Source organism: Pollachius pollachius (assembly GCF_949987615.1).
Source record: "Pollachius pollachius genome assembly, chromosome: 1".
NCBI lineage: Eukaryota > Metazoa > Chordata > Actinopteri > Gadiformes > Gadidae > Pollachius > Pollachius pollachius.
This window is the reverse complement of record NC_136934.1, coordinates 40,390,355-40,510,354: the sequence shown is the minus strand read 5'-3', so window position 1 is coordinate 40,510,354 and position 120,000 is coordinate 40,390,355. Positions and strand designations below refer to the sequence as shown.

The 120,000-nt window shown below is 43.6% G+C and overlaps 5 protein-coding genes across 7 annotated transcripts; 3 read left to right on the top strand and 2 right to left on the bottom strand.

The window, feature by feature from the left end:
• Window positions 1-3,265: 3,265 nt before the first annotated feature.
• On the bottom strand, window positions 3,266-7,953 carry gdf6a (growth differentiation factor 6a; the record flags this gene model as incomplete). Its single annotated transcript, XM_079730516.1, has 2 exons — window positions 7,596-7,953; window positions 3,266-4,164 (listed from the first exon to the last, which is right to left on the bottom strand). Exons 1-2 carry the CDS (start codon window positions 7,948-7,950, stop codon window positions 3,266-3,268), a joined length of 1,254 nt encoding a protein of 417 aa, XP_079586642.1. The 5' UTR covers window positions 7,951-7,953.
• A 5,092-nt stretch (window positions 7,954-13,045) lies between these two features.
• Window positions 13,046-18,405, top strand: sybu (syntabulin (syntaxin-interacting); the record flags this gene model as incomplete). Its single annotated transcript, XM_079741192.1, has 7 exons — window positions 13,046-13,069; window positions 13,285-13,471; window positions 13,718-13,864; window positions 14,900-14,993; window positions 15,080-15,253; window positions 16,659-16,814; window positions 17,238-18,405. 7 exons carry the CDS (start codon window positions 13,046-13,048, stop codon window positions 18,403-18,405), a joined length of 1,950 nt encoding a protein of 649 aa, XP_079597318.1.
• Window positions 18,406-21,145: 2,740 nt separating this feature from the next.
• ebag9 (estrogen receptor binding site associated antigen 9) lies at window positions 21,146-24,123 on the bottom strand. Its single transcript, XM_079739854.1, has 7 exons — window positions 23,675-24,123; window positions 23,326-23,420; window positions 23,152-23,233; window positions 22,775-22,930; window positions 22,423-22,533; window positions 21,893-21,984; window positions 21,146-21,724 (listed from the first exon to the last, which is right to left on the bottom strand). The coding sequence occupies exons 1-7, from the start codon at window positions 23,675-23,677 to the stop codon at window positions 21,607-21,609; spliced, it is 657 nt and encodes a 218-aa protein (XP_079595980.1). The 5' UTR covers window positions 23,678-24,123; the 3' UTR covers window positions 21,146-21,606.
• An 808-nt stretch (window positions 24,124-24,931) lies between these two features.
• ttk (ttk protein kinase) lies at window positions 24,932-36,112 on the top strand. 2 transcript variants are annotated; one of them, XM_079746071.1, is made up of 23 exons: window positions 24,932-24,996; window positions 25,382-25,469; window positions 25,832-26,054; window positions 26,197-26,303; window positions 26,405-26,530; window positions 26,663-26,768; window positions 26,859-26,937; window positions 27,055-27,164; window positions 27,250-27,337; window positions 28,840-28,945; window positions 31,112-31,334; window positions 31,431-31,537; window positions 32,305-32,707; window positions 32,846-32,969; window positions 33,318-33,410; window positions 33,591-33,748; window positions 33,978-34,129; window positions 34,220-34,344; window positions 34,715-34,789; window positions 34,881-35,057; window positions 35,285-35,381; window positions 35,504-35,586; window positions 35,742-36,112. In XM_079746071.1, the coding sequence occupies exons 2-23, from the start codon at window positions 25,382-25,384 to the stop codon at window positions 35,826-35,828; spliced, it is 2,937 nt and encodes a 978-aa protein (XP_079602197.1). In that variant the 5' UTR covers window positions 24,932-24,996; the 3' UTR covers window positions 35,829-36,112. The 2 variants fall into 2 exon arrangements, with proteins under 2 accessions (XP_079602197.1, XP_079602198.1); XM_079746072.1 differs by having other exon boundaries at window positions 24,958-24,988.
• Window positions 36,113-36,556: 444 nt separating this feature from the next.
• Window positions 36,557-78,380, top strand: bckdhb (branched chain keto acid dehydrogenase E1 subunit beta). 2 transcript variants are annotated; one of them, XM_079757681.1, is made up of 11 exons: window positions 36,557-36,753; window positions 37,144-37,221; window positions 37,682-37,750; window positions 40,813-40,946; window positions 42,456-42,611; window positions 44,258-44,366; window positions 47,886-47,983; window positions 49,665-49,775; window positions 69,182-69,268; window positions 76,961-77,108; window positions 77,562-78,380. In XM_079757681.1, the coding sequence occupies exons 1-10, from the start codon at window positions 36,564-36,566 to the stop codon at window positions 77,099-77,101; spliced, it is 1,173 nt and encodes a 390-aa protein (XP_079613807.1). In that variant the 5' UTR covers window positions 36,557-36,563; the 3' UTR covers window positions 77,102-77,108; window positions 77,562-78,380. The 2 variants fall into 2 exon arrangements, with proteins under 2 accessions (XP_079613807.1, XP_079613806.1); XM_079757680.1 differs by having other exon boundaries at window positions 76,961-77,104; window positions 77,562-78,378.
• The last annotated feature ends 41,620 nt before the right edge of the window (window positions 78,381-120,000 follow it).

Genomic DNA, 120,000 nt, shown 5'->3' with positions numbered 1-120,000 from the left:
CATTCTCCGCATTTCTGATGAAAAGGGCCGGCTTCTTTGCCAATTTCTGCCTTGAATAAACTAAAACATTAGGACGGAGTTTCAAATAAACACAGGGCTTCTCTTGCTCACTCGCTCCCTCCCTGAATGAGCCCACGGCAGATAGACAACAACGTGGTTTGTATGAAGAAGGAGTTTAGAGAGGGGTTCAATGTAAGAGTGAGGGATTGTGCTGGGGGTAAACAAAGCATTCCATTCCTTTTCATCACCATTTAACTGTTTCCCTATATTCAGTCTTCCGCTCAGTGCAGTGCCCAACAGACCCAGGAGCTTGTCAAATAAATATAAATCAAACGTTTACTCCGTAATGTCACCTAGTGGTACTTTTCATATCTCTGTCCCCCCCCCCCCCCCGCGTTAATACGGGCTAAACTATGAAATATAATCATGGATTTTGAAGTTCTCTTTCAATGGCTGCACACATATTTCTCATTTCTATTTGGGATAATCACCAAAGCATTCAATGATTTTGTACTGCTGGCTTTTTCTTAGCCAAAACCCCCAGCACTTATCCACATATCGGGGAGAGAAAAGGGCATCGCTAGAAGCAGCCGCGCATAGCTTCCTGGTGATGCCCCTCCATCCGCCACATAGACATGGCCTGAAGGGCCATTTGGTTATACTCAGGGGGATGGTTGTTGTGTCAGCCATTTGCAGGACTGCTAAAGAGTGCACTTAGCATCCTCCACTTCCCCTAGCAAACATGTGGGGAGTGACATGATACTGTACAAGGGCCTGGACAACATATAACATTTCAAAGCTATTTCCTAATTGTTTCCAGGCCAAGGTTGATAGCCTATATGGAAGCAATCCCTGCTTTCAAACGTACCTTTTTTTTTTTCATCCACAGATTGGGAAACATTAAAGTGTTAAGTAAACTTGACCCAGGCTGGCTAATTCATTGGGAAATAGCTGTGGTTCATGGATTCAGTAACATATCAGTGACAGTCCGTGTATTTCCTTTTGCTTGGATGGTCACCATATGTTTACATAGCTTTTTTTGAACGGTTCTGAACCAGACGTACACTGAACAATGACATTCATTGTCTGCGATTGTAGAGTAAATAGTTTTAGACGGGTATAGAATATTTTGCTTTCATAGCATAAGGCAACAGACCCTGCAGACACATTGGGGATCATATACTGTCATTTGAATCATGTACAATTTTGAATCCTATTTATAGTATAGTATATTGTACTAGCTACTAAAATAGCACAAGTCAACCCTTGGATGATCCATAAGCTTAAGAAATGCAATTTAAGAACATTTAAGTCAGTTAGATTGATGACTTTGATTATTTTTTAAAGACTGTTTAATATGCATAGATATAGGACTGGAACACAAACGATCAATGTACAAATAGAATCTCATATCTTGTTATTAACAGTCATAGTAACTAAAAAAACGAAAAAAACAGCAAATAGTCATTACTTCTTTCTCACCACAAATACATTGATGGAAGATAACATTATTCGCTTCTGATTTCAGTATTGAAAGACAATGTTATTGTTCCACTCCGTTGAAACTGGCCAGGGTCTTAAATAAATCCGTTCCATAACTAATAGCCAACCAACCACACACTGCGGATGTTTTTGTGTGTCTGTAGACAACGTGTATTGGCAGTCATGAGGCTCAAAGCACATGGGAGGCTTGAAGAAAGGAGGGCGGAGCTTAAGATGGGAAGAACAACGAGGGTTGTTTTGCTCTTTATATTGGACTTTATTTGTACAGAAATGGGGTCAAATGTTATCCAATAATATAGGAATATATATGATTTTTTTATATAGCATTGAAAAACTCTTTACACTTTAGGTGAATGCACCTCAAAACTCAGATCCTCTATGCGATTATGAGGTAGACATTAATAATGGTATTTCCACCCTCTGCAAAAAAAATATTGAATACACCTTAAATTACTCTTATTAATGTAAGACATATACGATTATCAGGGAACTCTGTACACCACAAATAATAAAATAATTATAGAATAGACATTTTAACCATTTGAGTGCATCTATATATTTACAAAGAAACGTTTCTCATTTCTTCATTAGTTGCACTTTGTAAAGTTTTTTTTCACTATACAAATATTTACAGCTCAAAACAATGAACAGCAGTGCATTAAAAGCTAATGTGCATTTAAATATCATCTCCTCTCGAGTCTTTCTTTCGGCCATTCTTTTCAAAGGAACAACCGCGTGACTTTAACGCAGTTAGATGTGGAAGTGCATTTAGTATAGAAACCGACTCTGAGCAAGTGTTTTTCTCAGGAACGTCTAAAGGCAGCGTGGTGCACCCCGTACTTTGTCTTCACAACAACCCTTCCGCTTTAATGTAGGCACATCATGGTTTGTGTCCGTTATGTCGAGACTAACGGTCGTCTGTGTAGGCCTCAGAAAGGGCCTGGCGGTGATTTGGAACCTGGATGGAGACAGCTCATGATAAATCCCTATGGGGGGAGGGGGGGGGGAATCTCTTCAAGGCATTCTGCGCTATTTCTCTTCCTCAGAGTCAGACCAACGTGTGTGTCCAGTAGAATGTGGAGCTGGGCCCTTTGGGGGCCGCCGGTTGAGGGCACATCGGGGCGAGCGGGACAGTCTCCAGCTGGGCCGTGGCAGTTAAAGCCATGGGTCCCATCGCAGGGTCGACAGGGAGAGCTGCAACTAACAGGCCAACCCCGGCTTCTTCTGGCACCGAACGCACGAACAGGTGCATCGTTCAGCCCGGACCTGTACTCAGCCGGCCAGTAATCCTAGGACGTGTGGTGGACTGACTCGGTGTTGGCGCGCGTAACGCAACCCAATTGGCGAGAGTCTCCTACGAATTCCAACGTCCTTCTGATCCTGGCCCACTATTCTGTTCCTTCTGTCCCTCTTTCTATACTTTCGATCAATCTTTGTATAGGCCTACCTCGTTAAATCCATGTCTTGGGGGCATTGGGGAAACTAACTCCGATTGTTGATGGTTTCTTTTTTTTCCGAGTTGAAAATGTGTCGTGACGTGTCATGTCATTCCAATGATTGTGATGTGTGAGTCTGAATAAATAGCGAACGGCGCCTTGTAGGTCTATCCCTTTTTTATATATAACAATCGCCTCGTGGTGTGCTTTTTTTCTGTTCTTGTGTGTGGGGAAACGCGCATGCGTGCCAACTTAACAAAATGTTTTTACCGCCATTTAACGTGGGGCTATCTTCCACCGATGTTGACCTCTGACCCCCCCCAGAGCTACCTGCATCCACACTGCTCCACCACCATGTCCTCGTACTGCTTATACACCACGTTGTTGCCCGAATCGATGTAAAGGATGCTGATCGGACTGAGCTTGGTCGGGACGCAGCAGCTAGGCGGCGTGCTGTTGGGGTCCATGGAGTTCATGAGGGTCTGGATGATGGCGTGGTTGGTCGGCTCCAGGTGCGACCTCAGGGGGAAATCGCACACCCCCTCGCAGTGGTACGCTTCGTAATCTAGGGGTGCGATGATCCAGTCGTCCCAGCCGAGCTCCTTGAAATTAACGTGCAGCGCCTTTTTGCTGCATCTCGATTTCGACTTCTTCCCGTGTCTCTTCCCATGGCGGTTATTCAAAGCAGTCCTCCGTCTGCGGCGGGCTTTTAACTGGAGGCCCCTGTCCTCCTCCTCCTCCTTGCCCGAGGCCCGCGACTTGATTTTCTCTTTCATTTCATTGAAAAGATTCTCCCTCTTCTTGGACCTGGCGTAGACCACGAGGATGGCCTTCTCCTGCTGGGGGCGGCCGGTCCGGTCCAGTCCCAGCTGCCGCAGGTCCACCTCCGTGTCGGACCGACCGAGGGTGACCTTGAGGTGGAAACAAAGCGGGGGTGGCTTCCCCATGGCAGAACGCGGATGGTCTTTAAACATGTCCCACACGTCCATAACCTCCCATCCCGGTTTTCTGGAATCCAGCGGATCCAGTGATCTTGAGTGCAGGGGTCTGTCCGAGCGACACGGGTACAGCTGGAGGTCGTATAGGCCCGTCGCTGGGACCTGGACTTCCGCGGACGCTTTTCTAAATATCCTCAACTCCGCTCCGACGAGCTCCTCTTTGTCTGAAAGAGCCGAGACATCAAACAGATAGCGTTGTCGTCGCAGAGGAGAGTGCAAAGGATCGTCTGCAGGATAAAAGAGAGAAATAATTGCAGTCAGATTCACTTAGAGTGTACAGTGCTCAGCAGGGGGGGGGGGGGGGGGGGGGGGGGGGGTGCATTCCCACATGAGAGGGCAGAGGATTTACGAAGGCCCGATCACATCTTATATTTGGCTTATGCCAAATAGTTAACGCTTAACTGCTTGATCAAATGGAAGTATATTTTTATCATAATAAAATAGCACGGCTGTGCACGGTGGACATCGTTATGTATTTGTAAGTTTGATATCAGGGCTGATATTAATTTGTCTTTCGTTCCCGAATAAGACCTTTAATGATTCACTTCATTAAATCCATACGAAGATGGACATAATCTAAGATGTTGTTATTCTTATTCAATGGAATCAGGCAAATCCAACGACATTAAACCCTTACAGCATGCCTACTTTCAGCGAAAAATTACCCACATTGACAGGAATATTTTCATATAGGCCTACTGATTTTTTTTTTATTTGACAATCTGAATTCTACCCCATTAAAATGGTAGAATACGATTATACGAAGTTTGTGTCGAGATTCTTGTTCAGCCAACACAAAGACGTTTAAATTATAGGACTATCTTATTGGTATACTAAACCTGTTTTATAGCCTATACCTATTATTAAAAAAACGAGTCTAATCATTGGATTTTATTCAGTGTCTGCTCTAATAACAATCTGAGTCGAAAGATTTGTTCATGCCACAAGTTAATTTCACTCGATGATTTATTATATAATTTCACCATGTGCCGTAAAACACATTAGGCCTATATGAATTATCCCTGTTAAATTATTGGGAAGCACTTAAATCCAGATTACTGGAATTTGTCTCGATTTTGGTTGGAACATGTTTTAAAACAAGTTGTTGAACAAACACGAGGGACATTCATACGTAACGATATTTAGCGCCGAGTCAAAAGAACAGCACAACACGGCACACACAGTCAACCATTAATGCCTTATTATTGTAAATACCCCAAGGGCCTTTAAATGTTTCATCGAGGTAAACCAGTGTGCTTGAGATCCGGCCCTTCCTGATTTTTCTAAACTATAAACACGGTGGTTAAAGCTTTTTTCCGAGTTCATTTAGTTAAGAATACATACACCTTTACAGCCTACATGTATGTATATATATATATATATCTTTCCAAAAAGGTGTCAGTGAGAAGAAATTATAATTGGATAATTTGTCTCTCTGCGTTAAACTGCGACGTAAATCTATCAACGGAGATGTTGACATGTCATTATGTTCCAAATTACAAACATTTCCTTTAAACATGATTTGGTAGTTGCATAAAACTTGTCAAACACTTCAAGAATATGTAAGTTATTAAACAAATAAAAACAACAACAACAATTTTTTGGAGCGTTAACAAATGCTTTAAATCTCAAACTCAAAGTGTGATGTGTTATCATTTGGTCTTCAGCTTGAAATATCATTTAAATTTCATTATAGCTAGATTTAGAGAGCAAATCCTTTATTTAGGTCTATACGCTGTTTTCTGTATCCTATAGACCTAAATATGTGTTTTGCTCAGATACAATCTACAGTGTTTAAACAGAAAACTCAATGTGTTATAAATGTGTTATGCCTAAATATATGTGTGTGTGTGTGTGTGTGTGTGTGTGTGTATGTGTGTGTGTGTGTGTGTGTGTGTGTGTGTGTGGGAGAGAGAAAGAAAGAAAGAGAGAGAGGGGGGGGTGGGGGGGGGGGGGGGGGCGGTAGAGAGGACATGTTTCGGTAGCTTTGGAGGCCAACCAGAATCATCGTGAATTTCCTTTCATCAAAAGTGATTTTCAAATTGGATTGTTGTTGGTTTTTTTTTTATCATTTTGGACACGTGACTTCTCTTATAAATATTATTTCCATAAACCAAAAATGTCCCCACCTAAAATCACTCTGCGCCCACTGCAAGCTGGTGCGTAAAAGGTGAGTAACTATAGGCTAAAATATATGCGCCAATAACTTATCTTCATACAATAGGTTAAGCTGGCCTCTCTCCGTCGATGGTCATTCTGCATGGTTAATGAAATGCAACACTTTAAAATGTGGTGAAATCCCAAACGAAACCACGAAGGAGCAAAGTAAGAACGGAAGACAAATATTGTGTTCCGCAATTAAAGTGGCGGTCGCACGGGGAGGCGCGCCGTTCAAACCCAACCACTTCACAGCGAAGGAAGTACTCTTTCATTCCATTTTTTTTACTTCGTTCGTCTACGTTTTGAGGGTGCCATCGGCTGAGCTAAGCCATTATAGTAGAAAGACACTGGCTGATATGTTATGACACGAACTCTCAATTAGATCATCATAGAGTTCAAATATACTCCAATCAGCGGTTCGATGCCCCTCGCAGGGACCATCGAGGGGTCAAAGCCGGGGATACATGAAATCCAAAACCCAGGAGAAATTCGCTCGTTTTTCTATAACACCGCTAAACAGACTTTCCAAAAACCCGAGCGTCGGAGTTTTAAATAGAAGTGGGCGCAAAGAAAGATTGCCTTTATTTAGCGTTAATTTGTGCAAAGATTAACTCGGGGTGTTATTTCCCTGTTCGTTGGCTCGGTTTCTGTTTATTTGATTGTGTTTGCTTACTCTGTTCAGTCCCATCACTTGGTTACACATTTAACTGACCCAAACACCTGCTCTTCACATCACCCCACCCCACTGTGTCAACGTGGTCCGCCGCACTGGGTTCAAAGGAGATTTAACCATGCAATGTGGAATTACTACCTTTTGTTAATTTGATAATTTCTTCCGTAAAACCGGGCAATAGGCCATTGTGCATAATATTGAATAGATAAAAAAAAACGGTTTTAAATGTTCAGTTGGTTTATCTGGAGGAGGAAATGTTGTTCGGCCTCATTTATGGTGTTAGTCGGTGATTTATAACTCACTCAGAGAATGGCTCAATTAGGGTTTTACGGTCGTGTTACTCGAGGGTCAATTGAAATATAATATAACATAATGCTTAGCAAAGTTTACGCGCTTCAACGGCTCAATAAAGGGTATCTGGACCTTCCGTCGTTTTTAATTCATAGTGACTAATTTCTGGTAAATGCTCCACCATGCATCTTGGTGGAGCATTTAGGTGCATAATAGATTTTATTTTGCATTAATTTCTTCATTCTGAATAAATAGGCCTACATCTAATTGATGAAATGAAAGGGATATAAACTTGTAGACTGACTCGTGTTTGGCGTATAGGCCTACTTGTGGTATTTTTTCTGTTCTGTTTCTGATTCTGTTGTGTATTTCTTTGGTTTTAACAAATATTGTATTTCATAACTAATGACACTGGCGATTTAGAAAAAACATGAATCCTACTTTGCAGACTCCTCGGCTACAATGGGCCCACACCAAAACAATACATGCCCTAAAAACGCTTGTGATGAAATCGGACCATAGAATCAAACCAACCTGCTCCACGGTCCACAAAACTTGTGATGGTGTTGGCAGATTTAGAGGAGAGGAAGAAGCTGGCGTTTAGTCCCAGTTTCTCCGCGGCGGAATAGGTCCTGTATATGGAAATCATATAGTCGTGGGGCACCACGGCGTACTTCAAGTCTTCACGGAGATGGTCCGTGACGGGAGAAGAGGAGAACATCTCTCGCAGTAACAACTTGGATGATCTCTCCGCGTCAGGATGGGGCGCTCTGCCTCCCTTGTTCCTCCTCTGCGTGGAAGGAGAAATAACAGCAGCGGACTGAAAACATGGTATATTCCAGAGGAAAACGAAGAGCAAGTAAATCGTCACCACTCGAGATGCGTCCATGGTTGGTAACGTCCCAAAGCGGTCGAGGAGAAAAACTCTCAAGTCCAACAAGTCTTTGAGTAACCGCTGCGTAACCCGGAGAGTCGCGCGGCGCGGTCGGTCCAGACTCGGAGCTCTGCTTCACTTTTTTGCGCCTCTCGTCTCACTTGAAAAGTGTGCTGGCGCTCTGCAGACTTCGCGCAAGAGCATCGACTGAGTCGCTGGCTGATCGAGTTGAGGGGAACACGCCCACAGGACCAGGAGCTGCCGGCAGGACCGATGCAAGCCGACCCGACCTACACGGCCGTTAAGAACGGATGAGGCTATTCTAAACATGTGTAAATAAATACAATCATCTACTACTTCTCAGATTTTTGAATGTACCGTAGGCTAACACCGCCGGAAACCGATTGCAGTTCCCGAAATAACATGTTAACCAGGTTGGTAAAGGTCAGTACACTTGGGTGAATGTGACCATCCTGATCTTATCAAAAGCAAGGAAGAACAGCCTAGTTTACAATTAGGCCTACTCCAGCTACTATGGAAAAGTAGGCTATTCACCAAAACGGAGCAAGTTGTTTTGTTAAAAAAAATACCAAAACAATGTTAACAATTCTGTCTATTGGGAAATAAAATAGCAGCCAGGTGATTTTCAGAACAACGGCAAGGCCAATCAGACGAGCGAATATGGTACTGGGCAAATCCTAACTATGGAGAATTTGTTGCGAAAGGAACCTCCATGCTTTTCATGGTCTCTACAGACCTCTAGTGGTGAAAAGTTGTAGTTACACGTTTTAACGTTACGAAACGGTTGCAATGAATGATGCCGCATTGTCATTTAACAAAATATCACTACCTATGTGCAGATTGATCAGATGGATCTATGAAATCTATTCAGATCATGCTAAGGCAAAATAAACTAGAAAATAATACACGAAACAGAGTCTCTCTTCAGCCTTCAAGTGAAGTGTAGGCCTGATCATTTTAAATCACATTTGTCCGGTCATTAGTCATTAGGCTGTGTTTTTATATTTAAGTGATACAAGTAGCCTATTAAACATATATAACATAGATTACCATTAACGTGTTGCATTATTTAAATTGTTTCGTGTAACTGTTGTTAATGCAGTTCTCGTAATGCATTGAAAAGTGGATTTTTCCATGTGATAAATATTTTGTTGAGTCTTACTTAATTCTTATTTGAGGCATGGTAAGCCTCATGTACAAAGACCGGTCCGGGTAAATAAACGACCTAAATTGTCCTGCCATTGCGTGACATTGTCAATATATTCCCACCAGAGGTCAGCGGTGGGCCAACACACCACAAGGAAGGATCAGCGGTGCTCCAAAGTTGTTTGATTTCTACTTATTTAGGCTGCAGTCCATGCTGGAGATCTTGAATGCATTTTCTTCATCGCTGGAGATTTGAACACTAACATATAAGATAATGATATCATTACCATATAATAACCATGTGACCCTCGATATTGCACTCACTGGGATATTAGCCTATAGTTGTCTGTTATTTGTACGCGTGTCGTAGCTTCCGAGTAGCTTCCAGCCATCTATAATTTCATAACCATCGAGAGGTCCACGGGAGGTTTATATAAATGATGTCAGCAAGATGTTGTTTGATGCTTTTAGACAGAGATATCAAACATCGTGCATGATTTTTTCATGTTGAACCCTGCATGGACACGTTTAAATTGAATCGGTCATACTCATGACGGTGCCTACACACTACAAATAAGACCAATGACGCAATCCATGAGTAAGGTCTTTTGACGACCTGGTTTCCGAATTTGTTCTCTCGCATTGGAGCATGGATTACCATTAACGTGTTGCATCATTTAAATTGTTTTGTGTAACTGTTGTCAATGCAGTTCTCGTAATGCATTGAAAAGTGGATTTTTCCATGTGAAAAATTCCATGTGAAAAATCCTCTTGATGGTTATGAAATTATAGGTGGCTGGAAGCTACTCGGAAGCAGAGAGAGGAGAGGAGAGGAGAGGCGAGGGTTAACCATGTCGGTGTTATGTAACCGTCTTGGGGTGGTGGTGGTGGTGGTAGTCATCATATCCCGCGTCGCTCGTCGTGCGCCGTCATAGGTCTGTTCTGGCTGCCCTGCTCTTGTACTGCCTGCACACACCAGCTTCAGCTCGACATCAATACACCGAGCAGTGTGTGTGCATGTCGGTCTCGGCGATTCACCCCTGATCAATGCGCGCATCCCTTAAGACTCGCGTGGGATTTTCAACCAACACCCAGGCAAGATTTTGATATAAATTACAATCGTTTGATTTTATATATCTATCTCTGTATTTGTCTTATCGAATCAAATACGCATCTTATTCTATCGGGTTGTGTGTTGTTGTTGTTGTTGTTGTTGTTATTGTTGTTGTTGTTGTTGTCAGTAAAATAAAAATATTACCCTGCAATGATCACACATAATATAAGGGCATTTAACGTTGAAACGGTGATTGACACTAAGATATGTGTTTCCAACGTGGCGCAGTTAAAATAGCCTCCCAGGCGGGGCGGGTGCAGATGAAGTTTGAACATATGTGTTTTCAGCACCACCAGTCGCTGGACAGCACCCACACTGTTGGGCTGTGTATAGCACATGCCAATCATTTAACATTGGACTGAAAGGACCAACGTTTTACAGTATGGACAAACAAATATAGGAAGTTACTGAGATACTATCCAGTTTTCCCCTTTTTTTTAAGGAGGATTTTATGTTCATTAGTGATCAATGATCACTAATATGATGACATGCAAAACATTTTTGACATTCCTTTTCTTCAATACTGTTAAATACGAAGGTACCAATTTACATTATTGTCAATTGTACAGTGTAATTATACATGTCGTAAGCAATGTAACAACCTGAAACAACATGTAATATGTAATAACGTGAAGAGTATAACCTCAACCATTACCACACCTCCATAATGTTACAACCTATTAAGTGCAGGCTGTAACATGTTGCTACATCCCTTATTACACAGTACCTAATTGTGTTGTTACATTGTACCGGGCACATACATGTAACGTGGAATTTAACATGTAATGTAAAGTGTAACCAATATCAATACGGTATGCAAGTGGTTGGCCATTCAAAACTAGATGTAAGTATTCCATTCCAGATTAATACATTTAGTAAAGTAAGTTTAAAGGGATTTGGAATGCACTTTGTTGCCAGTTTAGCTCCTAAACATGACTGAGCAAAGTGTGAATCCTTGTGAATTGCAGCTAATGCAACCAGGATTAATCTAAGGCTTTGACTCAGCTCAGGGTATCCAATCAACATTGACCGGAGTCAAGCGGATAGTCTGCCTAAAAGACCACATGGATTACGTAATCCTTCTTCATCAGCTTTAGCCTGGACCAAGAGGCAAGGGTGCCCCCATCACTGCCCCGGAGGCAGAAGTTTACCGCTGTAGAAAGTCAAATTAAAACAGCATGAGTACTAGCAAATCAAGCATTATGCTTGTTTTGCTACAATTCTTTGTAACATAAATATGCCTATGTATGCTTGAAGTATACATAGGCATATTTCTGTTTCAAAGAATCATTTAGAATCAACGGAAGAAAAATGCATATCTCGATTCAGGAAAAGTCAGTATTCCTATCTCTAATGTGTTATTCTCTTATTCTCAGCCCTATTGGCTCCAAATATATTTAGATTTAAAACGCTTGATACCATCGACCTCCGCTGATGTATTTATAATAATAAGAATAACCTTTTAAGGATAAACCCACACGTGTGCAAATTATTGGCCCTGAATCCCCCCTATGAGTTGTTGAGTCAGTTTCTGCTGTCCTCCTGTTGCTAAGTCAGTTGCTAGGGCATGGTTTGGGGTGTTTAGTACTGGCTGTGCATAATCTAAGGCGGTGGGGCAGTGTGCAAGGCAGCAATACAAGAACAACCACGAGAACACATCTGATGGTCGCCTCTTATCTGCTTACGGAAACGCAGACTGTAGGAAAAGGCAGTGAGGCGCAATGTTTAGAGTATGACTTTAATCTGGGCTGGTCGAGGTGTTATTAGCAAGGGTTCTCTGATTCCTGTACAGTCATCCTTCAGAAGCTTCACAGCTAAAGTATAATAATATTTAAGCTGCCAGGCAGTCAAATCCTTTCCATTCATTAGCATGTCTCTGAAGGATTTTGAAAGGAGCGTAACCAAGGCATAGGAATACAAAATACGAAAGAGTATGTAAAACGATCACCATCAAAGCGTTCAGAAGTGATGGCTCAGATTTGCAGATGACATCACACCGGCCTTAGGGTTGTGTATGCGATGGGGGGGGAGGGAGGAGGGGAACTACCATGCTTACATAACATTGTGCCTTGAATGCTGAGAGGCGTCGTGTACAACACGTTAAAGGAAGCGGAGCACTTGTACAGAAACCATTCAAGCCTGAAATAAAAGAGTGAATTATTCAGACAGTCCTTTTATGTCTGAACTCATTTATAAATGCATACAACATCTACATAAACAGATGTTGTGTTACTTTTTCTAAGTGTATTCATCTTTTAACAATCATTATTGTGGAACATTGTATAGGCCAATTCCATATTAGTCTGAGTATTTATACTGCGATGGAAGTAGTTCTTGATGTGGGTAAAGACACAAGGAATTTCCCCTTGTATCCCTTTATCGAACACCTGCTGGTCCACTTTATTTTGGGTCATGTTTATTATACTCAATTTAAAAGTTGTTGTTTTCCCTCGGTGGCAGGGGGGGGGGGGGGGGGGTTCGGAGATCTCGCCTAGGGTGCCAAAAGGGCCAGAAACGCCACCGGCCGGGAGCTGAAATGGGAGCACAATGAGTTGACTTGTCGTTCCCGAGCAGCGTGCACACGTCACAGGATGCGTTGACTCTGGTGCGGTCATTGTTGGACGAGTGCTTGTACCATCTGTGCCAGGCGACTGCATGGCCGCGCAGTGTGCGGCACGATGGAGCTCAGACTCCATTCAGTCCAGCCTTTTCATGACTCCACCGAACACAGCCTGAGCGATGCACGTTCACAGAGTGCAGGCACTCATCAGTAGCATAATCATAATGGCTGTGTATTCAATCCCTAGGAACCACGCTGTTTGAACCACAATGGGACCCTTCCAGGAATATGAGGTGTGTTTATGTTAAGTCTGATTCAATGTATTGAATCGATTTCTGATTGTGAATTGCTAAGCAAAAAGTCCTCACTCTATTCAAATTATTCCTCAACCCTCACTTATAAACCTGGTCACAGCATGAGGAAAACCTTGTACTGTCACCATTTACGATTGATTCTAATCCAGGCTCATGTTTGTGTATTTTGTTGTTGTTGTTATTGTTTTTAACAGGAAAAGAAGTCGCCAGAGAAAGGAAGTCCCCGGAGTCGTATTCCCCGCCTGGTCCTCCATCCCTTCCGGCCCAAGGATCAAGGGTCTCCTGTGTCGGAGTCCCCCACCTCAGAGGAGGACGGGAAGGACTGCGACCTGAGCTCCGACCGCTCCAAAAGAACCATCAGCACCAACAGCTTCTGCTCCGGTGAGACCTCCATCCACATCCAGCCCCTTCTGAACACCAGATTACCACATTGACACAAAGGTCTCTCTGCAGTCCCCGTCGACACTGCACACTTCATCTCCATGTCATATAGTATACCGGCACTTACCTGGCCGTGTGTGGTCCGAAACCCAAATACTAATACTGTACAATAGATGACAGAGGTTGCCCCACTGCTCAGACCCCTGTCTGTGTACCCCCCCCCCCCCCCCTCCAAAACCCCTCCAGGCTCAGAGCACGGTACCACTGGGTCTCCCCCTCCCAAGCGCCAGCCCGGCGTGAAGAGGGTGAGGCTGATGGCGGAGAGGAGTGCCGAGCGGGCCGGTGCTACACGCCACCAGCGCCAACAGAGGCCCGTCGCCACGGCAGCCAAAGGTGAAGAAATGGAGGGAGGGTTTGGGATGTGTTTTGTGTTTGTGAAACAAGAATGTACAGAGATAAGTTAACCATGAGAATACTTGTTGTTGGTTTGTTTTACCTCACTTTGGTCATTTCTTTCTGCTTTATAATACGTTAAAGTAGATTTTATTTTTAATGCTTTGGTTGACGACATTTATGTGTAGCATCGGTTGTATGTAAGCTTTTTCCTGATACTTACCACAAATCCACACAAATAGCTGTTTATTTCACACATGTCGACACATTGTAGGGAAGGTTAAGCAATATTGTGATGAAATTGAGTTTGTATCTGTATATCTGTGATTGTCCAACCATTTTGAGTCAATATTTAATTTTCCAAATGCAATTACTTGGAATATCTGAAGTTGGATAGCAGATGAAACTACACTGTCATGAAAAACAAGATGCTATACCTGACACTTTAAAAAAATATTATATTCCCTATATATCAGCAACCGATCTGAAGTAACCTGATTGGTTGAGGAAAATGTTCAGTGCTTAGCCAATTAGGCTGATTATCTGGAGTTTTCTTCTGTGAAAGCAGACCTCTAGAGCAGACAGTTTAACCACAAAGTATTGAGGATCGATTATCTTTTCACTGTTCTGTTTTGCACACTCACCAGCACTATGGTTTTATCTAATGACAAAAGGTGCTATTCAGGTATGGTCTGTCTTTGCATTGATGCTTACTCAGCTGTGTTCTAGATAGTTCCATACTTGATATTTGATATACTCGATAAATTATAAATGACTGCTAGGGTCCTTGGCAGAATGGTGAGGCAAACTTGAAATGAAACTAGCCACTTGCATGAGCTATGAAAATTATACTCTTGAAAAGTTGCTCCTTAAATTCCCAAGATAAGATACACCATTGTTAGCAAATGTTTGGATGTAAAGACATCCAGAGCCTACCACCAGGTCCAGGCCTTGTACATAAAGGTCCTGGCGAGCTGGGTTATTTACAATGTGGTCAGGCAGCTGGCTCACGTGGTCATCCTGTCGCCCCTGCAGGAAGCGAGGCGGACTTCAGCTCCTCCAGCAGCGCACGCAGCCTGAAGAAGGCGAGCGGGATCCCGAGCCTGGCTGGGAAGAAGACCCCTCGCAGGCATGTCTCTGAAAAGCTCCTCCCCACTACATACTAGCTGCTCTGGCACGGCATTCTAGCAAATTGGTACCCTGTTTCTTTTTCAGGTCTTCCTCATCAAGTCGGACCACTCGCACAAGACTGTTGCCATTGTTCAAGCCGGCAGGAAGCCACATAGCCAATCAGGATTCCGAGCTCTTCGCCCCCTACCAGACACCGACCAGGGCCTGCGCCTCCACCACCACAAGCAGCAGCAGCAGCAACTTCAGCCCCGTCCCCAGGTGCTCACACACTTGCCGTCACGATTCGTTATAACGAAAATGGAAGGCAAGAGGTCGTTATGTCAGACAGGGCCTGAAGTGACATGATGTCATTGTTTATTTTCTGTTTTAATCCCAAGCCTTCTCCTTCCTGCTTTTCCCTCTAAAGTAAAGCACATTTTGTGTGGGCGCAGTGCAGCACAAGCCAAAGGGGGTAGTTTGCGTGGGTGTTGGATTAGTATGGTTTCCCACATCCCCTCATCCCATCTGACTGGGATTATATCAGCAATGCGTGTGCAGTCGGGATTATGGAGAATTTATTGGGACAAATGTCTGGGTTTTGTCCGCGGTTGTTGACCCAAGCGACTGGGTTTGTAGTTTGAAATGTGTACTCGGGATAATTGTTTTTTACTCAATCTTTTTTTAGGGAGATGGGAGTAGAAGGATTATAAATATTTCAGTGGATGGCTAATGGAACTGAACTTGCTGCATTTCAACCCAACGTTTTTCAGCCTTGTAATTCCCTTCTGGGAGATTGTCCTGTAATGCACTCACAATTGGGACTGAATAGTCAATTTGACATAAATTCTATACTTCCAAGGATTCTTCAGCAAACTGCATAGCTTTAAATAATCCAACCGTTGACACAATTGCAACATGTTTCCCTCAAAACGTCAATGAATGCATTATCTACGAATATATTCTCTCCCCTCTCTTCCCTTTTTGGACTATATCTCCTATAGTCACCTCTTTTGTCACGCTCGGTGTCGTGTTCCTCATGAGCCGTGTTCTGAAAGGTTGGGCTATTTCTGGCATGGATGTAGAACACTCTCCACGGGCAGCACATTTTGCAAGGTTGCTGTGATGAAGGGAAAGAGGCTTGCTCCTTTCTTTAGCTTGTTGGCCAAATCCACCCCACCCTTTAGTAGGCAAAAAAAAATCCCCTTATCAGTCCTGTTATTTATTTTGAAGCTTCAATTGGCCTTATTTAATCTGCAGTTAATGCTTGTTGGATGTGAGTGTATACATTGTGAGCCAAATTAATTAAATTGGGTTTTTTTTCTGCTATGCTGTGATTTTATTTCAACATGTAGCCCTTTGAGATCTTTGGATGAAGTGTGTGTGTGTGTGTGTGTGTGTGTGTGTGTGTGTGTGTGTGTGTGTGTGTGTGTGTGTGTGTGTGTGTGTGTGTGTGTGTGTGTGTGTGTGTGTGTTTGAAACAAAGGTGCCCTTGCAGAGTTAAAGAGTCAGTCAAATGCTATGCTCATAATTTGGAATAGCTGTGAAAGCTCGCAACAAGCTAATGTGGAGTGTAATGGTTCACATCCAACACAACTAATTAATGCATTCCTTCTGAACAGCACAATCCAATCTAGTTCCTCATTGTCATTTTTGCCAATCTGACCCACATTGGTTCTCGCACCAGGCGGGTGAGACTGGGTCGCTACCACTCCTGTGGAGACAACCATGGCATCATGGCCCCTCACCCCGAGCAGTACCTCACTCCTCTGCAGCAGAAGGAGGTGAACATCAGACACCTGAAGACCAAGCTAATGGAGTCGGAGACCATCATTCATGACAGGTTGGTTAGTTCAAATACTTACAGCCATAAGCTCTAAATATTTATTTCACGTTCTATAGAATTTCCCTACGGATAAGACCCGTCATCATCCATAGCATGTCATAAATTGACAACCTATGCCTTTTGCTGAAGGTGCTGTAGGTATTTCTGATTGAAATACTATGAGATCCTGTTTCTGGTTCTCTGCGCCTACCTCTGGATGAGACAATTTTGATTCTAGGCGACTCCCGGCTTATTTGTGACAAATCATTGGTTTCGTGGAGGTGTGTGAAATGAAATGCTTCTCAATTAAAGTATTCTGCACCCTTTACAACTCTCAAATCTTGCCTACAGCAGCTCTAACCATATGACTGGTCCTTACCATGAGGATTCCTTTAGGAATGTTGTGTATACTCTATTGGTGTGTTTACAATGTATTTTTAGAGAGGCTGACGTAGACGAGCTGAAATCCCAACTGGAAAGGATGCGGGAGGACTGGATCGAGGAGGAGTGCCATCGCGTGGAGGCGCAGCTGTCCCTGAAGGAAGCCCGAAAAGAAATCAGGCAACTACGTCAGGTGGTGGAGACCATGAAGAGCAGCCTCATGGAGAAGGACAAGGGGATCCAGAAGTACTTCATCGACATCAACATCCAGAATCGGAAGCTGGAGTCCCTGCTGCAGAGTATGGAGCTGGCCCAGAGCGGATCCAACCTCATGGATGACCAGAGCATGGACTTCCTGTGTGACATGCCCGATGGCGATGTGAAGGCCAAGCTCGAGGAGGAAGTTGGGGAGGCATTGGGAGACCAGGCGGCTGAGCAAATGGCAGACAGTGGGCTGCTGCTGAACGATGAGATGGCCAACAGAGAGGACATTTTGGAGCGGGTCTTGATGTCCACCGCCGTGGATTTCAATCAGGACATTGGCTGCAAGTTGAGGCCCGGGGAGGGTCCCAGAGTGTCCACACTGCTGGAGGAGGATAAGCTGGTGGATAAATCAAATGCATCCACAGCTGTCCTGAAGAATCCCTTCTCCGTTGCTGACATGAGAACGTCCCGTTCAAAGGAGCCTCCCAAGGCTGAGAACAAGGAAATGCAGACCGAGATAACGCCTGCGTCTCAAGACCTCCAGGCTCTGCTCCTTCAGCTCCTAAAGCTGCATGGGGGAATGGTGGGAGACGCCTCTGTCAGCCGGCAGGGCGATGCAGACCTTCTCACCCCTTTTCCCTTACCTGCCCATGCCACCACCACCACCGACTTCACGGACTCCACACCAAGCCCTGTCCCCACAGAGAGCCCCGAAAGCTGGACTGATTCCGGGATGTGCTCCGCCGCGGAGCCCGCAGACGGTCCCAGGTTCATGGAGGAGCTGGACTTCAATGTCTGCGAGGGGGGCCCTGGGGAGGCGCCTGAGCTGGGCACAGAAGTTAAGCGTTACTGGAGCAAAAGCTTTCTGGTTGATCTGGTGGCCGTGGCGGCCCCCGTGCTGCCAACAGTGGCATGGCTCTACTCGCGACATGGCGTGGACGGAAGTGCTCCGGTGTACAACATCGCCGCCCTGATCCGGGGCTGTTGCATTATGGGATTGCACTCGCTCCGCCATGTCGCCTAGAGACCAGATGTCTCTTTCGCTCCTCCCAACCGCATGCACACACCCAACATTCTGCTAAAGCACTTCAGCAATTCTGCTACGTTATCCATGTTTTGATTTCTCATTAGATTTATGATCATGCAGTCATGTTCCACCACTGCAACGTTGCACTACTGCCTGATTGAGGCACACTTATCACACATAGGGTATTTATATTGGGTGGAGTTTAAAGCATTTCATTTGTCTTTGTTTGTGTCATTTAAATGTATAAATATGAATCATCAGGGTAGATGGTATTGATGTCCAATATTTTTCCTTGTATTAAGCTATTTGATTGATCCCCAAAGTGCTATGATGTATAAGCTTTAGGAGGTGGAGATGACTGTTTAATAGCGTTTGTGTTGGATGATTGGATTTTTGTTCTATTGCTCTAAGAGAAACCTTAAACCTTCAGCCAAAGCTTTAACGTGAAATCACTGTTAGTTGTGTGATCGTTGTTTTCTCCTGTGGAGGTGGGCTTTGTACACTTCATGGTGTATTGGAAATATGTTCCCCTAAAAGCAACTTACACTGGTAATGTGCCTGAGCGATGTGCAATACTGACACCTATGTCCTTGTGTATTTATTATTATTAAAGCATGATAACCGCATTCATGTATTTTGTGGTCTGTTTTTCAAATTGCCTCAGCTCAAACTGAAAGCAATTGAAAGTAAAAGTACTTTAGACTGATGTAAGCAACAGCAGCAGCTATAATCCCAACCTCCCGGTCTATACAAGTCTTCATTCACATGAATTAATCAACATCATATCCTCGGCATACTGAGTGCACCGAACACAATTCTTATGACTGCAGGTTACGTAACCGATTTGTCATGCATCCCTTTCCATCCATGTCCCTGGGGCTACCTCGCAGACTGAGTGCATGTCTTCCACTTTACTGGAACCTCTCTGGTTATGTCAAACTGTGTTCCAGATCCTCAAGCGAGGGAGGGACGCGCGCGCGGGGGGGGGGGGCAAACAGGGAACAGAACTAGGTCTGCACCAGTTCCCTTGTGTTTTTGCAATGTCAAGCCACCCATAAGGGATCTTATTAGATGGGATGTCTGAATCAGTGTAGTGTTTTGCATTAATATCCACTGCTGTTGGGTTAATAATTCGGGTGAATTTTGTCTGGACAGGAGTAGGCCTTGGTCCCCTGTCAAGCCATGTGGGTATCTCTTGGGTTGGGTTACCATGACGTAACAGACTTATCAACCCAGGCAGATGTAATCTCTGCAGCGCAGTTTATAAAAAGCTGATGGAATGTAGAGGGGATTCAAAAATGGGCGTCTTTTGAATCACCACCTGGAGAAGAAGTTAATGTTTTACAAGACTTTGACAAAGAATCGAAAAGTTGTGCCCAGAAACCCATTCAACACACGCAACGTTCAAATATAAGGTACGCTAACTCACAGAAAGTTGAGGTGGTGAAATGTCACATTGTTTTGTGATTGAAAAAACGTGCGTTATAGGGCTTATGTCTTTGAGAGTAGAATTTGTTTTTGATGTTCAACTGATCGGGGGTCACTGCTACAGGATTAGTGGTTATCCACCACTGTTGGTCCTTCTTTATTAAACTGAACTGCACCTGAACAGTCCTTGTCAAGCTAGAGTGCTCTCTATAACAGATGGTGGAGACGGCAGTGCAGGAGCCTGTACTTTGAGCCTAGGAAACGGAAAACATGTTTGTCCTGAGGGGACCTCTAGAAATGGCAGTTTGCAAAGTATTCAGCCTTTAGCAGATGGTGTATAGCCAAGCATTATTGATGCAATTCTTTACTCTCCTTAATCATGTCCAATGGACAGACTCGTAATCGTTAATTTATAAAACATGCAGTTTTCCATGGTGATTGGTTTGGGAAGAATATAATCCAAATAAAGACCTTAACCCCATTTAGTTTCTCATGAAACTATATTTTTTACAGAAGCAGGGCAGTACTTCAATAAAGATAGACATAACCTATTGCCCAAAACACAAGCACAAAATTACTTCCAAGGCCTAATTTTAATAAATTACCTTTATTCATATCTTTGGAGGACATATCTTCAAAGGTATTGTAAGAACATCGTTTACATTTCTAACTCCAAACTCAACAGTCAGACCATTATTCAGACAACTGACACAAGGTACATTTCCCTTGACAGTTCAACTGTTCAATCTCAAGGCATCAATTTGAGATTATTTATTTTGTGGTATTGATTGCGTGGTCAGATCTTGGGTTTTCAGATTGCAGGCCATAATTATAAAAATTGCATTTTTGGGATCTTCTTGAGAACACATGAAATAACATGTTCAGAGATCCCAACCTTACCCAAATCTATGTCTTCAAATAAGTAAAAAGGCAAAGAGATAATGCGTTGTGATAACCTAGCACGATTGTATGACAATTTGGTAATTTATTTGATAGCAGTTCAGTAGTTATGCGATTACCATAGGAACCCATAGGAAATGTTGAATTATGCAAATAGAGAGTTATCAAGGTGCTCATAATCAAAAAATTAACTTTGACTAAATGTCCATACTGAATTCCATGTTTCTACAGGCTGCACTACAAATAGATACATTAAATATCTATCGACTAGAAAATGTGTTTAAACAAATATATTAAATAAAAGGCAGGCAAAAGAAATGCAACACTGGTATACAGTGAACCTTGACCAGTTATAAATAACACAAAGCAAAGAATAATAACGTGATCCTTTTCATTACAAGACTCCATGAGCGTTTATAGGTAGTTTATTTACATCTGGGCCATTGAATAAGTAGAACAGTTCCCTTGAGTTATGAGGATGAAATTGGCATCTACTCAGCGTGTCATCTAATCATTTATTAAAGGTTTTTTGGTAACCCTCGATGAATTTGCTGTAAAAAAGAAAATGACAAAAGGGAATCCAACAAAAATAAAACAATAAAAATAGCATTGCCATGGCACAAATTGTACTGAAGGTGTACCAACGTGAACCATTGACCTCCTGTCCCCACGACAGGCATGGTTCCAATGGCTTCGGGTGGACTGACAGAGCAGCGAGAGGGACGAATGTAGGTGTTTTCAGGAGCTTCTGTCCCGACAGTGATTCTGCTTGATGTAATAAGCATGGGACAGCAAGTAACAATTTAAATACAGTGTCTTTCCCCAAGCTGCGCTTCGTCCCCCGGCTCGAAATTGAGCATTCCCAAAGTGTTACGAGAGCTTCACCGCGATTTTCTGATCCTTCTTCATCATCCGCTGCGCGTCTTTTTCAATCTTCTTCCTCTGCTGTTCCATGGTACGCTTTTCCCTCTCCGCCATCTTCTGTTGTCTGTTTTAGAGCAGCAGAAGAATCAACAGACAAATGAAAGCGATGCCGCATAATATCCACAGAGGACAGGCATCATTGTGCTGTGTTCTTCTTTCCCACCACTGCCATCTGCTGGTCATTACTTAACTGACATGCTGTTGCTGATGATACTATCTATTAGTCCATTACCTGAGAACCTCTTCTGCCTCCCAGGCGGCCTCAGACTCATCCTCCCAGGCGTTTGCATCCCCCTGCCAGGTGTCCATCTCCCCCAGCTCAGCCTGGTGAACACATGTTTGATGAATGCACTGTACTTCAGGTTCAGTTTGATCAAAAGACAGCATTTCATAGAGATTTCCGCTTGAGTCAATTAGCAAAATCAGTTTTATGGTTTCCTGTGATTATCAAGCTCAAATCCAATATAAATGAGTGTGGACTACAAATGGATCAGAAGCTCTTATTAAGCCTAACTACTTTACTTTACATTTAAATACATAAAAGGTATTTAGCTATAATAAATTATTCCATACGAAACAAGTCAAGTCCAGTTGTATTTATTGGAAAATATTAAAAATGTCAAAATATTTAATTTTACAATTCAGCAAAGACAATAGTTTTTTATACAGGAAAGATTAACCCCTAATCAAATTCACTTCAGAGTGTCAGATGTAACAGAGAGAGCCTAGATCCCAAGCCAGGTGGCCAGGACCAACACTCACCGAGGGCTGGATGAAGGACATCATGTCCTGCGTGGCTGCCAGTCTGCTGGAGAAACCTGCCGAGCCGTCTGGCACCAGGTAGTTCAAGGGCTCCCTCTTCTTTAGCACTATCTGGAAGAGTTGGAAAGAGGAGAAATACATAGATTCAAAATATAATCTATCCATGCACACATACACACACTATACAAATCAAAATGAAGAAACACTTCATATACGCTTTAAAACGCTAAAAAAGGATAAGGGGGGAACTTAACATTTCATTGTACTGATTTAAATTGCTGTAGTTGAAGCTAATTGATGCTGCATGATGCTGGAATGCATTTTGGATTGTAAGGGCAACTGGTTGGCAAACCTTTTGTGTTTTCCTGATGGTGGGGGTCATGTCTTTGAAGTAGTCGGGCTCATTGTCTGCATCTTCGGCAGAGGGAGAAACGTTCCCGTTGCCACCCTCAATCTTGATACTAGTCGGAGCATCTTCATCCCATGAACTCCACTCCTCTATCTCTGGCTGCCTCACAACAAGTTAAAACGAAGAATTAAGGAGAATAAACAAAATCAGTAGGTAAAAGAAAATATTGACATTGAAAAATATGTAAATAATATATTACTGTGGAATATAAACACCATCTAGGCTAAATATTAGATGCATTCAAAAGATGTTTTGTCTTAATGATTAGCCAGTCACAGACATTCTGTACAGGACTGTTACTGAACAAAACATTGACAGACCTGTTTCGTTCCAGAGGAAGGGAAGTCCACAGTAGTTGGTAGTGTTATTTGATCACCACTGAGTTTGCGTCCCCTTCCAGTCCTGTAGCAGAATAACAAATGAACCAATTCAATGTACAGAGTTGATGCTATACAACTAATAATCATCTTACCCTAAAGTTATAGATAGCTTACCTGCATATCAACCGTTTGAAGAAGGAGAGTAAGCTGGCTATACATGTGCAGATCTTGAAAAGGCGGAACTGAGTGATGGCCATGATGAACTTAATCTGTGGCGAAATAAAAGGAGAAACATTAGAAATGGGTTCAAACTGATAGATAGCATTTTCTCCGCTACCACAACTTGAATCCAATACAGGCGACATCTTGATGGAACGCTAATTGAGACTTTTAGTGAAATCAGGGGTATGGATGAAGCCTTTAGCGTTATTTAAACCATGAACCAAAATAAACAGTGCATTTGATGGTTCAACAGCTGTGTCCATTGACAAGATCAATGTACAACATCAACACATGTGCTCACCATACACAACGTCCAAGTACAATATCCAGGAGAGATGCTTTGGTTTCTTCCGTGGGTGTCAGATGCACTTTAAGACACCAAAACTGTTCATTTATTTAGCTAATCTTAGCTTGCTAGCCTTTCTAGCCAGATAACCATTATCTTAATCCCTCGCGTTGTCTCCATGAAATGACGCGTTCACAATAATTGAGGTGTAACGTTGCACATCACGGCAATGTGTGGAACAGCTGTTCAAACCGATGAGATTACATGATAAAGGTACAATCTGCAGTTTCTCTTCCACTATCCCGTGGCTGCCATCTTTGAGCTGGGATGCATCTGAACACGGAAGTGCAGCAGAAGCGTGTTCACTGAGGCTTACCGCTGGAGACACGGCTGAGAGAGGATCCTGAATTAAAGCGTTATCCTACTGTACCACAGCGCAATTTCCGGTCTTTCGCTCCCTGAGAGATGTATAGGCCAGGTAACTGTCGCTTGAGCAAGAAGAATAACAACATGACACGAATCACAACAACATGGAGGATAATATTGGGTTTTGATGAAAAGAGTTACTAGGCAATAGCCAAAACATGTAACAGAACGAAAACGGATGTGCTTCTATAGAAAGTCACTCCCTCTCGCCCCTTAACCCATGTAACTGAAAGTCACGCCCTCGCTTCTTCTGTTTCGGGAGCCCCGTACTGACGGGACGGTTCTCCCGTGATGAAGGCCATCCATGGGAGACACATTTTCTGCAGTTTCTGTCGCTATAACAGACACAAACCAACACAATCTGTAGCCCCATATGACGAAATTGGCCATTAAACAACGAACATTTTACATAGGCAACACCACCGACATACAAAAATAAGAAAAGAAAAGAAAATATCTTATCTGGTTGTTTGAAAATGTAATTCAGAAATTGTCGATCGTATCTGCCAGGAGGCAACAAAATAAACCAACCAATAGAACTTGTACATCACGACTAACGTCACAACGGCCGCCTCTACCGCAAAGCTTCTTTTTTTTTTAGAGAGAATAGCTAAATAGCTCTGCTCTATATTGGAGGCATTTGAGTCATAGTTAATATGTATGTAGTAAAAAGTAATCATGGTTTAGTAACTAGATCGTGAATGCTTTGTCATTACTGGAAGACATTGTTCTGTTGGAAACTGTCGCATCGTTTCTCTTAACCAACCATAGCAGAGCACAGCGGGTAGAGGGAGACTAAGCCAATCTAAGGCAGTTTAGGGCGGGTCCAGAGGAAAGTGGCAAGTTTGAAAACTGGATTAACAGACATTTGAAAAGACTGATCCTCTGCCGAGGTTACAAACCGTAAGACCGTAAGACGCGATGATAACATTTGAGTCTAGATTAGATAATATGGAATATATATCATAACAAGTGTTTAATCTGAAATGGTTTAATGTATATCAATGTGTTTTGGAGATGTTTTCGGAAGCTAATTTAGCTAAGCTAACGTTAGCACGATGCTAGTTTTACTTCTCCAAGACGTGCCTCATAGTGTTCTGATCTGCGAATAAACTCCCGGAAATACTTTTATAAACTTGACATGATCCACATGCCAGCCACTGACAATGCAATTGCAGACGAGTCTAGGCGTTTTCTTATTTTTTTTCATTCACGTGTTGTTACTAAACCCAAGACAGCACTGTTAGTTTCTGATGTGTTTTTTGATGACGTAATTACAGACCCTTCACATTTCAGATGGAGGAAGAGGAACACACTGACCGGGAGCAGCAGCGCGCCATGTTTTTTAGAAAATTAGACAAATTAAAGAAGAATCTTAACGAAGGTGAATATGATGGAGGCCCCCAAAGCACTGTTAGGGTCTTTCTTGAGAACACGTAACATGTTAAGTGATCCCAACCCCATTGCATACATAACTTAGTCTTCAAACAAGTAAAGAGGCAAAGATACATTTATTTGTGATGATATTATAGCACGGTTGTATGGAAGCAGCAGCTTGCAATTCTTTTTAGAAAATTAGACAAAATAAAGAAGAATCTTAATGAAGGTGAATATGATGGAGGCCCCCAAGCTGACGCTGAAGGTGGTTTAGCTGCTGTTGTTGTTAAGGAGCTGAATATAATTTAGTAAGGATCAATGTGTTTAAGTAGAATACACTTTCCTGAACATCTTCCGCTTGTCTTACAGATGACACTGACAATATTAACCTGGTCATTGGTTCAAATTCTCCTGAATCATGCCTGACATTCCTAGTGGACCTGGAGAAAAAGGGTGACCCTAATTTGGACCATAACCATCTGACCCGACTGCTGGATTTTCATACCAGGGTGTTCTCTAGTTTACCAATGCGAAAGCACTGTCTAAATGAAAGCTATGCAAGATTGCTGGTTAGGTATGCAGAGCTGGAAGCGTAAGTACCCAGAGAAATTACCTAAATACCATGTATTTTCTTTACAGTTTCCTTGTTAAATATGAAAAAGCAAAGGACGTGAATAAGATATTCATTACTACCAATATATTTTCTGTTTACGTGTCCCATTTTATTCCATTAGAATACAAGATGTCAATGAAGCAGAAGCCCATTTCATTGTGGCAACATCTCACAGCCAGAATTTTGCGTTTGTCCACATCGCTTATGCAAACTTTGAACACGCTCAAGGTAATGTATTTCATTGTTTTAAATACTGTAAAATTAACCTAGTTGTCTTGTGATTATCTAACCTAGGTCAATAACGCATGTTGTCCATTTGATATCACTAGGCAACACAAAGAAATCCGTTAACATTTTGCTAAAAGCTATGGAAGTGAATGCAAAACCCAAAGACTTGCTGGCTCTTGCGCTACAGAAACTTCAAAAAACAACAGTGGATAAAGAAAACCTCCAAGGTAGATTTTTGATGCGTAACACTTTTTTATTAACAATGGACTTGCAGGCTTTTGTGAAACTTAAAAGCAAAATATCAACACAGTATCTGATATTTCTTATGTGGTTTATTTTTCATAATGAAACATCCTCAGTAAATACTTTCAATGAGCCTGTTCAACGTGGCTCTGAATATGAAAAAATGGGCAGGAAATCAGACGGTACCGGAGAATTTCAGCTGTCCAGTAATTTGGGTTCAGGGTAAGGTTTAAATGAAAATAATCTAGCTCACTTGTCTTAGTATTTTTGGAATACACTGTATTATGATGCATTTTCTTATCTGGCCCCCAGGACAGAGTATTTCTGCCCATCATCAGATGATCATAATCCTGGGTGGAGGTCAGGCTCTCACCACAAGAGTCTTGGCTTGGTGAGTGTTAGGCAATTTTCTTTGAAAAAATTAAACATGATCACTTTATTCTACTTTATTCCATATTCTATATTATGTTTAATACTATGGTCCTTTTACTTATTCTTTGTACATCAGCCAGGGAGAGTCCCTATCGTTCCTGATCGTATCGCTGAGCTGGCCAGTGATGATAGCAAAGGGAATTCTTCAATGAAAAGTGACGCATTCATCCCAAACAGCTTGTCAAGGTGGTTCATCATGTGTCTAACTTGCACATAAATCAACTGGTTTTGGAAACGTGTCTTGAATTTTTGTTTCCTCATATTGTTTCAGGCAAACTTCTGGTTCGAGTTCCAGTGCCATGGGTACCTTAACATCTGCCAGAAAATTGCCAGTAGGCGGAGATTTCCTGAACTTCAAAGTGAGTCCTCACCTAATGTATGACCGCCTAACGATCCGGTGCGATTTGATGAATATATATATATATAGATAGATAGATAGATAGATAGATAGATAGATAGATAGATATGAATCAATCTGATGGATAAAGATTTGTTTAACGTGAACACATCAATTTTCTATTAATTGAAATAAGCCTTCTATAAAAGAGACATTGCCTACTTTCAAATATATATGGTATAGGGACCATGGAATCGTAAGTTTTTATATTTAATTCTTTATGGTACGGGGAAAAAATGGAAGACACATTCATAAATTTAGAACTACATGTCTACTTATTTGTTTATTTATAGACTTGATCGCTGTCCTACACAATTTAAAAAAAATGGCAAAGCTTTTGTCAATATTCCCCTCCTTATAAGACCCAAAGAACTTCCACACGTTTGATTTCAGATTCGCTGGTGCAGTGAAAATCATTTCAAAGTTTTCAGACATGGCTGTTATTCGCACACTCTCAACTCCGGTTGTTCCCTTCTCGTGAGACGCAGGGCCGAGATATACCCAAACACACACGCGGATCCGCCCGCTTCCTTAAGCAGACATGCAAACGGCGCGCTTTTTGACGCGAGTCGCTTTTTTATCATAGATTTTGGGGACCTGTGTGGTTCGTGCAGATCCGAAGAGTTTTTTTTTTTTGGGGGGGGGGGGGGGGGCGTGCGCGTCGATCGGTGCGCGCGTGCAGGTGTCAATAATCCGTAATCTGACTGAGACCCCTCGAGCCTTCGAAGTAAAGAAAAGTGATTCCGGAAATGATTTTGTTAGGGGACCAATCACAGCCCTTGCCGTCGCATTGACGGATAGTTAAATATTGGATGCGCATGCACACGTAGAGCTACGGAGAGGGTCTCCGACAGGGTCTCCCCTAGGAGTCAATTCACTGGGGACGCTGTGGACAAGTACCTACTAGTTTTCAGATAACTTCGATAACTTGTTTAACTAAGTGGATGTGGTAGGCTACACCACGGGATGAGATCACTGCCACATAAATATAGGTAAGACACAATCTTTTTGCTTGAGATTAGCTGGTGCTGTCTGTCCGTCTGTCTCTTATGAAGCAGTGTATACTAAATTTAATTTCCTATTTATTAAAGCATATAGTATAGGCCTTCTCATGTTAATAGGATATTACACCGTCATATTTTTTCCGACTTTGGGTAGCGCTCTCTTTTTTTGTCATACATGTGTTTGCATCCCTGCTTAAGTTTCATTTCCCGGATATGTATTGAAACGGAAGGAAATTTGTTGACTGTCTTGATATCAGTCTGAAGCTTTGCTCAACCGATTCGCAACGTTTAAATCTGTGCATCGACAGATTCTTGGTCATTTTAAATAGATTCAGGGGCCCACGTATCGATGTAGTCGCATCTGTGTTAATCCAACCAGATACCGATTCGTATCGGTGAATCATTTCAACCCTAATTCTTTCTAAGCGAAATTCCCTTTATGACATGTCTGTTTCGCTAGCGCCCTGATGTGAGTCCAGAGATGCAGTGTTGGAAGGACCAGGCCTCAGTGGACTCCACCACCTCCCTCCACAGACAGGAGCGCGGCAACGTGTCAAGAATGGAAGGTACAACCAAGAAACATGGCATGCCATGGCATGTCGCACTTGAAGGCATGAAAACATAGATTAAACAGGTCTCTGTTGCACCAAAATGTTTCAGATATATATACACTTGTTATATACAGTGGGGCAAAAAAGTATTTAGTCAGCCACCAATTGTGCAAGTTCTCCCACTTAAAAAGATGAGAGAGGCCTGTAATTTTCATCATAGGTATACCTCAGCTATGAGACAAAATGAAAAAAAAAAAATCTAGAAAATCACATTGTCTGATTTTTAAAGAATTTATTTGCAAATTATGGTGGAAAATAAGTATTTGGTCAATAACAAAAGGTCATCTCAATACTTTGTTACATGCCCTTTGTTGGCAATGACAGAGGTCAAACGTTTTCTGTAAGTCTTTACAAGGTTTTCACACACTGCTGCTGGTATTTTGGCCCATTCCTCCATGCAGATCTCATCTAGAGCAATGATGTTTTAGGGCCTTCGCTGGGCAACACAGACTTTCAACTCCCTCCAAAGATTTTCTATGGGGTTGAGATCTGGAGACTGGCTAGGCCACTCCAGGACCTTGAAATGCTTCTTACGAAGCCACTCCTTCGTTGCCCGGGCGGTGTGTTTGGGGTCATTGTCATGCTGAAAGACCCAGCCACGTTTCATCTTCAGTGCCCTTGCTGATGGAAGGAGGTTTTCACTCAAAATGTCACGATACATGGCCCCATTCATTCTTTCCGTCACACGGATCAGACGTCCTGGTTCCTTGGCAGAAAAACAGCCCCAAAGCATGATGTTTCCACCCCCATGCTTCACTGTAGGTATGGTGTTCTTTGGATGCAACTCGGCATTCTTTCTCCTCCAAACACGACGAGTTGAGTTTTTACCAAAAAGTTATATTTTGGTTTCATCTGACCATATGACATTCTCCCAAACCTGTTCTGGATCATCCAAATGCTCTCTAGCAAACTTCAAACGGGCCCGGACATGCACTGGCTTTAGCAGGGGGACACGTCTGGCACTGCAGGATTTGAGTCCCTGGCGGCGTAGTGTGTTAGTGATGGTAGCCTTTGTTACTTTGGTCCCAGCTCTCTGGAGGTCATTCACTAGGTCCCCCCGTGTGGTTCTGGGATTTTTGTTCACCGTTCTTGTGATCATTTTGACCCCACAGGATGAGATCTTGCGTGGAGCCCCAGATCGAGGGAGATTATCAGTGGTCTTGTATGTATTCCATTTCCTAATAATTGCTCCCACAGTTGATTTTCTTCACACCAAGCTGCTTACCTATTGCAGATTCAGACTTCCCAGGCTGGTGCAGGTCTACAATTGTGTTTCTGGTGTCCTTTGACAGCTCTTTGGTCTTGGCCATAGTGGAGTTTGGAGTGTGACTGTTTGAGGTTGTGGACAGGTGTCTTTTATACTGATAAGGAGTTCAAACATGTGCCATTGATACAGGTAAACAGCCTCTTAAAGAAGAAGAAGTTACAGGTCTGTGACAGCCAGAAATCTTGCTGGTTTGTAGGTGACCAAATACTTATTTTCCACCATAATTTGCAAATAAATTCTTAAAAAATCAGACAATGTGATTTTCTGGATTTTTTTTTTTCATTTTGTCTCTCATAGCTGAGGTTTACCTATGATGAAAATTACAGGCCTCTCTCGTCTTTTTAAGTGGGAGAACTTGCACAATTGGTGGCTGACTAAATACTTTTTTGCCCCACTGTGTGTATGTATGTATGTGTGTGTGTGTGTGTGTATATATGTATGTATATATATATATGTATGTATGTATGTATGTATGTGTGTATGTATATATATATATATATATATATATATATATATATATATATATATATATATATATATATATATATATATATATATATATATATATATATATATATATATATATATATATATATATATGTGTGTGTGTGTATGTGTATGTGTATATATATTATATATATATATATTATATATAATATATATATATATATATATATATATGCAGCACCATAACAGGAGTTCTAGGTACTTGGCATGCTGTAAACAGTACTTTTTTTGGTTTTGGGATGATGAGAACATGGCATTTGTCGAATGAGAAACAAGCATGAAATTGTCTCTAAACATTGCATTCATCTTCTCCCCCCCCCCCCCCCCCATAATCTCCCCTCTGAAAGACATCACAATCACTTTTAATCAGATCCTCAGCTCAAATTCTCCAAAATCCTGTCGGGATTATTTGCTGAAACTGGAGAAGAGTGGCAACCCACAGACAGACTGCACGCTGCTGACTCATCTCAAGGACTGCTATGCTAAAGTATTCTCCAGACTGCCAATTGAACAGTACAACAAGAACGAGAGCTATGCCAAGATACTTGTCAGATATGCAGAACTCAAGGGGTGAGTGTAAGAAGAAATCATGTTTGCTATATTTATGTTTTCTTTTGTACATTTTTTACATCCTTGGTTGAATTTTTTTTCTTTCTTTTTCTAAAGGATTGAAGACTCGGATGACGCAAAGGACCATTTCATAGTTGCAAGATCCAACTGCAAATACTTTGCCTTTGTTCACATCGCACACGCCCAGTTCGAAGTCTCTCAAGGTACAATTTATCATTTGTCATTTTTATAAAATCATGATAGAATTAACTAGAAAGGTTGCAGCATGTGCATTTTATGAAGAAAATGGGTGTGGTTGCATGAGCCAACTCGTCGTGTGCCCGTTATTCTGTGAGCATGCTAAGGCTAGTAAGGCTGATGAGCAAGCATGGCGAGTTTCAATTTCCTGGGCCATTAATTGCCAATTAACCAAAGCGGCACTTTACTTTTTTGGGACCTGCTTATGCGTGCTTTCTTTACGTATACCAACTTTGACAACTCTTCCACCAACTTTTAGAATGGTGGAAGTCAGCGTATTTTCCCTATTGACCTTCATTATAATATATAGCTTGGTGAGCACCTGCAACAGTGGTTATTTGAAGTTCACCATGTGACGTAAATTTATCAGCTATCAACCAAAACGTTGCACATTACCTAAGGGGGATGGACACACCAAAGTGTAGGTTCCTGGGGTTCTTGGAAAACTTTTGGAGACCTCCTTACTTCTGGTCTACATATGCCACAGTTGAATATGACAACTCCCTTTTGTTCAGGTTTGGACTGGTTGATTATAGCATTAAATTAAATATATATATTTAGATATATATTAAATATATATCTGCAGTGCTTGGAATCTAAAAGTAGACTTTTGGTAGTGCTTTGCTACTGTAGGAGTAGGTAATTATGCGTAATTAATTGTGTGGCAGAGATAAGGCATTTGTTTAATTACCCCGTTGTCATTTCTCATGCCATCTTCCCATCCCCTTTTCAGGCAACATCAAAAAAGCAACATCAATTCTGTTGAACGCCCGGACACTAAACGCCAAGCCACCCAGGCTTCTTGAGTTGGCGCTGCAAAACCTTAAGGCCGGGGCAAAGAGGCTAGTACCTAAAGAAGAAGAGGAAGAACAGTCCCCGGTTGGGGTCCAGTTCCAGAGTCAGGGTCTATCAGGTTCTATACCTCGACTGCTGGACTCCATCCCCACACCCGCCCTCCATATTCCCACACCTGTCCTCCCTATTCCCACACCCGCCCTCCATATTCCCACACCTGTCCTCCCTATTCCCACACCTGTCCTCCCTATTCCCACACCTGCCCTCCCTATCCCATCCAGAATAAACCAATCCATGGTCTGGCAGACTCCCAATAACAAGAGGGAGCCCTATGCAAACAGGTAACTGCTATGCTGATAGATCCTAGTTCTGTCCCTTCACTAGGATTTAAATTAAACCTTGGTGGTTTATAATGCTTTCTAGCTGTGAAGCCAGCTTGCTTTCTCTGCAAAGCGTTCAAAGAGTTCTCTCTTCTACAGCTTTGTCACTCCTAGTGTAAGGAAGGACCCACCTGATGTGGCTTTCTCAGCATCGCAAAGTGCATGCGCGGCCCAGCCACCCTCCACCCCTGTAAACCAGGTGTCATATTCACACATCCAACAGGTAAAAACCATATTCCTAACTCCCATCATGTGTACCACAACACTATGTTTGCTCACTATTTTCTATAAAGGAGAGTACTGCTTCATACGGACTTCCAAGTCCATGAAGAATTTGCGGAAAGGTTAGACCAGTGGTCCTGGATTTGGCAAAATTGAGGAAATGGTCCAATTCTCCCCGATTATTTTGCTTAAATGCATAGAGTTGATGTTGCGGATGCGGACTGAAAAAAGCAAGCGTGACGGTTCCCCTTTATGGTGCGTCTACATTGTTGTTTCAATAGGGTATTTATTTAGGACATCGTTTTCGTGTTTACGTCATTTTGGCTAACTGGTTACGTTCAATTTTCAGAATGTCATGAAGGCTTTATCAAACGAATCAATCACCATTAAAGGCAAAGAGTACTTCATCCTAAAGATGATTGGGCAAGGTGGATCCAGCAAGGTAACGGTGGTCTAGGATCTGCGAAAAACTGTTCACATTGTGATTGCCTCAAATATTTCCTATCTGACTTTAAGTCTGCAGAAGATGAGACACTGTAACCTAGTCATAGTGTCCAATAATATCTCATCCAGGCTGGTGTCATTGAGGTTATTAATTGATTTTCTTTTCTTTTTTTTCCAGGTTTACCAGGTCCTGGACCACAAGAAGCAGTTGTACGCCGTGAAGTACGTGAACCTTGAGGAGGCTGACCCCCAGACCGTGGAGAGCTACAAGAATGAGATAGAGCATCTGATGCGCCTACAGCAGTTCAGTGACCAGATCATCAAGCTGCATGACTAGTGAGTCATCGGCCCAAACTGAAGTTCCTCTCTGCAGAGTCCAGCTAGGCACTTTTTGTACTTTACATAACATCCTGCTAGGTCCTTTGTTGATAACTTATCAACCGTTATCAACACCACAACGGACGGTTGTATTGTATGTATGGGCTGTATGTTGAAAGTGCACGTTCTGAACTGCCTTGTGCAGGCAGGGAACCTGATTGGGTGAATCTGTTCTACTTCACCGCAGTGAATTAACCGACCGCTACATCTACATGCTGATGGAGTGTGGGAACCTGGACCTGAACACTTGGCTACGGAACCGCAAGAAGGTCCCCCCACTGGAGAGGAAGTTCTACTGGAAGAACATGCTGGAGGCGGTCCACACCATCCACAAACACGGTAGCGTTCCCGTCGCTCCCGTTGTCAAACATTTAGTTGGCAATTTATTCACGTCACTCATTCCGGATTGTTTTTGTCTTTTCCACGCAGGAATCATCCACAGTGACTTGAAGCCTGCCAATTTTGTCATTGTGAATGCCTCCCTGAAGCTGATTGACTTTGGCATCGCCAACAGCCTCCAACCAGATGTAACAAGCATCATGAAGGATTCTCAAGTAATGCTTCATCCTGATAAAAAAGCATGTATAGTGCATTGACTAAATGGTGGATTTAACCTTATTTATTTAAGTCTCATTGAGGTGACGCACCACTTTTGCAAATCCCAAACGCATGACCTTTTAAAAAAATCATGCAAAGGGCAAAGTTTAAGACTATAAAAAACAAAACAGCTGACCTACGATGCAAAACGGCAACAATTTCCAGCATTTTACTCTATCGTTCCATGCCGAGACACAAGCTCCAGTAAGGGAAATTGACCTTGAAGCTCATTCCAGGGTTGGAGCTCAACATTATATTGACATTAACGTCTTGAAATATTGCAATCATGCTTGTGTTTGTCCTTCATTTCATCCTATCCCATCACAGGTAGGAACCCTGAACTACATGCCCCCTGAAGCGATTAAAGATACGTCATCCCAACCTGGGAAAGCCAGCTCTAAGGTGCATTATAATATATCACATGCTAAGACATTGTTCAGAAAGCCTCTCCATGCGGGATACCTTACACATTTCTTCCTTTGTACTGTTTTAGATCAGTCCGAAAGGTGATGTGTGGTCACTTGGCTGCATACTGTACTGCATGACGTATAGACGCACCCCTTTCCAAAGTATAACTAATCAGATCGCCAAGCTGCAAGCCATCATTGATCCCTCCCACAAGATTGAATTTCCTGACATTGCAGAGCGGGATCTGCTGGACGTGTTAAAGGTAATGGGATACAAATACATGGAATCCGGGAGCCCAGGGTGTATAAAGATAATTGTTCTAGAGACGTTCAATATACCATGCTTTCAAAAGCATGTTTAACATTCATGTTTTAAAAAGCTTTTACTCAACTCTACACAGTCACAGTAAGATCATGAGGTCATACACAATGTATTAGTTTGACATGGAGGAGGTTGACAATACATGTGGTTTGTTTTTTCGGCTACCAGAGATGCTTGGTTCGTAACCCAAGGGAGCGGATCTCTATTGCGGAGCTTCTGGAGCATGCATACCTGCAGCTTGATTCCGAGCCGTTACCCGAGACAAGTACCTAACTCACAAACATGGATAATTGACATCAACATGAAGCTTGCTTAATGCTGCTTTTCCAAACTGCCGGAACCAAATGAAACCCGCTTGAATCTTTGTTTGATTGTTTATTTTGTTAGGACTTCCGAATAGCGATTTGGGAAGAATCCTGACGGACCTGGCAGCGCTCAACTCTCCCAACAGCATTGTCAGAGCTGCTAATGTAAGTGTAACTCCAAACAGTCAAGCGCTTGCATTGAACATTTTAGACTTGCACAACGTCACTAACATTTGTCTTCTTTTTTGCACAACTTATTCGTAACTTTCTCACTGTTGCAACCGTACATTGTCACATTTTAAACATTTTTTATTCCTTAGAACCTGGCAAAGATGTGCAACAGTGGCAGAAGGCTGGACGTGACTGAGTGCGTAAAGTCATCCAGCCAACTATCTTGGAAGATGTGATATTTTTTGGTGCACTTTTTTCTGTTGAGCGCTGTTGAGCTCATTCTCTGTACATTTTTTATTAAAGACGATATATCTAGTAGGTTGCATTTCTAACGTCCATGTTTCATGTTTTTTTTATTTTTAGTAATGTCATTTCATTTATATAACTTTTCTGCTGTTAACTTGTTTACCTTCTTCCTCCTCAATGCTGCAAAGTATAATTCCAACTTACCATAATGTATTCAGCCCGCACTATTTCTTCAAATTATTCAAAACGGAAATCTTTCTTACGTGTACTCAAATAAACATTAGGTTTAATTCAAATCACAAGTCTCTGTCTTGGTTTATTTTATTGGCCGATTTTCTAAAGTGAAATTGAATGCACATATGCTCAGTGTAGTATTTCTAAATGGAAGTGTGTTTGATTAAACAAAACATTTTATTTTGTGATGTATAAATAAACGCTAATATTTCCTCAGTTCAAAAGCTAAATAAATGCAGAATGTTGAAAGAAGCCAACCAGAATGGAAGATTGTCACTCAAAGAAACGCCTTGGACAACTGAATTCAGGGCATGCTGGTCGTTTGGTTTGTGAATGGGTTTATTGTCTCCAATGTACCTTAGACCTTTTCTGCTGCTTCCACCCCCGTTGAAGGCCAATCACAGGACGCTCCCTCGCCTCCAAGCTCTGATTGGATGGCTGGATGATTACGTACATAAAGTACTTCCTTGTGGTCCACCATAACAACAGACATGGCGGCCTCGGCACGGTTTCTTTTTCGGGGGGCAAACTCAAAACTTTCTATTTCAAGTGTAAAGAGTGGATCGTACAACCAATTGAGGGTCACTCTTTTGACGTTGTCATGTAACTCGCATGTGAAGTCCCAGCGGAGACATGCCGCCCACTTCACCTTCCAGCCTGACCCTGTCACCACACAGTACGGTGAGGTGGCTAGCTCGGCAGCTAACAGGCTACATGTACATTCAAACTAGTGTATCATTGTACAACCTGAACATTACCATGTATTTTCTGGTTTTTCTTGTTCATCTGATACTGGATGAACAAGATACTAAGGCGGTCATCTATGTGGCATGTGATATATTTGTCGTCCTTGCACTAATGTTATGGCCACAAAATCGAGGTCACATTACAAGTTTATAAATTGTTTATACTGTCTTACATTTGTACATAAATGTAAATCCACATTAACAGTCATTGAGTATTTCGTGCTTACCATAGTTGTATTGTGTTTTTGTGAATCGCTTCCTGTGCGTGCGTCTGTTGTCTAAAATAAAGTACAACATTGAACCCTCTTCAACCTTCCACTGATAGGCCCAACCCAGAAGATGAACCTGTTCCAGTCTGTTACAAGTGCCTTGGACAACACCCTTGCTGCTGATCCTACAGCAGGTAACAATTATTCAATGGGCCTTGCACATCAGGTGCATCATGGGATTATTTGTTGATGATACTGATATTGAGAGGACTCTATATATATTATTGGAGAGTTGTAGTATTGTAAAAACCTAAATCAACGTAAAAATACTGTAACCTAGGCTAATGAAAACTTTGTTTTGCCACGTCTCGCTTGAGTAACGCTGTGACAGTTCCAACTCAACAATGTCTCCCCATAATGACAAATCATTTCACGATTCATTTCCAACTGATGGCTTAAAAAGCCCATTATTACTAACATCATCAGGAGTTACAAGCACTATATATAATTAATAATTGAGCATTTATGCTGTTACCAATGCTTCAAGGAAGTTCCTGATCTGTCACCTCAATGCGAACCATCTACTTTTACCATGTGACTTGTGACATTGAGCTTCGTATAAACATAACATTGAGTTGTCTGTCTTTCCCACAGTCATCTTTGGAGAAGATGTGGCCTTTGGAGGAGTGTTCCGTTGCACAGTGGGTCTTCGTGACAAATACGGTAAGAACTTGATCTACCTTCCATTTTTCGAAAGAAATGTCAGTCAAATGCTGAAGCTATTGCTTGCGCTCTAGTCCTGCGTAACGGGTATTAAACACTAGGTGGCAATATATCCTTTTTAACATCTTACCTTTCTGTAATGCCTCTTTTGGCCAACTCCTTTGCACAGATTTATTTATACATTTTAATATCCACTGATGAGTGGTTAGCGAATTGGGATGTTGCTGATAATTAATGTTGTTTTATGTGTTCATCATCTCTATTCTCATTTGTTCGAATGTCTTGCAACCATGTTGGCTGTTTTACTCCAGTCTTATCAAAGCTGACGTTGCCCGAGCCCGTCAATTGCTATATGATGAGGGCTTTTTTTCCCCCTCCTGTAATGGCTTCAAAACCAACACAATCCGGTTTTGCTTTTTTGTTTTCATTGACGTCATTGGTCTTGACCTTCGCAGAGGGATCATTATTTTCCATCTCATCCATGTGGATGATGGTGAGCCAAAGCTGTTTTCATCCCTCTCACTACTGAAAAGAATGGTTCACACATCTGCCACCTCCAGCCGTTATACCACTGGGGGGTACAGGGTCGGTGTAGATGGACAGCACAATTGCAAGAGAGATGCATTAACCTCTGTGATATAGACTTTTCCGCTGCAGGCTACCGTTGAGTGCTGTTCTCCTGAAAACAACTCTCTGCAGTGTCTCCACTCTACAACCAGCCTGCCTGCTCATTGATGTTTAGCCTCTCTTGCTGATATGAATGCCGGTGTCAGACAGCACAGACTAGCAAAGGTCACCGAGCACGACAAATAGGTTTTAAGGTTGCATTCGGGATCCGGCTTGTGTTTGGATAAGCAATCTAGAGTCTTGTTGTGAAGTGCGCTTTACAGCCAGGGATTTTGTGAATGCTATTCTGTTGTACTATGGAAACCCTCTTTTGACTTCTTCTTTGCTTTTTGTTTGATTTATTTTTGTAACAATTGATGACATAATACTTGGAAATACAGACACCGTGGTTGTCTTAGTGATGCTGTGTAAAGGGCTGGTGAATGGCAAAACCCTTCACTTGGTTTGATCACCTTTCCTGGGCCTCCAAACAAATAAACTGGTTGTTAAATCATTTGTGTGGTCCCAGAGCAGGGCACACGAGGCCACAGTTTTGCCGCTAAGAAGCCAAGTCGCCATCAAAAGCTGAAAAGGACTCTCTTGGCAATTACACAAAGCGAAAGAACAAAAATAACATTCCTAGACCAAATTTAGAGTCTCCCTCTTGCAGCACTTTGTAAAATTACAGGGTGGGGAATAGGACGTTTCTTTTTCCTCCTCTGTTTTAAGTCACAGGGTATGCGTCAGTCTTGTTTAAGTACCACAAAAGGGGGTCATCTGCTTGGCACTTCAGTTATTTCAACAGTGGTCAGTTTTTCTTTTGTATTTTACGTATTAAGTGATTCGACAACCTGGTTAAGGCCCCACATTTGCTTTTAATGTGAAAAAGTCGACCCACAACCTCCGACACTGGTCTGCGGCCCACCTCTTGCACTCAGGAGGGATATGTGTGTAGCTGTAGCAGGATTCTATAAAGGAACCCAGTCCATTTGGACAAGTTATGTGATATGATGCATAGGGTGCAAACTGGGTACAAAATAGCACCTGCCTTCAGCCAATGGCAGGGCGATTTAATCATTTTGGAGGTAAAACAATTGAGGGTCACAGAATAATAAAAAGATTGTTTGGCTTGTATATTTTTAAACTCTGTAGGTAAAAAAACGAAATCAAAAACTTTGAGGTGCAAATCTTGAAGATCTCATTCTTTTGAAATGTTTTTTTTTTTTTATCAAGGACTGGATTGGGAAGGTTGCAGTCTCTCAAATAAGAATAAAGAATAATATCTCAAATGTGACAGACAAGCTAAAATCTGGGCAAACGGGGTGTTTCAATTTATTTTGCTTCATATTTTTTTACCATTAATCATGTTGCTAGAGGCGGGGATCTATATGGGAGTAAGAGGCAAACACAGTCAGCTGTAGTAAACTGTAGAAAAAGTATCTGCAAAGGTTTAAAAGCAACACCATGTAGACTGACTATAGAAATCCACATGATAAAATCCTAAAGCTTCATCCACTTGCGCAAATTTCTCTTCAGTAGAAACCTCCATAACGACACTGGGAACAAAGCGTTAACTCCAACCTTTCCGTTTCTGGGTTCTGGCCAAGGCACTCTGCCTTCTCCTCCCAAAGGTTCTGTTATAGCATAGTATGACGGCTGGATCCAAGATAAGACAGGTTGCAACCTCGGTTGAACCTGCATTCAACATCCCTGTATGGAAACAGCTTTTTTTTTTCTGTTATGAAATTGGTAGAAGAGATCCCTAGGGTGTGCTCTTTAATTAGTACACTTCCATAGCCAAGCTTTCACTCAGCAGACACAACTTGTGTGTTTTTGTTATAAATACAGTCCCAACAATTCACCTTAACAATGTCTGCATACTTTACTGTATCAAGGATGATTTCGTTGGTCAGATGTAGAACCTTTTAATGCCTAGTCTAAAAGTTGATGGTCTGCATTCCTTTTTTGGGCTTTGGTTTTTAACTTGAAGCTGCATTTCATGGACAGGACGGTTTCTGCTAGCTTAGTTACTGTCATCAATATTTGTTATACATGGCAGGTAACCAAGACATAAACTTTGCTCCAAGTTAAGTTTTTGCTATAAAAAGTACTACATATTTTTAGGAGTTTCTAGCATCTTTGCCAGCATTCTGACCAACAAAAAAGTGTAACGTGGATCAGACTGTGTGTCAGGCCAGAATACCAACTGAATTAACGCTTGTTGCTTGTTGTTTTGAGTACACCCCTCCATAGCGTAATGTAGTCCCCAATGTTTCGCCCAAAACGTATCCAAAACCTGCTTTGATATACTGTCAGCTGACATTTTTCCATATGGTTTTGTTATTTAGTCTGGTTTGTTTGTCCGAGCGTGACTTAGCAGCAGGTCAATTGAACAACGTCCTTTCTGGATAATTAATCTCAATGTTCATTTTTTACTTATACTGCTTCCCAACTAGGTAAAGACAGAGTGTTCAACACTCCATTATGTGAACAAGGCATCGTTGGATTTGGCATCGGTGCTGCGGTCGCTGGGGCCACAGCCATCGCTGAGATCCAGTTTGCAGACTACATATACCCAGCTTTTGACCAGGTACGTGTTGGCTAACATTAACGGTGTGAGTAAGATGCTGTTGATAGTTAATAAACCAAGAAAACTGTTTTCTAGCAATATAACTATGTCGGACTGTATCTGTATCTTGTATCTGGATCAATAAATGTTTGCTAATAGGAAAATCAACTGTTCGAACGTTGCATTTTTCAAATTACTGAAAAACGCAAATTAATAAACTAAAAAACATTTAAATGACCCCTAGAAGGTTTCAGGAAGTCGTTGGCTTGCGGTTTGTGCCTGTGGTCATGCTCGTATATATGATGTATATGTGTCATGGGCTTTCTTATCTCCAATCTATTATCTATAATGGGCCATTATCCGGAGTTGCAACATGCCGTCTGTTCCTCTGTAGATGTGATCATACATGGTCGCCCGCTGCTATGTGCGCTGCTGCACACTCTGCTTACTCTCCCGTCCCTGGAATCTGCCTCAGGTTTACACAGAGCCCAAGGAACACCTGCCCGAGTAGCATCCTGCGTAATTAACACATGTTATCACCCTCCCACTTTCTGTCGCAAGTTCACGCGCCCGTAAGAGATTAGGCTTCGGCACAATGGATACGAGAATTAAATTTAATCAGAAACACTCGGCTATGAAGGGGGATGGTGGGGGAATGGAAGGGGGGTCTCAATTTGGTTTGGTTCCAGCCAGACGGCTACAGGTGTGTGTGTGTGTGTGTGTGTGTGTGTGTGTGTGTGTGTGTGTGTGTGTGTGTGTGTGTGTGTGTGTGTGTGTGTGAGAAAAAGGGTGTGCTTTTTTTACATGGGTATGTCTCCCACGTCAACACCTGGTGTGGGAGATTAATGTGACGTCAATGGGCTAACCTGCAGAGGCAATGGGTGGGTTTCGGTAGCCATGTCTGTGCGTCATCGTTGTCCTCGACTCTCCACAAGATGGATGCCTCCTCGCAACAACGCTGTAAACACACACCATAAGGGAAAACGTTTCATCATATATCGTTTTCTGCTGTTTGTCCTTGTGGACCAACTCTCATCACGTCAAGAATATATTCCTGTGAAGAGAGAGGGAAAGAGCCTACCTGAATGCACCAGGAGAGTTTTTTTAGGAGACAGTGGGTAACGGGCGTCGCAGAAAGGAAACCCCCAGACACTTTTGCCAATTGAAGGGAAAATTGAATTTTAATAGCTTTAAGATGTAAAGCAGAGACTATGTGTTTTCCCAGAAAGGGCATATCAACTTTCTTCTGACGTACCCCTTATTAAGGCAGTTTAAAAAGAAATATGCAGTCATATCCTTCAATTCCGTTTTTGGCTTATTTGCAACCTTTACACTGCCTTCAAAATATATGTGCATGTAAAAGTCATGTAAGGGAAAGAATCCGAGACCACTTCAATCATCGGTAATATTTTGTATTAATGGTTCTTAAAGCGCAGATATTAAAGGTGAGGGGAAGTTGTTGCAATCATGCATGCAAAAAATTAATAATTCCACCCTTTTACTCTTTTTCCCCCACCTTTCATTCACCAGATCGTGAATGAGGCGGCCAAGTACCGCTACCGTTCAGGCGACCTGTTTGACTGCGGAAGGCTGACCATCCGAGCTCCATGGGGCTGCGTGGGCCACGGATCGCTGTACCACTCCCAGAGCCCGGAGGCCTTCTTCGCTCACTGCCCTGGCATCAAGGTCCGCAGCGCTCTGCTTTTACTCTAGTCGCCATAGCCGCTGCCCGGTCACCTATCCCCTCTGCCAAATCTCCCCTTGAGGTTGGCTTTCGTTTCGTGACATCCAAGTTGAGCATACCTTTTTGGTTGTGAATATTGATGGGCTCGAAGGGCCTTTTTGACATCACGTTTTGTTGTTTGGTTTGCGGTGCAACTTGATTTGAGATGTTCCACATTTACCTCATGCTGATTAAAACATGGCTTGTTTTCGCGATGGAGATTATGCAAGGTCTGGTTGGACGGATAGTGATTGGTGATTCGGATGACCGGGATATAGCAATGAGTTTCATCCGCCTTCTCTCCGAAAATGTTTTTGTTTTGTGTCCGATTTCAAAGACTTCTAGACGTCAAACATTCTTATTTGAAAAAACTAATTCCTACCACCCCTGGCGGTGCCAAATTGCTTTTATCTGCTGGTGGACATCTGTAATGGCATGCTTACAATCTATCCATTGTGTGTACATGTTATACATTAACAATGCATTGGTGTACAAACAATCCAACGCAATAATCTGGCAGAAATGTGTTCTGGTTGAAATCAAACAGTTCAACCTCATACCGTTTGATTTTGATTCAGAAGATGTTTTCTTTATAGGTCATACGAGTCTTGATCCTTCCGTTTTCTCTGCAATATCCCTGCCATGATTAAAAGTGGTATGCACCTAATCCTTCTGTGTTTTTAAACACGGAAGTAAATGTGAAAGCAAAGGTTTTTACATGAATCATAGCGACAAAATCCCTGGGCCCATCCGATGCTTGGTGTATGCGTCATTAAACTGGGAAATGTGCACTCTGAGTAAATATGCAGTTTTTTTTTAATAATATAAAAAAAACAGGCCAATATAATGGTCCACATTAAAGGGACTGCCAGGAGACATGCATTGCAGGCCCACTATGTTGAAAGGGATGTCAACCATAGTTTATGGGGTTCCACTGGACATCTCACCCCCCCCCCCCCCCCCCCCTTCCTCAACTGTGGTTAATCTTTCCTTGAATCCATCGCCAACAGATGTAGCTTCTTCTGTTGTCTTCTTGGCAAAGGTCAGGCAACTAAATGTCATCTTTTCCCTACAGTGTTGCAAGACAACAGTGACAATTCTAGCCAATTCTAGCCTGCTTTATATAGTGTTGCCCCAGCAAAAAATGCACTCTGCTATGTAGGGCCATGGTGTCTTTGAGGCTCCTATGACTTTAGTGTCTTCGTCTAGGCATAGTTTCAACCAGGCCAAGGAACATCATTTTATACTTCTTGGAACAATATACAGATAAATTTAATAATCGTGCTTGTACCTCAAAAAATGTATCCGTTCTTCTTATCTTACAATTATATCTTCGTCAAATTTGAATTATTCACTTTTCATTTCAGTATAAACTCAAGGAAGGTGAGATTGCAAATTGTCAAAAACTGCATAAAAAATTAACCGCTTCGGTCAATGAATGGTCATTTTGAGATTCAACCAGAGTTGGTAAATGGATCGACTGGGTAGTACTAAACTGTGGTTAGAAGATCACCGCAATCCACGCAGGATCCATATTTAATGGAGAGGATCCATTAAGAGTTGGAATCATATTGCTGTGGCTAATGGACACCATGGGCTTGTGCTACAGGTTGTAGTGCCCCGCAGTCCGGTGCAGGCCAAGGGACTGCTCCTGTCCTGCATTGCTGACGAGAACCCCTGCATATTCTTTGAGCCCAAGATCCTCTACAGAGCAGCAGGTAAGCCTAGTTTAGTTAAATTTATTGTTTAACAGCATTGTTAAAAATGTGTTGAAAAGTGTCATTATTCAAACGATATGAATAGCGAAGTAAGGACAAAAGATTGATAATAATTGTGTAATTTTTTCAAACTAATGATTGCAAAAACAGAATGCATTGCTTAATGAATACCTTTTTTGCAAATAAATTGTCAACCAGGAAAGGTCTGCTTGATCATGATCCGAGCAGCAGGGACAGTACAGGGGTTGTGGTCATGATGGGGAGGCATCGGCAGGCTACATACGTATTGGGCATAAAACCCCTCAATCTTAACCTCTTCTGCTGCCTCACATTCCTCCTTTCTGGTTTGCTACAAAACTGCCACATGTTTTTCCAAACAAATGTCCCACTTTCTCTAATGGATGTGAAGCCAGACAAACAAACAGTGTTTCTGGCTACAGCAGCAAGAGAAAGCTCCGCAGGAGCACAAGTGTGTACCAGCTGCTCCGAATGGACTGTAAACTGTTCTTCTTATTCCCTCTCTATGTACAACTCAACAAAGCAAGTGGAAACGTTTTACACTCAATTCGATATCTCCGTTAGTCCATCCACACGCAGAGAGCAGAAAAACACGTCTGCTCACACCTGTCTTTTTGTGTGGTTTTTATTGAGTCACAACTTTGTCGAGATTCCACCTTGCATTGTATGAGACTGTCCCTTGACCCTGCGTGGTTTAATTTTGGATGGGTGTTCTTTGAAATGGCAGATTCACCTTTTTGGCACAACGTTTTTGTTGTTGTCGTTGCCCCCAATAGTAGCATGGTCTTCGTGCCACAGCCCAACTTTTTATATCAGAAGCTGGTCACAAGCTGACTCCGGCTGGCATCCTCTCGACGTGTTGGTCGGCCACGTTGTTGTTTTCACACATGATTTATGATTTCTGAGGACTGGTTCTTCCTGTTTGATAAGAGCCACATGTAATTGTCGAACTATGAAAGTGGAGCGCCGAGGCTGATATCGTGGTGAATCAGTGTTCGTCGGCCAGAGTATTTCCTCATGTTGCAGCCACACGGACTGAAAAATACTACGATGTCCACTCTTGTTTTACACAGGATCCCTACGAAGCTGAATTGCTTGAGAAATTTACTGACTTTGTATTAAGAATGTATTTTTTTCGGAACAGTGTCGGATCTTTTTGCATCCACCCGCTGCAAGCCGCCTTAAGATGTTGGGTGACGTCACTTCTGATGGTATTTAAAGCGAGATTCCAAACAAACAGAGCCAGCTCACCCCTCCCTTCTGTGTTTCGTGCATCCAGTAAAAACTATCATGAACGCATCGCAGAACCCCACCCCTTGTCGGTGATTGGTTGGAATACTATTTCTTTTGGTTTTGAGTGGTTGGTAGTACCATTTGTTTTTGTGTACGATCTCAGAGAATAGGCTGATTACAGGGACGCAGCTTTTTGAAGGCCTGCTATGGGGCGTGAAGCTAGCAGAGATGAATTTGAGCATTCATGTTTCAGCCTAGAATCGCTGATAAAACCCTCAACAAACAGGCGGTCATGGCTGCCGCTTTGTTGCCATGCAGTCGATATTAAATTTCTTCATATCAAATAGAGTCGCTCATCGCACAATAAATACATATATTTAGTTTGACGTTCAAGGCCCTGTTTCACTTGCAGATCCATACTATCACATTGTGATCTGCTCAATAATTTCCTGTTTTCACATGATTGATGGGCAAGTTACAAGCCCAGAGAGGGATCGACACCTGGCTATTGTTTCCCCTTGTGATAACGGGGTTATCTCGACAATCGCAAGCTGTGTGGATTAATACCACATTAGTTTAATGGTAGACATTTCCCTAATGACGAGTAAATTGCAAAGCTCAAATTCAGCGTGTTTAGCCCTCGTTTGGATGTGTTTTTCAGCGATATCCGTTATGATTTATGGTAGAATTATCTCCCTTGGTGATTTGGTTGTTGCACAGCGAGTAGAAGGGGTCAAAGGGTGCAGATGTTGATAGTCATGGGGTCTGTTGATCTGTTTTACTGCACTTGGCATCTCAGGAAAGTCTGCGTTCTGCCTTGGGCTGAGCATAGTTCTCTTTAACGGTTCAGTTCTTTAACACTCAAGAAGTTGCTTGTGCTTTCCTGGAATTCTGTTTCTGCCATGTGTCCATTAGGACTGTAGTGCTAGTAAAAAAGTAATTCTCAAGCATTATTATTAGGCAATGCTGTTGTGTGTGTGCGTGTATCGGTCGGAACAGTTTGAGTGCTGAAGAAATGGCATATGTTTGCGTCAGGACCTATTTAAGGCTGTTCTGTTTTCATATACCAAAAAGTGTATTTTTCCAGCTGTTACAACAGCCATTCGTATGTGTATTAAAGTCAAATTTGGACACTAGCATTTAGGAAACTATTGAGTCTGTTAAATAGGCCAGGGCCACATGGCTCGGAGAAGTCTCTCTTTTGGGGGTTTTGAGTTCATTATTTGCTGTAGCGGAGAGAGACAGTCTCTCTTTTCCAGTGTACTACAGCCACAGAAGGCCACACTAGGCCGCACTTTATCAAATATAGCACTCATTTCCAACTGGTAATGTTACAATGGTCCTGAAGCAGCCAATGATGTGTCAAAATGCAAAACAGCATTAACGCCCCCCACCCAGTGCACTACTCCAGACCAGGAAGGATGAAGTCAATGTGAATGAATCTCAAGATAGGTCAGAGAGGCCATCCCATATTTCTCTTATAAAATATCTGGTACTTTACCTTTTTTGGTAGCCAAAGCTACTAATTCTTGGACAGAGATTGGAAGATTGTGTGTGTTTTTTTTAAATACCACATTCCGGTTTGAGCATTTGCGATGAGGAAAAATAAAGTAGTTTTACTTCATTTAATCTGGGAAGTTTATTAGCGATAGGATATTTTTTTTAAATCTGTACTTTTGAGGGCATTTAATATATTCCCCTAAAATACCTTTCACTGAATTTATTTTATACGCTCAATTGAGTATTCCAAGGAGATTGTAAAATTTTAGAAAAACCATGGTACTTGCATGGACTTTGTCTTGGCTTTTGATTCAAGGCCTCTTGAATCAAAGGCCAAAACAAAGACCACCTCAATTTTTTGATTGATGTACATATTTATGTGGGTCCTTTCCCTAAACCCTGTTCCATCCCACCAATGTTTTGTAGTTGGGATTAATCATAGTTAGTTTTGTGTTTGGCAAAGGATATCATTAGGTCATGTGTTGGGTTTTTTGCTGATAAAAGCACAATCTCCCACTAAGTGATGACTCTTAAAAAAGGCTGGGAAAGCGTCTGTAACAGCCCTCACAGTACTCTTCTCCTGGGCGGCAGGGCTATGATTTTAGCCTCTCCTGTCATTTGCTCCCATCTTGCAAGTGAAGGACCTGGATAATTCAGACGCAGACAGCCCGATGAAATGATGTATGCGTTTGGACAGAATTAACCCCTACCACAGACAATCAATCACCTCACATCATTGTCGGTCCGGCTGTTCTTTTTGTTTTTCAGTGGAACAGGTCCCGGTAGAACACTACACCGTCCCGCTCTCGCAGGCCGAGATCCTGCAGGAGGGAAGTGATGTCACCCTGGTCGCCTGGGGAACGCAGGTAAGGGACGTAGTGCAGATTAGTCCGTGGAGAGGGAGAGACAGAACGAGTGGACCACCCGCTCTGCCTGCTGACATTTTAAAATGGCTCCGGACATCCAGCCACGGATTACCTCCTTAACACGATGACAAGCCCCTCGCCCAGGGATTTCAGCACGGCGGGCCGTGACCACAGCCAATCAGGCGTTTGCACAACCTCAATGTTCTCCTCTCGAGACTGCACTGGCCTCCGGCCTATTGTTCCTCTCTCGCTGTCCCCTGCCTTTTTCCCCCCACTCTTTTGATATTGTATTACACAGCTTAGTATGGCCGTTCTATAAAGCGTGCCGGGGGGGGTGGGGGTGGTATTTCTGAATAAGATTGTGTACGCCTAGCCACTTTAAAAGGCTTATTCAGGCCCGATACAGGACTGAAATGACCCTGATGCACTAGCAACGGGGTTTGAGGTCTGATGTGAGTGGCGCTGGGTGCTTGTAAATGATGTGTGGGGAGGTGGTGGAGAGAGCCACAGTAAATAGAGCCGCACTACATTTTGCACAATCTACGTTGCGTTCATAACCCCGGCCTACTTCCACACGTCCCCTATCAGTTGACGGCGCAGATGCAACCGACAGGAGAAATGACTACTGCGGCAGTTCGGTGAAAGCGTTCCCCACCCAACAAACCCTCCCAGCAGATTTTTCTGATTAGCCTGTTTCAGTAGAGACTTCCCCACTTAGCCCCCGTTAGTCGATGCGATGGGTTCATTGGATGTGGAGAGAAGAGCCCACCGGCACGACCCACTGCTCGCGGTTTATTGGCTGCATTCGGCGCGGGCGGAGGTCTTTGAAGTGGTTTATTTGGACTCCCCGTAGGTAGCTACACTTGTTGTTCATCCTGGTTTAGGTCATTAGGACACCCATTAGGTCTGTGTTCCCGCAGCGGCTCCACTTCCCAGGGGCTCTCGCCAGGCACTAAAAGTATGTTCCATCAGCCATAGATGCTCAACGTAAAACGGTGGGGGATCAGACTTTCCATTGGATGTGACGGAGGACCTCGTAGGAACATTCAAGGACTGCCTGTATAAACCTGATTCCCTTAATGCCAACTAAAGCTCTGTGGCACGAGGGTCACATTGTACCCCAGTGGCACTTACTGCACCTCTCCCTCAATTAGATGGATTTGCCCTTCATTTATCAAATATCTTCAACTCGGTAGGTAATGATATTAGACATTAAAGATTTGGTCCAAGAAAGAAAAAAGCAGCAATACATTTTTTTCAAGTGCATGTGAACACATGTTTCAGCTTGAATCTAAGCCTATGAGAATTATAAAAGTGTTTTGGGCTGATATGGGTGAAACGAGCCACGCCCACTTTGTGATACTTGGATAGCTACCATAGCTAGCTTTTCTAGCTAGTGCCGTTATTGGTGTTCCTTCGATTTAAGTATAGAATGCAGCTTGGGTTCCAAGCTGATTAAAAAATCCACAAACAGCTTGACATAGAATTTGAGTCTTAAATTTGTCTTTTTTTATTATCACTGACAAAATGGCCATAATGACTACGGCACGGTATAAATGCATTTTAAAGACCTTTTTTTTCTTTGTTGATTCCGTGAGTTGTGGGCGCGGGTTGTGTTTGTAAGCATACAAAACACTTGGTGCCCTGGCGTCACTCACTTCGTGAACGAACTCTGTTCCAGATCCACGTGATGCGGGAGGTGGCCCAGATGGCCCAGGAGAAGCTAGGGGTTTCCTGCGAGCTCATTGACCTACAGACCATCCTGCCCTGGGACACGGAGACCATATGCAAGGTACATGCATGCATGCACGCACGCAACTTCTGTGCATCTGCTCTTTGAGTCTTTTTTTCCCCTTATCAAGGTGGCATTGTTGGCAAAGAAATCCTAAACGACCAATTTCAAGTGAAACCATTTAATCCAATTATCGCAGTATTCACATTCAAAATGTTTCATTAAACTATCCTCTTGTTTCTCTGAAACAATGTGGTGCTTCTTGGTGCCGGCTGTCTAACAGGGTTTCTTCCTGGCTCGCCTGGCTAGGATGGTGGCCAAGAAGGCACCCAAACGGTTCCACGTGGGCCTAGCTTTGTGAATGAAATGTGTTTTTCCAATACCGGTCAATTGCTTCTTCAATGCATTAATTAAAAGGAGTAGGATACATTTATGAGGCCAAATCCTGCAGGTTAATCAAGGTCGTAGAAATGTAATGTAGATATCGGGTTTCTGATGCCGGAACACATTTCGGCAGACGATGCTCATTTTTAGCCAATTCACATGTTCTCGCTGCAACATGTCACCCGATGCCTTGTTGGGGCTCCGACTTTAACAGGCGAGCCGGCTGTCGGCGGATGCACCAGATACATTTTCATACCCTAATACGCATTTACTGCTCAATAAATGTTTCCCTGGGTGAGCCCACGGTACAGTTGTTGAGCACCGCAGGGTTTCTGCTGCCAAGCAAATCTTATAACCCACACTTACGGCACAGGGATGAAATTGCTCTAGCAGGGTAGTAATTTACCAGGGACTCTATTGGAGCCAATAGCGCAGACAGAGCTCTTCCAACATGAAGTCAGCCGAGGAAGATCTGTCAAGAGACAAATTTTTGTTTTGTTTGTTTTTTACAAACTGTCCTTTGGTGCTGAAGCACCGCCTTATTAAGAGGGCTGCCCTGAGAGGGCGTGTTTATACACAGATGTTTAGTGTTCCTTCAGGCACGCCTGCCATCCCGAGCCTGTCAAGTTCACCACCTAGAGCCCCACTTTGAAAACCCCCTATGCCTAATATGGCTAATTCAAGCTATCAATCAGCCCCACACACACTCGAGCGCACACACACTTTTGTTATTCTACCACTTTGTTGTGAGAATCACGCACACATGCGGGCACTCCCTCACACACACAGAAGTATATATTCTCTGTCAAATTTTAGGAACGAACAGAGCATTTGATCAGGTTGTAACAGCTTGCTTTATCGCTATAATCGGTTTGCAGGCAACTTTAGCTTTATGGAATTTATTTTTGTTTTGGTGAGAAGTGAGGGGGCGTAATCAGTTTTCAAATCAAATTTAAAGCATGCGTGTTTCTTGGCTGCCTATTCATACAGAAAAAAGCGGGAAGGCTGTTTTTTTGTTTGAAGGCCAAGACCGATCTGGGAAATGAACAGGGCTCCGAGCTGATAGCAGGATCAAATACTGTGGGCTTATGGTGACTAGGATCACGTCCTACTAGTTGTCCAAAAGAAGAACCGTGAAGTACTCCTTGATATGTTTCACAGAACGGTAAAAAACCTCTATGTATTTCAATTCTAAAATTTGCTTATTGTTTGGCCTATGAATAGCAACCTAAACTTCTGTCTCTGCCATTCTGATAACCTCTCTGCTAAGGGGATCACATTACACTTTAATGTTCAATTATTATTGTAAAACTGTATTCCACTAAACCTTCCAATAAAGGACAAAGCCTCTTGCAGTGATGTACACGATTACAGAGAAAGGATAATAAATCTAACATGGCCCCATTATCGTCAATGTTTTAGTTTTTCAGCCTGTATTATGAACTCTGCCTCACCAGGGAGTTAGGCTCAAAATGGTGAAAAAGTTGTTTATAATGGTTTGCCAATATGCGCCTGCCAATAACCATGGTCTGATTTGGGGCCCTATTTTAACGGTCTATAACGCAAGTGAGAAGTGCCAAGCGCAAGTAGCTTTGTGGGCGGTCCTATGGCGATGTTGCGCAAAAATGACTCTAATCTAAAAAGGGTTGGTCTGAAGTAGCCTAATTACCCGTAGGTGTGGTTTGGGCGTAACGTGCAATAAACCAATGAGAGTGCCAGCTCCCATCCCCTTTAAGGGCCATGAGCGCATTTGAACAGCGCTGACAGCGTTTCTGCAGTCTCAGATGATACAGATGCACATGAATTTCAAACTTCAAATGGCTCAGTTTATGGCCAAATAATATGGCCGAATTCACACATGGAATAAGGTTTTATAAACTTCAGAAATACTGAGTCCTCAAATAAATTTCGGCAAAGAAAACTTAACACACATGATATGCGGTAACTGTGGTTCTATTTAATGATATACGCAATACATTATAAACATTGTTTCTTATCAGTATTGTATGCATTATCGTTATGGGCTTGTGTTCCTAATATGCATGTGTCCCCCCGTTAATATACATTGCCATGGACTGCATTATGTGTTCTGTGTTTAGTTTGCGTGTGTTTAAACAGATGGATGCACACACGCGCGCCCGCATTCATTAAGTCTTTTACACATACACACACGTGCGCCCGCATTCATTCATTCTTTTTAACACTCACTCGCGGTAAAACAATGTTTTTTCACGATCAAATACTCATCAATCCTAAAAGCAATGGACATGTACACGATGTCTGCATCAAGAAAATATGTGTTTGCTGTACGGTGTTTGCAGATGCATTGATTTAAAAGTACAACTTATTACCGCTGTATCAGCTGTTCTTTCCAAAATAATTTACCAAGAATGTATGGCTAGGTAGATGAGAGAAGCAAAGTGTATGCGCGAGGTGCACAAGCAACATTATGCATGCGCCCTTAAAATAGCATCTGAACAACGCGCCACTGACTTTAAACCAGGTATTTCCTGGTTTGTGGCGCAAATGATTTCTGAAACTGCAAAATAGCACCAGGGAACGTTTGCGCCAGAACACACCTCCTCCTTTCGCCGAACCGCCCCTTGGGGCGCAAGATCATTCCCTGATTTACTGATGCGTGGCGCAGGAGGGAAAAGATCGCTCTGCACCAGTTGCAAACTAGCAACGACACATGCGCCAGTGAGAAAGTAAATTGCGCCGGATGCAAGATAGGGCCCTTGGCCTTTTCCCAACCATGTTGTTATTTGAGCTTGCTTGTATCCAAGAGGACAAGGTTTATTATTCGCATTCACACACATGCACGTAAGATACCCATTTACACATGCAAACTCTCTGAAGTTGTATTGAAATTTGTAATTAATTCAGCAAACCCTTCACATGCTGATGCTAAGCTTCACTTTCGCTTTCTTACAAGTGGAAGACCTCCTGAGAATTACTTTCAATTTAAGTTGGATTGGATTTTGATTTGACTTATGAAAATGAATCTAGCAAAAATACTTTTACAGCGTTCAGCAATAAGGGGTGCCCTTATCCTGGTTCGAGTAAAGTTATAGCTTCACAGTAAAACTTCCAACTTTGTCCCAATCAGACCAGTGCTTAAAAATGTGTGTTCGTTATTTGGCACAAGCACAAAGTGTGCGGCAATTACGCCGGTCTTTGGTTTTATGACGCTGATAATATGACAACTTTGAGTGAGGGCCAGTCAATATTTTCTTGAGGCCAGTAGTTTTCAGACCTCAATGCGCAAAATGTTAACGCTATACCCTGCTTTTAGAAAATGCACACATGATCGATACAGTCCAAAAGATTTTCCATGCCCTCTCTGCACCGAAGCCTGTGTATCCTAGAAGAGCAGGAGGAGAGCGGCATGGCCTCAGTCACCCCGTTCCGTGGTACCCTAAGTACTGGGTGCTGCCCGGCTGCACCCTGCAGTCTTGGCATACACCCCACCACTGTGGCTGCAAGTCTTCCCAGGCTATGAGTTCCGACCCTATTCTTCACACGAGAACCCGGCACTTCAGGTCCGCTATGCGTGGAATGCTATTTGCATTTTATGGGAAAGACGCAGCTTGTATCTGTTATCTTGTTTTTAGTTTGTTCAATTATGGGTTTGTGTTTTGTGACCAAAATCTATTTCTCTAAAGAGTGGCAGGATAAATGATCAGTCATAATGTCCTCGTAGGCTGCATACAAATCTTTTAAAATTGTAAACTGTGTGCCTGATCCACACAATGAGACATTGGGTACATAAACGCCTGATTATTACTGTGAACAACCAGATGAGCATTCATAAAAACTACAATGGCTGGATGGATGGGTGGAAATGGATGAGGTTTTATTTATTTCATGTTTTTCCTGTGGTTTTTTTAGATCTAACAAATAGTCGGTGACTCATCGATTTCAGATTTTTAATTCAAACGACCCGGAGCACCTGGTGTTCAGCCTCGTCATCATGAATACATTTTGCAACCACTGGCCTTTTTAAAAACAGGTTGATCATCTCATGGACCAAAGAGATGTATACCCAGGCCCCTCTGCATCATGCATGCACTATGAGTCACACTTACCTTTTTTAGCATTTTCCAACCATTCAAGCATGTACACAGTCTGTGTTTTGTGTTGTTTCTATGTAGGCCTCGTGTTTTTTATTTCCTTAATGGATGACTCATCCCCGGTCCAAGTCTCAGAGATGACCAATTCAGCTCTCTGTAGTCTCATTCCTTTGTTCTGTTCCCATCGGGATATGTTTCGGTTTTGGCGATCTAAATTAGTGCGCAATGTTGACAGAATAAAAAAAAAAAAAGTGAAAATTTACTGTAAGAGTGGAGGGGGAAAAAGTGGATTTAAGGCGTGTATGTGTGGGAATCATTCATTTCAGGGATAAACAGAATGGCTGGATTGCCCCCACAACAGAATGGCTGCTCGAATTAAACACTGTGGTAAAGGTTGCTGTGTCTAGTTTACATGTGGGTGATTTAATCCTGTGATGATTTCCATGTAATCAAGAACACTTATAGTAAACACATCTTCGTTGACTAGCTGTTTAGGCTGGTGCATATTTTAATGCATGTTTTTTTTTGCTTCGGTTGCTTCAATCCCCATGTGCTATTCTGGCGTGAGTCCGCCCCGCAAAGTGACTCTGCAGTGTGACTTCGTCCAGGGTGCAGTTGTCAGAACCTCGTTCGTCATCCACTCTCAGGTTTTTCCATATTCGGCATCCAGCCAATGCCGAAACTTAATAAGGCAAATGGTGGAGAACGGCTGGAATAGATACATGTATGTTTTTATGCCATGATTAGAATTGCCAATTCCCATAAGGCCTTTGTGTAGAGGCCAGCTGTAAAGAAGCTCATTGACTTGGATTGGTCCCAGGGCAATCCATTTCACTACCAATCTGCCGTGAAACCTCAACTATATTCTGTTTTATACATTTGGTGGAGCACCCAGAGATCGCCCCCATTTCAAAGAAATCAAAAATAATAAAAGATATAGCTGGGAGTGAGTGGGAATGAGAGGGTCAAGCATGGTTGTTTAGCTGCTGGGCTGCAACTTTTGGCTGTCCTGACTCCATGTAACAATTTTGGTGTTGATACGGAAAGGTTTGGCTAATTATAGCGTCCCTTGTGGTGGAAGATTAACAAATGTATTATGCGCTTTCAGGATGATGTCACGAATCCACGTACCAAGTTTGGTGTCGATACGTGAAAGGGTTGGTAATTATAGCGCCCCTGGTGGTCAAACAGGATGGGGTCTCTAATCCGTGGACCAAGTTTGGTTGCCATGCCTGAAAGTGTTGCTGAAATTATGGATTAACTTCCTTATTGAACTGGTGGTGGCGCTAGAGAGTTCAATGCATTTGCAAAAAAGTAACTCAAAGAGTCGCCGATATGTTAGCCCACTTGCAATTTGGCTGTTACGCCACCATATTGGATTGGCTCTCAAGGGCAAATAAACTTGAAATTAAAAAATTCGAAAAATATAGTTTTTGCAGCTTGGTCTGAAGATCTTCTCCGCCAAGTTCCTTGAAATCTGAGGAAATTTGTGACCGCTGAAACTTTTCGTAGAGTTTGGATTAAATCCAATAGGACGAAGGTACAATATGGCGCACAGTTGTGTAGTAGAGGTCATTGAACTCAGGCTGGTCCAGGGATTCCAACGGTACCTCATTTGTACCTCACTCGGAAGCACGGGGTACACTCGCAAGTCCTGTTTCTACCCATTGGTGGCGCTAGAGTGTTGGGCATAGAGGTCTCTAAATTGGCGAGAGTGATCAAGGGATGGTCCCGAATCAGTGCGCCGAATTTCAGATCTGTCAGCCAAGCGGTTCCATTTTGACCAAATTTTGACCCGTTGGTGGCACTAGACAGCTGGGTTTAGAGGTCTGTAAATGAGTGTGAGTAGTCAGTGGAGTGGCCCGAAACTTTCAGCCAAATTACAGAACTTTTAACTAAGGCGTTCTATGGGCTGCCATAGACTCCAATGTTAGAGGAATAATAATAATAAGAAAACATAGAAACACAATGGGTGTCTCGCAGCTTCGCTGCTTGACCCCCACAAAATGATAGAAGGCACGTATACATTTTGGCAGATTGTTTGGTATCACTGGTTTATTTGAATAAGACAATGTCCATCATAACGGCTGTTTTCAAAGTAGCTCATTGCAATCTGTTCAAGTGTTGCACAAAAAACATCTGTATTGTCTTAACCCTGCTCTGCTCTGGTGTTAGGCCTGCAGCGCAGCGCGTGTTTTAGGTTACATCCAAAGGTGTGCTTGTGCTACCTGAGGCCCCCGTCAGACAAGGTGATGCTCCGACTGCCCGTCGCCATAGCAACAGGCTGGTGTAGGCAGAAAAAGAGTGGCAGCTGCGCGCCGTGCCTCCAGTTCAGCACAGTCTATTATGGTTCCCCGGAGGGTCAGGGCAAATCCTTTTTGTTTTAAGACATTAAAACCTGTGCCAAATGCATGCTTCAACAGTCTGAGAAATACAATTGTATAATTAAGCGGAAATGCATCTTATCATGTGACGTTTAAATGTGCCATGAGCTGCTAAGCTCTCTTCTGACGCATGGTGGAAGCAATTTTCCCCATTCTTGTTTCTTTCGTAACACATTCAGAAATCCAATATAAGGCCACTATGCATGTTTGAGTAATAGACAAGCGATTAATTTTGACCTTTATAAATTTGCTATTCATAGCTTTGTCTTACTTAGTAGGCTAGCACAGGCCTATTAGCAGAAAATAAATACTTAATCAGCATTATATTGGTTACTTAAGAGAGGGTGATTTTGTCAAGCAATTTTTCCGGGAGATGGAGGAACAAAAGTATTGTATTTCATTACATTTTCTCAATATTCTGCATCTATGCCGATATAGTTTGAGACATAATTATGAAGGCGTAAGAAAGATATTTCCATCTGCCCTTAGCTTTCACCAATATTTTTAAAGCCTTTTGTACACAAATAAGCCACAACCATAGGGCTTATTTGGGGAAACAAAAAAAAATGTCATTCAATTTAGAATATAAGGTCAACAAATAAATGAATATGTATGCTAATGATCATTCCTTAATTCTGACTTCATTCTCTGACACATGCAACATGCATAGAGCAAAATTTGTTTCCAACCTTAGTGTTATTACCTACTTTGAATGTCTGCAATCAGATTATAGTCTGATGATCGGTCTCTGGGTGATGGATATTCGAATAGGTGTGAAAAATAGAAAGTGCTTATAACAAGACATATTTTGAGACTGTATAGATGGATAGCCTCATTATTTTATCCAACCGCGATGTACGGTTCTTTCGGGAATATCTCCCAACCCTAGATCACGGGCAGTATGTTGGAAGTTGTGGAAGACGATTTAGTCTGACTCCACAGTCGTTTTTTTGTCTTGGTCTAACTTTGCCATGTTTTCGTCCCAGGTGGCGTGACCTAGATTTGAACTACACACAACAGGTATCAGACTTTTGTGGAATGTCGTCAAAAGTTCATCCACGTTTCCTTTAGCATACTCCTTCTGGAAGTTTCCCTTGCTCCAGTGCAGCCCGGGCTTCTGTCACCCTGCTGCTGCGGCTCCTGCTGCCAATTTGGCTGAACCTTTTCAACTCCGAAGCATGTGCAGGAGGAGTCATCCGAGGACGCCCGGTGTGCACCGCTGGTGCGTCAGGCACAGCGCACGCATCGCTTGCTCCGAGCACACGAAGCCATTTACCCTCTGAGACGGGGAGAAACAAAAGGGAGGGAAACCGAGGCACAGATGCTTCTGTGTCTGGTCAGCAGCATTGTTGTTTTAGTTTTTTCTCAAGAGCGGTGCAGTGGTTTGCAGTTTGTGTGTGTGTGTGTACCTAGCTCTTTGAGATCTGGTGACCCACAGCCGGGGCGATAAGACCCTCTTATCTGAGCCTCCCCCCGTCCACCTCCTCCTCCTCTCTGTCTCTCCGAAGCCCACTAAGTGGCTCCAAACCGTAGGGCCTGTCACCGGCCAAAACACTGGGCAAACAACGGACATGGAAGCTGGCCTCGCTGCGCCCGGCATGCAGACCTGTTTGTTTGCCATGCGCCAAGGTGGAAAAGAGGACAGGAAAGGGGACCGGCTCCTGGTGTTTTTCTGCTCACTGTCAAGTCAAACGCGCTACTCTCGTGTTTGACAGCTGTAGTTGTTATTGTTTTCAATACTACCTACTATAATTATACATAGTGACTAAGATATCATTTGGGCAGGAGTGAATATGTTTCTGATGTTTCTGAAGTCATCTATGAAGAGAAACTACAGTTGGGGTTCTTAAAGGGCTAGCTCGAATGGGCGGATGAACGGTTGAACGGTGGGATGGAAAATATCCCCATCTTGACCACATGGTTGATGTGAAATCATAAAATATTTTATTTGTTACACATCCAGCCATCGTTTAAATCAACCTTGTTTTGTGATAACAAGAAAATATTTAACTTTCAGCATTTACCTCAAATGGAAACATTTTATCCCCATTACATTTGTGGCATTTTTTCACAACAAATGTTTGGTTATTGTTTTTTCTTTCTCTTCTTTCTCAGAACTTGTGATTCGTCTAGCCTTTGGTGCAGTTCATGGAGCAGATTTTTATTTTTTTTTCCAATGCCCCATGTTTGACCGCAGACTGTTCTGGCACCACTGTTTTTGATAATGCGTCTTGCTCATAACTAAACAAAAAGTGCTGATGATGCCAAACTATTCAACATCCTACAACATGAACATGTTGATCTGTGTTGATCTCTGTTCAGTCAGTGGAAACAACTAAACCCTTTCCAAATATTATATTTTTAGATCTCAGAAAACGGTGGAGCTTGCTACTATTGCAGCCTCCACTGACATCAAGTGTTCATGGGGCCCACATTCTCCCTGTGGGGCCTGAATGAACAGGCCCCTACAACTACGATTCTGTTGAGCCATGAAAGCGACCGATCCCACTGAGCCCCCGGGTCGCTTGGAGGCCACAGTGAAATGTGTTTGAGCAAGCCTTCTTTCAAACCCAGCCTCAGCACCATTCCTATTGATGCGGGCTGCCTGTGTGAACATGCTTACAAGGGGCTAAGGCATAGGTATGGCACATCAGGTTACGGTTAGGGCGTTGCTTTCCAGAAGATGCTGTTTTCAATCATGGAACAGATTTCTGAGTGAACCTCGTTTGAATATCGGTGCATTCAGATCACTTCAAACAAAAGCAAATAAACACACAATCTGGGCCAATGCGCTATGTCTACAACATAGCGCATTGATCGCATTGATTGTTCAATTAAAATAATTTATTGTCATCTTTCTTTTACGGCGTCCTGTTTATTCAAGGTTGCAATGAGGCTGGCTGAATGATGGCTGTATGCTGCCATTCCATCATTTAAAGGTCCAATCTCAAAGTTGTCATTCTCATAATGAGCCATCCATTTTAATTAAGCCCAGACTTTACCAGGTGGCCTCCAGATGATTGCCCTGCAACTCTTGGCTGACACAAATTGCTCATGGTTGGGATGCTGAAAGTTTAGTAAAAGCTCTTTCATTTGACACATGCAACCTGATGCCAATGCAGTTTACTGCATCCTATGTCCGTTTCCACAGAATAGTGATGCATGGCTAAATTGAGCTCATCTGAACCACTAGGGATTTCCCATAGTTAAAGCAGACTATGCTTGCATTGCACATGTTGTGAAAAGTTCCTGAGCTTTCCATTGTCTTGTATCCCAATCTTGCTGCTTCTTCTTCTACCATAAAGACATACAGGTGCATCTCAATAAATAAGTGGTTAGTGTGGAGGGTGTCAATGACTGTCGTCTGCACAACTGTCAAGTCAGCAGTCTTCTCCTTGATTGTGAATCCTACTGAACCAGACTGAGAGACCACTAAAATGTTCAGGAAACTTTTGCAGGTATTTTGAGTTAAGTAGCTTACCTTGAGTTAAAAAGCTTACAACTTGAGCCTAGAATATTGAACTTCTTCTGAGGTACTGAATTTTGGGTTTTCATGAGCTGTACCATAATCATCAAGATTAATACAAATAAAGGCTTGAAATGTTTCACTTTTTGTGGAATGAATCTATATAATATATTAGTTTCCCTTTTTAAATGTAACTATTGAAATTAATGAACTTTTCCACAATATTTTAAGTGATTGAGATGCACCTGTATATGTCAGGTTAATACTCCTGCTTGTGCTCTCAACCAATGCAACGGCAGTAGATCTGGAGTTGGTCCCTGTGTGCTGTAAAAGGGGCTTGGGACTGCTCCTAGGGCTGTAGCTAGTTATGGTTCAAAATCCCACTCCTCCTACTCCCTATGCTCCCATTTCTCTCGACCCAACTGTCCCCAAGTTGTTGAGGAAAAAAAATAAAATGAGTGTCTGTAATTCTAATATGGGAACCTGAATTGAGTAAGAGGGACGGGGTCTTATGGGAAACATATATGGTTACTGGGGGTTTCGTGGGTCTCTGTGTCTTTTGGCCAATCCATGTATCATAACTTGTGTGATTTGTTCTTACTGCGGCACTTTCTGGTGGTTATATCAATGGAAAATGACTCATGGTTGGTTTTTTGTTGGTGGTCTATCAATTCCCCACTCTCCTTTTTGAATGCTTCTCTTTCCCCTGCCTTTCTGTCTCTGGTGAACGGTTTGGTGCATCTAAAAATGCAGCCTATCTTCGTTGGTACCGTAAAGAACCATGATACTTGAGCAGCCCTCCACCGACATCACCAATTTAGCAGTCATTTTGACCCCTTTGAAGTAAACAGGAGCGTTGATATTGGATCTAGCAGCCTGCCTCAAGCCAACCATTCCCCTCTGCCTCAATGTTTGTGATCCAGAATCCTTTTTTAAAATGTATTTCATATTCCTAGCTCAGCAGCAGCAACGCCTCCGCTAGGGCTCAGGTTCCATAGTAAGTGGCCTGCACTGGATATTTCTAAAATTCCTCTTAAAGCACTTGACGGAAAGGGCAGGGTCTCCATTTGGCAGGAACTTTTCACAGTGAATGTGTGCGTAGAATGTTGAGGTTTGTCCAGGACAGTTGCAGTTAAATAGCTTAGCGTGGTCACAGGCCTACAGGTTGGAAATATGTTTGCCCTCTCCAATAGTGGTTTGTGCGTGCACTTACGCACAAACACACAGGTGGAGAGGCAACCTGCATCAGCTGCTCACACTCAGCATCTCATCACGAAATCCAATCAATAAATCAAAGAACCAAGTGTTATCTCTGTAGCTCTTCACCCCATGGGACGGTTTTTCCTCCTGTATGAGTTGATGACGTTGAGTAAACTAGGCAGGGAAACGATCCTCATTTTCCTCTAAATGGTTTTATCTTGTCTATTTGATGCTTCAAACTGTTGGTTCAGTAGTCCAGGAACAGCAGAGGAAAGTGCTTGTGGCATTGATGTTATAATGTATGTATAATTACGTTATGGGATCGCGCTTCTTTTATGAGGCAGAACTCGATGAGGCTGATGGACTGCTGGGATGTAATGGTGAATTGTGCGTTGGCTTTCGAGAAACAGAGGTACATTTTTCTTCAATGCATTTCAGGAGCTTTGGCCGGGGGTCCCGACAGATTTGAGATCATTGGAGTCAGCCACTGAAGACAGAAAGCAGGGCCAGGTCTGACAGTCCCCATGTCTGTAGCGTCACAGGGGCGGCCCCAGCATACCGGATGTTAAGCTCACTCTCAGACGCACCCATGGTGTGAAAACCTTGAAAGGAGATGGACAGCAGGGCCCACAAATAAAGAGTGGGTTGGTCTTGGACTGGGTACCAGTCCTAGCCTTGCTGATCCTTATGAGCAAACGATTGAATGGATTCACTCTAGGAGAGGGTGCACTGGAGGTCAGGTTGAAATAACGCAGGGCTTCGCAGGTACTTTGTGCGACGCAACCTGGACATCTGTGATTGACAATCTTTTATTGAAACCATATTAAAACATTTATGCTTGATTTCATCATAGATCCCCTCTCTCAAACAGGTTGGGATGATCAGAAAGATGTTTGGTTAATTGGTTGGACTGGAAACGACAAAGCCCTTGGCTGCACAACCCCCGGCCCTGGAATTGTAAACTCTTGAGCAACACACATATTGACAAATTCAACTTTCGTCAACCTTGGTTATTTTGATCTAAAATAGCAGTCTTGGGGACGATGGGAGTCGGGTTCCTGGGTTTCCTGTGACGGGTCCGAATTTATTGTTTTTGATTTTTATTGTTGTTCTCTCTCCAGACAAACAACTTGTTGTTTTGGTGTACTACACTGCTACTTTGACCTTTTTTCCACCCTTTTGTGGCAAGCAACACATGAAAATGATCAAGTGTTTTGCCATTTCTTACAAATTAACGGGGGGTGGGTCTTGAACGATAAAAAAAACACAAGGCCACTGACAAATATGGCTTTCTAGCTAGACAGTGATGGGAGTGGGGGTGAGGTCTTCTCACATTTTCAATTTTCAAATTCCATCTACTCTTTGCCCTTAACATGAAATGCATTTCATTAAATTAATTAATAACCATATTAATAAAAAGATAAGCTGTTGGATTTTTATTGTAGCCTCCTAAAAAGAAACTTCCCACTTTGGGATTTAACCTCGACGCCAACCTGAACATTATTAGGACCTTTTTAAAAAAGAGCATTTGATTATTTTGCTGCCTCTGTCTATGCTCATGCAAGCAGTTATTCATGGGATACTCAGACTAAGCTGTCATCGGAGGTGCGTTCAAAGTCGCAAACATAGGCGAACGCTCGCGAACGATTTGAAGCACGTTCTGTTAAGCGTGCCGATGTCTTCAAACGTTCGCAAACATAGGCAAACTGTCAGAAGAGGTCGTTCTCCGCAAGCAGACCTGGATCACGGACTGAAGAGATGTGCTCCCAGATGGAGATTAACCCTAAACTATAGCAAGAACTGTGCAACATTTAAACATTTCCATGTTGAAAACATTAATTGCTTTCCTACACATAAAGCAATTGATAAATCGTTTCATATAACCTATCTACACCCTTACTTCAACTGATGTCTTGTGCATCCTTAAATGTGATCTGAACGTGACATCACAGTAAGTGGGCACAACTTCGGTGACGTAGCCCTCTATTCTGGAATCGTCCGAATTCCTTGTCTGCAGTATACTTTCTACGAGATCAACAACTTCTAGGCCTTCTTCTGTAAACTTGTCCATTATCATGCAGGCTGCAGCTAATACAATGGCCTTCCTTGTCACCATTTGTTTGTTTACAGTTTGTTTACAGTTTAAAATGAACGTTTAGAAAATTGTTTAAAAATTGTTCAAATTTTATATTTTAAAGTCGGCACACTCCCTGTCAATGTTTGCCTATGTTTGCCGATTCTGAACGCACCTAGGGTGTGTGTGTGTGATTCTGTTTGTGCATTCCACAAAAGAGTTTGCGTGGTCTGGTTGCAGGGCATAAAGGTAGAGCGCGTGTCTCCTGGTGTAATTGAGTCGAATTGGCCTTAATGGCACTTTATGAGTTGTTTGCAGTTATTTCTGTCTTAGTTCTCCCCCGATGCCCTTGCTCCTCGAGAAGAGTGCCTGGCCACGCGCCTCGAGATAATCTATCTCTCTCTCATTTCTCTCTCGCTCTCTCTCACTCTCTATTTGTATTTGTTTTTATATTGAGGGAGATAGAACGAGAACGAACAAGCGAGGGGATACAGATGGAAAGTGAAGGGAGTAGAGTAGGGGTGGAAGGATAGATTGTAATCTGACCGGATGTGGTTTTTTTATCGGTCTAGCTCCCTCACTGCTGTTTTTATCGGATTTGTGGTTGCAGCCATTGGCCCATCAAGGGATTCCAGACTTTGACTTGTTTCAAATATTTGGCTCTTCCTCGAGAGTGTCTTATACACCAAAGTCTCAAAAGAGGGACTGGAAATGGAAGCTTCTTGGGTGAAAAGGAAGGGCATATATTTAGTTTTGCCTTGCCCTCTCTGTTGCGATTTTTCGGTTCTGCCGCTTTCCCAACCTCAGACCCAGGCATCCATCGCTTAAGCATAGGCAAACAAAAACCTCAGAGATTGGTATTATATCTAGTATATCTAGATATAAGGGGCTAGAGGTGGGGCTAGAGGTCAGCCCATGGTGAGTGCCCGGCGACTATGAACCTTGCACTGGCCCAGACTCCTGATTCTCCTCTTCCTGTTGCCCTGGTCTGACGGATCACAGACAGTGGGAGGCAGGAGGAGGGAGAGCACGAAGCGAGGGCGGTCAAACGCAGGGTCAATTTCAGTCGGCGTCGGTTTGGCTCGTATGTGAACATATGCAGCCAGACAAAGTTGTTTTTTGTTATTTACTTGTTTTTATCTTTGTTTTCTGCGGGATTCTCGTCAACACTTATTTTAGTAGTCGAGTAGTTTTCCCCCCTATTGATATGTTGAAAAAAATGTGTGTGTGTGCACTTGGATGAGTTTCTGTTCCATAGTCTAACCACGATCTTGCTTAGGAGCCAAGCCAGCTTCATTTTATTTTATCCTTCTATAAAGTCTCCGCACTGTGCTTTTCAGAATGAGTTATGGCCTCATGATAACAGTCTGTTATATAATTTTGGCTAAAAAGCAATGGTCCTTTTGCACCGTTATAGACTAACTAAATTTGATCAAGTGCTGAAAATTGCATCTTCCACTAACAATAGTATTCAGGGCTTTACCCAATACTTCTTAACATCAACGGTGACTTTCATATCAATGTATTTGTTTGTGCACCCCCTCCAGGCTGTTGCCTAACCGAAAGTTACCGTTAGTTAGTACAAGGTAGCGTTAACAAGCACATGTGAGAATTGATGTGCGCTGGAAGGGCTGTTTTTATGGTTTCCGTGTCCCTTGCAGCCCTCCCAGTGCTGCGAGGCCAGGCCAGGCCCAGCGTGTCTAAAGGCTAGGATGCCAGCTGGCCCATCTGCCAGCGGCTAGGGCAGGGGAGGTGGAGAGGGGGAGAGTGTCTGCTCCATGAAAGGGGTTGGGTGGGGGGGAGGAGGAGGAGGGACGGGGAGGTGGAGGGGAGAGAACTAAAAGGCTGGCTGCAGGTGGAGGAGGACATGGGAAAATGGAAAGATGGATATGGAAACCACAGAAGGAGCGTGAGGATGAAGTGGTGGAGCGGGGGACCGAGGTGGAGGGAGGGGGAGGATGGTTGCGTGAGGCGGATAGTGGAGATTTTGGAGAAAAGTGAACGGAGGAGGGGGGAGCTGAGCACTGCTCATTACGCTGGGTGTGTATGGGAATGGCGGTAAACATTACATTTCCCCACGGCAGCCGGCAGAACGGCTCTGGCTCTAATGACAGCCCTGCAGCACAATGAGGAGTAAAGCAGTGGCCACAGCTACCGTGGCCCAAGCTGGCCTGACCTGGCCCGGGCCGGCCCTGCCCGACCCAACCCAGCAGTCACATAACCACCAACCACCGGCAGAAACCCTGCTGCCTCCTGCCTCCCGCTGACACAGGGCTGCTCTGCAATGAGCAGGGTTCACCCTCCGGGGCTAATAGGGCTAAGTTTAGAATGAGGTGTGAGGTTATTCCGTTTTGTGTTGAGTGTTATTGGCATTGTTGGGTCATTGTTTAAGAATACTTTCAAATTGGAGACAGATTCACTTTTGACTTTTGCAAATATTCTGTATTATAGCAAGCAACAAGTGATCAGTGAGTCATGAATACCAAGTCAAAGTCAAGTCTTTTATCAATGTTAGATCAGCAAGTGTCCTCAGATTTTGGACTTGAGACTGACTGGTCAGTCCCCAAGATTTGATTCTGCTTCTGACAGCACAATTAATCCCTAGCACTTTAATGCCCCAAATACACCTAATTAGGAGCTGCAGAGAACAGGGTGGTAAAGTGCCCAAATGTCTTTCATTTGATCACCTCAAGCCCCCCTATAACATCGCAATATGAATCTTGTTCGTAATGTGCATCATTCCCTCTGTCATCCATGCAACCTTTCATCACCATTTCTGCTGGAGAGCAACACAATGCAGTTCCACTGACATGACTGGTATTCCCCTGGGGCCCAAAGCTTAACCAGACAGACTTCCAGAACGAGACCAGCACTGTGTTCACTTTTAAGAAACACACGTTCAAGTCAAGCTAACAATGAGATAACCTCTTGCCAGCGAGCCCTTTGTCTCTCTGAGGCTGCACGGAAAGGTTTACTTTGTTCAGGGTTTTTTTTTTATCTTTGAACAGTATTTTCCATACTCACCTCCCATGGTTGATTTTCAGGGTGCTTACATGGGGTGCCCCGTGTGTGGCTCCACCACCTTCTCACAGTAATGTCTTTTTCCGGCGACCGGGACGATTGCCACAATTCTAATTCTCAATTTTGGAAGCAACGCATAATGGACAGGGAACGAAAAGGGAAATGGCCACAATTGCTATGTGCATGTTCCAGTGCTGTCAGAGTCTTCGGTCAGCAATTTGAATAAGACTTTGTGTGGGTGAGTTGGGGGTGGTGGTTGGGGGGGGGGGGTTGGCTAAATCTGCATTTAGAGGTGCGTATATGAAAGTTGATCATGTGCCTGTCAGGATTTTTGGCAGCAGGGGAGCGCTGCTTTTAACCTCCCATTTCAGTGAATGGGGGGGCTAGAGGTGGACCACCGATGATTCTAGCTTCACCCCTCCCCACTGTGATGTTGACAATGGAAAGAATTGACAGATTAAAGCGTCCGTTTTATCCAGTGTTCCTGTGGAAGGTTCGTCCATGCGATGAAGCGTCAGTAGCTGTCAACATAAATTCAACCGAATCCCTCCGGCTTTACGACCCCGTTCAGAGCTTGTGTCTGTTCAATCTGATTGTGTCGCCACACAGGATATCATTATGAATAGACCAATCGAACTAAACAGATGATATGGCATTGTTTTTCCTCTTGCCTTTCTGCCTGGCATTTCAAACTACAGTGCCCACCCCTCACCAACGTGACCGGGGCTCACGTGCGCTCCAGACATTACTGCATTTGGCCGGTTTTGTCATTCTCTTCAGCCGCATTATCGTATTAAGTAACGGGAGGACGCATTACTTTAGACTAACTTGGCCAACACTTCCCTTGCCAGCTACCAGAGGAACTTGCCAATGAGCGTCACTTGTGCTACCTACGAGGCAGTCGTTTTCCCCTTCTCCAGTCCCCCGGGCCTGAAATTCTATCCCACGATTTTGTAATAACAGTGGCGTGCTTCTTTTGTGTCAAAAGCATCTGAAGAATGCGCTGGCATCGCGGCATGCAGAGTGGTGTGTCCCCCCTCGTGGATCCTTTTCTAGGGCGCCACAGGCAGTGCTGGTGTCCCACTTTAGTTTACGGAATCCATTGCTTACGTGTCCGTGTGTGCTCACAATCAGGCATGTGTGTGTGTGTGCACATTGGCCGTATTTCAACATGATCAACGGGGTCAGCGGCGAGGCAGGGTTGGAAGGGGCTCGGTGTTTATCCACGGACCTGTGTGAGTCATCTGGCTGAGGCGAGCTTCACATCAACATGCTATTCTGAGGCCCATCTCCCCCCCATCCAGCATCCTGCGCCCCGCTCTCCTCTGCTCCTCTGCTTGGCAGGTGTTGTCATCCAGCCCTTGTTGTTATAAACTTCCACATTCCTCCAAACTGTGTAATCCCAACGTTGGCTTGTGCACCTCCAACTCGCTCACCCCTCACCGGATTAGTTGACTCTGCTAATTCGCCTGCAGCTAAACTCACAGTCCCCCATTGGTGGTCTAGGAACCCCCTTTTTTATGTAGGGTATTTTCCGAACAGCATAGCATAAAAATGCATTTTCACCCAGGGTCTTCCAGCTGGCGTCCGATAAAGCAACAGATCATTTAAGGTCCGCACTCCATATTCTTGCACAGTATGGTCTGCCACAGTCGGCCATGCCACACAACCAAAACCAAGGACCTCAGCAATGTAAACATATGCCTCCATAGCAACAGTGTGGGGCCCTTCATGAGCCTCAGGATACCATGTGGTTCTTCTGTTGCGGGTAAAGCGGTGGGCTTGTCCCCCCCATCATCATATAGCTAACTCATTAAACGCATGCAGCTCCGCGTGCTGGGCTGCAGGCTTTCTTGGTTTGGTTTAGAGGTGTTTAAAGGGGATTTCTTCTCAACCTGTGTTTACATGAAGGAAAGCCTATTGAAAAATCCTTCTGTGGAAAGTCTTATCTTTGTTCCAGAACATTGGACCAGGAATCTGACTTTTCCGCTTTCCATTTTCAGACTGGGAATTCCAATCCACATGCATACTTTAACCATATTATTTTTCATTCAGAGGACCTCACTCCAAGCAAACGCTTGAAATGTATGAATCACTTGCTCGACCTGGAAATGCACAGTTTCCATACAAGTTGGCCAAAGCTTGCATTGCTACCAGACATGAATCGCTCCAAAGTGCACACATTAGTTCAATAGCTGTGAGGAAAACATGAGACCCGAGGAGGGACAGCAGGATAAAGGAAGAAAGCCAGGGAGCTGACGAGCTTCAGGATGAGGGCCAATGGCGGATGCAGGAGATTATAGTAGACTGCTGGTTTTCCTGCTGTGGGAGGTAGTGGGTGGAGCAAGGCATCCTTGAGTTGTAATGCCGGGTTAGAGAAAACCCAGATCCATCTTTTGTGTTGGCTTCTCCCGCGTCTCAGCCGTCTAAATCGAACCTTTCCTGCTTGTGCTGCACACACACCCACGCTGACGATGGAACGCATGCACGCAGACAAGCACACACGTGCACGCAAGCACCACACCTGTCTATATGAACTCAAGACCTGTGTGGCTCTGAATGGGGAGTAAATAAAATTGGCTAAACTTGGCTCAACAATGCAAGCGGCAATTATTACTTTGTTAGAGAACGCAAGCTGGTATTTTCCAAATCCCCTGAAGGCATCCATCCATCACTAATCAAAATCTAGGAACATTTTGTTGTATATTTAAAAACCTGTTAACTTCGACTGGTGCGGTAAGACCTGCAGCACGACCACTCACTGCGCTGTGTTGGTATAGGCTCTGTAAAACTGTGGCAACCATAACGTTTGGGTACAACCAGCCCTTGCCATCTGTGCTGATTCGTCTCCTTCTCTTTTTCAGTCGGTGGTCAAGACAGGTCGCCTGCTCATCAGTCACGAGGCGCCTGTCACCGGAGGATTCGCTGCAGAAATCAGCTCCACAGTGCAGGTGTGTACACGTGTGCGTGCTGCCAGAGTATTTTGCAAGTGTATGGGCATTTTGTCCTTCACCGGGGGAGACAAGCGTGTAAGGCTGCTGACAGGTGAGTCGAGGTGTGTCACACTCTTGACGGGTGAGGCGAACTGTGTGGTTTGCTCGCCCTAGGTGTGTGTTTTAGAGATGCTCCACCTTTATTAAAAATCTCTATAGTATCACCCCAGGGACGGCAGTGAGTTGGGGGCGATCCAGGTGGCTTACAATGGGTTGTTCAATCATGATCCTACTTTGCAATGCAAACGCAAACGCTGGTGCCTTTCATCGAACGGCCCGAGGCTGCCGAATAACCTACATCTCAAGAAGCACTGGCAGATCTGCCTCACCACAGACGTCTATAGGAGGCCATGCATATACAGTGTGCAGGGTTCACCTAGTCTGACTGACACCCCGATGTCACGGCGTATCCTGTGTCTACTACGTACATGGTGCACTGAATTGCCCTCATTCGAGCTCTTTGTATAGAACACCGGCCGTACTGTGTGGAACACTAGGTCTGATAGGTTGTGTGTCGCACTGTAACAGAAATATGAAACGGAGAGCTTAAGCCTGGTCTGCATTAAGGGGGAACATGAGAGAGGTTGCTCCTTTTGCTCAAGCCTCTGAGCCTCTAATGGGGTACACATAGTTCTAGGGGACTGGTGATGGATGTTTAAGTATGCACAGTTCCCGTTTCAACAGACTGGGCAGAATATCACTTCATCCTACTGATGGTGTCTTTTATAAAGTAAAGGCAAGTTTGCTTTGTGATGGGGAATTTGAACATTGTGCTAAAAGTGTTGGGCGATGCATACTTTTTTTTTATATTAAGTCATTGTGTAATAATAATAGGGTAAAGAAATAATTTACCCTATAAAATAAATATTACCGGACTTTATTGCTTTAATAATCAGAAATGTACTTTGTTGATCCATAATTATATTGCTTAATAATGTGAAAGGTTTAAGAATTCATCATACAAGCTTTGCTCAAAATGACTGTGCAGTGGCCTGCTTGACTTGTACAAACATATTAGCCCCACTTATTCTTTTTTGTTTTGGAAGAACGTATCTACTAAATGATGTAATGCCATGAGTTTATGCAAATTACTAATGCACTCCTCAATCATGCTTGGGTGGGATTTATTCAAATTCAGTGTAGCCAACAGCATTAACCTGCTGTGGGCCTATCTGAATTCAGATTGACTCTTTGTACAACTTTCATATTGTGAAAAATTTGAAATGAAGCTTTTATTCAATCAAGTTTTTATTATGACCGCACAGGTGTATCAACAATTATGGCGAAACAGTCAATTTTATTACTTGTGAAACCATAAATGTAAAAATCAATGGATTGTGAAGTATTTGATGTGCCTATGGGCATTAATGGATACCAGGCATGGGAGGGTGGAGTCCAACCAGGAAAAGGCGCTGGGAGGAACATCTGTCATAATAACTTTGTACCACAGCAATTATAACCGTGAATTTACTCATAAATTGACCAAAGCTCACACTCTGGCCATAGCTCAGTGTTGCTTTTATGGTATTTGATCTTTTTGAATTTCTATAAAATTAAAGAATTGGAAAGTATCACCCTGTCAACCACAGGTAACAAAAGTACTGGTTTAAGACCTTTAATAAGGTGTTGAAAAGGTGACAGCATGATATGATCTTCTACCATGCTGCTGAGCATTATATGGCTCATTAGTCATGACAGTTGTGATTCTATATTTTCAGATAAGCAGGGAACATTTATTTTCAAATTCCATTTTAAATAACGTGATTTAATAATAGTTCTTATATAGTTGTGGCGAATAAAAAACAAATATGAAACTTTATATGAACCATGGTACGATTTATGGTTATACACACACACACACACACACACACACACACACACACACACACACACACACACACACACACACACACACACACACACACACACACACACACACACACACACACACCCCTACCTCTCTCTACCTATACAAACACGTGCACGTTGGTACAGCATGGTTACCTGGGGAACATGACATGGTCTGAGCTCGTGTCCAGATGGCTGAGCGGTGGCAAGGTCTCTCGGAACTGCGATGACTCACCCGGAAACAACGGGGATGTGGCGTTTGGTTGTGCGTTGATAATGTGATGGAAAACACGCGTATAATCTGGCTTTTAGCGGAAAGGTGCTGAGCCCGGATCCTTGTAACTACAATAACAACGGTATAAACCAGCTTGGGACTTTGGGCACAAAATGTCAGCCAGCTTGACATGCGTAAGCTATCTATTCTTAACAGTAGACCTCTCTATTATTAGATTTGGAGATCTTTGAAATACATTCTATCCGGCCTTGTCCATTCCTAAATGGTGATGGTTAATTAAGGTATTATCACCACATCATGTCTCATCATCAAAGGTAGGCGCATCTTATGTCTAGTTATATTTCGATTGGCCATTATGTTATATTATATTATCCGCCATGCAATCTTAATCACCCAAAAAACATCCTAACTTCCCAACAGCCAAACAGTTGGATTTGAATCGTGTGTGGTCCAAAGTAGCTCCTGCAGCACCGGGCCAACGTGTGATGACTATGCCCGTGCCTCTTTAATTGCAACGTGGCTAAAAGCCTATTGGAGCTTGTAATGGACCCTCCCATTACACATACATTAGATATATTTGCCTACTAATTGGCACACAGTCACCAAACGATGCACGCACGCACACTCGCCACAAACCACAGAGGCAGCATACCCTTGTGATGTGTGCCGATGTGCAGTACGCGGGCCATCTTCCCACTGGTGTCCCAGAGCCTAGATTACATACTACAATCAGTCATGCAGTATGGCATTCGCTGTAGACCTACCACAGATTACCGGGAGTCTCCTGGAACAGTGTATTCTCCTGGTCCTTTCCTTTTTATTTGTGTGTAATGTAAATCAAGCGGGCTCCGTCTAACTACCACCCGGCTTCCTACCACTGAGCTGTGGTGCTGTTCTTGGAAATGCTTAAAAGGCAACGGGCATAAATCTCCCTCGGAGTCCCTTTTTGGTGTCCACAGAGAAGGAAGGCTTGTTCGTTTGGCCCTTCCATCATCAAGGCCCTCCTCTCGCTCAGGGCAGATGAGCCAAGAAGCAAAGTCTCCAGCGGGTTTGGTGCCCTGCTGCTGTATTGCCATATCCTGTTTCCCCAGGGGCCCCTTTCAATCAGGGGTTGGTTCCTCTATAGGGGCCGTGTTCATTAAAGCCTGCTTCACGTTTATAATGCAGCCTGCTGCTACCTGTATCCAATTCCACATGGGATAAGTATTTGGGGTTATATAGCAACAGCATGCTGCGGTTTATGCCTCCTCATTCCTGTTCCATCGTTGAGAAGCTCCAGGCCAAATTCACTCATTATCGTCTACTGCCTAAAATACTGTAGAGTCGCCTGGTCTTTTGTTGTGGACCAATCAATAGCAGTTTGGCCTTTATGTATCACTTATTCTGAATGGTTCTCTTATAAATGACCACATGGAAATATTTTAATGGTCGGATTGAAAATAATTTAATGAAAATAGATAACAATTTTGTTAAAATGTCTTTGAAGGTAAAACATGATCTTATTCAGCGTTTAAGTTGCTCATGGGGAACAATGTAGGCCATGTTCTTTCAGGATTAGAACCTCTGTAGAATTAACTGATCCCTGAGGTACATCAAAACAACAAATCACTGGTCCATTGTATTCATTTCAGGGTGGCTGGCTTTTGATATTTCTAACAATTGGAGACAGTCCACTCTGGTATTTTCTTAATAGCTAGGACCAACCTAGAGTGGAACCGGCATTGGATAAGTACTGGGAAGCATATCCTTTTATGCTATCAATTTATTATCTTAAGATTCTGGTTGATCTGGGATCCAGCAGTATCCAGCCCTATGTTTATAGCAGAGCTTCTGCAGGGAAACAAAACAATGTGGATGAGCTTTCAAAAGGGGATTTGAATAAACCAAACAACTCTATAACACCTTTCGTTTTGTTTTATAGTGCTGGCTGAGTTTGTGTTTGTGTCAATTGTGCGCTTACAGTTCCCTGCCTCCAGCCACATGATTGGTCGATACAGATATGAAGCCAAAGACAGTGAAATGTTTCAGCTGTTCTGACAGTTTTTAGATATGAATCTCAAGTACGATTCGTGAGACTGCGTCCCGGTACACAGATACCCCATAACTTGCCCCATTAGATTGGATGTGCTTAACTTGGGAGGGATATCTTTCAGTTTGAGTAACTCTGAAATCTCTTCCCAAATGGTTGACTCATTGGTAGTACTGGTCCTCAGATGTTGCATTTCTACCTCAAACCAGTTATGTTCCTAATTCTGTAAAATACCAAAACCAGTTTCCACACCATGCTGGCATTCACTTAATTAAGTTGACAGTTATCTGTTCTTTTATGTACAATTCACAATTTTACTGTACTTTGTACATTTTTGGCCACATTATTTAAGCTGAAACACAATTATCTTTTTTTGTACCCCATCTGTCGTGAATCAACATTTTGAAGAGCTCATTGAGTAGACCTGTGTTTGTCCTCCTTGGATAGTAGAACAGGCAATATTGTTGCTTGTCTACCATTGCTTGTGGTTGCACCGCCCAATCTGTTGCTGTCTCTTACAGACTCTTATTTACATGTGACAGGAGACACAACATTACCACTGCCACTCTAAGCCCCCACAAGGTTGTGTTTAAATACACCCAGCCTCATTGCAGGATGCTGGTCTTCTGGAACAGCCATGTTGTCATATTTTTATTCAGACGTTCAAGTATATTACATATAATGATGCACTTCACAGAAGATAAACATTGATTTGAATGAAATCTGAGTTGTGTGGTGGTTCTTTGTCCAGCTGTGATGGCAGTCTACCAGACTGTTCTCCAACTTCCAGTAAGTGTATTTAGAGGAGATTACAGCTCTTATCCAGACAAAAGGGGCAAACTCCATAGTACTGTCTGTCTGGTCCAGTGTTTACTTAATGTGCAGAAAATAGCTCTTCACATTCAAGGAAAGACCGTATTAACATCTTGGAGACGGAACCTGTCCTGGGTTGTTGCTTATGAAATTGTTAAATATTTCTCGTAAAACCAGTTGGCTGCCTTTTGCAGATTGAACGTCTTTAGTTGTCTCTCAAATGCATATTACTCTAAATAGTTACTGCAGGATTTCATACTGTGTCCTGATTATGTGGGTTGTCATCATCATGGCTGCACAGGCCTGAGCAGGCCCATCCCCACCTGCGGTGTGAAGCAGTGTGGGTTACTGTCCGTCTAACTTCTCTGAGGGACATCCACAGCCAGCTTGGTCAAGGGCCACAGAGTTCACGTTCACTCTTGGTCCATTTTCAAAGGAATCTTGTGAGATCTGGTTTCCCAGAACATGCCGCCAGGTCCCCCCCCATTAGAGACATGGATTAAAAAATACCTCGGTCTTGTTTTTAACTTCAGCACAAAACTCTTCATAGTCCTAAGGAACTGAGACCATCTTACCCTACTTTGATGTTGCGGCGATGTAAAGAAATTTAATTTGCAAGAAAAATCTATAGGGAATGCTGCCTATAGGCTGCAGCATTGCCCTGCTGCTCCTTCACCCTTAAAGTGCAATAGAAAGAAAAAAGTATGTGGGCTAAGAGTTATTCTTTAGCAAAGTACCAACATTGTGTAGGAGCGTTGTAATGAGCAATGTTATATATGAAGTGCTCCATCCACAGTGGCCTTATACTATAATTGGACGAGAAGCTAATATCAGCTATCAACAAGAGGCAATTCGGTGTCACAAAGGATTGCACCTCATTTTGAGCAGAGTGCAACCTTTATAAACTGGTTGGCAGGGAATAGCAAAAACCTCTTGTGTTTCTTTGTAAATGACGGTCTTATTTAAGCAACAGTGACAAAATGGCATAAATTCTGACCATGTAAGACATGTTACCACGTTCATCCACATATCACTAAAGCTTTAGAGTTCCCACAGTTCATGTTTGCATATAGACAATTATAAGAGATCCATTAGGCACATTTTAAACTAAAAGACTTTGTAGCCTTTCAATTGGAACTATTTAAAATCAGTTTTTCTATATATTCAAAACTGTGAGCATGTTGCCCAGATCTGTCACAGTTTGCCAGGGGATCTTTTTGTTCTTCTATCTTGTGCTGGGATAATTTGGCCCATGACGAAAGTCAAAAGATTTGGCGATAAAGACATTGGCCCAACCTTCGAATATGTTTATTTAACCCTGTTCATCCCGCATAAACTCAGTATATCAAGCTGCCCCTGGCATCATGAATAATCCCAAAGGAACTTGGATCCCAGCTGCCAAGAGGGTAACATCACTGACCCAAAGCACCCTCCAAGAACCAACCCCTTGGCATAAGTCTGGACGCTGGGGCCCCAAAGTGATGTACTTCTGCTTCATTATCACCCCTGGAGACGCAGGAGCTAGCCTCTACTCATTACTGTTGCACTGAATTAGTTCCACCACATTATTAACAAGCTTTTGAAACATTTTACAAGGTTGATAATTAAAAAGCCAAAACCAAAAACTATTTAAGGATCAAGAATATCTTTGTTGATCTTGGTTTTTCATATCGTTAATCAAGGATACGACCCAAGGACTGGGTGTCAAACTTTGGAAAGGTCTTTCTCGTTTGCAGCACGCTGCTGCCGTGCTGTCATCTCTGGAAAGGGTTCAGGGGCACAAGGCGTCTGCAGGCCCTCTCTCCCCCGCTCACGTGCACTTTCTCCCCCCAGCCTTTTGTGTTTTCACAGGCAATGAAATTATCACTGCACAAAAGGCTCCTCATCAAGCCGGCTGTTTCCCGTTTGTCATGCCAGATGTATTCTAGGAGATGAAAACCATACCGAGAAATAGAAAAGTCCAGGCCAGACAGTATATCGGAGAAGTCTCAGAGCTATTTATTAATCTAGGCATCTATATGGCTTTCAATATTTATTAGGCCATGTAAAGGAAGAGGTCAAATATCATCCCGCTAGACAGGCTAGTAAGAACAATGTGCGAAGAAACCAATGAGGTTGAACGTTTATTTGGTTTGTTGTGGTTTGATTCGATGGCCAGAAGGCGACGCAGATCTCTAAAGAGAGGGAGAGAGGGAGGGGGCGAGAGAGAGAGGGTACTAGAGGTCTCGGGCTCAATGGTTGTGAGCGTGTTCAGATTACTCCGTCGGGGGTGGTTCCCATGTGGAATGTTTTCCCCGACTTTGTCCTGATTTGGTTTCAGAGGAGCAGGGCAAAAGTCAGCGGGGGGTGGACACATTACAGCTTGTTTTGCATACCGGGCAAATTAATTCCGCACTAGCAGCTCTGAAATAAGGTATTTTCAGGGTGCATGTACTAAATGTTGTAATGAACAGGTCATGCAGATAAAGGATTCCCTGTATGGTCGGCAAAGTGCATTTCGAATGACCTCTGGAGATTTGATTTGATTGTTCCACCCATGTTAGGTGCGAAATGTGACACCATAAAGTTGCACACTGTCGAACAGCCAAATCAATTTTGTGTACATTTTTTTGTCCTTTGTGCGTAACTGTTTGCCAATGTCCTCATCCTTCAAGGTTAATAACGTAGTTGTGCTGATAAGTCAATGCCTAATGATGTGCATCTTTTTTCAATGTGTTGTGTGCAGGAGGAGTGCTTCTTGAACTTGGAGGCTCCCATCGCCAGGGTGTGTGGTTATGACACGCCCTTCCCGCATATATTCGAACCCTTCTACATTCCGGATAAATGGAAGTGCTTTGAAGCCATCAAGAAGATGATCAACTTCTGAGTGGTAGGTAAGGAGGACATGACATTTTGCATCCTATCAAGAGAACGGCCAACTTTTTTGGTTCACTTTTATTTGTTTTTATAGATGTGTTCACACAGCCCTGTGATGCTTCAAAAGAGGTCACACACGCTAGTGTTTATTGTTAACAGACACAAGCACAATATCCTGTTGTGTGTCCTCCACAGCAGTGCACTGTTGTTTTTAATCTCCTTTTTAAAAGGGCTCATGGCATATTTACAAACCCTGCATTGGAAATTCCGGGTGAAGGAAGAAGAGGAGAAGGATGCTTTCCTAAACTCTGCATCCTTCTCCTCTGTCCCCCTGCTCCCCGTCTCTCCTTGCTCACCCTCTCACCGTCGTCCTCCACCGAAACCCATGACGTCTTTCTCTTCCCCATCTGCTTTCTCCTGCGCCAAAGCATTCACTTCTTTTGACTCTCTCAACCTCTATCCCCTTCTAGGGTTCCAAGTTTCTGGAAGAGTTGGACTCACCAGCACCCCTCCCTCCTCATTTATCCAATCAATGGAAATGTCACTTTGTCGACCATCCAATCAGGAGGCGTATACGGATGGATTCCAAACCCTGCACTCGCGCGCCTCCTGTTAACTGTTACCGTGGCTCTCTAATAGCACCTTTACTTTTGGAGTACACACTTGACCCCCTTTTTTCTTTGTCCCGTCATGATTGCCCATAATTCCCATAGTTACACTAACTCTGGACACTATATACTATGTTTGGATGTCGGTTTTGGGTGTGGATTAGATGGTCTATTTTGCTGTTACTCCTCCTGCTGTTTGTTTTCTCCACCATTTATAATCACTCTTTTGACATGAAGTGGACCCTATTGTAATAAAATAATGGGACTATGGTTTTCAGGAAACAATAAAGGACATGATAAAAAAATGTGGATTGATTACAAATTTTAGGTTTAGGGTTTTCACTACTCATTTACTGGCACAACTGATGACTCGGTAATGGTATCCAAAATACACTGATAATTATTGACTTTAGTAGAGGTCATTGTTTCCCATTACTCAACATTTATCTACTCTTTTTTCTTTCTTTTTTATTGCTTAGCTGCATCTCTACCCTTTGGGAAATGCGTATCAAACGTATCAAAGTATTAACATTTATTTTCTTTCTGTTTAACTGTCAAAATGGGGATCAAACCGTACACCACACAGGGAAGCTTGCGCTTCACTGGAAACTTGGCTGACATGATGCCAAAAATGTATTGGAAACTTGCCAAACTACCATCAAAGTCAGGCCGTTGTCTCCCTATCGGCTGTCTGTTGCTCTGTGAGGATAAAATGAATCTATATTATCTATAAATTAAATCAAATCAAAATTGTATCAAATGTAACTTTCCTGCCTCAGTGAAATGCAATCCAGTTTCTGCAATAATTTAACGTTGCAGTATTATGTTTAGTTACACTCTCAGCTCTGTTGCCTTGACTATAATGAATAGTAAGTATAATTATACTACTTATTTGTTTTGGATCTGAAGATTGCTTTGAGGCACCCAACTAATCATTTAATTCTAGTGGGGATCCTGAGCCTTTTTGCACTACACATTTTCTTTCATCGGTGTATGAATCCCATCAATGGTAGCATAAGCCTTTTGATGTTTTTGTGATGATCCTATTGTTTCTCTTATAGATTGGCCCTAATCAGCAGACCTAAGAAAAAGGTGAGGGGATTTACAAAACATCACAGGGAATGTAATATTATTGGGACCGCACCGTGCGTCCAGACAAATGGAAGTGAGAGAAGGGAAGAGGGAGGGAGCGGTAAAGATGTGTCCTAAATGGCGAATGTGGTTTGAACTCCAGGGAAAATCCCATGGGCTTTATCTGAGGGGGCTTCTGGATGATCTTCTGAGGAGATTGCTGGAGTACATTTGGCCTTTACACTTTGTTATTTGGACGCATCAATGCTGTTTACAGATCAAGATTGTGAGTCAAATCTGCTCACAAGTTATTTGGAGCAACTGCTCGCAATGTGTTGCTTTGCAAGCAAACATGTAAACGTTTGTTGCAAATTCATCTGCAGAGTGCTGATCCAAACAATTTGAACTCATCAGAGTTTCATGTGAAGCCTCCATTAGTCAAAGATTAACATTCGTGGTTCAATTTCGGTGGCAGCCAAAACTTGTAGATCTGGACGTGTCAGGAAAGAACTGCTGTGTTACTGACCGTTAGTCGTGACTCAGAGAAAAACACTTCATTAAACGTATGAACTTGCAACAGGGGGAAGGCTCGTAATGAACATCTGGATTAACTTGTTACTTGGAATATAAAAAAAGTGGCTTATCTCGTTGCCAAACATTCCATATCATGTCTGCTAATCGTCAAATGCTGAAACGCTGCTCTTCCTCGTTGGTGGTGCAACACCTCGTGAAGTTCTCGCCGAGGTCCCTGCCTTCCCAGCGATGTCGGCAGGCGGCGGCGGTTTTTGGACCGACTTTTGCGGCTGCGGCGGTGGTGTTCCGGGCGGAGGTGGCGGATAAACAGACCGATAGCCCCAGGCACTCGGGGCCACACCGATCAATGAGCGACTTCTAATCCATTGTAAGCATCTGAATGGGCTTCTCCTTGCACCGTGCCACAGAAACCCCAGTCCAAATGTAAAGATAAAACCCTGTCTGTCATTTTGGTCACAGTGAAAGCAGGGCCTTCTGACCGCGATGGCGAGGCAGCCACTCCTTTGGGTGGGGTGGTAGGGATGACCTCTGTTTGGTTGAAAGGCTATAATGGCATCCATGCTCTCGACAGTGTGTCATTAGACACTATATTTACATGGGGATGCTGGAAACCCAGGGTGGTAGGTTAGAGATAAAGGTAAGGCGTCTGGCGAGGGGTGTCAAACGCCCAACGGAGATTAGCAAGAAGTCCACCAGTGCTTGTGTTTTTCCGGCACATTTGAATGGATGCTGCAGTGTTCATAGCAGAGTTGCAGTCTTATTTGCATTGTTACGGATGTAATCACTTCTAGGAATAAATCGAAAACATGTTTTTGGAAATAAGGATGCGTTTCCCATGGGCTCAGCAATGTTTTTCACAAAGGTCTAATTTAGTAATATTAGACCTTTCTAGGTCTAATAGGTCTGTTTGAAACATGTGTCTCAGCCATACTTAGCACTGGATAATAACTGTTTGGTAATTAGATGTGTATCTGCAATCTTTATAGACAGTGGTCTTTTTCCTTTTCTATGCAATTAAATTAATTAAGATTTAGCTGGGAATTGGACACTGTCTAAGAATATGGAATAATATTAAGATGGCTTTTCTATTTTCCCTTATGTTCACCTTAGGGTGCTATATAATCCTTACTCTGGTGGCTACAATTTTAGATTGCAGGTTCAGGTTTGCAATTGCGTTAATAGCAATCACAAATGGGTTTGTTTGGAGAGGAAAAGCAAGGACTCAAATTAAAAAACATAATTTGTCTCAAAGTCAAAGTGAAGTTTATTGCATCCATAACAATGGAAATTGCATTGCTTATGCCCACCGTCATGCACACATAAAAAGGAACCTCAGTTGAGGGTATATCGTATATACATGCATCTGTGCCTATAGTTACAGGCATTGATATTATACATATACTCAATAAGTTAATATGTTAACATTAACCCGACATACTATACAAATGCAAAAGCAAGTTATACAAAAGTATGTTTAAAAGTGCTCATTGTGCTGCCTGACCGCTTGTGGTTAGGATAGTCTCTACTCGTTAGCAGTTATTGCCTCTTTCAGTAATTTCCACATTAAAAGTCCTTTGGCAGCAGCCTCATGGAGGACTCTAAACTCTCTTGCCTGACCAGAAGTGTTCCACTTTTAGTGTATCACTTTTAATCACTGCTCTCATCATAAAGACAACAAATATCTCAATTCGGGGCCCCAAAGTGTGATTTATTGGTCAAGTGCAGGATCTACTTATTTTGATATAGGATTGTGAGACAGCACACGCTTATTTGACATTCACATTGTCTTTCCTTCTCAATGAGAGACTGTAAGCCATTTGATTCAGAAGTTGCTACTCCTGGTCCCATACCAACTCAAACCACACAAATTATCGCACCAGGGGTTTGACAGAATTCAATAGAAGGGAAAACTAATAGAAAACAGTTTGCTTTTTAATAACTGCTTCTGAAAAATAAATGTGTTCAAGCGATTTTTGGCAATTGATAAAAAAACACTGGAACTTTGGGACCTTTTCTTGTGGTCACCTCTCCAGATTTTGTTTCACAGAAACGTGTCTTTAAACAGTACATGAGGCGTATTAATGTTTGAGAGTTTTCAGAAACCAAGTCCTAAGTACACGAGTCAAACTCCAAGCATAATTTAAAGGCACTATATTTTTTAAGTATTTTAAAAGTATAATGTTGCTGAAGAAAGCCACAAGTGAAAAAGTGTGTGATATATATTTAGTTTAACATTATTATTTTCACATTTCTGATAACTTAATGGGTTGCAGTTCAAGAGCATAAAAAAACAGTCCAGGGCTAAGGAGAGACTATTTCTGGCTCTGGTGTCGAGTGTGTATGAGTGCATTGCAGAAATAGAAGTTAAAGATCACAGGCCTATAAATTTGTCTTCCCTTGTCATCGTTGGTCTTTTTTTATATAAATTGGTCTAGACCTCGCTATGACGGTTGATATTGGAGATGAAAAAAAAAGCGGCTGCTAGGGACTGTTGTCGGCTGTGCGGCAAGTGGTATAAAAAAAGAAAAGAGAAAAAAAACAACTTGTGGGCTACCGGAGGTAATTAGCCGGCACCACGACGGGGGAATGTTTGTTGTCGAGAAGACATCGTATTGGAAACAGAGAGGCACTTCGCTCTTGACATGATGTATGTGACACTTAGTTGTGTGGCACGTGAATCATTTTCTTGCCTCTAATTGGACGAGCCTGTCAGCCCCCCCCCCCCAACGTGCTCCATGTGATGCCCCCGGGGAACCAGTGGGCAGGCGGTCAGTCGCCCGTCAGGCTCTGACACCTGTGTCATGCCTCCTCCCGCCGAAAAAGGGCAGTGGCTCAGAGTGAGCGAGCGCTTAAGGCCTCAGTGAAAGTGAATACCACACAAACGCTCACCGTCTGTTCCGCTCAAGCCGGCTCAGAACAAGTGTTTACAAAGCCTTTGGCCCAAAAGCTCTTTCGCTCGAGACCGACACAATAAAAGCACAACAAATTTATTTTTTCAGTTGGTCTCATATCATAGTAGTATCGGCGTCAAGGTTAACAAATCGCAGGGCTATATTTGGCTAAGGTTCCCCTAGGGAGTTAACAATTAGGGATGACTGAGTGCCCCACAGCACTAGCTTGTGTCCTTCCAAAGGAAAAAGCCCTTAATGAACATCAGCTACCAATTACCAGAAGTGTTTGGAGTGGAGCAGACTGGCGGTTATTTCTATCCAAATATTGTTTCTTTTTTTCTTCACAGGTCTTTCATTTCACTGCACTATTTAGAAAATACTGGAAAACGAGGCCCGTTTTGTTGTACTGTAAGTGTGGTGTGCGTGTGTGTTTGTGAGTGCTGCTGCGGACTGCTGTGCAGATGGTCAGTCAGTGGGTTGGAGGGTTTTTTCAAAAAGGTATGAACACCGAACATCCAATGTTCACATGTTGGCTCTTCATCTCTGTCCAACACTTTGATGTCCATCTGTGTCCCCGTCTTCACGTTTTGGGTTCAAACTGTTGAATTTTTTTACGATTTGGCGTTGCCAATCCAAATGGATAGGCTAAATGTCACGCTCCCTGAAACCTTCCAACAGATAACGGGTCCCTTATCGGGAAGGATGAGTCGGAACTCCAACATTTCATGTATTGCCTGTTCCTAGAAGATACCAGAAAAACGGTCAAATAAGATTATCATCCAGAATATCGCTGTAACAGTATATTTAATTACCTGCCTGTACCCGGGTACCTGGGTATTTCGCAGAGTGCTGCAGAAATCTTTCCCATCACATTATCTCAGATGCAGTCTCACAAATCAGACTTTAGATTAGCTTCTTAAATCATATGACCTCAAATCTGGGTCAACGTGTCGTACTCATTCTCAAAATTTGTGTCGACCAATCATGTTGCTTTGGGCGGGGATCTGTAGCCACGCATTACACATAATCGATCTGGACTGGAAACAATGACCACAGAACCACAAGAAACGTGATATGGCTGAACATTAATCTTATCCAGAAGGGGACTGATAACTAAAATGACGGCATCATCTTCCCAGTATCCTGCCTTGGCCAACAGCAAACACACACTGGACCGGCACTGGTAAACTAAGTCTTTCCTGAAGCTGATCATTCGTGCTAAATCGTATTTTCCAGACACCAATATCGGTAGACAAACTATCTGTCAAGGTTTAAAATAAACCTGTGTGCGTAGACTGGCCACTGTAGAAATCTATTTGTTAAAAATCTCTCTTCTCTTTGGAAGATTATCTCCCTAACAAAACAGGAAACACTGCGTTACTCCGCCCCTCGCACCTTATTGTTTCCGACCCAGGTCCTGTATATCTCCCACAGTAAATGTGGCTGTAGCAGAGTCAAACAGCTATGTTGAGATGATCTCAAACCTAACCCTGAAGGAAACCTCACATTATACCTCATCCAGGTATAGGGTTAGGCTCATTAATTTAACAAAAGAAGTTAAAGCCTTTCCCTTCATTCACACCTTGAGCGAAGGCACGGCGCGATGACATACAAAGTCAATGCAAAGACTTTTCTGCCGGCCAAACAGGCTGAAGGCTTGACATGCCTTCGGCCTGGCGCGAACGCGAGCGACCTAGCAGCGCAAGTAGAATATTTGCCTCGCGTTTGGTGTGAACGCACCTTTAGTCGTTTTCATTCCAGCAGTTGAATTAATTGCTCCCAGATCAGACGAGCTTTGGGCAAGTTCATTGGAGAAGCCATCGATGAAGCTTTTTCAGAACAGACCAATGGATTACATGCTCTATGTGACGAGTAATTATTATCATATTTAGTGATTTAATGATTATGCAGAGAAACGTTTGAACTTGGGAGGGCAGTCTGGGAGGGTGTAGAATATCACGCACCGGGAGGGTTGCTGGTTTGAGTTAGTTGTTCTTAAGCAAGACAACTTCCTCCAGATTACTTGGATTAACTTTGCATAGTTTCCACCTGCATTTGCATGCAAATGTGACCACAAAGATGGCTGAAAAAAATATTTTTTAAGTGATGAAAGAAATGTATACTTATTTTGTACTTATTCGTATTTTGTTTTGCTCACTACATTTATTATCTTAATTTAAGAAACTAGAATTAATTGTATGCTTCACTAGATACATATTTAATGTACATATTTCCTAACCATTCAGTCAACTTGTACCAGAATTGATCAAATCCCTTTTTTTGTTTTTCAATTGTATCTTTTGAATCAAATAATGGTAGTTGTGAAAGCTTAACACACCCTTGATTTCATAGATCTGTCAGACTGGATGGGTGGTGCCAAAGGATCACAAGGAACAGAGTTCTGCAAGGAGGGAGGATCCCGTGTGTGTGTGTGTGTGTGTGTGTGTGTGTGTGTGTGTGTGTGTGTGTGTGTGTGTGTGTGTGTGTGTGTGTGTGTGTGTGTGTGTGTGTGACAGAGAGACTGAGAGAGAAAGGGAGTGAGTGAGGGAATTTTGTCTGTAAAGGTGTGTGCTTGAGAGGAACGAGGTAATGAGGAAACTGTTAAACATAACTTTCCATCCTTTGCACTTCAAATCGATGCAGGCTTTACAGGCAGAAGTAAAAAGGGCACATTAAGCACAATGGGAATTATAATGCTTTTATTCCTCTAAAGTAAGGGGAGGCTAATTGAAGAACAGCCAGAGTAAGCTTGATTTTTTTATGTATCCAACTGAAAAAATCCCCTTCCTTCAGGCCTCCCTCCCCAGAAATAGTGACAAGCTCGCTAGCTTTAGCAATAGGTCAATGGTTAGTGCTCATCGAAATGAGTGGACTGGCCTGAGACAGCCACAGATACAGGATTTTTTTAAATTTTTTGATTGATGCCAAGATGCAAACAGAATTTCAACAAATATGACAAAAAAATGCATCTATAATAAACCGCCTACCTTAGCTTTAAAACAAAATACAAACTAGTATAACCTCAGCCTAATCCAGGAACTGCTGTCACTGCCTCCATTGCCATTTCATGGTTTTACCCTGTCAGACAAGAACCATGATCAAATCATGTTTTTCTCTAACATGCGTACAATCACCTGTGCTAAATGTTGTCTATGACTGCATGTCTAAATGTTTATAATTTTAAATTTCGGTCAGAGTTTTGTTTTTGTTTTGGTATATTTAGCCATTCTTTCCTCAGTCAGAGGCCAACTGACATCCAGTCTGTAATTTGCCCAGCAGAATACATATTTAGAGCCGTGTGGCTTGGGAGACTCTGCAAGAGAGAACAATAGAGGAATCAATGATTGTAGTGTAAGGAACTTTTTACGCTCCCTGACACACACACACATACACACACATACACACACACACACACACAAATGCTGACTTTCTGTGTGACGAATGTAGCAAGCGATAAAATCCACTGGGAAGATGAACGTCACATATTGGCTTAGCATCTTAGCGTCTCCTGAGCAGTTTTATTTTTTTGTGCTTTTAATTGGCTTTGTTTTTCTCGCCAGACATAGCTAATGAATTTAATGGCAGGTTTATGGACTGTCGGCTTAGACTCGCTACCATATCTAGTAAGCATTTGCTTAAAGCCGTGGCTCTTGGCCCGTTGGTTGCACACGAGCAATAAAACATGGCTTTAAGGGAGAAGGATGTCTACTGTGTGTAATTACAGCTGCTCAAACAAGTGTTTGTTCTTCATAACCTTCTGTGACAGGGCTGATTTATCTGTCATTATAGAAGATTGAACTCTCATTGGTGGTGGTTATGTTGAAAAATAATATTGGGCGTAGTTTTAGATTTGATTATGTTTTTATGTGCTCAAGATTTATTTGAGGGACATGACTGTATGGGAAGGCTGTAGACATTTTCCCTCTGCATGAACTTACTGAAAATGATCTCTGCATATATATATAGTTAGAAGTGGTATAGGTATATCAATATATATCGATATATCGATATATATATATATATATAGATAGATGTAGATATAGAGGTATCGATTAGATAGAGATATGGATAAAGATCTAGATCTAGATAGATAGTTATTCTGGATCATTATTCTTAGTTGGATAATTTTATAGGTGCTAAAGGCCTTACCATGTACCCGGGAGTCCTTCCTTTCAAGTCCTTCCCATGGAGTCCGTCCTATGGAGTGGGACTCCCATGGAGTTCCAGCCATGGGAGTCCATGAGAGTCCGTCTAATGGAGTCCATCCAAAGGAGTCTTTCACATTGAGTCCTTCTCATGGAAGCCCCTCAGCCGAGGCATCCCCTGGCACTACCAAGGTGTATAGGTGTGAACAAGCTGGCCATTAGGACCTTGTCTGATCTCCTCTCCTCCTGGTATTTACTCCAGGAAGGACGCTCTCTTTCTCCCCCGGCCTCAAACTCTCCAGGGCCGGACCAGTCTTGCTCCTAAGGATAATATTTATGGCAAGGGCAATGAAGCCTTTACAGTACACCGTACATGACACGCTACCAGGCCTTCACTTCCCTCCAGCAACCCCTTCCAGCCTATCGATGGAGAACGGTTTATCCAACGGGAGTTCAGCAATGCGTCGGGGAAAACAAAAGAACTGGCTCCATAAGGGCTGGAGAAGGTGTTTTTCTAAGCAAGCGGATCCTCCAATTCTCTTCTGTGGAAAACGGTTTGCCAGTTGGACGTTTTGGTCTTCATTCCAATGCTCCAATGATAACAGTCTGTTTGGAAGTCTCTGTGGAACGAGGGAAATTGGTCATATTGGGATGGCCAAGGCTCCACTGTCCATATGCTCTGGTGACCAAAGGAACTATTTTGTGCTGATTCAAAAGAAAAAAGATAGCCTCTATCTTCCACAATAAAAAGACACATGGCGTTCAGAGTTCCGATATCTTTACTGTCTTTCAAAAGCCTTGACAGAGAATCTGTCAAGGCCATTATAATTACAATTGGAAATTGTAGGCCCATGAATGGGAATTAGGTGCTTATTCAGTGCCCAAAGCAAATACCCCGCAATCAAGGCAAATATAAGGACAATGGCACTTCAACACAACCAAAGCAACCCTTCATTTGTGGATAGTGGTGTTGATGCTGATGGTGCATAACCACTACAAGGCCCTTTTTGGTATTGACCAGCCAATGTCTTCTCTAGAATCCTTGGTACTCCAATATTGACCAATAAACACAAGGCACAACAGAAACCATCAGTAAAACAATTCAATGATAAAATATATGATATATTTCCATCACTTTGAATGAGCTGACTCATTCACAGTGCACAGTGTCCACTCATATTGCATTGATGGAATTAACGAAGGTACGTATTCACATCATTCCCACAGGGAGAAAATGTGTGGATGTGTAATAAAGAGCCAATGTGTATGTAGATGGTTCAGAGTCTACCTTATAGTTGACTCACTTTAACCAATAAGTTGGTATTGGTTAAAAAGTGAGGAAAGGTCACCATGCAAACTCTGTTTCATCACAAAGGACATTGTGGACAAACTTTACTCGACTCCCAAGCCATCTTGCTTTATTTGCCTATTTGTCTTTGTACCACACTCATTAAACAACACATTCACACCCACGCCTGAGAGTTGCCTTCTATGAAGACCGTATTCATCGACACACAACCTGTTGGACACATGTCCCAATACAAGTCAGCAAAATGCTGCAGCCCCGCCTGAAGCCTTCCTTTCCTCCATTCCTTTCCTTTTCCCTTCTCCTTCAATCCCTCTCCTCCTTCTCTCCTCCTCTCCTCCTCCACTCTTCTTCCTCTCCTCCTCCACTCCTTCCTCTTGACCTCTTCTTCCCCTCCTCTTCCTCTCCTCCTCCACTCCTTCCTCTTGACCTCTTCTTCCCCTCCTCTTCCTCTCCTCCTCCACTCCTTCCTCTTGACCTCTTCTTCCCCTCCTCTTCCTCTCCTCCTCTACTTATCCACTCCTCTTCCTCTCCACCTCCTCCCATCCTCTTCCTTGCCTCCTCTTCTTATCAACTTGTCTACTTCTCCACCTCTCCTTCTCCTCCTCCTCACCATCCTCTCCTCTTCCAGTCACTGTTCGCTCTTCCCCTTCTCTCCTCCAGTCATTATCCGCTCCTCCTCTTCCTCTCCTTCTCCAGTCATTATCCTCTCCTCCTCTTCCTCTCCTCCCTTTCCTCTCCTCTTCCTCTCCTCCAGTTATTTTCTCTCCTCTTCCTCTCCAACACCAGTCCTTCTCTCTCCTCTTCCTCTCCTCCTCTGCTCCTCTTCCTCTCCTCCTCCAGTCCTTCTCCTCTCCTCCTCTTCCTCTCCCCCTGCAGTCCTTCTCCTCTCCTCTTCCTCTCCACCTCCAGTCCTTCTCTCCTCTTCCTCTCCTCCAGTCCTTCTCCTCTCCTCCTCTTCCTCTCCCCGTGCAGTCCTTCTCCTCTCCTCCTCCAGTCCTTCTCCTCCTCTTCATCTCCACCTCCAGTCCTTCTCCTCTCCTCCTCTTCCTCTTCACCTCCAGTCCATCTCCTCTCCTCATCTTCCTCTCCCCCTGCAGTCCTTCTCCTCTCCTCCTCTTCCTCTCCACCTCTGTGCCTTTTCCTCCTCTTCCTCTCCTCCTCCATTCCTTCTCCTTTCCTCCTCTTCCTCTCCACCTCCAGCCCTTCTCTCCTCCTCTTCCTCTCCTCCTCCAGTCCTTCACCTCTCCTCCTCTTCATCTCCGTCTCTGCTACATCTGGTTATGTAACTCTTCATGACTTACCTTATATAATCCCATTTGCACTCCCTGCAGTAATGTAAACACAACTTATTACAACTGAACCAAGATACGATGATTGCATGGGAGAGAAGCAGGTTTGCTTGTTAAATACAACACTACCATCAACGCAATATTATGAACATGGACCCTAAGTAACAAGGGTATTAAGGTGGCCTCAAAGCTTCCCCTAGTCAAGTATTGTATCATGTGTAATCACTGTTAAGGAATAATCAACGACCTGCATGATGCTAGGGGCTTTGCATTCATTAGAATTACGAGAAAAGCAAAAGGTGATGAGAAAAGAGAAATAAAATCATCTCACCCCTCCAGAACTCCACTCCGCTGCCACTGAAGATGACTGTGAAAATGTCGGCAAACTACTAATGTTCTAAATAATAGATTATGTCTTTCTTAGAAAGCCTCTAAGGGTTTGGCAATCCATACACGGAAATGAATCAATGTGTGTATCCAATTGATGTATTAAAAAAAAATCTTGGGAAACTGCGCCAGAGAAGGAGGAATAGCGAACCATGCAGTAAGGCACACAGAATGATTGGGAGAGATTGAATTTAGATTGGGATCCTTGGATGCTTTTTAGTACAATCTGATTGCACTGTCTCTGCAGCTACAGGCAACACTGAATCATATTTCCAGGAGGGTTAGATGGGGCAATAACAACGAATACTAGTAAAAACCTTAAGCTTCAACATCCCAGCAATACGAGCAAACTAGCAATGCTGTTTTATAGATCCGGATGTTTACAGTCAGGGTGCGATTTGCCGGTGGGGATGGTGGGGATTATCCCCCCTCTGGTTTACACGTCCTACCCTCTGCTGAATTATTTTTATCCTCGTGGGGATAAAAATTATCCCCCCCACCCAAAGTATTTTCACCATTACATCGTAATAATTAACAACCAAAATACACAGGGTCCGTCTTCATTTTGAAACATTTTAAAATGTTTCTCAAAATTATCCCCCCCTCTGGTTTTTTCACAAATCGCACCCTGTTTACAGTGATTCAATGATATGGTATGATTAAAAAACTATTCAGAAAAATAAAAAATACACTTCAGTCCCAACGTGATCGTAGCGTCTCATGCACTCCAGGGGCCTTCAAATCAGCCATCCGTAGTTAATCACTCCAAGCAGGTTGAAGTGAGTGACCTATGGCATTGCACACGCGCCGCCTCCAATTATAGTTTCAGAGTATTCTGACTCACCCGCTCGTATCTTGTATTCCTATTATTCACCGGCCTGTCTCCCTGGCAGATTGCGTACCATTCCGCCCTCAGCTGCTACTCCGACACCCTGCACCACCCCTCCCAAGAGGTACGTTAGGCAAAGAAATGAAGCCACTACATCACCTATTTATCTCAGAACTCTATCTCTCTGCGTTGGTTGCCGGTCGTCTCAACGTCTACCGCGAAGATCAATGCTCTAATAACGTTCACCGTCACCACCCTGAAGACCCACCTGTTCCGTGTTCACCCTCCTCACCTCGGCGTCCTGCCACCATCATGCACCATGAGTAGACCTGCTGCAGCACCTGCCCCAGACTTTCCCTGGCATTTGGAGTTGCACAGCCATGGAGGGGTGGGGGGGGGGGGTTATCCGTAGTCCAAGCTGCTATGTAAAATATTTACTCAGGTCAGATGATAATCGGCGCCGCATCAAAGGCAGTCTCGGGCCAGAGGAGCAGACAGCGGGATTTGAGGGCTGAAACAGATGTGGAGCAGGCAGAACGGGCCCGGTTCAGATGGGGAGCACTGCGCTGCCGGGAAACTGCTCCGGGACGGTCATACTGTAGATGGTTTTATTTAATTTTTATCTTGAGTATCACTCGGCGCATGAGCATGTCCTTAAAGGATAGATTGATTAGCGTTGATTTACGGCCTGCGTGTCAAATGAGCCACACATCCCTCCCTGATCCATCCTCCTTTCCCCCTTCTATCCTCGTCTTCTGGCTCTCCTGCAGTCCCTCCCTCTGTCTCTGGCTGTGGGATGGATCGTACACACACAAAAGACACACACACACATGTGACAAAAGCCAACAGCACAACATCGTTCGACGCAGCGGGGACAGGGTTTGGGGTTCTTGTTTAAACACAGAGGTCGGCCCACGGTGTCGGTCAAGGCTGTGGCAGAGGAATACATATCTGTCACATGAGGACGCGACCGTTAATTACAACCCCAGTGGTTTTCTCTCCCTATGAGAATCCGGCCCAAAGAATGTTACCCTATGATCTTAGCTTTATGTATGTGAACCAATACACATGTGTCGTGTGTGTGTGTGTGTGTGTGTGTGTGTGTTTGGCCCTTGATATGTCAAGCGGGTGTATAAACGTGGCATTATCCCGAGTGTGTGTTATTGTCAATATTGGAATAATAATAAACCGGGGACCTAGGCAAGGCAAGGCAGGACAGCTATTATGATCAACCTGCACTGCAGTCAAGATGTATTCCTGGTGCACACAGGGAGGGAGGGAGGGAGGGAGGGGGGGGGTGGGGGCCTGTGGCTCTTCCTCTTCCCATGATAATAAGGCCTCTGGCGGTGACTCATGTGGATAAACAGACGTCATAGGTGGCCATCTCCGGCCGGTCCGTACGACCTTTGACCCTGCAGCCCTGTCAGTGGGGGTGCTGTGTTTACCGATTGCTTCGACGTCACGAATGACGAGTGACAAGTGCCCCCCTTTATGTGTTTAAAGCGCAGACGGTAAATGGAGGAAGTTATTTTCCCATAGGGGATATAAAAAGTATTTATGGTGTCAATGTGTTTGTGTTTGCCTGAAAAGGGATTAGGCAGCGACAAGGATGATCAAATTAACTACCAACATATGGGGTTGATGCATGATTCTAATTATCGGCTCGTTCTGAATTGATGAACCCCGATAAAAAGGCATTTCTCAAATGATCTGTCAAACTTCTCCTTTCCCTCTCCCAGCTGTCATGTCCTCCCTTCTGCTCATAATTCTCCTAACATGGGTTCACTCTCTTCAACTGGAGCCACATATAACCCAATATATATAAAGCTTACTCTGCGCCAGCTCACTGATGGCAACCTGATGAAGCAGCAAAGTACCCTAATAGAACCCCTTCCATGTTGTTTGGTTTTGAAACGTAAGTGTACATATGTTGATTGTATTTAAACGTACGTGCCATTTTTAAACGGACCTCGGAATCAGACTATTAGGTTGTTTACGAAAACCCACATCCAGCTGAAGATGCGCAGAATAGTCTTGCCACTTTTCCATCCTTCAAGGTGTTGCTAAGGGTACTCCTGTTATTATCAGGTTTTAATATTCCTGAGCTGCTCCTTCATGTGGGATGCAGGCTTCGCCCCCCTCGCCATGTGAGTTATTACGTTATTACTGCCAGTACTTTCAATCTCCACGCCACTGATTTTAGGGGACCATGTTGGTCTGTCGGGCCCAGCGTGATATCTGGCTGATCCAGATAAGAGGGCTGAACCACAACAACCACAACCCTCTCCCCCCACACCTCCCTTCCTTCCCCTCACTCCCTTCACTCCCCCATCCTTGAGGGAAAGGAATGGATTGTTTTTTTCCCACCCCAGTTTTGCAGATGATTTGTACACACTGGATTCAGGGAGGGGGTGAGGGGGCTTTTGATCAGTGATCCAATGGATCCACTAATGGAAGCACTCACATCACAGGAAAAGGAGTGTAGGAAAAATAGAGACCGGGTCTTGGCCGCCCAGAGCCTGCTTTACAGTCTATTAGAGATAAAGAGCCCCGGAAAGATGAGTCACTGTGTGTGTGGACACACACACGTGTGTGTGGCGCGTTCCGAGGTATAATGCGATAACAGGGACTGAGAGGTTGACGCAGGTCTGGATGCTATGACATCACATGTGGCCATGGATTCTATTCAGGGAGAACTACCCAAAAGGAAGGGGGTGTTATTCAAGGTGTCCAGACTTCTTTGAGTTTGGCAGCCAATCTTGATGTTGTGTCCAGCGAAAAGCACCAGAAGTCATCTGGGAGCTGCCCGGTCAGAGTGTGTAGTCGCCACATGTCCCATGATGTGTCAAGAGCCCTGGTGAGTGGTTAAGCCAAGCTCAGCAGAGTCATAATACTCGGGGCTGATTATCCATCGCCTCTGCCTGATCTCCACAGGTCTAATCAAAGTCAGAGGGCCAGCCTGTGAAGAATAAGAAAACATATCCACGGTAACAAATAAAGAAAGGGAGAGAGAGAGTAATGGAGAGAACACAATAGCAGGCTAACATAATACTGAATGGAGGGGGAGAAAAATGAAAGAGAACGCTGTTTAAAGAGAGCCAATTCTTTTGTAAGAATTTTGTAGGAGATCGGGGTCTGGTTTTCTGAATGATGTGACGTAGAAAGTTTGGTGGTTTGGTTTGGTTAGGTTTGGTGGTTTGGGTGCAGATTGAAAAACTGCTTGAGCCTGTGTTTTTACAAAATGTGAACTAACATGCTACCCGACATATGGATAGCATGTGAGTGAAGTCAGATGAGAACACCCTTCCTGCTCCAAGATTTTCATAGAAAACATATTTTACTATATATATATATATATTGTATGGTATATTTGACCATGTAACTTCACAATCTTTCAACATGTTTTACTGAAAACATTGTCTCTATAAAACAATTCAGATGGCTTCCACTTTCACGTTTGGTCCAAGGTCTGCATATTCTATTGATTGGGCGGATGTGATCAAATCTCTGGAACAACATTGATTCTGGGCTGACAAATGATCACTGCTTCCTATCCTCCACACTGATTTGTTTGGGGTGAGATGAGTTCCGCCTGGGCTGGATGCAGTTAAACAGACATGCCTGCTCCCCTCTGATGTCCACACTGATTATTCAGCCAACTTTAACCTTCATTGTCTGTGCATGAAGGTGGATGGTTTTAGACAGATTTACTCTGGGACAAAGGTCAAAGTTCACAACGTCTGACTAACTCTTTGGTAATGAAGTGGACACATGCCTCCCACCTGCTGTCTATCTCCCTATACACACACACACACACAGGAGCATATACACATATACACAGATGCATATATACACACACACAAACACACACACTCAAATGTACACATGCATGATCGCACACACATGCATATACACACGCACATGCATACAAACATTAATGTAAGCACGGATGTGCAAACACACAGACAAACACACCCCCATGCATGCACGCACAGACACACACACTCACACACACATGCAGGCAAATCAACATACATACGCACACACACCCACATGCACGTCCACACACACAAACATCCACGCACACACATGCATGCACACAGATGCTGTTCAAGGTTTGATTTGTATTTTGTTGGTGTTGCTGTCACTGTGAGATAAGATGGGGAAGAGTATCTTATCTCACAATGCAAGCAATGCGTTTGCATGAAAGACAATGTTTGCATGCACACACAAACAGACACAAACACACACATTGTCAGTCCACAGTACACACAAGGTCATGACATTTGGCAGTTTAGGTGTGGTATAGGCCTACGCCGGATCTCTGGCATGTGATCAGCTGGGATGCCATAGGAAGAGCGATACAGAGCGAGAGAGACAAAGGGAGGGGGCTTCCTTATGGCCGATCAACAGCAAAATCAATCACTCTGCTTTTATGTGCTGAGACAGAGTAGCTTGCCTGCGTTTGCATTTCATTTCTTGGCCCCTGTTGGTCTTTGTTCTCCCAACAGAAATTAAAAGCAGTATGTCGGGTCATGGGGCCTGCGGACTGGTGTTCTCCAAGCCAGGCTTCAGTGAGCGATGGAATTGATAAATGGTGGCGATCGTTAAAAAACAGACGAACCAAGGATCCTCTTCAAACAGTGTTTGGCACGGGGAGGTTGTTTGGCGCGTACCACCATTCTACTGCTGCTCACCATTCATCATTAATCACCATAACGGTCCTTATTCAAAATCATAAGTGGACTAAAACTGGAACCTGGACGTGTTGTGCTCATCTGGGCTCACACAGTACTTTTCAACAGACATCCATCTATTCAACACCATTTTCTTATCCAAACCACCCGTTCCTGTTCCTGGTGCTCTAAGAGCTAGAACAGAGCTGGGCCGGGCAGGGAGAAACTCTAGACTGGAAACGCAATTCCCACAATCGTACCATGTCGCCCATTGCCTTTCAAACTGACTGCATGCAAGTCGCCCACCATTGTCTGGTATCATGAAGACGTATGTGGTTTGTAGTCCTATGCAGTGGTAGTGAATCAACAAGAGTGTTGCATTATTAGGACTGTACTCGGGGTTACTCCTCGCACAACCCTCCAGATCCATTTGTTCCCCCTTTATATTGGCTTTTAGCAGACACGTTCTCCAGAGAGATGTGGGTGCCATCTGTACACCACAAGCCTTTTTCCCATCTCTCACACACACGCACACACATTGTACTAGTAATGTGTAATTAGCCTGGCCCCATGTGTGTGTGAGTGTGCGTGCGTGCGTTTGCATGGTGTGTGGTTCGGTGAGCAATGCGTCGGCAGACAGAAGGGAGGGGGGGATCTGCAGGGCAGTGACTTGTGCACTCGGCTGTATGTGGTTCAATACTCTCTCCCTCTCTCTCCCTCTCTCCCTCTCTCCCTCTTTCTCCCTCTCTCCCTCTTTTTCTCTCTCTCTCCCTCTCCCTCTCTCCCTCTTTCTCCCTCTCTCCCTCTATCCCTCTCTCTCACTCTCCCTCTATCTCGCTCTCTCCCTCTCTCTCTTCCTCTCTCCCTCTTTCTCTCTCTCTCCCTCTCTCCCTCTCTCCCTCTCTCCCTCTTTCTCCCTCTCTCCCTCTCTCCCTCTCTCTCTCTCTCCCTCCCTCTCTCTCTCTCTCTGTCGCTCTCTCTCTCTCTGTCGCTCTCTCGCTCTCTCCCTCCCTCCCTCCCTCCCTCCAGGTGGCCCTCCATTGATTTCCATGTCTGCCACTCAGCTGATTTCATCCCATTCACCACCCCTCCCCACCCCGACCCTTCCTTCAACCCCTTCACCCCAGAGAGCCTCGCCCTTCCCCGCTCTCGGCCCGGTCAATATTCTGCTCCCATAGCATTAAGATAAGACAACACTTTGTTAAAACCCAAAGGGAAAACCATGCGTGACGGCAGCCAAAGTGGACAGAGCAGTGACATAAACACGTTGAATACAAACCTCTCTCTCAAAGTATGTTCAATAATGCGCCATACATTTTGCAATACAAAGAAATACTGTCTTCCCTATAGCAATAGCAGTGCCTATACACAAAGGTTCTGTGTTATTGTTCATGCCGTGACCCTGTCCCAGGCCAACCAAAATATTCTCACGACCATCAACGTTTCAACAAGGATATGGAACATTCCCTGTATGTATTTGGATCCTCAGAACAGTATTTTAGCACTTTCAGTCTTCAAACATACTTATTATCAAATTAAACATAATGGAAAGGAATATTGGCTTGACACCTTTATAGAACGAGAGAACGTTTAACTGCAGAAAGAAACATGTATGTATAGATGATGCTGATGATACACAGACTTCTTGTGACTCCGGACCCAGTCTCCCCATGGGGTAGAGCAGAACAGACATGAGTATATAAGGTCATCCACTCATAAAGCACACCAACCCCAGTCTCCCAGTGGGGGGGAGCAGAACAGACATGAGTATATATAGTCAGTTACTCATTACGCTCACCACCCACAGCTGTGTCGGTCGCTGCGATTGAGCTGCCCATCCCCCTTTTGGCAACTGACAGCAAGCCACGCCCGCTTCAGACCACAATACATATACAAATATATCATTTTTTTATTGTATATAATTAGTAGTATTTTTAAGCTTGCTGCATCGGAACTGCATCAGATGTGAAAAATTATCAAATCAATTAAACTAAACTAAAATTTAATTAAGTCCCTTGTGGGCCCTCCCACAACCCCCTCAGCTCCCATTCTGCCGCTTGCGGCCTGGAACCCCCAATTGAATCCCACCTGCCGCTCAAACCATATTCTGTAAATCAGAACCAAGGTTTGCCACGGCTGCTCTTAGGGCCCACATGTGTGTGTGTGTGTGTGCGTGTGTGTGTGTGAGTGCGTGCGTGCGTGCGTGTGCGTGCATGTGTGTATGTGTGTGCGAGCGTCTATCTATATGCATCCATCAAACGGTGGCGAGGGCGACGAAGGCTGTGGGTACGGCGCCGTGGAGAACACCGCTGGGCGCTCTTATCAACAACACGCCCAGCCGGCGGGAGACCGCACACGTCCAAACCCCTCAGCACTGCAGCCGGCATTCCGCCATAATAATATGATCATTTGCATCTGCCTCCATGTCACTTGAGGCGCGTTGTTTTTTTTATGGTGTGGTGAAAGAAAAAAAAACCCGGCATGAAACACAGAAGTGTGTGGCAGGGGTCCAGGTAGCAGGGGGTCCGGCTCGGCCTCTGGACCCACACTGGCACAACTCCAGCACCACTCGTCTGGGAGCCAGCAGTGTTTCTCTGTCATGTCCCAGCTTCTGATCCAGCAGCCCTGCTATCTTACAGCAGAGCTTCACATAGCCTGGGCCGGAAACCAGACGCGGCGAGGGTGAGGGTAACGCACTGTCTCCTGTTATGTTACCGAGATGTTCTACCAAAGAGAACAATTTGAGTGGATGAAACTTTCAGAAGGGGGTTTTAATAAGGATATTTCTAAGGTAGCCGGTTGATTTGGAACCTTGACAGACAGTGTCTTTAACACTAATAACTGTTTGCCAAGTTTGTGTTTGCCACTTGCTCACAGATCGACGCCTCCAGCAATATGATTGGTCAAACCAAATATGAAGCGAAAGTAAGTGAAACACACTGTTTACCCAGATTTGATCTTGTCTGCCTTGAAGGTATGAACCATGAGACTAGATATTAACCTAGAGTATAGTTTGTGAGACTCCTTCCCCTTAAAAACTCCCCACTGAGGCTTCGTTCATCCAATCCTGGCCCCTGGCCATCTGCTCGTGTTGGGGCCCCTGGAGCTGTAACACAAAGCGTTGAGTTGGCCAGGTTCTCCCTCCCTGCCCACGAGCATTTCCTCCCGTGCAGGCAGGGACTGATCGCACAATTAAGCTGTCTTCGCAGAGGCAGCATCTTGTTTATCTTTATTAACCGTGTCCAACTTCAGACACACATCCCAATGTTTTAGGATGATGTTGGATGTTGTACTGGTTGTTCCCATTAGTTCATTCTGACATCCCTGTCCAGCATCAGGAACATGCAAATGCTTTTGGATGTGCTGACTATACGATAGGCTGAGCGCAACAGTAACAGCTGCTGCTACTGCAAACGCCTACCTCAGTGTGTACCTACAGTACGTGTTTATGTGTGTGCCTGCGTACGTGCATGCATGCACTATTGATGCCTGTGACAAATCTATCAGACCGGCTACTTCTACTGCCAGGAGTTCAACTCCCAGTACCAGTACCCGCTACTAGTAATACCACTCACTACTCATCCTGTTGCGTCAAGCTCAATTACTATCACGAAACAAACACGGCCCTACCTTACAAGCCAAGACAGTACCGGAGCTCTTAGTCATAGGCTTCGACCTGACGAGATGTCAAGGGAAAAAAAGCAGGACTAAAATAAACTCATCCATGAACAATGGAGAAATTTATGTTCAGAACGGGCCAGATGTGAGGCCTCAGGCGAAAGCTGACCTGAATCAGAAGCCCTGCAGAAACGCTAGGGTTTTCGATTTATGTCATCGTCGCCTGGCAGACGTGGAGAATGGAAATGGGTTCAGCGAATCCAATATGTAAACTCTGTATTGGAAGAGCACTACAGGAGGGAGGGAGTGAGAGGGGGGGGGGAACTCAACTATGCTCCATGAGTCCATGCCAAACACTATGCTTTGTATTCACAGTGATGGAATAACACAGCGCTGCACCACTGCGCACATACATACCACTGACGTCTGTGTGGAATCTGGTGTCGTATGGAGTTGATATCCCATGTTGCAAGGTACAGCACTGTTCACTTAATGTACACTTTGTAAACGTCGCTCACTGCCAAACATGCTGAATCACAAACACACACACACACACACACACACACACACACACACACACACACACATTCACACTCACACACACAGACAGGTGAGCATGTGTACATACAAGGGAAAACGCACACATGCACACACACTTGGTTTTGATAACATTTCCAGCGCTAAATGTGCATTTTAATTTGTAATCTTCAGTCATTGAATGTATATGATGTTTAGTATGTTAGTTAATGCAACGTTTTACATTGTTGCCATGGTGATTCATATGGATGCCGCTATCCCTGAAAGCCCTCAGCTTGCATGTTGTTTGAATCAATGTCTTTGAGTTGTGTAATGTTATTCTGAGCTGTTGTGTTCAGTGCTATTTTATTAAATGAATGATGTTCTTTCAAAAAAATAATTTAGTGACCCAGGGATGACATTTATTTATATTTATATTTAACACACTCTCCCACTTTCTCACATACACACATGCTCTCTCTCACACACACGACCGAGCACGCACTTACGCAAGCGTACACATACTCTCTAACAAACACACGCAGATGCACACAAACACACACATACACTCATACACACACACACACACACAGACCCCACTTGAACGCACACACATACACACACACTCACACATTCACAGACCCTCAAACGCATGCACACGCACACACACACGCACACACACACACACACACACACACACACACACACACACACACACACACACACACACACACACAGATGTTGTGGTCAATTACTTTGTTGGCAGGTCGGGCCTACTCTGGCGCTCACCTTCCAGTTCCTCTCTCTCAGGGAGGCCAGTGGTTAGTTCTGACTGATGTATAATTACTCTGGAGGAGCTTCAAGCACACTTCACAAGACACCTGTTAAACATTGACTGACAGTGAAGGTACATATTAGAATCCCATACCTCTTACAACAAGCACACACACACACACAAACACACACACACACACACACACACACACACACACACACACACGCACACACACACACACACACACACACACACACGGTGTTCGAATGTGGTCTTACATATTCCAACTCACTGTAAATGTCTTCATTCAACTACTTCTACGAAGCCTGTTTCATGGGCTTTCACGCTAGGCCCTCTGACTTGTGAAAACAGCCCAGGATGTAGCCATCTCAGGATAGCATAGCGTTCTAAACATTCCGCCTCAACCAATTTGTTTGACGTGCATATCTGTACACTAGGGAGCTATTTTTAAAAGTTGGGAGGGGGGAATGTGTCTAAGATAAAAAGTGTATGTTCAACATAAATGTTTGGCATGGCCTGTGTGCGTGTTTGTGGTGATGAACGTGGCGGTCAGTAAACCCGTCCAGATAGACGGTTGGAATTGGTTTAGCATGCTTTAGTGCGGATCGGGCAAACCATGTGTCTGACAGTAAAGTGAACTGTTCCCAAACAATGAGCTCCCCCTCATATAGACGGAACACAACCCTCCCGTCACAAACCCCGGCCACAGCTGTGCATCAAAGGCCTGAATTGACGCACTGGACGCGCACTAAACACACCACTCACCCAATGATTCTCTCCCTTTCCTGACACAATGTTGGCTTGGCAGTATTGATAAGCAACGTGCTCGCAGTTGCTGTAGTAAAACATGTGCTCTTGGGACCGACATGTTCTGAAACGATGAACTATTTTGTCTTAAAACTCGCTCCGCCAGATGTTTTGTTTGCTGACCTCCTCTGCCCCCCCGTTTTGTTTTTGCTTCAGGAACATTATCGTTTGCATTTTTTTGCAGGATCCACCTAATGCTGTCTTTTATTGAGGAAGCACAATGTCACAATAACAGATATTTTATCTAAGTGGCCACATTGGTGCACAGTGCTTTACAACGTCTCAAAACCATCACACACCCAAGCACGCATTCTCACACATATTCTCACAGCCTCAGCCATGCAAGGCAGCCACCAGCCCATTGGAAGCTGTTAGGGTTGGCTGCCTTGCTCACTGGCACTTCAATTCTCAGCGAGGGGGAATAGGACCGGCAACCCAAGAGTTGCTGTAGCCGCTTTATAACCCCCCCCCCACCCACCCGTTTTCCTTTGCCTCTGTTTTACTACATAGGAAACACTGGCTGTATTGTATTGTTACCTTCACAAGGAGATTATGTTACCTGTGTCTACCAAACTTGGCGGACAGCTTGACTACGGGCCAAGGAAGAAGTTATTAACTTGTCAGAAAAGGTGCATAACTTCCCGTAGAGTCACGATGCGGGAAATGGTGCATTGTAGGGTGTCATCGGATTCAGCTCAGAGCAGCCACTGGACTCCCTCCGAGCCAGGCCCAGTTCTAGGAAGCTCATTCCTTGGGCGGAGGTCTCTGCTCTAGTGAGCAGATTATCTAGTTTGTATTGTATTGCACACACGCACACACACTCTCACACACAAACGCACACACACACACACACACACACACACACACACACACACACACACACACACACACACACACACACACACACACACACACATGCATGCAAACCAAAAAGAAACACAGACATATACACCCCAGCCTTCCTGGAAGCAACAAACAAACAAACAAACACACCCTGCCATATCCCACAGGGTTATTACATGAAGACCCTCAAGGTTTAGCTGATATTTCATGGCCACAAGCCATCGTCAGGCATCATGGAGCGACCATGAGGTAGTGCCTCGCTGTGCTCTGTGTGTTCAAGGCTAGGATACCATGGCACGGTACATAGAACGTACTGTGTTGTTGTCTTTGCTCTTTTCCACCCTCCTTGCGAGTCACAGATGAAGGCGGGTGGAACGGAACTGGAACATGGCAAGAAAAACAATGAGCGGTGTGGGGGAAACACTAGCAAACAGACACCAATCTGTGGGGATGAGAGTATGGGACAGAAAGGAATACAGTAGGAAAGAGAGAAAAAAAGAATGAATGGATGATTTAATTAATGAAAGACAGTAAGAAGCCGGCATTAGGGAGGGATTATGACAGGAGGTCAGAATGACCTTTGCACCCTGGCCCCCCCTCCCCTCCATCCCCACACTGTCTCCATGCAGAGCAGGTGCAGCCTTATCTCATCCTACTGCTAAGCTGTTGTTATCAATCAGGATATAGAAAGGGAAAAAGTGAGCAACACACACGCAGACAGCACACACACACACACACACACACACACACACACACACACACACACACAAACAAACAACACACACACACACTGGTGCAAACACATCATTTGCTACAAGGGTTCTTGTGGACTGTGGTAAGGCAGGGGTTTGTATATACGCATACAAATATACTTAAGATGTGTTATCTCTACTCTTGCTCTCTCTCTCTCTGACCCTCTGTCTCTGGACCTTTGTTGTGAGTCGAGGAAGAGATTCTCTGTGCTGTAATGCATGGGGACCATCTGGAAAGCGTTGTTGCAGCCTCAGCATCTTGTTTAGCTCTTTGCGACATTGGAGCGCTGGGACCGCCAGAATGTTTATAGCTGTTTGATTTGCTGGAAGCCTGGTGTAGACACTGTTTTACTCTGAGTGTTCTTCAGCCTGTTTGATATCAAGAGTGCTCCCATGCACACAATTGATTCCTTTCTTTTTGTCATAACGAGCTGATAATAGGGCTTGTACATCATTCATATTGAGGGGACTCAAGGGAGTTGTGGTACTGTGATAATCCTAAATCAACATACTGTATATATACAGTAATCTAGGTTCATGAAAACCTTTTTGGCCAGCATGAGAAACACCATGACAGTTTCAATCACATAACCTCTCCTCACAATAAAAAATCCTTTCACAACAATGACCTAAAAATGATTACTTCCAGCACAATAACTAACAATACAATGCTCTCCTGCCATCAAAATTAAGGTGGTCATTGCATGTGTAGTCTAATATGTACAAGCCCAAAATGAGCCATGTTTAATTTCATTTTGTTCATGAACTAGCATGGATGATTCCTAAAAAAAATCATGTTTCCTTATTGTGATTTGAAAACCCGGGAGTAAAGCACATGTTTATTTCATCCAGAAGACTGCAAGCAGGGGTTACCCAACGGGCACGGCTGTTGCACCGTTGCATTGTGGGTCAGAATGGCCAGCAGGGACAGCTGCTCATCTGGTTCCCATGTCTTGTAGAAAACCAGAAGATGATGGGGACAAATTTGGCAGAGATAGCGCCAGCACAACTTTGAACTGTCTCGATCCATTACCCCCTGAGCGTTGGAGAATGTTCTTACGCTGTTCTTAATGCAGGTCTTTTTTTAAACATTTTCATTTATTTATTTTTACTTCCACAGACAACTTTTTTTGTCCCGCATTACTTCGACGCCATATCAACCAAATGTTGAGACCAGCGAATAACAAGCCTGCAGCAGAGGTTGAAACCCGAGAGTCTTAAAGGATATATTCATGAAAGGGTTCGGATCTGTGATCTGTTTTCGAAAAAAACATGGGACAAAATCTGAAAGCGATTAGCCGGTTTACAGTCTGCCTTTATTGACTGAGCACATATCAAAAATTTGCGATGCATTTGATGTCCATTTAACAAAGAAAATAAATGCCATTCATTAACAGCCTGGAATCATAAATAAATGTTGACCAGCCTTGGAAGCAGATGGCACACAAAAGAACCCTGACTGAGCGCAAACATTTGATTGAAACGTTTATTATTGGTGGAACCATCGAACATGTTTCATGAGTTTCCTGTCAGAGTGTGAGTGAGTGTCCGCGGAAAGGCCGTTATACTGGCCGAGTGAAAGAAAGGCTTTCATCCTCGGGCCGTTGGGCTCTGGTTTATCTTTGGAACCCATGCGGCCCTCCGCAGGATCTATTGATCTCTACGGCAACCATCATCGACAGACCCTGAAACATGGAGAGAGAGTGCGAGAGAGGGAGATAGAGAGGATGTGGATGTATGATGAAATAGATGTGTGTATGTGTGTTTAGGTCTGTTTGTTTGTGTGTGTGTGTGTGTGTGTGTTTGTCTTTTTCTGTGTTTAGTTTAGGTGTGGGTGTGTGTGTGGGTGTGTGTGTGTGTGTCATCCTAAAGTGACTAAAAGACGCTAGGATCTATCAGGATGAGCACGCAGGAACATCATTGAGATAACATAAATGAAATACGTGGACGGAAATATTTCGGCACACTAAAAGACACACGCGCGCACTCGTGCCTGGTCCACCGACGTCACACAACTCCTAACCCAGCGTTCTAATTAAGAGGATTGCTCCTTTCACCTCGTTAACATCTAGACGCTGCCAAGTTTGGCTGGCTGATCAGCCCACAGACTGTGAGGTACCAAGACTGTGCTGAAATCCCTCTGTGCTGCTGGAAACTCCCCCCCCCCCCCCCTTCTCACTTGCCATTCACCCTCTTGGGCTCAACAACGTGGCCGTTTGAACTTTATAGCCGACTGTGTTAACGTAGCCAGCGTAATACCGTACTTACGATACCATCCTGGTTCGATAGCAGTACTAGAAGAGCCTTGAAGGTGGAGTTCTGTAGCAGGCAGAGTGTAGTGTCTTTCTCTCTGTCCGTGGAGTACCTTTGACCCATCTTCGTGCCGTCTTTCGCAAGTTTGGCAAATGGAATCATGCGCCCTTACCTCATCTAAGCTTTTATCTTGTAATGTGAACATGTCATGTACATTTACATTTGTACATATTTGTACATTTGCTTTTATCCAAAGCGACTTACAATAAGTGCATTTGTTACAATAAGTACATTTGTCATAAGAAGTGAAACAATATATCGCTGTCGGTACAGTAAAGACGTTCATAGAACCAAGTGCAAGTATTACAATCGCTAGGCTAACCCATTCCCCATGTAAAGCAGCGATAGCAGCTACTGTAGATGCTACACAATTAAGTACCTTGAATAAGTGCAATTTACAAGTGCCAGGACGTACAACATTCAATGGTGGCTGTGCATTGGTTTCTATGCAGAGTCGAGATGAACTCTGAACAGGTGAGTTTTGAGTCTTTTGCGGAAGCTGGTGAGCGACTCTGCGGTCCTGACATCGGTAGGGAGCTCGTTCCACCACTGAGGTCCCAAAACAGAGAAAAGTTGTGACTTTGCTGATCGACCTTTGCTTGCTCTTAGCGATGGCGGTACCAGACGTCCAGCTGAGGTAGTTGAGCGGAGGGATCGAGCTGGGGTGTGTGGCTTTACTAATGCTAGGAGGTAGGCAGGGGCAGTTCCATCGACTGCCTTGTATGCCAGTACCATCACCTTGAATCTGATGCGAGCTATTACAGGGAGCCAGTGGAGGTCTCGGAAGAGGGGGGTTACATGTGAGAACTTTGGTAGGTTGAACACGAGGCGCGCTGCCGCATTCTGGATGCGCTGCAAGGGTTTAATCGCAGAGGCAGGGAGTCCAGCCAGGAGCGAGTTGCAGTAGTCGAGGCGGGAGATGACCAGTGATTGGACTAGAAGCTGAGCTGCTTCCCTTGTGAGGAAGGGCCGGATCCTGCGGATGTTGTATAGTGCAAATCTGCAGGACCGGGCCACCGCAGTGATGTTTGCGGTGCAGCATAACTGATTGTCCAACACTACACCAAGGTTTTTGGCAGTTGGAGAAGGAGATACAGTGATGTTCTCAACAGTGACCAGTAAGTCCATGTGTGGGCAATCTTTCCCTGGTATTAGGAGGAGCTCAGTCTTGTTGAGGTTAAGCCTCAGGTGATGGGCAGTTGTCCAGGTGCTGACTTCTGCCAGACATTCAGATATGCGTGTTGCAATCAGGGCTTTGTCAGATGAGGGAAAGGAGAGAAATAGCTGAGTGTCGTCAGCATAGCAGTGATAGGAAAAGCCGTGGGATGTAATTACAGAGCCCAGAGATCTGGTGTAGAGGGAGAACAGAAGAGGCCCCAGTACCGAGCCTTGAGAGACACCTGTATCAAGCGTGCAAGGTTTGGACAAGGAGCCATTCCATGTTACCTGATAAGTGCGATTCATCAGGTAGGACGTGAACCAGGAAAGGGCAGATTCAGCTATGCCAAGCTCGGCGAGAGTGGCGAGGAGGATCTGGTGGTTCACAGTGTCAAATGCTGCAGACAAGTCAAGGACAATGAGAACCGATGAGAGGGACGAGGCTCTGGCCGCCCGGAGGGAGTCAGTCACCGCGAGGAGAGCCGTCTCAGTGGAGTGTGCTTTTTTGAAGCCTGACTGGTGAGGGTCAAGCAGGTTGCTAGATGAGACATAGGAGGACAGTTGGTTAGCGACGGCACATTCCAATCTTTTAGAGAGGAATGAAAGAAGAGATACCGGTCTTTAATTCTATGTGTTTATTTTCTTGGTTTAAAACTAGCATCAATTGTTTGTATATTTTTAGGAGAGACGCAAAAAGCCATCCTTGGAATAACATATTATAAGCGTCTGCCTGCTTCTCCATTTATCTCTGTTTCTCTCAAACTCCTAAATAAATCAGTTTTTCCTACCCTCCCTCTCTCAGCATGGAAGGTTCACTCACACAGGGATAGCCTTGGGAGAAAAGGTATTGTCATTCCCATGTTGATTATTCGTGGTCCGAGGTATACAGCCAGGAAGAAGCCCAGACAGTGAGTGATATTCATCCAGAACTTCTGTTTCTAAGAGGTCGAGGCTGTGGAAGGCCAGGAAGAGAGGAAGGAATAGCAGAGAGATCTAATGATTGAGTCCAGTTGGGTTTGTAAAACCCTGGCAAAAGCATCCAGCTGCCTATAGGTGGCTTGCGGTGGTAAGATAAAATATAAAAATATATGAACTGCTGGACCTTATGACCTGCTGCCGGCAGGTCGTTTACCTGTTTTTTCTGAGAACTAAAACCCATTTAGTTCATGTTCATGTATCAGCGACCACAATCATCAAATAAAAAAAAATCGAATTACTAAGCGGTTACTCTGTTCCAGCGTTCCAATTATTAACTGAGATCTTCTTCTCCCAGTCCTGCATGCGTAAATTTGTCTCTGGATCATCTTCTGGCGCAAAGTACCTTTTTATGTAGGCATTGGTGGTTCAGTGGTAGAATTCTCGCCTGCCACGCGGGAGGCCCGGGTTCGATTCCCGGCCAATGCAGGATTTTTTTTTTTTCATCAATTCTGAAACGCAACTTAAAAACAATGCGAGTGTATGATTTCACCTTTTGCGGAATATCTAGCTGTAACGGGGGAACCAAACTTCGCAGATCCTTTGAAATCAAAAGGTCATTATGATAGTGATTTGGCTTTTCGTTGGGTGAAAAGTTCCCCAAAACTCTTGTCAGAAGTGGGATTCGAACCCACGCCTCCAGAGGAGACTGCGACCTGAACGCAGCGCCTTAGACCGCTCGGCCATCCTGACACGTCGGTAATAGTTTGCTTTTATATTATACTTAAAATTCATGAATAAAAAAATGAATAAAAATTCATTTATTCATTTACATCCGTTTATGTTCACGTATTAGCTACTGCATTCATTAAATAAAATATACATATTTTTAAATGAGCAAGTGGTTACTCTGACAAATTAAGCCATAATTATTGACTGAAATATTCTGCTCCGAATAGCAGCAGCATCAGCAGGAGTAGCAGGATTCCGGTTGCACTTATTTCACGATGAGAGAAAGGTGAGTTGACCACTACGGATATTGAACGTCATCTTTTTCTTAACCAGTGGGGAAATGCCCTCACCGTTGCCTCCCTACACCAAGGTTGCCTTTTTCCATCTCAGAAACATTTCCATAATCAAAGGCTTTCCTACCCGGTCTGAGTCACTTATGCACGCTTTTATCAAGAGCATGCTCCTAGACTATTGCAGTTATATTTGTATGGGTCTTCCAAACAAAGGGTCCCATAGATGACAGTTTGCTACAAATTGACATTAAACTTGGGAGTTCATTATCATGTTAGCATTTAGAACTGAAATATAATTTATTCCTGACACACAAACAAAATCAAATACTATATAAAGAAAAAAATATATATCAAGGGAAGTTCTAGTGCACTCTTTAAAAACGCCATTTCTATGATAACACCCCTCACCTCAAGTTTGGCTGAAGATAACTTCAATTCCAAAATGGTGACCGTTGTATATAGATACATATAGATGACATAGTAGCGTTGAGCCTGTTGAGGTTAATATATTTTCTGGTAAGCAAAAAGCATCACGGAACTTCATGTTTATCTGACATCTATAAAGAGAATGCCTCCATGCCTAGAATTAAGAATTAAAATGTGCGAGAGAATCTCTCCTCTTCAATATCATAAACAGTAACACTAATAATGCACAAACCTTATTTTCTGTTGACAGTCTGACAAACCTCCCAACACAAATACCCCCTGATGTCCGCTCAATCAATAAATACAATGAGTTAGCAACCTTTTTCTTTGAGAAAATGGAAGGTATTAGACAAGGCCTCACTATTTCCATTTCAAAAAAATGTTGGATCATCACCATGCTTATTTAAAAGTAATGTTGCAATGATGCCACGATTTAATGTCCTAGACTACACAACTCTAGTGCCTGGCAGCGGACATACTGCTGATAGTTAACAGCTCCCACCAATCAGGCAACTTTCCAAAAGTTTTAATAACTGCAAAGAGAATTGCAGTTATTAAAACCTTTTTAAATGAACGGGCCTTGATGCTTCTATCATTAACAACTAGAGACCAATCCATTCATAAGGAAAAGCATGGATAAGCTGTCATCCAGCAACTGAATGATTCCTTGTACTCAACGAGCAGCTATGACAACTTCCAGTCAGGATTTCGACCCATACATAGCACCAGAACCGCTTATTAAAGTGGTAAATGATATTCCTCTTTACACAGACTCTGGCAAAATGTCAATATTGATGCTCTTGGCCCGTAGTGCTGCATTCAACACTGTTGACCACTCAATACTTTTGGACCAATTGGAAAATTGTGTTGGGCTTGCGAACATGACATGTGGAGGCCCCCCCAGGTTCAATCCTGTGACCATATTCAACCTCTACAAGCTCCCAGTAGGCCTAATTATGTGAAATAACAACATTGCTTACCATTGTTATGTGGACGACACACAAATCTGTATTCCCCTTTCACCAACTGACAATCGTCCTATATATCTGCTGTGCCAGTGCATTGAGCAGAATATTTTACAACTGAATAAGGACAAAATTGAGAGAATTGTTTTAGATGCCAAAGATATAGTTTTTCGAAGTTGGACTACAACAAGCGCTCTTTCGATCTATGCTCTTTTGTCGTATTGATTTCAATCAGGTAGTCGCCAACAGTGAGAATCACTTAGGTCGGACTCGGCCAACGGGAATATTTTAGGCCTCTTGAATCCCAATTCACATGTGAAAAGAAAGAGGCTAAACTTATGTTGATGTTGAAATTAACTGCCCCCAGTAGTGTCTTAAATGTGAAGTCGGCATTTTATTTTCTTATGGCGTATATTGTGTGCTTAGTGAATTAATTTTGATTCAAATGATATGTTTCTGGAATTGGTAGCCATTATTATCAACTGTATTTTCTTCTCTTCTCTTCTTCTGCTTTACCGCGTATCTCATGCGTATTCGCGTCGAGTCGGTAAACTTCCTCGGAGTCATGTTGCTTTAAATATTGCCGCCGTAAAGCATTATGGGATACCACTATCTCCTTTCCTTTCATAAATGTTGCTCAGGAGTAAGCTATGCTAAGGGAGGGTTAAAGGATGCATCGAGGCTCCTATCCTAAGCATTTTTTGTATTCAAACCACCTTTCCTCCAATAATATTATTAATAATAAATGTTATTTGTATTGCACTTTATATTACTAGACTCTCAAAGTGCTACAGAGAAGTAAAAATAAAATTGATGAGAATAAAAGCAATTACAACAATAACAATTTACAAATAAGTGGTTAAAAAGGAGAACCTTTTTTTTTTTTGAGAAGTTCCTTGAGGTAAAGGGGTGCATGTCCGTGAATGCACTGGTGGGTGAGGAGTGAGACCTTGTACTCAATTCTGAGTAGGACAGGGAGCCAGTGTAGAGTTTTCCGGATGGGGGTGATGTGATCATATTTGTGCACCCTCATCAGGATCCTTGCAGCACTGTTTTGTATATAATGAAGCCTCTGGATGCTCTTGCCAGAGATTCCGATTAGGAGAGCATTACAGTAGTCCATCCTGGAGGAGATAAAGGCATAGACGAGCTTCTCTGCATCTGCCAGGGTTGGACGGAGTTTGGCGATGTTCCTGAGGAGGTAGAATGATGTCTTATAGGGGTGTTTGATGTGGGCGTCAAAGGTGAGTTGAGGGTCCATTTCAACACCCAGGTTGGTGACAGATGTGGAAAGGGAGATGTTTTGGCCAGAGAAAGTGATATTGGTGATGGGGGAAGAGCGAGCTGATATGGTGTGCCAACAACGATGGCTTCTGTTTTGGAGCTGTTTTACTGAAGGAAGTTGAGCTTCGTCCACGCCTCTATCTCCTCCAGGCAGGTGGTCAGTCTGGATGTTGGTAGAGGGGCAGAAGCAATGGATGTTGTCTTGAGTTAGAGCTGTGTATCATCAGCATAGCAATGGAATGCTAACCCATGCCTGCTAATGACATTGCCCAGGGGGAGTATATAAATGGAGAAAAGGGTGGGGCCCAACACTGATCCCTGGGGGACACCGCAGGTGACGTTGTGGGTGTGTGACTTTGCTTTGCCCAGGGCGTCATGCGAGTTATGAGGTGAACCAGTTATGAGCATTTCCTGACTCCAATGGTGTATTGCAGGCGGTGGAGGAGGATATTGTGGTCGACTGTATCAAAAGCAGCTGTTAGGTCCAAGAGGATAAGAAGAGATGGGGAACCGGTGTCTGCTGCCATCAGGAGGTCTTTGGTGACCATGATAAGGCTGTTTCTGTACTGTGTCCAGGGCTGAAACTAGACTGGAACTTTTCAAACTGGTTATTTTGGATGAGGTGATCCTGAAGTTGTGTTGCCACAGTTTTTTCCATAACCTTTTACAGGAACGGAAGATTGGAGGTGGGCCTGTAGTTGGAGAGGACTTCTGGATCTAGGGTGGGTTTTTTCATTAGTGGTCTGATGACAGCAGTTTTTTTTAACGCAGATGGGATATGGCCAGCCAGGAGGTAGTGGTTTATTATCTTGGTGATGAGTGGAGAGATGGCAGAGATGTTGGCCTTCAGCAGAGCTAAAGGGAAGGGGACCAGTGCACAGGTGGACAGTTTCACTTTTCTGATGACATCCTCCACCTCTTCCTGTGTGACGCCGGAGAAGGTGCAGAGGGTCTGGACAGTCTCAAACGGTGGATTGGCCGTTGGGAGGGGCAGGACAGCAGTGGTGGTGAGGTGTAAGCGGATGTTATTAACTTTTTGTTTGAAAAAAGTGAAGCCACTCTCTTCAGTGGCTTCAGAGTGGGAGGGTGAAGGGGGTTTGAGAAGGTGATTAATTGTTGAAAAAAGTTGTTTGGAGTTACCCGTGCTGTTGTTGATGATGGAGGAATAAAACCTAGATTGTGTATTCCTCAGAGCTTCTGCATATGCCCTCCTGTGTTCCCTGTATGCCTGTTTGTGAACAGTCAGTTCAGAGGCCTTGAGCCTCCGCCCAAGGACACGCCCAGCCTTCTCATCTTTCGCAGTTCGCCAGTGTACCAGGGTCCTGAGCACAACAAAGAGACTGACCTGGATGTTAAGGGGGCGTTGAGGTCCAGGAGACCAGGAGTCCAGGTGTAAAAATCCACTGAGTCAGCAACAGAGATGAAGTCAGTTGAGCCAGAGGAGAGAAGTTGAAGATCCAGGACCAGGGCATCCACGTTGATGTTTTCCAGGTTTCTGAAGTGGATCTGCCGCTTTGGTTTGGTGTGGGTGGAAGGAAAGGGCAGCTCCATTGACACAACCTTGTCATCCGAAACAGCAAGACCGTAAACCTGTAGATTGCTAATGGGGGCGGAGTTAGAGATTACCAGGTCGAGTGTGTTTCCCCTGGATTGTGTGGTGGCATCAACACGTTGTTGTAGGTTGAGCGAGTCTAGCAGCTGAAGAAAATCGGCAGCACAATGGAACAACAGGGTGTCTACATCCTACATAAAATCTCCCAGAATTATGGTACTGGCAGAGTGTTGTGAGGAGATCAGACATTTCCGGGATGAAAGCAGAGTTGGGTTTTGGGGGACGGTAGATGAGTAGAACAGTCATGGGAAGGGGGGAAGAGTGTCTTTCATTTACATGTAAATGAAAGACACTCGCAGGAGGAAGTTGTAGGCAGCAAGATGGGGGACAATTCCAGGTCCTGTCGGTGGATGACAGCTAGGCCACCACCACGACCAGTGCTGCGGGCACATGAAGTCAACTCCTTTCTCACTGATGTGTTCTTCAATCAGGTTGGATTTATTATTGATGGATTGAGTGTTGAAAAGTTTGAATTTGACCAATGACTGTGGGGTCAATCTCTCTACAGGTCGCAAACATTAAAATCCACTACGCGCAGGCTGGATCCAGCCATGAGCAGAACAGCTTGGCTGATTATAGAAGATGGATGTAAAAAGGGCAGCGAAGAAGTTCAAGTTTGTTGATGATGGGGATGTTAAATCCAGGAATGGTTGTGGGGTTAAGTCTGCGGAGTTGCGAGCTGGAATAGCTAAACGTCATGCTGGCCAAGGAGGGATGCTGCCTAGCCTAGCTAACTACTGGCCGGACAACGTTAGCTCCAGGTTCTTGGTTGGTGGAATGGAAAAATTGTCCGTCAAGGCGATATGGCTTGATTGATCCAAAGAACCCTTCTCCAGATGGGACAAGGTTGACTCCTGGAAGACGTCTGTAGCAGGTAGGTACCTAGCCACCTAGCTTTCCCGCCGGTAGAATTAAAAGTAGGTGAATCGTAGAAGAAGCAAAACTGGAGCGCAAGACTCTTTAAGGCTGAATAGTGCAATAAAGAACATGAAAACTATACGAGCGACCAAAACAATCGCGGGCAGAGAAGCGGCGAACAAACAATGCCAGCATCCTCTCTGCTGTCAGGCTCCAAGTACTTCCGGGTCATCTCATTAGGAAAGGAAATTTCCTATGCAAAAAAGTGAATTCCTAGAGGCCCCTGGTCCCAGGGTGACTAAGATAAAAACGGCCCTATGCGTTTTCGTGTTCGGATTCGTGTGGACGCCAGACACGCAAACCATGACGCCATCGCAACCAGGAGGGGAACTTTAGAGTTCAGTCTAATTTGTTTTGTTTGATTTGATTTGTATTTTTTGTGTAACTTTAAATACAGCCCCTTGGTATATTTAATTACTAACTGTACATTAAAAAGTATTTTCTGCTCGATGTAAAAGGTTTAAAAACTCCCTTTTCTGCCGTCTTCTTCTTTTATTGGTGGAGAACCAGCGCCACAGTGTGGCCTTGAATATGTACAGCGTTTCTACAGCTAGATGCGCGTTTGCGCAATAAGTATGTCTTTACGGAGATATTCCTGAAACGCATCAAAGGAAATGGGGGGGAAAAGATTGTTTTCGCCCGTGTGGACAGGGCCTGAGAAAAACATACTAGTTGGTTTGATTATTGTAAGGGTCTATTTACAGGCCTGTCAAAAAGAGCTGAGGCATCTATAGCTTGTAATGCAGATGCTAGATTTCTAACAAAGACCAAAAAAGGCTGTACCCAAATACTAAGTATAACTAAGTATAATATTCTTAATATAAAATATGTCTCTATAAAAAATATTAAACGGAAATGTTATGATTACCTTCAGTGAACGCTGAATTTAAAGGTCCCATGACATGCCACCAGGTGTGGTGTGATTAGCCGTTACAAGCCGTTTTGGAAATCTGCCCCTCATGACATCACAGGTGGGCTCGTCCACCTAGATGTGTGCTGGATAGATCAGCCTACCAGCCTACCCAGTGGACTATAGAAAACGTTGCTCATCTATCCGTTACACATCTAGGTGGACACGCCCACCTGAGATGTCATAAGGGGCAGATTTCCAAAATGGCTTGTAACGGTTAACACACCACACCTGGTAGCATGTCATGGGGCCTTTAAGTCAATATCCCGGCGCCAATAACTCCACAGCAGTTTGAATGAGAAACAGCAGTAGACCTAGGTGAATGCACACTCTTCCAGTAGCTCATTGTGTGGAATTATTCATGTTCCCCATTTTACCTACATGAGGCTAAATTAAAAGGTAGTTCCTGACCAAATCAAATGTTGCAATTTAAATTCATACAGGCAGTACATGTGAAAAGAAACCAATTAATAGTCGTACACGTTTTTTTTATATGTGCTATCTTAGATATCTTATCTAAAGTAGTGAAAAACAGTATATTTGAAAATAAACAAACATTTCCAAAAATAAACAACATGTTGCACAGTATGCACCTAAACATGAAGTTTGTCATAATTTACCTGGCAGCATTAAAACACATTCTGAAAAATATACTAAACAAATGAGTAAAGCAGAGTAGCTTATGACATACTGGATGGCAAGGCACAATATAAACGATGGGAATGAGTTTTTTCATTTTCAAAGTGCCCTCTCTCTCTAACATTACCTCTATTCGATATGACCAAATGTGTTCCTTTTTGTGCCAAATGTATGCGAAGCCTTCATAATATAGTTAAAAGCCTCCTATATCCACATAGAGGAAGATGGTGTGATACTGTGTTTAACACTGATCCATATCTATCATGGTCATATCCGGTGACCCTGTCCTTAATCAGTTCCATCCTGAGCCCTCTTCCATCTTTTTCAGACATAACCCTTGCCTAGATGGTAAGGCCTTCATGTGCAGGGTTAACATTAAGGCTGCAGGCTGACCCCTACACATGATGGTCTAACCCAAAGGGTTTCATTAATTCATATATGATGACTAACTAAACTAATGGAATCATCTAAGGGGGTTTTGTAGACAATCCAGAGTTTGAATGTAAAAATAGTAGGATTTACTTAAAATAACAAAGAAAAACTTGTAATAGATAGTATGGACATACAACTTTAAATAGTAAGCGAGATATTTAATCAGTAATTTATTGTAATACATCATTTGTATGTTATTTTAGAAAAAAATGAAAAATACTGAAATAATCGTATTTTATCGTTAATGACATTTGTCAGATAATGTCCCTATTTTTAGAGTTTTGAAGACAATTTAAAAATAACTGAGTTATTCTATTCTACAATGTCGCCCTCTTTTATCTCTCTCCCCCTCATTCCTCTCTCTCTCACCATAGCTCTCCCTTTTTCTCAGTAAACTCCTCTAGGGCTTTATTTTTTTTCTCAGAACTTCTCAAACAAATGTGTGTACTGCCCAAGTTTATTTGCACAGTTGACTTATTGTTTATATTAATCAAGCTGCACAGACACACGCAGATACTCACACACACAATCCTCCTAAAGAAAGAGAGAAAAAAACGAGGGTTTACGCAGAAGAGGCTCAAAACTATCCTGGAGAATATTTCTTCCTGTTGAATGGCGAGGTGGTGGTGATTGGGGGTGTAGCGGGGGCGGGGGGGCTGGGGAAGGGGGGGTCTTCCTTGTTGCCGCAGCAACAGGGCACAGCCTGTCCAAGCGTTCCAGTGGGGAGTCCTCAGCTGGACGTGTGTGTGCGCCGCTGGGATGCTTAGGACCCAGAGTGCCTTGCGACCCATCAATGGGTACACAGACCAACAGCTCTCTGTAGCCTCCCCTAGCCTCGGACAGCCTTGGCGGAGCTCAGACCAGGAGGTCTCCTCTTCTCTCTTCCCTGTTTCCTCTTTCCTTTTTTTGGATGTTACTGGAAGACTGAACCAGCTAGTGCCACAGTGGGACGGCAGACACTTCGTTTTATGACAACAGGGGCTGAATGAAGTGAAAGAAGGTAGTGTGCTAGTGTCAGGGCTGTGTGAGCACGGTGCGCACATCCAGTACATTCACTCTGGATTTCCATTTGCTCACCAGTCTCTCACTCTCACTCTCCCTCTTCCTCTCCCTCTCTCTCTGTCTTTCTCTCTCACTCTCTCCGTAATTCTCTCTCTCTCTCTCTCTCTCTCTCTTGCTCTCGCTCTTGCTCTTTCTCTCTCTCGCTCTCTTTTTCCCTCTTGTTGATGCTCCCCCCTCTGTCTCACCCCTGCACGCCAGCTATTAGGGCAGTAATGAGGAAATAAGTACATTGTACATTTCAAAACAATGAACTGAAATGAGAGGACGATGACATTGACAATATGGTTTCATTCTAATCCCGGCAGCAGTCCCAGGGCTGGACTATCTGATTAAAAAATGTATTATACATGGCTTCATCTAACAGTAAAACAAAAAAGAGAAAATAAATTGAACTTGGATGACACGAAAGGGAGTGAAAGAGAGTGAGTGAGAGAGAGAGAGAGAGAGAGAGAGAGAGAGAGAGAGAGAGCAATGGGGATCGAGTGATGGGGATAGAGAAAATGAGAAAGAGGGACGAAGAAAGAGGAGAGAGAAAGAGAGAGAGAAAGAGGCAAAGTTTTTCAGTAGAGCAGGGTGAAGGCTGAGACACAGACATCTATTTTATTTCTTGTGGAAACAAAGAGCATGAGATCTGCCTGTTCTGCTCAGAATGTAGTTGTTTTAGGCGGTTGGACTCTGAGCCCTGTCTGTACACGCCACATAGCTACGCTCATTAACTGTGTTGTGGAAAAAGAGTGTAGTTCTACTTTTTCTCCCTCAAAAAATAAATAAACTACAGTCTGCCTCACCGACTCAGGGGATATGGGGTCCACTTTGCCAGTGTGTCATTGCTTGTTGTCTGTTTTTTCTTACCATTGTCAGCCAGCAAGATGATGGGCCCTTACATTCAAGCAAGGCTAACTTGCATAAAGACGCCCAGAGGTGGCTTGCGTCTTCCCAGACAGGCCCTCCAAGCTGCAACTATTTTATCTCTCAATAATGCAGGACCTTACACAAAGTCCTCAACTTTGCGCTGTCGGAATGATTTAGGTTATAATTTTGAACCATGTTAGAAAACATGAAATTCCTTAATGAGGCTCTCTCTCTTTCTCTCTCTCTATCTCTCTCCCTACCTTTTTCCCTTTCTCCATCTTTGTCTCTTTCAATATCTCTCTATCTCTCTTTCCCTCTATCAGTCTGTCTATCGCTCTCTCTCTCTCTCTCTCTCTCTCTCTCTCTTTCTCTCTCTCTCTGTCTATCTATCTCTCTCTCTCTCTCTCTCCCCCTCTCTCCCGCTCTCTGTCATTCTATCTCTCTCTCTGTCTCAGTCTCTCTCGCTCTCTCTGCGTCTCGACTGGAAGCTAAAGCCAACATTTTGCCGGGCTGAAGCAGCAGTCATATATCTCTCTGTTTCTGGCTCCAGCGAGTTGGACAGTGTGGTGTACCCAGTGGTTTGTGTCTCTCCCTTGGGAGTCAAGCAGTTCTTCATAGAGCAGCTCAGTTCGCTAGCAAAACATCTTTAATGGGACATCCCCAGGCAGCCGTCTGGAGAAGCAGGGACACATTCACCCAAATAAGTCTCTTCTACCTCCCGTGTAATACTAAAGCGATGAAATGCACATATAAGAAGAGTCTTACTGTCGTTGAATGTGTAGGCTGGGCATTCATCCATGCACAGAATGAGTGAGAAAGCTATATGTTGAATGCCAATATTTCACAAAATAAGTTACATATATATAGAGGCATAAAAACAAATAATAGATCATATTTATTATAGTTGTTTTTTTTTCATGCATTGTGCAGTCAGGCATCAGTAAATAACTCATTGAGAACCTTCTTTATATATCTAGGCTTCCGCTATGTAGCATTTTCAGTGTGTGCATTGGAGACACGCGAGGCAGAAACAAGAGTGCAAAGGTACGCCTTTCCCTTCCACTGAACTCAATCAGAAACAGAATTGTGATTTATATTAGCCATGTTGAAAGCAACAGCACAATGGCCAAGGAGGGAAGGTACACTATGCTAATGCAGGTTGCTACTTGAACAGCCTGCTCAGGGTTAGCATAAGTTCATGTTTGTATCCAATGGTGCATGTGGTCGTGCGCACGTGTGTGTGTGTGTGTGTGTGTGTTTGTATGTCGACGTGTTGCACATGACAACACCATATCAGCAAGCCTTTCATAAGTCATCGACTCTGAATGCTGGCTCTGACAGCACACCCCATAAAACCTCAAGAACCCCCCGTCTCCCTCCTTCCACCCACGCACACGCCAACCCAACCCACGCACAACCCCACCTACACACTCATCCAAACACTCCCAATCTTCGTCACGCCTTGGAGTTTTCTTGCCAAATAAACATCCCGTGAAGCCCCGTCAGTCTAATCTTTTTTCTTCAATGTATTTTATGCATGCATTTGACATTTGGTATATACATTTAGAACTTAAATGTATCTAGATCTCAGAAAATATCCACTTTGCTTTTAAGCATTCAAAGGTTGAAATGCGTTGAGAGCAAACAAATGAAAGAGCAACCAAAACATTATGTGTTTGTCCTGGCAGGAATCGAAAAGACCATGACACAACAGATAGGCTGTTTGAGCAGCACGATGTGTCAAACAATGAGAGAAAGATGGAGACTTCAGGGAGCTTGGTGTATCGTCTGTGATTCGGTCCATGTGTTGTGTTTCCCGGCCAACCATTACATCCAGCGCTGTCCAGAAAGAAAGTCTCAGCGCCACTTCGCCACAGCGATGAGGGAATCTCTTCGTGCTGTTTTAAAGCACTGCTCGGTCGCATGCTATCTTCACTGAATCCCATCACCATTTAGAGCTGAGAAGGGAGAAAAGGCTTTCTTGACATGGGTATTGCTGTCGAAGGCCAACTATTAGCATAGCGTGATCCAACAAGTCTCAAAAGTACCTGATAGAAACCCAAGAAGAAGTCTCCACTAGCCAGCTGTGATCGACAGTTGTTTTCACAGTGTGTGTGTGTTTGTGTGTGTGTATGTGTGTGTGTGTCATGGATGTTTGTGTGTCTCTGTGTGTGTGTGTGCATTTGTGCATGCATGCATGTGTGTGTGTGTGTGTGTGTGTGTGTGTGTGTGTATTTCTGCGTGCCTGCATGTGTGTGTGTGTGTGTGTGTGTGTGTGTGTGTGTGCGCGCATTTGTGTGTGTTAGTATGTGTGTGTGTGTGTGTGTGTGTGTGTGTGTGTGTGTGTGTGTGTGTGTGTGTTTGTGTGTGTGTGCATGCGTATGTGTGTGTATGTTTTTGAGTTCTGTGTCACCTTTAATCCAGGACTTGGCATCTGTTGAGGTGCTCTGAACCAACCAGGAGGGGGGGGGGGGGGAGGCGGCTGAATTGAAGCCAGGGTGTGCGTATTTCTAGTTTAATTGTTGATGATGGTTGTTTCCATGTATGTACATGCTGGCCTCTGTTTGGTGGTTATGATCCAGCCTCAAAGGAATCAGAATTATATTCTCCTAGCTTGAATTTGCAAGACGGTGGAGGAGTCGAGTAAACATGAAGATGGAGGGAAAGAAGTGTTGAGAAGAAAGGGGAAGGAGCGAAGGAAATGATCATATCATAAAGTGGGTGCGTTTCTCACGCAGAAAGCAGAGTGGGGCCTCAGCGCATCACTTTTGCAGCGATGGGGCCTCAGTCCAGTCGCTGTTGCGGCATTCCTCCTCACCTGACACAATGGCATGATGATGAGGATGAATGCACACAACTACCAACCTCGGGGATATAGAGTCTATAGAGCTTGACTCATTGTCATCACATGTGTACCGGGAGAGATTATGGTGATCAATATGTTTGTGTAACTCCAAGCATTACGTGTTTAGGCAAATATTTCTAATGTTTGAGGACCCTTCTGACCCCTCCTGTCTCATTAGTAAGTGCAGACCCCCCAAGTTTATCCATTGACAGCCAGTTATCCCAACTTCTGAACCTGGCTCGGTTGGTGGGACTTCCATCATTTAGGAACACATGCCATGTCAATTATAAAGTCATTTATTTATAATTAATTAAAGGGTGTTTCTCTGTACAATGTGGTCACGATCGCAGAACAAGAAGCTGCTTCCTAGAAATGAGAAGCCTCATTGCTCAAAGATAAAGGTCTTGTTTATCTGGTGGTTTATCTGAGATTTGATGAAGTGCAGCTACCCATATAGTGGCTGCCTTGGGTCCAAGGTTCGT

Bases quoted from the DNA above. Each gene is read 5' to 3' on its own strand.
- bckdhb (XM_079757681.1), top strand. From the start codon at position 36,564: ATGGCGGCCTCGGCACGGTTTCTTTTTCGGGGGGCAAACTCAAAACTT. The intron at 47,984-49,664 runs GTAAGGGACGTA...ACTCTGTTCCAG, and splicing joins TGGTCGCCTGGGGAACGCAG to ATCCACGTGATGCGGGAGGT. The intron at 49,776-69,181 runs GTACATGCATGC...TCTCTTTTTCAG, and splicing joins ACACGGAGACCATATGCAAG to TCGGTGGTCAAGACAGGTCG.
- ttk (XM_079746071.1), top strand. From the start codon at position 25,382: ATGGAGGAAGAGGAACACACTGACCGGGAGCAGCAGCGCGCCATGTTT. The intron at 26,055-26,196 runs GTAAGTACCCAG...TTATTCCATTAG, and splicing joins AGGTATGCAGAGCTGGAAGC to AATACAAGATGTCAATGAAG. The intron at 32,708-32,845 runs GTAACTGCTATG...TCTCTTCTACAG, and splicing joins AGGGAGCCCTATGCAAACAG to CTTTGTCACTCCTAGTGTAA.
- ebag9 (XM_079739854.1), bottom strand. The intron at 23,234-23,325 runs GTAAGCTATCTA...ATTCTGCTACAG, and splicing joins TTCAAACGGTTGATATGCAG to GACTGGAAGGGGACGCAAAC. The intron at 21,725-21,892 runs GTAATGGACTAA...GCTCTAAAACAG, and splicing joins GAGGCAGAAGAGGTTCTCAG to ACAACAGAAGATGGCGGAGA.